General features: G+C 35.3%; 19 protein-coding genes and 2 pseudogenes across 26 annotated transcripts; 13 read left to right on the forward strand and 8 right to left on the reverse strand.

The window, feature by feature from the left end:
* The first annotated feature begins 9,645 nt into the window (after positions 1 to 9,645).
* Positions 9,646 to 14,972, forward strand: LOC125222594 (homeobox-leucine zipper protein ANTHOCYANINLESS 2). Its single transcript, XM_048125298.2, has 9 exons — positions 9,646 to 10,465; positions 10,546 to 10,766; positions 10,890 to 11,007; positions 11,107 to 11,730; positions 11,821 to 11,922; positions 12,015 to 12,227; positions 13,144 to 13,318; positions 13,402 to 13,772; positions 14,238 to 14,972. The coding sequence occupies exons 1-9, from the start codon at positions 10,283 to 10,285 to the stop codon at positions 14,574 to 14,576; spliced, it is 2,346 nt and encodes a 781-aa protein (XP_047981255.1). The 5' UTR covers positions 9,646 to 10,282; the 3' UTR covers positions 14,577 to 14,972.
* A 10,761-nt stretch (positions 14,973 to 25,733) lies between these two features.
* On the forward strand, positions 25,734 to 29,455 carry LOC125222021 (shaggy-related protein kinase epsilon-like). 2 transcript variants are annotated; one of them, XM_048124404.2, is made up of 13 exons: positions 25,734 to 26,138; positions 26,811 to 27,008; positions 27,093 to 27,185; positions 27,274 to 27,333; positions 27,413 to 27,685; positions 27,771 to 27,845; positions 27,982 to 28,038; positions 28,116 to 28,256; positions 28,351 to 28,401; positions 28,492 to 28,587; positions 28,669 to 28,752; positions 28,849 to 28,951; positions 29,039 to 29,455. In XM_048124404.2, the coding sequence occupies exons 1-13, from the start codon at positions 26,079 to 26,081 to the stop codon at positions 29,098 to 29,100; spliced, it is 1,353 nt and encodes a 450-aa protein (XP_047980361.1). In that variant the 5' UTR covers positions 25,734 to 26,078; the 3' UTR covers positions 29,101 to 29,455. The 2 variants fall into 2 exon arrangements, with proteins under 2 accessions (XP_047980361.1, XP_047980362.1); XM_048124405.2 differs by having other exon boundaries at positions 25,736 to 26,138; positions 26,811 to 26,999.
* A 1,519-nt stretch (positions 29,456 to 30,974) lies between these two features.
* On the forward strand, positions 30,975 to 33,959 carry LOC125224313 (E3 ubiquitin-protein ligase At1g12760-like). Its single transcript, XM_048127696.2, has 5 exons — positions 30,975 to 31,621; positions 32,479 to 32,598; positions 32,685 to 32,817; positions 33,125 to 33,289; positions 33,493 to 33,959. Exons 1-5 carry the CDS (start codon positions 31,053 to 31,055, stop codon positions 33,667 to 33,669), a joined length of 1,164 nt encoding a protein of 387 aa, XP_047983653.1. The 5' UTR covers positions 30,975 to 31,052; the 3' UTR covers positions 33,670 to 33,959.
* A 543-nt stretch (positions 33,960 to 34,502) lies between these two features.
* On the reverse strand, positions 34,503 to 35,040 carry LOC125221383 (BON1-associated protein 2-like). Its single transcript, XM_089059340.1, has 2 exons — positions 34,879 to 35,040; positions 34,503 to 34,796 (listed from the first exon to the last, which is right to left on the reverse strand). The coding sequence occupies exons 1-2, from the start codon at positions 35,038 to 35,040 to the stop codon at positions 34,503 to 34,505; spliced, it is 456 nt and encodes a 151-aa protein (XP_088915466.1).
* An 11,515-nt stretch (positions 35,041 to 46,555) lies between these two features.
* LOC125224552 (BON1-associated protein 2-like) lies at positions 46,556 to 47,362 on the reverse strand. Its single transcript, XM_048127971.2, has one exon. The coding sequence runs from the start codon at positions 47,284 to 47,286 to the stop codon at positions 46,786 to 46,788; it is 501 nt and encodes a 166-aa protein (XP_047983928.1). The 5' UTR covers positions 47,287 to 47,362; the 3' UTR covers positions 46,556 to 46,785.
* A 3,757-nt stretch (positions 47,363 to 51,119) lies between these two features.
* MYB3R2 (myb domain protein 3r2) lies at positions 51,120 to 53,845 on the forward strand. Its single transcript, XM_048122225.2, is given in 8 exon segments — positions 51,120 to 51,589; positions 51,780 to 51,843; positions 51,958 to 52,015; positions 52,152 to 52,246; positions 52,348 to 52,451; positions 52,542 to 52,670; positions 52,841 to 53,556; positions 53,559 to 53,845. Coding segments are annotated over 8 exon segments (1,332 nt in total). The 5' UTR covers positions 51,120 to 51,551; the 3' UTR covers positions 53,687 to 53,845.
* A 357-nt stretch (positions 53,846 to 54,202) lies between these two features.
* On the forward strand, positions 54,203 to 55,466 carry LOC125224293 (elicitor-responsive protein 3-like). Its single transcript, XM_048127672.2, has 5 exons — positions 54,203 to 54,374; positions 54,599 to 54,664; positions 54,776 to 54,902; positions 54,992 to 55,106; positions 55,203 to 55,466. The coding sequence occupies exons 1-5, from the start codon at positions 54,308 to 54,310 to the stop codon at positions 55,269 to 55,271; spliced, it is 444 nt and encodes a 147-aa protein (XP_047983629.1). The 5' UTR covers positions 54,203 to 54,307; the 3' UTR covers positions 55,272 to 55,466.
* A 202-nt stretch (positions 55,467 to 55,668) lies between these two features.
* Positions 55,669 to 59,045, reverse strand: DGD2 (digalactosyl diacylglycerol deficient 2). 2 transcript variants are annotated; one of them, XM_048127670.2, is made up of 6 exons: positions 58,855 to 59,045; positions 58,690 to 58,759; positions 58,010 to 58,391; positions 57,523 to 57,789; positions 56,897 to 57,246; positions 55,669 to 56,467 (listed from the first exon to the last, which is right to left on the reverse strand). In XM_048127670.2, the coding sequence occupies exons 3-6, from the start codon at positions 58,289 to 58,291 to the stop codon at positions 55,978 to 55,980; spliced, it is 1,389 nt and encodes a 462-aa protein (XP_047983627.1). In that variant the 5' UTR covers positions 58,292 to 58,391; positions 58,690 to 58,759; positions 58,855 to 59,045; the 3' UTR covers positions 55,669 to 55,977. The 2 variants fall into 2 exon arrangements, with proteins under 2 accessions (XP_047983627.1, XP_047983628.1); XM_048127671.2 differs by lacking the exon at positions 58,690 to 58,759.
* A 3,657-nt stretch (positions 59,046 to 62,702) lies between these two features.
* Positions 62,703 to 68,989, forward strand: LOC125218283 (NAD-dependent malic enzyme 59 kDa isoform, mitochondrial-like). Its single transcript, XM_048119920.2, has 20 exons — positions 62,703 to 62,849; positions 62,986 to 63,207; positions 63,780 to 63,876; positions 64,369 to 64,487; positions 64,570 to 64,737; positions 64,817 to 64,945; positions 65,294 to 65,354; positions 65,593 to 65,696; positions 65,780 to 65,863; positions 65,977 to 66,083; positions 66,200 to 66,293; positions 66,563 to 66,676; positions 66,847 to 66,912; positions 67,447 to 67,519; positions 67,604 to 67,690; positions 67,850 to 67,904; positions 67,989 to 68,060; positions 68,189 to 68,251; positions 68,346 to 68,460; positions 68,659 to 68,989. Exons 2-20 carry the CDS (start codon positions 63,076 to 63,078, stop codon positions 68,743 to 68,745), a joined length of 1,827 nt encoding a protein of 608 aa, XP_047975877.1. The 5' UTR covers positions 62,703 to 62,849; positions 62,986 to 63,075; the 3' UTR covers positions 68,746 to 68,989.
* A 4,316-nt stretch (positions 68,990 to 73,305) lies between these two features.
* Positions 73,306 to 75,264, forward strand: LOC125218284 ((-)-isopiperitenone reductase-like). Its single transcript, XM_048119921.2, has 5 exons — positions 73,306 to 73,453; positions 73,586 to 73,823; positions 73,902 to 74,000; positions 74,288 to 74,470; positions 74,757 to 75,264. Exons 1-5 carry the CDS (start codon positions 73,308 to 73,310, stop codon positions 75,135 to 75,137), a joined length of 1,047 nt encoding a protein of 348 aa, XP_047975878.2. The 5' UTR covers positions 73,306 to 73,307; the 3' UTR covers positions 75,138 to 75,264.
* A 334-nt stretch (positions 75,265 to 75,598) lies between these two features.
* On the forward strand, positions 75,599 to 77,459 carry LOC125224368 ((-)-isopiperitenone reductase-like). The gene is made up of 5 exons (XM_048127761.2): positions 75,599 to 75,743; positions 75,960 to 76,197; positions 76,281 to 76,382; positions 76,639 to 76,818; positions 76,925 to 77,459. The coding sequence occupies exons 1-5, from the start codon at positions 75,709 to 75,711 to the stop codon at positions 77,300 to 77,302; spliced, it is 933 nt and encodes a 310-aa protein (XP_047983718.1). The 5' UTR covers positions 75,599 to 75,708; the 3' UTR covers positions 77,303 to 77,459.
* A 5,020-nt stretch (positions 77,460 to 82,479) lies between these two features.
* Positions 82,480 to 83,833, forward strand: LOC125223518 ((-)-isopiperitenone reductase-like). The gene is made up of 4 exons (XM_048126696.2): positions 82,480 to 82,787; positions 82,850 to 82,951; positions 83,066 to 83,245; positions 83,352 to 83,833. The coding sequence occupies exons 1-4, from the start codon at positions 82,527 to 82,529 to the stop codon at positions 83,727 to 83,729; spliced, it is 921 nt and encodes a 306-aa protein (XP_047982653.1). The 5' UTR covers positions 82,480 to 82,526; the 3' UTR covers positions 83,730 to 83,833.
* Positions 83,834 to 86,271: 2,438 nt separating this feature from the next.
* On the forward strand, positions 86,272 to 88,287 carry LOC125185332 ((-)-isopiperitenone reductase-like; annotated as a pseudogene).
* Positions 88,288 to 88,503: 216 nt separating this feature from the next.
* On the reverse strand, positions 88,504 to 91,217 carry LOC125217908 (bifunctional protein FolD 4, chloroplastic-like). Its single transcript, XM_048119480.2, has 5 exons — positions 90,865 to 91,217; positions 90,060 to 90,385; positions 89,412 to 89,648; positions 89,151 to 89,318; positions 88,504 to 89,065 (listed from the first exon to the last, which is right to left on the reverse strand). The coding sequence occupies exons 1-5, from the start codon at positions 91,055 to 91,057 to the stop codon at positions 88,895 to 88,897; spliced, it is 1,095 nt and encodes a 364-aa protein (XP_047975437.1). The 5' UTR covers positions 91,058 to 91,217; the 3' UTR covers positions 88,504 to 88,894.
* A 1,653-nt stretch (positions 91,218 to 92,870) lies between these two features.
* LOC125224501 (LIM domain-containing protein PLIM2b-like) lies at positions 92,871 to 94,674 on the reverse strand. The gene is made up of 5 exons (XM_048127909.2): positions 94,485 to 94,674; positions 94,269 to 94,368; positions 94,143 to 94,162; positions 93,542 to 93,631; positions 92,871 to 93,455 (listed from the first exon to the last, which is right to left on the reverse strand). Exons 1-5 carry the CDS (start codon positions 94,623 to 94,625, stop codon positions 93,066 to 93,068), a joined length of 741 nt encoding a protein of 246 aa, XP_047983866.1. The 5' UTR covers positions 94,626 to 94,674; the 3' UTR covers positions 92,871 to 93,065.
* A 4,917-nt stretch (positions 94,675 to 99,591) lies between these two features.
* Positions 99,592 to 101,868, reverse strand: LOC125218323 (uncharacterized). Of its 4 annotated transcripts, none has more exons than XM_048119971.2 (5): positions 101,746 to 101,868; positions 100,972 to 101,019; positions 100,754 to 100,860; positions 100,286 to 100,320; positions 99,592 to 99,839 (listed from the first exon to the last, which is right to left on the reverse strand). In XM_048119971.2, exons 2-5 carry the CDS (start codon positions 100,972 to 100,974, stop codon positions 99,772 to 99,774), a joined length of 213 nt encoding a protein of 70 aa, XP_047975928.1. In that variant the 5' UTR covers positions 100,975 to 101,019; positions 101,746 to 101,868; the 3' UTR covers positions 99,592 to 99,771. The 4 variants fall into 4 exon arrangements, with proteins under 4 accessions (XP_047975928.1, XP_047975927.1, XP_047975929.1 ...); XM_048119970.2 differs by having other exon boundaries at positions 100,972 to 101,045; positions 101,746 to 101,812; XM_048119972.2 differs by having other exon boundaries at positions 100,972 to 101,041; positions 101,746 to 101,794.
* A 360-nt stretch (positions 101,869 to 102,228) lies between these two features.
* On the forward strand, positions 102,229 to 106,018 carry LOC125222552 (acetyl-coenzyme A carboxylase carboxyl transferase subunit alpha, chloroplastic-like). 2 transcript variants are annotated; one of them, XM_048125221.2, is made up of 11 exons: positions 102,229 to 102,553; positions 102,802 to 103,164; positions 103,289 to 103,363; positions 103,461 to 103,568; positions 103,655 to 103,815; positions 103,882 to 103,996; positions 104,070 to 104,224; positions 104,372 to 104,423; positions 104,508 to 104,576; positions 104,671 to 104,748; positions 104,822 to 106,018. In XM_048125221.2, the coding sequence occupies exons 2-11, from the start codon at positions 102,817 to 102,819 to the stop codon at positions 105,845 to 105,847; spliced, it is 2,187 nt and encodes a 728-aa protein (XP_047981178.1). In that variant the 5' UTR covers positions 102,229 to 102,553; positions 102,802 to 102,816; the 3' UTR covers positions 105,848 to 106,018. The 2 variants fall into 2 exon arrangements, with proteins under 2 accessions (XP_047981178.1, XP_047981177.1); XM_048125220.2 differs by having other exon boundaries at positions 102,230 to 102,553; positions 102,799 to 103,164.
* A 302-nt stretch (positions 106,019 to 106,320) lies between these two features.
* LOC125222553 (DEAD-box ATP-dependent RNA helicase 6-like) lies at positions 106,321 to 110,895 on the forward strand. The gene is made up of 10 exons (XM_048125222.2): positions 106,321 to 106,875; positions 107,196 to 107,256; positions 107,855 to 108,089; positions 108,566 to 108,804; positions 109,294 to 109,545; positions 109,655 to 109,835; positions 110,064 to 110,152; positions 110,232 to 110,305; positions 110,395 to 110,520; positions 110,637 to 110,895. Exons 1-9 carry the CDS (start codon positions 106,571 to 106,573, stop codon positions 110,471 to 110,473), a joined length of 1,515 nt encoding a protein of 504 aa, XP_047981179.1. The 5' UTR covers positions 106,321 to 106,570; the 3' UTR covers positions 110,474 to 110,520; positions 110,637 to 110,895.
* Positions 110,896 to 111,362: 467 nt separating this feature from the next.
* On the reverse strand, positions 111,363 to 112,689 carry LOC125222554 (Adenine nucleotide alpha hydrolases-like superfamily protein). The gene is made up of 4 exons (XM_048125223.2): positions 112,441 to 112,689; positions 112,246 to 112,355; positions 112,022 to 112,140; positions 111,363 to 111,538 (listed from the first exon to the last, which is right to left on the reverse strand). Exons 1-4 carry the CDS (start codon positions 112,613 to 112,615, stop codon positions 111,448 to 111,450), a joined length of 495 nt encoding a protein of 164 aa, XP_047981180.1. The 5' UTR covers positions 112,616 to 112,689; the 3' UTR covers positions 111,363 to 111,447.
* A 16,894-nt stretch (positions 112,690 to 129,583) lies between these two features.
* On the forward strand, positions 129,584 to 131,497 carry LOC125185115 (uncharacterized). 2 transcript variants are annotated; one of them, XM_048081600.2, is made up of 5 exons: positions 129,584 to 130,023; positions 130,091 to 130,432; positions 130,514 to 130,760; positions 130,850 to 130,969; positions 131,061 to 131,497. In XM_048081600.2, the coding sequence occupies exons 1-5, from the start codon at positions 129,760 to 129,762 to the stop codon at positions 131,171 to 131,173; spliced, it is 1,086 nt and encodes a 361-aa protein (XP_047937557.1). In that variant the 5' UTR covers positions 129,584 to 129,759; the 3' UTR covers positions 131,174 to 131,497. The 2 variants fall into 2 exon arrangements, with proteins under 2 accessions (XP_047937557.1, XP_047937558.1); XM_048081601.2 differs by having other exon boundaries at positions 130,100 to 130,432.
* A 6,064-nt stretch (positions 131,498 to 137,561) lies between these two features.
* LOC125185166 (copper transporter 6 pseudogene) lies at positions 137,562 to 138,140 on the reverse strand (annotated as a pseudogene).
* Positions 138,141 to 139,139: the final 999 nt, after the last annotated feature.

Here is a 139,139-nt window from a genome sequence, read left to right on the forward strand (position 1 = left end):
AATGGGATGTTAATCAAAGCATCAACCGTGCTAACTTTTAAACAATTATTATGTTTTAATTATAAATACGGTGTGGAAATAATGGAATGTCACTTTTTTCAACCACTCTGATCAAAATTAGTGAAATTGTGCCTTTAACAATAAAAGTGCACTTGTTGAAGTTCGTGGTGATAGTAATTATCAATAAATTGGGAAATTTGAAGGCGTATAAAATTGCAATTTCCCCATTTTAATGGCTCTTTAAAGAGTTTCATGAATGGCATTTATTCGAAAAGAGTTATTACATCTGCACATAATAATATAAATAATTCTGAATAATTTATTAAATTTATCAATCCTGATTCAACTAGAATTCTAAGGGGACATACAAATTATATAGCACCTTGATTATGATTAGTACTGTATTAATAACTAATAAATTACAATTAAGTGGCATTTAAATCGTTTTCACCATATCTACCTAAGGCCTCGTGGAGTAATCTAATAGAGTGACATAATCGATTCGAACATATTAATGAGACAATATTTATAATTGAATCACGAATAAGTTCTTGATTAAGTAGAAAAGTTAAATGAAATTTGCATATTAATATTTTTCTAATGAGTTTTTATTTGTGGTAGTAGATTAGAAATTATTATTGCAATTAGTCATCTAATTTACAAATGATTATTAATTCATTTTCTTTGAAAATATTAGAAAATATATAATCATTTGAGTTTTTATATTGGTATATATACTTTTTAAATTTGATGATTCAATAAGTTATGAGGTATCATGACAAACCACCAGACCCATCAAACATCTGAGTTTTAGTAATATTCTCTCTGGTATAATAATTATAAATGAAGTTTGCAAAACTTTGAAGCATGTGGCAGAGTTATACTTATGAAGTAAATTTAATTTGCAATAATCAATGCCAAAAAGATAATAAAACTAGCCTAGTTATATCCATTGATGATCGATGTGTTAATAAAACTTAACCAGTTATTTAATGTTTGACAAGTAAATGAGGGTGTAAATAGAATACATGCTGTTAAATTAACATTTTAAAGTACATTATATTTATGAATTGAAACAACCCCTCTCCTTTTGTATATAATCCAATTGATTAACATGCAAAATCATTATAGTAAAACAAATAGAGCAAAATTGTACATATAAAAAACATGATTAGTAGTAGTAATTTCTTATTAGCACTTACAGTGAAAAGATCTTAATATATGTATAAGAATTCGGTTCAAAGAACTTAATACATATTGAGAAAATTACTTTCAGTCCTTTGGTGAGCTATGGTTAATGCATCTTCTTAATTATCGGATTAAGACACCACCAAGTAGTTAATTTTATATGTTTAGTAGATATGTGAAAGCATTCATTAGTAGCATTTTATTTTTAATATGGCGACATGCAATAGCTTGGTTTTGGTTAGTATTTTATTTTTTAATATGTGTAATTAAGATCAATTATTATAAAACATTCTTTCAAGTATATATTCTTTCGTTAAAGCTTGGGCATAGTGATCAATGGGCCATTTAGCTCAATTAAATAAATACACTACTCCGTTTAGATTTAGGGATTGACATTAATTTTCTTGCTAATTTCACAGTACTAATTGCTTATATATCTATACTAGATAATTATTACTTTGACCAAATTTAAATGTTAGGCCGAGTTTAGATTAATGTGTATAGCAAGAAGCCTACGACTCTTAGGTTGGGTAAGATGCTATGCCTAATAAGATGCTATGCCTAATAAACCTTATGCAGATTTTTGCAAATATACTTACTACAGTTGATTAAATGGAAACTACAAGCAATAAAAGTTGTGATGTAAATTTACTACACTTTTGTTGTACTTGTGCAATAATGTTTATTCCAATTATAAATGAGCTGTCTTATTTAAATGGACGCTAAAAACTAGTAGTATATGGGTAAGAGAACAACTACATATAATTTCCAATAATTTTTATAATTAAATTAGTGTCCTAACATGCACTGTCGCACATTGAAATGCTAATTTATGAACCAACTGTGACTTTGTTTTTGAATACTTTTACTCTATTATTATTTCTAAACATCCAAGGAACAAATGGAGAAAATCATTTGGGGAATTAAGGTGAGTGTACTGTAGCATATATACTAGGAGTATGTATCTATTTAATACATATAATTTTAAATCTTACACATTTACTACATCATTCTATAAGTAGTAGAAAATGTGGATTGCCCTTATTTATCAATTTATAAATCAAACATGGACCTTGTATTGTATTCTACTCCTATTATATAGCGTGATATATTTGACAAATTCAAAACAAGATAAAATTCAAGATTTTAAATTAAACAAGGAGTTTAAAGGCTAAGCCTTTAGTGTCATCTTGATATACTATTTACATGTTTAGTACTTATAACTTCTCTTTCACTATAGGGTATGTTGATTATGTTGGTCTTGTTCAATGTTTTCGCATTTTGCTTAGTGTCATGCGCCCATTGTTATGCTGTGAGTTATTTATTGGTAGAGCCTTTTCATTCGTTCAAGTTTTGTGTTTTGTCGATGATACTTGTTCGTCTTAGAGTCGGTTTGTTTGTTCTTTAGTCACATGTGTTTCTCAATTTTACTGTTATATGCAATTCTAGCATGTCTTGAATAGTGTCTTAATAAGATGCAAAACATATTATCACGTTGAAGAAATGATTTTGTCACCACTAACGAAAATATTGAAAAAAATTTATTCGTGTAACTAGGTCGCGATCACAATCTCAGTACAGTTAATTGCATGCATGTCCCATAATAAAATGAAAAATATTTGTGAATGGCAACTCTGATAAAACAGTTTTTTATAGTAAATTTATTGGGAAAATAAGAAAAATAGAGAGAAAGTGTGATGATAACTGTTATTAGTAAAAAAATGAGATACATCTTATTATAGAGATAAATTAACCATGAATGAACAGAGACTAATTTTAATAAATAAACTAGGATGAATAACTATAGCAATATCGATAAAAGGGTAATACAACTTGGATGATATTTAGTGTTCCATTATTGGTCTCTCATTCATACGATCTCACTTCTAAATTAATTATTTTAATATATTTATTATAATATAATAAATCCTAATTAATACTATATTAATATATTTATTTCAAATTTTTAAGTACGGAGATATATGCTCTACTTTAGAATTATCTCCTTTAATAAAAAATTATTATCTGTAAAAGTAATAATAAATTCTAATAATTATACTATATCCTAATTTAGTGCGATAAACTCTTATAATAAATACAAAAAATCAGCTAAAGCATCCAAACTGAAATTAAAGAAAGATTATATGAAAAAATAAAAGTAGAATATGAAAAAGGATGAAAAAGTGGATCATCGAATCTAACTTGAACACAGTATCATGAGAGCATACCACTAATATCTCTATGTATATAGGAAAATTTATAAAAAAAATTGTCATGCCCCTGTTCTTGTGCTAATTGATAATCTAATTTTTAATCCGTCATATAATCATACGATGAATTTGGTACTTATAAATTGCAACATAAGTTTCATGAACTCGAGAGAAATGGATCAAATAAGATTTGTAAGGGCATCCGCATCGCAGACGCGATGTTGTCTCGGTCTCGTTTCGACGAGACGAGACGAGACATCTCATCGCGCGACGCGTGCCGGCGAGGCCGGCCTCGAGCTGGCGAGACGACGTGCGCGCCCCACGTGGCGCGCGCTGGAGGATGGCATGACGCCCACTCGTCGGCACGCGAGTGGGCGTCGGAATTATGACGTAATAAATTTTATTTTATTTATAAATTCGAATTTAATAAAAAAAATAAAAAAAAAATTAAACGGTCAAATGACCGTTGTATCAAACGGTCGACTTTTTTAAATTTTTTTTTCTTTTATTATTCTATAAATATACTCCATACTCCATTCACCATTTTACACACAAACACTACTCTCATTCCTCTTCCATTCACTACACTCATCTATTTCATTCTCTCAAATTGTTGAAAAAATGTCCGGCGATGGAAACTCCAGCGGCAGCGGCTCTGGCGGCGGCTCCGACAGGCGGCGCTCCGGCGGGTTCGACTTGAACTCGTTCAACGATTGGGCGAGCATGTACAACTTTTTGGGTACTCCCAGTTCGTCGCCGGGCACCCAAGCCTCGACCACTCCGTCGGCGTACCAAACACCACCTTTTGATGTGGATGCATACTATCGTCCCTCCCTCCCAAGAGGTACGGGCAATCGCCTGGATTATCCCAAATTCCGGAGAATTTTTTGGCGCCTGAACGCACTTTGCCCGACTGGCCAATAGGTGGAGGCCCCGGCTCCGGCTCCAGCAGGATCGGCGTCAATGCCGAGGAGGAAGAGGGCGACTACGAGGTTGTGGGGGACGGCAGTCGTCATCCATACAACCAAAAAGAGACGTTTGCTCTGTACGACGCTTGGATCAGCGTCTCGTACGATCCTGTCGTCGGGAATCAACAAACCAACAAGTGTTTTTGGAAAAAAATCACCGAAGTTTACAACGCACGAAGGCCGAAGAACACCTTTGCCCGCAACGTGAAGATGCTCCGCAGTCATTGGAACCGATGCGACAAAGATGTCAAAAAAATTTGCGCGATATTCAGGGCAAAAGAGGCGAATTATCAAAGCGGAGCCAGTGGAGCCGACATTCTGAGAGCGGCGTTGCGGGTCTTCAAAGACGACGTCGGTAAAGATTTCAAGTTTGTCGATGTTTGGTCGCAAGTCCACCACCTTGAAAGGTGGGCTGGCGGTGTCGAGTCGGGCTGAAACGCACGAAGCACACGGTGCGTGGCCACTACTCGTCTAGTGATGGCGGTGAAGGCAACACCTCACGTGAGGGCACGCCAACCGATACGCCAACCGATGATGCAGGAGGGTCTTCTTCCGGTGCACGACGTCGGCCGCTAAGGACCAAGGCGGCGAAGGCGGCGAGAGCGAGGGGGAGAGGGAGGGGGGGGGGGGGGGAGGGGCCGCGGCGAATCAAGCCAGGCGGGCAAGGGCTCGGGCTCCGGCACGGGCTACAACAGCCTAATGTCCATGTACCTGGTCGCCACGATGGTTGACACTTCAAAAATGAATCCTCGCCAATTTGAAGCCCATATAGACGGAATTGAGCATCTAAGAGCTCAACTTGGTATTTGGGATCGATCTAACTTGGGTGCACCGACGACTTCGGGGGATGATTCGCCGGCGGAGTAGTTTTTATAGTTTAATTTAGAGTATTTTAATTATGTATTTTTTTATTTTTTAGGATTTTAAATTATGTATTTTTTATATTTTTTTAGGTTTTTAAATTGTAATTTTTATTTTATTTAATGAAAGTGTGTTTTTATTAAATGAATTTGTTGAAATTAAAAATAAAAAATGAAATTGAATGAATAGTTAAGAGATGGTTAGGAGATGGTTAAGAGATGGAGGGATGCAGATGATGTCTTAGTTAAGAGATGAGCTGAAAAGTACAGTAGGACCATGAATAGTTATGATATGAGACTGTTAAGAGACGGATAAGAGACAGAGAGATGGCCTAAAAGACTTATGCAGATAGATATTAATAAAAGCGAACGTATGACAACATTCACTAAAAACAAACAAAAATTGTATAATTACATATTCGTTCATTGGTTAAACTAGAATGTAATTATTAGAATAATTGTAGAAGACTCAATTAAGAATAAATATGCAACCATTATAACTTATAGTATGTTGTCTTAAGTTCACACTATATTTGTGGTTATACTAATAAATTAAGTTAAAAAGTACAAATGTTTCAACATTCATACTATTTTTAATGATAATTACTAATTGATAAAATATAGTATAATAATGTACAAACTGAAATTTTATGAAATAATCCATTAAATTAGTAAAATTAAGAGGCTATATAATTCATGTATAATTACTTCAATATTTTATGTATAATATGGAATATTTGATTATAATTATTATTCAATAAATTTTGATATTATGTGTTATAATAGTCTGATCTGATTAATGATTAAACTGATTCTTTATGTATCCATAATCGCCGATATGCATATCAATTTGGTTTTAGAACATCGGAGTCCTATTATGCTCACAAGTCTTTATACGAATAACTACTAGTATATTTAATATTTAAAACAAAAAGATAGAACTTAAGTGTTTGTGTGTGTAAATAAATTTTGAATTGGGAACAATCTCCAGGGTTATAGTATTATCTCGGTCCTAAAAATAAATACACTCAGTCACATTTTCTTCTTTTATTTGTCATGTAAAAAAATGTCAAGTTCCATCCATAGAAATAGTAAACCATCATTAATATATTTAACTAGTAATTTTTCTTTCTTCTATACACTCTGTCCAAGGGTGAGTTGCGTTACTTTTTCTTTTTCTTTTTCTTATCATCTACTATAATTATAACCATTTCTTTTTTTTAGCTACAAATAATACATTTAATTCTTCTTACTTTATTTTATCTTATGCTTTATTCTTTTTTATCATACTTTATTCTCTTCATATATCTACTACTAGATTAATAAAAATAAAAGGCTATCCAATTTATGTATATATACTAATTTTAATATTTTATATACTATTTTAATAAAATTAAGAGATCGCCCTAAAAAATACAGTATCTTATTTTCTTTTTCTATTTGTCCCATAAAAAATTGCCTAGTTTCATTTCTAAAAAATGTAAATCACCATTAATATATCTAACTATTATTTTTAATTTTCAATATTCTCTCTATTCAAAGGGAGTCAAATTATTTCCTTTTTAAATAAAAACAATATATTTAATTTATCTTACTTTATTACACATATGTGTTATTCTCTTTTCATTTAACTATTTTATTTTATTTCACTTAATTCATAAACACCATATGCAAAATAAAATGCTCATTTATAGTGTGAAGGAGGAACAATTATACTATACTTTAGTTATTGTTTTCTTTATTAATACATTCATTTAAGTTTTTAATTTCTACTTAACACACAAAATACTTACTCTCATTGCCTCTTATTTAGTGCCCCATTTTTTTTTTGGTAAAGAGCGCCCCACTTTGTTTTAACATGAGTTTTATGAAATATTCTCTTAATTTAAAAAAATAGTCGTCTTTTGCTTCCTTTTTTTATCTGTCTCAAAAAAGTATTCAATTTTTTTTTTTCATATTAATCTTTATAATCAGATGAGACCCCTTTTTCTTAAAGAGTGAATGAAATATAAAGAACTTAAAAAGAAAAAACTTAGTGATATAGTATGAAACATACTTTTATATATTGTTTTAATTTTATAATGAAATATGAGTGACATGTATTACTAAAATGAGATTTATATATTAAAAATACTAAAGAATGAGATTTATATATTAGAAATAGGAAATGAAATATGGATGAAATATATAACATAAGATCTATATTTTTAAAATAGTAAAAGTGAGAATAAAAAAACGAGCCACATACTAATAAAGTACGGAGTGTATTAATCACCAAAAATATCATAAGAGCACTCCCAATGGAGTTCCCTAAAAACTCCCTTATTTCTCCCTAACTCCTGCCACATCAGCGCCACATCAGCACCAAAATTTATCCCCAGTTTTTAGCCAAGTGCTACATTGGTTTCTCCCTTATTTCTCCCTTATTTCTCCCTAACTCAACATTTCATTTTTACATCATTATTTTTTATATTATTTAATTTTCCCTACAAATGTATTTAATAAATAGACTAATAATGAACAATTCATCGTTGTATTAATCATTGGAAAATATAATACAACGAGAAAAAAAAAACTACAAATAAAAAACGCAAATAAACAAAGATTTAAAAAAAAAAAATCTAAGACGGAGGGGCCGGAGGGGCGTCGGGATCGAGCCCCAGCGTACTCTGCAGGTGTTGGATGCATTTCCAGAGGGCCGCCTTTTCTTCAGGGGTCCCGCCGCCGGTGAAGTACAGCGTGTACATCTGGGTCAGATTGGCGACATTGCTCGAATAAGTGGCTTTTTCTAAGTCGATGACGGATTCCGACGCGACTTCCGACGTTGCGCCCTTCCCCTTCCGCCTCCCCTTCGCCTTCTTCACTCCCTCCGGGCGCTCGTGCGGACCATCCCCACTCAAGTCGATGTGGGCCGCGCTCCCCTCGCTCTCCGAAACGCTAAGTCGCGAGCGCACCGATTTCCCGTGCAGCGCGTCGTGCATTCCCGTCCGGAATTTGGGGAGATCCTTCAGCTTATCGTAGATGTTCCAATACTTGAAGCCCTTCGTCGACAAGTACTGGCTACTATACATCCGGATGGCCTCATCTCGGACCATGTGCTCGTTCTGGCCACTCGTCATGTGAGTCATCAAGTTAGAATAAATACCGTTGAAGTGCCCGCAGTCCCTCATGAGGCGCTCCCAATGCCGACGGATCGCCTCGCTGCCATGGTCCTTCATTGAGGCAGTCTTGTGGCTCCTGTACTTCGCGGCAATCCGCTCCCAGAATATGATCTCAGTCTGGTAGTTGCTGCGCTCCGCGTCCTGTGACGTGTCCGCCCAGCAGTCGGCTATCAGCTCGGACTCTTGCAGAGTGTAAGTAGTCCTTACCCGCTTCGGCCTCTCATCGGAACCCGTATCAGTCGCAGCCGACGACGCCGGCGCCTTCCCCCTCCCGCTCCTAGAAGGCGGCTCGGTGGGCGTTTCTTCCACCTCGAAGTCCTCCGCGCTCAGTGTCGCGGCCTGAGATTCTTGGTCGCCTGGGGTTGATCCGGGGGTGTCGAACTGGGGCCGATACACATCGTCGGCTGGAAAGGGCATTCTGCCGGCAGAGTTGAAGTACGGAGAAAGTCTCCGCGCCGGAGGAGTCTGCAAAGGAGACGGACCCCCGTATGGAAGTTGGCCGGGAGGAGAACCCATCGCCAACAACGACTGCATCCACTGCTCGTTTGCTTCATCCGTGTTGGGAATTTGTGAACTCGACTCTTTCCCCTTACCCTTATCCTTACCCGATCGGGAACTTTTCTTCCAAAAGCTCATAATTTTGATGAAAATTGAAGATTGGGAGAAGAGATTGAAAATGGAGAGAATGAAGATTGTGGGTGATGAATGGAGGAAGTGGAGGAAATATTTATAGGGGTGGAATGTAAAATAGCCGTTGGGTTCAAAAAAAAAAAAAAAAAATTTTAATTATCGCCGATTATCGCCGAGCGTCGCCACAGTGGCCGGCGATCGCTCGGCGATAATCCGGCGTTAGAACGCCACTCGGCGAAGCAACGGCAACATTATCGCCGAATTATCGCCGACTTCGCCACAATGGCCGGCGATAATTCGGCGATAACCGGCGATTTATCGCCGAGAATTCGCCACCTCCATTGGGAATGCTCTAAGTGATCTGCAAAGTGAAACAATTCAACTGGACGGTGAATAGAAAATAGTGATTTCTATTTTTACTACTTATCTGTTTCTTTATATAAAAAAGAAGTCAAAATATTCACTGCCGTCACATAAAATGGAAAAGAGAAATGAATCAAGACAAGAGGAAAAAATGAAAAAATAAAGATTAGATGATTATTAGTGTGTGTGAAATGAGAAATAGTCAACCGACCCCTTTTCAGAGCTCTTCCGCTCGTACATATATGTGTGGGCTTCCAAGACTCCACACAGTCACACTATTATTGCATCTTTTATCTCTTCACTCTCTCTCTCTCTTCAATTGTTGTTTTCTTCTCCTTTTCTGAGCCCAAAAATACAAATCCCTTTTCAGCCCTTTTTCTCCCTCTCTATCTCTCTTTTGTTTTCCTGCTTTTGTTGCACATGATAAGTTGCTTTCCTGCAAGTCAAGCATGCAGATATTGAGATAACTGTGAACACCATGAAAAGCCCCTTGTTTTAAAACTAGGTCTTTCTTCCCCAATTTCCTCATCCCATTTGAAAAAGGTTGAATTTTTTTTGGTGGGAGGGTTCTTGATTTAGGGGAGAAGAGAGAGGGATAGAGAAGGAAGAGCTAAGCAGCAAAAAACACAAGGGTTTTTCTTTGCTTGCCTTCTTTCTCTCTCTTTCTCTCACTAAAATCACCACACAGAGAGAGGCAGCAGGAGACATTTGGATTTGGGCCTTGTGTCTCTTCTACCTCTCTTCTTCTTCCTTCTTCTTTCGTTTTGACTTCCTGCAAAAAAAAACACTGTACATTTCATATTGAAACATTTTCATATATTTGTCTCTCTCCATCTCTTTGGCTTCTTTCCTGGTCAGTCCAAACGTTGCGAGGAAAATCTCAAAAGAGGGATTTTTATTTCATGAATTTTGGGGATTTTCTTGATAACAATTCTTGTAGTGGCGGCGGCGCAAGAATTGTTGCGGATATACCTTACAACAGTAACAACAGCATGCCCGCCGGCGCAATCGCTCCGCCTCGCTTCCTCGCGCAGTCTCTCTCTTCCAAGCCCATGTTCAACTCCCCCGGCCTCTCTCTAGCCCTTGTAATAATCTCTCTTAACACTTGTATTTCTCTCTCTATATTTTGTATGTGTGTGTTTAATGTTTGTGTCTGTGGCGGCAGCAAACGGGGATGGAGGGGCAAGGGGAGATGGCGAGGATGGTGGAGAACAATGAGCTGAGCAATGTTGGTGGGAGAAGGAGCAGAGACGAAGAGCACGACAGCAGATCTGGCAGCGGCGACATGGACGGCGCATCCGGCGATGATCAGGACGCTGCCGACAAGCCGCCGAGGAAGAAGAGATACCACCGACACACTCCTCAGCAAATCCAAGAGCTCGAGTCGTACGTCTCTCTCTTCTTATTTCCAAGAAACCCTCTTTTGTTTGATTATGATGCCAAAGATTGCTTTTTTCTTTCTGGGTTTTGTTTTGATTTTGTGTTTGTTGTTTGTGGCGTCTGATTCAGTCTGTTCAAGGAGTGCCCCCACCCTGATGAAAAGCAAAGATTGGAGCTTAGCAAACGCCTTTGTCTCGAAACTAGACAGGTCAAATTCTGGTTCCAAAATCGACGCACTCAGATGAAGGTATTCACTAATCAATTTTTAATTAATCAGTAGTATGTGTTTTTTTAATGGGGGTTGAACTCATAGAATTTGGGGTTTATGATGCTTTGATTGTTGCAGACGCAGCTCGAGCGGCACGAGAACTCGATTCTCCGGCAAGAAAACGACAAGCTCCGGGCGGAGAACATGTCGATAAGGGAGGCGATGCGCAACCCCATCTGCACAAACTGCGGTGGCCCCGCCGTGATCGGCGAGATATCTCTCGAGGAGCAGCACATCCGGATCGAGAACGCCCGCCTCAAGGACGAGCTCGACCGCGTCTGCACCCTCGCGGGGAAGTTCCTCGGCCGCCCCACCCCAAGCTTGGAGCTCGGGGTGGGAGGCAACGGCTTCACCCCCCTAAACACAGTCATCCCCTCCGATTTCGGGGTGGGGATTGCCAGCCCCCTCCCTGTGGCCACGCCCAAGGCCGCGGGGATGAGCGTGAACCCGATGGAGAGGTCGATGTACTTGGAGCTCGCATTGACAGCCATGGATGAGTTGGTGAAGATGGCTCAAAGTGATGAGCCACTTTGGATTAGGGGCTTGGATGGTGGGAGGGAGATGTTGAATCAAGAAGAGTACTTGAGAGGCTCCTCTCCCTGCATCGGGATGAAGCCGAACGGTTTCGTCACCGAGGCTTCTAGGGAGACCGGGATGGTCATCATCAACAGCTTAGCTCTCGTTGAGACATTGATGGACTCTGTGTGTGAAAATAAAAATCCAATCTTTAACTTGAATTTCTTGTTTTTCTTGAATCTTGAACATTTTGATTGATATTGTGTGTTTTGACAGAACAAATGGGCAGAGATGTTTCCTTGTTTAATTGCAAGAACCTCAACTACAGAAGTGATCTCTAGTGGCATGGGAGGAACAAGGAATGGTGCACTTCAACTGGTAATAACAAAACCATTACTTAACAATAGGCCATTGTATATGTTGTGCTAAATTAGAACTATGTTGGTTGATTATCTTGTGTTACAATTTAGATGAATGCTGCAATTCAAGTTCTGTCGCCGTTGGTGCCGGTGAGGGAGGTGAACTTCCTCCGGTTCTGCAAGCAGCACGCCGAGGGCGTGTGGGCCGTCGTGGACGTGTCGGTCGACACCATCCGTGAGGCTCACGTCGGGGCAGCGTTCCCAAGCAGCCGGAGGCTCCCCTCCGGTTGCTTGGTGCAAGATATGCCTAATGGCTATTCCAAGGTAAATAATTTTGCCACTTATTTCAATTTCCATAAAAATTAAATCTTGCACATTTATTGAGTTTCAAGGGTTGGTGCATATGTTTTAAATTGAGTTTGTTGGAGCAACTGCACCACTAAGTTGGTTACATTTAATTGAGGAATGATACCACCTACACACACTCACTCAAGAATGTATCTATCTAAACTTGGTTGTTTTGTTGAAGATTCAAGAAAATCTAATCACTCCACCTAAATTCAACTATTATTATTAAATAATGGTAGACAAGAATAAGATGCTTCTCGTGAGACTAATATGAAAAATTGAGGCAGTCGAGGGGGCTTAAAATAATGAATGGAAGCCTCTATTACTCCTATTTTTGCGCCTTGGGACACATTAATTTTCGTATGATTTTAGTATAATTAAACCTTGGTAGAATAAAACTAAGCATAATTTGATGTTTCTATTCCAATTTCAGATGCTGTCTCGATCCACACTATTTTTTTTTTAATTATTATTAATAGAGACGACTGTATATTACCTGGTTCCAGCCTCATCATGTCTTCATTTTTCTACTCAAAATCAAATGACACTACTATTTAGTCAAATCCCAAGACTGATTTTTTGATTTGTCACGTGACATGCAGCATCTAATCTATTCTAAAACCCCAAATTTTGTCAAAAAAAAATACAGTCTTTGTACGTATCTCCATGTCTCCTTACCTCGACCCACCAAATCTTGCAGAATTTTGTGTTGCCTGTAATTTCGTATGCTATGCTTGTAATTATTTGTCTCTAATTATTGTACTTGCAACCACTATAGCAAAAATAATTTTGTGGGGTTACATTTTTTCTTTTGAATATGGGTCCTCTAACTTTCTTACATTTATCACGAGGGCTATTATTTGAGACTTATATGGCAATGTATCACCCATAGGTTACATGGGTGGAACACATCGAGTACGACGAGAGCGTCGTCCACCAGCTCTACCGACCCCTCGTCAGCTCCGGCATGGGCTTTGGCGCCCAACGCTGGGTGGCCACCCTCCAACGCCAATGCGAGTGCCTCGCCATCCTCATGTCCTCCACCGTCCCCGCCCGGGACCACTCGGGTACGTAGGGCCTCCCTCATTCGCGTCTTTCTGATCGCACGTTTAATTTTATATAAAAATGACCCGATTTCCGTCACGTGCAGCGGCGATCACGGCGGGCGGGAGGCGGAGCATGCTGAAGCTGGCGCAGCGAATGACGAACAACTTCTGCGCGGGTGTGTGCGCGTCGTCGGTGCACAAGTGGAACAAGCTGAGGACCGAGAACGTGGACGAGGACGTGCAGGTGATGACTCGTAAGAGCATAGACGACCCCGGGGAGCCGCCCGGGATCGTGCTGAGCGCCGCCACCTCCGTGTGGCTCCCCGTGTCTCCTCAGAGGCTCTTTGACTTCCTCCGCGACGAGCGCCTGAGGAGCGAGTGGGACATACTCTCCAACGGTGGGCCCATGCAGGAGATGGCCCACATTGCCAAGGGCCAAGACCATGGCAATTGCGTCTCTCTCCTACGCGCTAGTGTAAGTCCCCTCATTCATCTAGTGAAAATTCGGATCATTAAATTATTTATTTATATATTTCCAATTTTAAAGGTGTTTAATTTTACTATCAAATAGTAGTCCAATGTGAAAATAATAGAGACGGAAATAGGTAAAATGACGCATGTGCCCATGAGATCTCAGCGAATCAGAACAGGAAAGGGATATGATTAGCTAGGCCAATTTCGGAAATTGGAATTATGTATAAGGACAAATTTGTCCTATATCTCAGCCTCTACATAATATTTTGTAGATATTATTAAATATTACTAAAAGTCAAAAAGATTTTGACTTTTAATGTCATGACATCCCTCACGACTTTTTCTTTCTTTATTCGAAACGTCAATTTACCGAGTTGACCAAGTTAGCCCTCGTGAGTGAAACTTACACATCACCTTTTTACTATACCATATCTGATCAGGGTCAATTTCGTAATTTTACTCGCAGGCCGTGAACTCGAACCAGAGCAGCATGCTGATACTTCAGGAAACCTGCATCGACTCGGCCGGTTCGCTCGTTGTGTACGCGCCGGTGGACATCCCCGCGATGCACGTGGTGATGAACGGCGGGGATTCGGCCTACGTGGCGCTGCTGCCGTCGGGGTTCGCGATCGTTCCGGATGGGAATGGGTCGGGCGAGGAGGGGTCGCTGCTGACGGTGGCGTTTCAGATTTTGGTGAACAGCCTCCCGACGGCGAAGCTGACGGTGGAGTCGGTAGAGACGGTGAATAACCTAATCTCCTGCACCGTTCAGAAGATCAAAGCCGCACTGCAATGCGAGAGCTGATTTGTTTGTATTTTGGTGAAAATTTTAGTTTTATCTATTTTTTGTGTGAGCCAACATTTTTAACTTTTGCTTTTATGGGTTTTTTTTTTTGTTAAGAAAGAATTCAATTAGGTGGTTTGAAAATGCGAGGGCTTGATGTAATTTGAAAATGGTTTGTTAATTTGTCTAGCTACTCGAAGTGTAATGACTTGAAATTGAGGGGGTGAGTCAAGAACGAACCGCGCTCGAGTGTGGTGGCGGTGTTGGTGGTGGGAGGCGGCAGCCCCACTGCGGTGTGGCGGCGGTATCAGCAAGGGTGGCGGTTCGGGTATTGACTCAGATGTTTTGCCCCTTGACTTGAGTTTGTGTGGAATGGATTTTTTCTATATAGTAAAAACTGGTTTTCATTTATTTTTACCATTGTTGTGTTCAAGGTGAATGTTTCTCTACTACTTGCATTTATTGTTATAAATTCGGATGTTGTAGTTATTGCAGTATACAAATTTTAAGTGAAAAATTGTGAGTAAACATTGTAAAATTTGGTCAATATTTTGCTTGGTATGCAACTTTAAAAATTGTTTGGGAAAGGCATGCAGTTTAATTTATTTGGAGTTATTTTATGAGAAAAATATGCGGGTAATGTGGTGTATACGTCTTTTAAATTAATGATGTGATTGAATAGGTATTAAGACGAATATGTTGAAGATGAAGATTCAGATGAAAATTATAGACATGAATTTTGGTGGTGGTATGTGACACGATTTCATCCAAGAGCTTATGAGACTAATAAGGATATCGTTAGATTTTTATGGTTTTATGCTTGATTTTAAAAGTTGATGGACGCAATAGAATGACTAAATTTTTATGGATTTATGGAAATTTGGCCGAATTTAAATAAAATTGTTACGCACATTTTATCTGTCTTATAAAGAATAAGAAAATAAAAACACAGCCATAAAAGTCTTAACTAAGCTAAGCCGGACCCAAATATGAAAAATATAGATTTAAATTGACTTAATTAGTATAGCATGTAAATCAACAGATTGCATGGTAAAACTTCCCCAATTGATATTAGCACTAAAATACAGAATCAATATAATGTGGTTTCAAGTCATGTTTCATGATTAGTGTGTAACCTTTAAATTGCTGCCCATAATATAATTTGGAAAAATGTACCGTCCAATTATATTATACTCTACTATTTAATAAACAATTAATTATAGCACTAGGACAGGGTTTGGACGGTTTGATTTTTATACCTAATGCTCCATACTTCATCCGTCCCTCGTTATCTCAAATTTCCATTATCGATTATCTTTTATTAATTGTTCTAATCTATTTTCTATTATTTCTTGGTAATAAATCATACTACTCTATTAACTCAATTATTCATATTTTATTATGAAATTAATAAACAGTAGTAAGACTCAAATTTAGTTAATTTTTTATGCGACTTCCTACTCCCTCCGTCCATAAATACAAGACGAGTTTTGATATGACGCGAATTTTATTAAGAAATGTAATAAAAAGTTTGTTGTGGAAGGTAAATCCTACTTTTATGGAGTATATCTTTAGCTTTATAATAAAATGAGAGTGAGATAAAGTTAGTGAAATATGAAACCCATTGCTAAAAATTAAAAAAAAATGAGAAGTTTATTAGTAAAAAGCTAAAATAATAAAATGGGAAGTTTATTACTAGATAGAGGGAGTAATAGTATTTATTAAAAGTCATATAGGGTCAAAGCGAGATAGTAATCAAGGGACTGAAGGCGCTTTTGTTATTACCAATTTATCCTCTCTTCTAATTTATTTGTTCTCCATTCAAATCACAAAGTAAATATGTACTACTCCATATAATCTCTATTGCTGAATTAATAAAAATGTTATACTACTTAAAGTGAGACCGAGAAAATAGTGTATTTTTTTATAATGCATGCATAATGATATTAATTTTAACTTTTACTTTAGTTGTTTATAATTTGTATTCATTTAGTAAAAATCACATGACCCGTACGACACGAATGGTAATACTATTATCATCCATTTTTGCTGCAAAAATGTAAAATTGGGGAGGCATTAAATGAGGAATAGAGGTTGTTGGGTGAGGGGAGGTGAGGGGGCGGCATTTAATGCGTGGCTTCAATTAATGCATACTCTCATTTTTAATGCCTAGCAAGTCTCCCGTGCAAAATCTTATGTTTATACACAACATTTAATTTAATCTTGGTTAAATATTAGATTCTAGCTATATAAAAAATATACAAAAATGTATACTCCTATTCACCGCTTCAATTTAATAACCTTTGTCTTGCTCAACAAATTTCGGATCAAATTGCACTCACTTGTTAACTACTTCATGTCATATTTGGTTTGATAATTTTTTGACGGGATGTGTTTTTTTTTAAATAATGTATGGTTGTGGCAATATTGTTAAATGGCTAAAATGATAGATAATAATAAAAGTAATGACATTTAGCAATTTTTTGGTATACAGCAAGATCTACGTCAGATTTTTTTACTATCACACGTAAAATTCTTGTAGTAGTAGAAAATTATTTCGTGCTCGTTTGGAACTTTTTTAAAAATATGTATTTTGCAGATATCTAGTTTGGGAAAACTCGAATTCCGTATTTGGTACACCATAAAAATGCAGTGATGTGATGCGCCCACATCAATTTGAAATTATGAATATATCAAAAAATATATGTTATCATAACTTTAAAAAAATGACAAATTTATTCATATTTTTGTAATATCAAACGTGAGTATATTTAGTCAAATTTATTTATTTATTTTTATAACAAACGTGAGTATATTTTGGATACCAACGTATCTCCACAACTTAAATGAGCAAGAATATTATAGTCATGTCTAATTTTCAAAGCATACCTTTTCATTGAGTAATAGACGTTTCGGTAACTTCAATATAATTGATCTAAATTTCGTAATTATTTCCTTTGAAAAAGTTTAATCTTAAATGGTTTTTTATGTTCATGAAATAACCTTTTCGATTAGTTGATTATTTCCATTTTCTCAATGTCATTTCATCGATCAAATGGATTGGTATTAGTCTAGTAATCCATATCTTTATACTATATGAGGGACCATTATTCTATAGAGTTTTTCACACACTCAGCATCATCTTCTGCATGTGTGTGAACTATGTGACCTCCCTCTATTACTTCAGACCATCAATCAATCAATCACTTCTTCACAATAATGGAATTGTAGATTTCACATTGTTGACTAGAAAATATGGAATATGTAAATTTTAATTTGAGAAATTATATCATGGAATCTGAAATGATTTGGCATTTGAGTGTCATATAAAAGTAATACTAGCATACAAATTTATATACATGTACGTGACAATTATTGTCCAAACTTTTATATTTACATGTACATGACTATTATTGAGCAAACTCTTATGCTGTTGTGCGACCCACGATATTGTAGATTAAGTTAGGGACTGATTCCGATTCTAGCGCGGAATTGGAATTGGAATTGGAATTGAAATTGGAATCGGCTCATGAAGGATATAGACGGTTCCGGTTTTTGGAATTGAAATCATTAATGTTTCCTATCCAAGTTCCAAACTTCCAATTTAAAATAAGTGGATTTTACCAATTTTTCGATTTATTAAAGATAAAACACTAGGCAAACATATGTATTTTTTTTAGCTTTTATGCCTTTCTATTTGGTTCAAATATAATAAAAAATGATAGTTGTAGTTTCAGAAGATGATTTTTCAGTAAAGTTAGCACCTTGTACAAATTGCATCAGAAGAAATCCAGTTTTTATAATTTTCTCAAATGAAAAAAGACAAGATCGAGATTTTTATTGAGAAAATATCATAAAAACTTCAAACTAGTAAGTTAGATTTTAAAGTTCTAATTCTAAGTCACTTTAATGAATTTTTCCACTCCAAACTGAAAACTTGGTGATCTTTTTTATAAGAAACTACCGATTTATGGAATGCTTTGATCCCGAACAACTTGATTCACAATTCCATTTATTTAAAACTAGTTTGTCTAGCTAGTTTTTGGTTCGGTCTACAGGTCAATATTTATAAGCCGAGTCAATGCTAGGTCCGGCTCCATACCGAACCGCCTATTCGGATTTACTTTGGCATTAAAGCTACAAAATGTATTGTACGTTTGTATCTAAAACAAATACTAGTAATAACGAGTCTCACTTCACGTGGCAACTTTAATATCAACCAAATGGTCTTCATGTTCCCATAGGTGAAAGCTACAGTGCAGGCTTAAATTTGTTGAATTTTCGTTATCAAATTCGCCCAAAAACCATGCTTTCCTATAAATTTCGAAACTTTCAAAAATATTCCAAGTCCAAAGGATAGACTTTCATTTATATGTCTATAATATAAAAGGTCAATTTTGGAGGAGTCATGCAAAATGTGACAGACCGGAATCACATTTGAGTTGAATTTTTGTTTGGTTGATTGATTTATGTATTTTTATTCCTTATCTTCAACTAGCACAATAGCTAAGAAAAGAAGTCCACCATATAAATACAATAATTGTAGTACTACTACTTTTCTTCATTTAAAATTTTTGAATCTACATTCAAAACGTCAGATTCTACGACAAAAATATATGTACGGGTTCTTTCTTAATTCAATATCTTGTAGAAGATGCAATGGTTGTTACATAAAATATTAAGTTTAAAAATAAAAATGGAAATAATATAGTGGCCCGATTAATGGAATGGGTGAAATGGGTAATCTTAGCAAACCCATCACATGGAACCGAGCCCACAGATATCACCAAGTCTATCATGGTCCCACACAACCCATGCAAAAAAACAAAATTGGAAAAATTACAAAATTTCACCCATCATTCACCGACTTAATAATAATATAAATAAATAAATAAAAAGGCCAATTTACTTCTTGAATTATTATGAATTTGCCATGTTATGAGTTCTATATCCTAAGATTGTTAGAGGAGCCAAGATTCGTCAAATGAATAATCACATAAGTAATTGTGAATATAACAAGACATATACTACTACATGAATTGTTTATCTAGTTTGATATTGTATGTATTATGTCCGGATAAAATGTCAAGACAAATATTTTACTATAAAATTTTCATATACAATTGAGAAAATAAATATATATAGACAAAACAATGAACTACTATAATTCTAGTAAAAATATAAATCGAACTTAAATATATATCATACGGAAGCCCAACAGTAAGTCTCTAGTACGAGAATCGTGGACGTACATCCACGTTAGCAATTCTTATTTTATTTTCTCTATTATAACTCACAAGTTATGATTTGAAATTTTTTGCCACAATTTATAAGTTATAAGAGTGAAAAATATTGATGGAGACTACACTTAACAATGCCAATTATATGTCCTCACATACATGAATATACATCTCCCTTGAGTATATACTTAATCTAATTTGAGTGGAGATGTCATTATTAGACATGAAGAGTATTTAGTACTCCAAGATAAAAAGTTGGGGCAGGTGCAAAGTGAAAATTTGTCCCTATTCAAGAAAAAGAAAGATATAAGTATTTAGGAGGAAAAGGGAATGAATATATGATATATATCTTGGAAAGTAGGGGGCACACAATTAAAGAGCAGTCCCAATATGAAATCTAGGTAGCATTTAATTGAATTAATTGAAGTGGACCAATTTAAATGTACCTTTTTTCAACTAGTGTGTGATTTGGAAAATTATATGCTACAAATTGCAGAAGTGGCTGCTATTAAATATTGGAAAAGTCTTGGACATGATTAAGATTTTCAAAAGGGTTTGAAACTTGTTTTGACTTGTATACATATGAACGAATTGCAGAGGTGAAAATGCTATATTTTATTATAGTATATGTTAGAAAATAAATCATTGCAGAGAAAAATTTTATGGTAATTTAATCTATTTTAATTTGGAAGATAAAGTTCTGGTATTTTAATTAGGTCCTGTATTAGTTATCCTTCCTACAATGAGATTAATTTAAAAAAATTAATTAGTAATACACGCATATAATTAAGTTTCTGCAATTCATTGGTTTTAAATTTATTAATAAAGTTTTCAGCTCTATTTCTTAGTATTTTATTTTTTTCCAACCACAAGACCATCGGATCTTGGAAATATGAACCCCTAAAATTTTGGCCACGCCAATCCATAATTTTATTTAAGAATTATCTAAACATCATAGTATAACTTTTGAAGTAATTTATTAAGCTGCAGAATAAATATTATTGTAATAATTCAAATAGATAAGGTGAACAACGTTGTATGCTTAGGTATTGGACGTAACTGGGCCTTACCTTCTGTTAGTTTTATGGGAATTCATTGGGCCTTACCAACTGATTATGTATATTGGTGCTTAGAGTAGAAGTTGGACTCAAATAAAAAAGGTTAATTAATTTGTTTATTTGTCATTAATTTGAATATATTTCGAATGAAAAAAAATTAAATACATGGATTTTACGCCATACTAGTATGAGTAAAAATTTTAGTGGTCAATCCTCACCGAGGTGTCAATACTATTTAGTATGCCCTACTAATAGAGATTTGACAAGTGGAAAATACATACAGTCATGTTTCCAACTAGATATATAAACAATGGAAACATTAAATTATATGGAAAGTTTATTCAGATTTCATGTATAATAAATACACTATATATGAAAGAGATATTCATTATTCTATTTATTTAAATAATCAATTGTTGTTAAGTCATTTTATACGTAAATATACAAAAATGGTAGCTTTATATTAGAACATTATTTGTTTTATTTTATTATAAAACCATGGTGATATTTCATGTATTAACTATTATCAATTAACTTTGATAAGATTAAATTTTTTAATTGGGGATCACTATCACTTTTATTATACTAGTAGTTTTAGTTTTTTATAATTTTAAATTTAAGTGTTATTTATGAAATTTTTGTTTATGGAATTTTTTGATTGCATATTGAAAAGGATAAAATATACTAGTACTAATTTTTAGATCATCTTATTATTATTTAACTATTTTTATAATTTAACATAGCACTCGTATATAATATTCATACAATCAATATGCAATGAAAATATTAAACAAAAACTACATTATATAATTAGTCATATAATTAATTTAATTTATACACTTCATAATTCTTTATATTTTTAATTTAATTTATAAGTATTTAACGCTAATAAACTTGCGGTTGTAATTACATGTTTTATTTATCTGAACTTTTGAATATATAAATAAAGAGAAAAAAAAGTAATCACCTAAAGCTACCATTTTTGTATATTTACGTATAAAATGACTTAACAATAACTGTGATGATGATTAATTATTTAAATAAATAGAATAATGAATATCTCTTTCACATATAGTGTATTTATTTTATATGGAATCTAAAGAAAATTTTCATATAATTTAATGTTTCCCGTTGTTTATATATCTAGTTGGAAGCATAACTATATGTATTTTCCACTTGTCAAATATTTATTAGTATAGTATACCGAATAGGATTGACACCTTTGTGAGGATTGACCACTAAATTCTTACTTATACTAGTATACCACGATAGTTTCTATCAGATAAATAATATGGAGTATCTGAACTTTTAAAAATTAGCCATTTTATCAAAGGCTTAAAATTTTATGTAATGGGTGCACATTAATTTCTACACCTAATTTGTATCATATGTATTTATTTTATATAAGATATTTCAACAAAGTAGCATAATGTATATCACATTAGAACTGCTTTGAAGATGTTAATCTTTGGTGGATAACATATCATATTTATATTGATTCACACATTCTGCAATTATCTGTATAGAAAAAATTATACAATTATTTTTTCACATTCCTAAACTTGAAATTCTTTTAAATTTAAAGCAGCTAGATTTCAATTAATTACTGCCCTCTTTCTCCATTTTCTTTAGAGAAATGAATTTCTGCCATGTTCACACATCTTGACTATATATAGAATTTTTTTAGGGACAAATTGCAAAGGATGTAAATAATGGATCCCAAAGAGTATCATTTCAAAACTGCATTAATTAAAAAATTTATTGATATTTAAAAATTGAAATTTAAAATTTAATTTTATAAAATTAAATCTAATGTTGAAATAAAGAAATAAAGTGAAAAATGACAAAAGGGAAGACGAATGATAATTTTGAAATAATATCAGATTTAGTACGTAACTGAAATAATATCACATTTAGAATGTTAAAAGTGTAAATAAAACCAAATTGATCAAACCCTCCAAAACCCCCAAAAGGGTATTTTCGACTGAAAACAGTGATAAATGACCATTTTCGAGATAAACACTTAGTCCAGGGATGTCTGGCGATATTTTTAAAGTCCAAAGACTATGAGCGAGATAAACCCATAGTCCATGGACCATTTTTATAGTTCACTCTTATATTTAATTTTCCATAAAAAACACAAATTGCATAGATATTTATAAGTTGATATTCATGAAAGGTTTAAAATATGCATTTAACATATGAAATATATCCTTTTTCATAGACAAAATGCATTGGAAACATGAGTGAATTAGACAGCTTTGGAAGAATGGAATAAATAGATACTATATTGAATAGTGGTATTTTTTATAAAGCCTATGCAAAGCTAACATGAATAGGCTGCAACCATATCCTTAAATTCTCAGTCCATACAAACTAATTAGACATAATATCCATATTAACCAGTCCATACAAACTAATCAGACATAAGATCCATATTAACCAAACTGCGTTTTACAATAAGATAATAAAATTTAAGCTAAGATGGTGCCCAAATTTCATAACGTTTTCCGCCCAAATGTGGGCACAGTGGCACTTCTGTAAATTTTCCAAACAAATCTCCCATTATATCAGTATAGAATAGATATAGATTATTACACTGCAGATTAATCTATTAATAAATCCAATAGATAAGGCGAATAAAGTTGGAAGGTTACGTATTGGATCCTAACTGGGCCTTTCGTACTGTTAGTTTTATGGGCATTAATTGGGCCTACCTTCTGCTTTTGTATAAATGGCCTTAAGAGTAGAAGTTGGACTGAAATCAATAAGGTTAGTCATTTGTTTATTTGTCATTAATTTGAAATTTATTTTGAATAAAAAACAAAAAAGAACATGGATTTTGCTCCATATCATTATGTTTTTTTTCTTTCAAATGCACGAATAAATGATAGTATAACGTTTTACTTAAAAGTCTTAAACATTACAATTTACATGACATGCATTGAAAACAGATTTAGTTATTATAAGATATAATAATTATAAATGTAACAAGAGTACGTAGTTATGTACAAAAGTTACAAAACCTATACAAATGGGCTTTACTTAACTCTTTGGATGTGAAGTTGGGCCTGGTGATGTTGAATAATTGGCAAAAAGAAATTTATTGTTTGAATGCATTAATTAAGTTTATCTACATTATATTGATAGATAAGATTGAAATATGGCTGATTACATCAATTTCAGAATTTGTTTTCAACGTTTTAAATATCATTTATTGTTTATTCATTGCCTCACGTATCGTTACGAGTTGTAACTTTTTGTTGTGTGCATTCCTTTAAATACAATAAATTTGAGGTAGAATTAGGACTCGCAGATTAATATATATTTTTCATTTAATGTAAATACGCTTATCGATGGATTAATCAAGAACAATAGTGAATGAGCTACTATGGTCAAACGCTCTAATCCATAACAATTAATTGAACACTTCAAACATCGTGAAAAAGGAAAGTCGATATAATATTTAATTATTTATCGTATAGCTCATATTTTCAGTTTTCACATTTCTTATTATTTACTTCAGAAAGAAATCACACAGTTACTCTCTAGTGTATCAAAGATACATGCACGACTAAAGCATAATCACGGAAAATGGTAAACAACAAAGTGCCAATACGCAAATTGTAAATAAAATCAACAATATAAAAACGAAATTTAGCATGTCAAAGTCGTTATCCAAAATTACTATAGAAGAAAAATATTGAATGGGCATAAGAAGAAGACAAAGCAAAAAAACAACACATATCTCAACGTTATTCGTCAATTCATTCATCATATATAACAGTTATTTCATGATAACTCTAAGTCGATGGATAAAGTTTAAATAAGTCTACAAACAACATAACACCCACGAAACAAGTGAGCTCATGGAAAGAAAATGTTAGTACAAACAAAACAAGCAATATAAATTCATGAAGTATTGGATAATAAAAAAATAAGAAATTTAAAAATCATAAAGATATCATAACAATTAAACAATAAATCCTAGCTGCGCAAGCAATAGTTTTCAAAATTTTAATTATGTGTAATATTACGGCAACCGCCAACCACTAGAAATTTAAAAGCAAATAAGATTTACCCAATTTACAAAAGTATTAAAACTCAACTTCATAGTTAAAACTCTTTTATCTCCAATTAATGAATCTGGTATTCGAATATGGTAGTAATAAATCTCCACATTTATAGTTATCACCATAAAGAAATTAGTGAATTGTCATTCTGTCTAGCAGTAAGTAGTTTTATTTGTCACTTTGATATATCCCTAAATAAAAATTTCATTTCATTTTTATTTTACCGCACATCTGCATTTAATATATAAAAGAAAGATTTTACATTCCATTTACTCTTTGTATTCACATTTCATAATATATAAAAATAAGATTTATAATTAACAAATCATTTCAACATATAGTATTTCTTAAAATACATACTCCATAAAAAATTTTACTACTCATTAACGCAGGGAACATTAGTTATAGGAGTGAATTAAAAAGTCTATTAACTAGCACGCGTTACAGTCGCAAAATTAAAATAGGTTGAAGAATAAAGATTAGAGAGAGAGTTGAGAGGTTCAAAAATTGAAATAGTCGTAAATTAACAGCAAAAAATAATAAAAGTTGAGTCAAAATTTCACACACCAAAAAATAATCTCCCCCGAATATTCCGCTTCTCCCCCACCTAAAAACAAATAATAAAAAAACAAAAATCATAAATTCGTCATATCTGATTGCTTATAGCCGTTGGATCAGCATCATGATAAATGGACGGCCAAGAATCGAAGTCTGACCGCAGGTACGAAAACAAGGAGAAAAGAAAAATGGTGGGTCGGAACGTATAATGATTAGCCTCGCAGCTTTGACTGAAAGCGAAAATTTGGACAAAAATAAAATAGAGACAGAAACAGAGAGGGAGAGAGTTTCTTGTCTGAAAAAGGACTTTTTTTCGATTTCTCCTTTTCTTTTTCGAATTGCCTTTTCTCTCTCTTTATTTCAATCCCCTCTCTCTCTCTCTTCTGTGTTACCATACCCAAACAGGGAAGAGGGAGAGCTAGAATAGATATCCCCAGCTCTACTAATTTCCCCTTTTCCCGTTGTCTGCCCGTTGTTGGGTGAAGGAGTGATCGATAATCTTGTTTGGATTCAAGGCTGAGGAAAGGAGGGAAATAAGAATCCCATTTGGGAGTTTGATTGGTGTTGTTGGGTTGCTTTCAATTCCGCAGAAAAATGAATATGATGCGTCGGATTAAGAGCATTGCTTCGGGCCGCACATCCGTTTCAGATCACGTAATTTTTCGATTTTGTTTCTGTTAATTGTCTTCATTTTTAGTTTTAAATTGCAGAAAATGGGGCGAATTTTATATTTTTGAGCGACTTTTCTAGGAAATGTGAAAATAGATTCTCCTATCTGTTTTCTTAGTAGTATAATCTTATTAGTATGAATACAGAAAATTATGAGATGAGTGAGAGGAAAAAGGGGTCAATTTGATTAGATTTGGGTGACTTTTTTTTTTTCTTCTTCTGGAAATGTGGAAAATATGGTATTAATCTGTTATTGTAATTATAATCCTATTGAATATGTGTGCAGATAAGTTATGGTAATTAGTTAAAGTAGGGATTTTTTTTGGTAGGTTTGTTGATCTTTTTAGCAATATATGTGGTGTTGTTGAATTCTCTTAAGATTTCCTTGGAAACAATCAATGGTTGTTGGTATATCTAGTGTTTCTATGCTTAACATTTCACATTCAAGATTTAATTAAACAAAGACAAAGACAAAGCTGCCTTGATGTATTAATATGACTGCATTTCCTTGTTCTTGGATATTGAATCTTAATTAAATAGATACATTTCATGTAAGTACTTAAAAAATGGTGTGGTGTGAAGAATTGTGCTTCACCTTGCGCAGTTGCCGGTTTGTATTGATGTTGAGGTGCTTGATAAGGTTGTGTTTTATTTCAGGGAGGCGATTCCAGCATGAAAAGGGTGAAGGTGGAACGGGGAATAGATCAGAGTGGCGCCTGTGATGTGAACGGTAGGCTGCCGGCAGAGTCGAACTCTATGAAAGGTGTTGCAGCCGCGTCAGATGTGCATGAGCTACCGAAGGAGATGAATGGAATGAGGATTCGAGGGGATGGAAACGATGACCATGTTAGTAGTGTAATGGTTTTCCTTGCATATAATATATATTTCCTTGTGAAAATCTCGAGTTTGTTGTATTAAACTTGTGAATTCTTTTCCCAGGATATTGAGCCAACTGTCATTAGTGGCAATGGAACTGAACCCGGTCAGATAATTGTGACCTCAATTGGTGGCCGAAATGGACAACCAAAACAGGTTACTGAATTTTGCTGTCTGAATGCTTTGGAACTGATGTTTAAGTAAGGAATGCTCTGTCTAAAAATTTGCCTTCGTATATCCATAGGCGATGTCTTACATGGCAGAGCGCGTGGTGGGAACTGGTTCGTTTGGAGTTGTATACAAGGTACTACCTCGTTGAAAGAGGGATTCTGCAGGCTCTAAACATACAAAGTTTCACTTACATTGTCGTTTTTGTGCTGTAGGCTAAATGCCTTGAGACGGGGGAATCTGTTGCCATAAAGAAGGTTTTACAGGATAGGAGATACAAGAACCGGGAACTGCAGATGATGCGCTTGCTCAACCATCCTAATGTGGTTCAGCTGAAGCATTATTTCTATTCGACTACTGACAAGAACGAGGTTTACCTTAATCTTGTGCTGGAGTTTGTCCCTGAAACTGTTTATCGGGCTACAAGGCAGTATAGCAGAGTCAACCAGTACATGCCCATCTTAAATGTGCAGATGTACATGTATCAGGTACGGTTTGCTCTACCGCGTATGCTTTGACATTTCGGGTCTTGATTTCTTATTGAGACCATATCTGTTTTTTTTTTAACTGCAGATTTGCCGTTCACTAAATTATATGCATAGAATTATCGGAGTTTGTCATCGAGATATCAAGCCTCAAAATCTGCTGGTATGATTGTTTTTACATTATTATTATTATTCCATTTTCCTTGTTGCATGTGATTGCTTCTAAGCTAAAGTCAAGTATCTTTTGCTTAGCTCGATATGTTCTCTCTGAAGTTCGGTACATTTGACTCTTCATACAGGTCAATACTCAAACTCACCAGCTTAAGCTTTGTGATATGGGAAGCGCGAAGATACTGGTATGCCCCTTCCCCTGCTCTCACATAAGATCGAAATCAAGACATTTTTAATCACCGGGGTTTCTGGTTTGCTTTAGGTACCCGGTGAACCAAACATCTCGTATATCTGCTCTCGATATTACAGGGCTCCCGAACTGATATTTGGAGCTTCAGAATACACATCTGCCATTGATATGTGGTCCGTTGGCTGTGTCATGGCTGAGATGCTTTTAGGGCAGGTATGCGCTTATTTGTTGCCCTTGTACATTTTGGTAAATACGATACCTACTGCTTGTACCTCGAGTTCTGATGATTACTCTTAAACACACGCAGCCTATATTTCCCGGTGAAAGCAGCGTTGATCAGCTTGTCGAAATAATTAAGGTGAAGAAAAATGTAGTGTGTTTTTTTTCTTTGCATGTAACATAAAGTGTTTGTACATAACTGATGTGTGTCGAATTGTTTCGACATCAGGTTTTGGGAACTCCAACAAGAGAGGAAATCAAGTGCATGAATCCAAATTATACTGAATTTAAGTTCCCTCAGATTAAAGCCCACCCATGGCACAAGGTTTGTTCAGGAATACTCGATTCTTCTACAATACTTTTACGTTCTCGTGAAAGCGAGATCTAAATGAAGCTATATTTTCAGGTGTTTCACAGGAAAATCCCAGCTGAAGCAGTGGATCTGGTATCAAGGTTACTCCAATACTCACCAACTCTACGATTCACAGCCGTAAGTTTCTATTTTATATTTTGTCGTGTTTTATGAAATTAGTAGGGACGTTGGACTGCCCGATCGCGTTGTTAACTGTACGTTCCAATTTACCAGTTGGAGGCTTGTGCACACCCCTTTTTTGATGACTTGAGAGATCCTAATACACGCTTGCCCAATGGTCAGCCGTTACCTCCTCTCTTCGAATTCACAGCTGAAGGTGAAGACATTATCATTTATTTTCTTCCATTGCTTTGGGACTTGATACTGTTACCTTGTGTTTAAGCCTTTCTTTTTGTGCTCCCAGAACTTACTGGTGTGCCTTCCGAACTGCTCAAACGTCTCATCCCTGACCGCACCAAGAAGTGAAGCCTACGGGTATTTTGAGAGCGAGCTCATGAGTGTATTAACGAGATGAAGTTGCTGTATATGTTGGTGCGAGGTCAAAGACGAAAGGCGAATATAGTTTCAACTGATTCTTGTATATGGATTTGCATACAGTTAGGTATTACTAGATCATATATATTTCCAGTTTGCATTTATCCATATTCCAAATGGAAATCTGCAAACTGCACAAAATTTTAGAAGATTGTTAGGTACACATATTTTTTTTCTCCCCAATGTTTTATTTGCAGTGCAAAAATACATATTTGTAAGCAACACATAAAGCCACAGAATGTTGATGTTCTAATTCAATCAGAGCTGCTAATGCTCTCTCTTGTAAGATCAAGATTTCCATTTTTTGTGCAGGCAGAGAGCAACTTCTTTGTTTCATTGAATCGCTCCCCTGTTCTTCCAAGCATTGGGCCTTAACCCGTGATCCCAAACCATGGATTCGGAGTAGCATTGCCCCCATTCAGCCAGACTGTGAGCAAACATCAGCCCTATGAGAGTGATATAGTCGGGCTCAATGCCAGTAGCCCCCGTTGCATTGTAGAGCTAGAGAGACTTCACCCCTTCGCCCAACGATCAAAATGCAGTCGAAGAAACCACATTTCTCGCTCTGATCGAGCCAACACCTTCTTAGTATCTTCCAAATACATATGAATTGCAAGATTTTGCACAATCTGCATGAGTAAAATCTAGCAAAGCCAACTTAACACAAGAACTCATGACACTGGAAGCAAAGAATGCGATCACAGCTCGTTCCATCTTTCCGCATTCGACAAAGCAACTGAGAGAAACCGTTTCAGTCTTTGAGCACAGCCGGTGATGAGGATAGTCCATGAGATCACACATCCTTCTCCACCAAATCATCAAACGTGTATATCGTCTCCTCTTTCATGCTCTTTGAATGCATCATCCTAGCTCAGGACAACCCCCCATTCGATGATCATGGCATTGCGAGAGATCAAATCATCAGCCTCCATCATCCTCCGGTTTACCACTCACTTGTGCAGCTCTACGCGGCAATATGTCTAGCTAGAGAATTGAACTTTTACTCCTATTCAACCCATAAAACTAAAAATATTGGACAGACTAATCTTAGGAAACGTCGGTACTTTTGTGGGGATACAATGTTTGTAACGTGGCTGTTTCTTGTTTTTGCTATTTATGTCGGCTTCGCTGACAATCACGGCGGTCTTTCTTGAACAACCTACGCGGAGTACTAAATACTACTACTACGAGGAGTACCATTTGATTGAAACATTGATTAAATGCCTTTCACAATTAAATATAGTTATGATATAATAGAATACAAAGAAGGCATACAAATGTTCATAATCAATTTAACAACTAAATTAAAGATACAACAAAACATGATCTAGTACAAGTTTGAGAACAAAGAAATACCACATTTTTAGTAACAAGATATAACTAATAGTAAAGATGTGCAGTGTCTAACTTTAATTACTTTAATACTACAAAATATACATATGAATGAAGATAAATGTACATTAATTATACTATTCCCATCTCATGAAAATAGATCGTATTTTCTTTTTCGTCCATTTTATAAAAGTACTAATTAATATCCATTTATGATAATTTTTTTCTCATCTCTCTTGCTTTGTTATTTACGAATCTCACTATCCACTCTATAATTTCAATTACATTTTCTAATTTATTTGATAATATAGAGACTAATGCTACAAATTTGATATATATAATCGAATAAAGAAGCATATCACAAATTTTCAAAATATTACATGCCTCATCCATCCAATTCAGTGAATCGTTCGTCAAAATTCGACCGTGCGATCAAACACCCAATCAGAAAGAGAGAGAAAGCACAAATTTAAAACATTCAATCATCAGTGACACACCAAAAATAGAGAGAAAAAACCTGAAAGGCTAAATTTTTCGCCCGACCCAAAACGATGTCGTCTAACAGCGACAGCCCGTCGTCTCCCGCGGCCGCCGCAGCTGTCGACTCTACGCCGTTGCTGGGCGACCAGAGCCCCAGCAATCGCTCCTCCGCCTTCATCGGGCGCGCTCCCAGCCTCCGCGGCGCCGCCCGCTTCCTCCGCCGCGCCAGCAGCCGCGGCCGCTCGATGCGCGAGCCCTCCGTCCGCGTCCGCGAAGCTGCGGCCGAGCAAATCGAGGAGCGCCAGAGCGATTGGGCCTACTCCAAGCCGATAGTGATACTCGACCTCGTCTGGAACCTCGCCTTCGTCATCGTCTCGATCTCCGTCCTCATTATGAGCCGCGATGAACGCCCCTCGATGCCGCTGCGTCTCTGGATCGTCGGCTACGCGCTCCAGTGCATTCTTCATATGGTCTGCGTCTGCGCCGAGTACATGAAGAGGTTTTCCCACCGGAATTCGGAGGCTAGTGGGAGAGGGCGGGTTAACTACGCCCGGAATTACTCCAATTCCAGCTCCGGAAGTGATGACGTCGAATCCGGCGGTTATTCTTCAGAGCACCGACAGAGTGATGATGAAACTAGGTAAACTTCAAGTTTTCTGATTTCAATTTTTGGGTTTTTAGGAATTCTTTGGGGGTGATTTTCGATTTACCTTTTTCCCCCATTGTTTTCAATTGCAACACTTTTCGTGATTTTGGAGCTGAATGTTATATTCTGATTGTGGAATCAATGATGCGTTAATGCTTGATTTGGTTGCAGTATTCACTAAAGGGAAACTAATGAATTTGATAGAATCAAGTTAGTTTCTCCTGTCTTTTCAAATGAGGCAAAATAGATAGAATGAAAGGAAGATTATGTTTATAAATTTAGAAGTGATTAGGAACAGAAAACATGTTTATTGCTGTTTCCCCTATTTGAATCTGATGCTCGACCCGATTACAAGTCATAAATGGCTATGGTTCCTGGAAATGGTGATCAGAGACTGAGTTGCAGTTATTGATCGAGTATTGGTTACATGATATTTTTGTCTGGTAGAGCAGTGTTTAGATTTGCTTCACGAAGGTGATAATTGAATTCGGTAATATCATAGTATTTACGTGCTTGTATAGTTCCGAAGGTTGCATACTTTAAGTAGTACTAGGAAACAAATTCTGTTATTTTTTCCAATTCCAAACTTGTTATAAGGTGTTCCCGTGATAATCGTTGCTGATGGACTTATATAACGGACACCACGTAATGTTTACCGTCGTATTATCTTGTTCTGTTTCTTGTGTTTTATCGTGTTTTTATATTAGTTATGTTGTAAAATTTTGGCTTTGTCCTTGCTTTGACTGCTCTGTATATATCTCATATGCATAGAGGAGAAAATGGAATCAATAGGTCGTTTGTAGAGATAAGGAATTGATAATGGTGATTCTATGTTACTTTCTTTCTGGCAGTGTTGCTAAGCATCTGGAGTCTGCAAATACTATGTTCTCGTTCATTTGGTGGATAATTGGGTTCTATTGGGTATCTGTTGGTGGCCCGGATTTGACAGCTGAATCGCCACAGCTTTACTGGTGCGAACAAGTTATTTTTTGTTGATGCTGCTGGGATCACGACACACTTTTTTGTTCTTTTATGTTATCAATGTTGTATTTTGCAGGCTTTCCATTGCATTCTTGGCATTCGATGTGTGCTTCGTTGTGCTTTGTGTTGCCGTGGCGTGTATAATTGGAATTGCTGTTTGCTGCTGTCTACCATGTATCATTGCAATCTTATATGCAGTTGCAGATCAGGTAAATTTTATGTCGAATCTAGGGTTACGCTTTTCTCCCTTGATTGAAAAAATCCATATTACTTGTTCCATTATTAAGTGAAGATGCTGTATGGAGTATGTGTTGTGTAATGATTTAAGTCATGAAAATATTGTACCGAGTTACTGTGTGTATAATACGAATTAGACCACCTGTATCGTAAATATTCTATGACTGTTTGAATATGTACTTCTGCCTCTGCAATAATGAATCACCGTCTTCAAAACCAAAATGAGAGAATATGATACTGGAAGAGGACTTTATTGATTTATTCGACACTATTTTACAGGACGGAGCTACTAAGGAAGACATTGAGAGATTACCAAAATTCAAATTTCGAAAAATTGGTGACTTTGAGAAACAAAATGGTGAAATTCAAGAATCATTCGGAGGAATAATAACTGAATGTGACACTGATTCTCCCACAGAGCATGTTCTACCTCTGGATGATGCTGTATGTCTTACTAGACTCTTAATCATTATTTGTTGGGCTTTACAGATTTTATGCTAGATCTTAAGGGGTGCCTTAGTTTTCGTTAAGCTATCTATCTCCACTTAAGCTAGCGTCTGGTTGGGAAAAACCTTGACCGTGCATAATAAAATTATAACTTCGCCATTTGGTTGCTTGATGACATCTAAATGTACTTCTGATTATAGGAATGTTGTATTTGCCTTTGTGCCTATGATGATGGAGCCGAACTGCGTGAACTCCCATGTCGTCATCATTTTCACTCAGCCTGCATAGACAAGTGGCTGCACTTAAATGCAGTCTGTCCTCTCTGCAAGTTCAATATACTGAAGAATGGCAGTCAAGTCGACAGCGAAGAAGCATAATCGAGAGATCTATAAACGATCAGCCAGGAGAGTCGTTTAACTTTGTGTTGGATGACTATGGCTTTCCTGATGTCAGGTAACACCATGAGAGCTGCTTGTTGTGTGCCTTTGATGCCCTTTTGGTGCTTTCTTAATGCTGATTGTATATGTTTTCTTACAAAGAGTTTTTGTGGAACTTCTTGTTTCATGTAACATTCCAGATATATTTAGAATTAGGCTGTATGTAATACCAGTTTGTGATGTTAAAGAAAACCCATTTGGAGATAAAGCTGAAATCATCTGTGTTCAAATGTGTGTGTATACATTTGTATGACATTAGGTAGGTGGTTGTGAAATACTAGTAATGAACTATTTAGATGTTTTTGGTTGTAGAAACCAAATTCTTTTTTTAACGAATGCACGGAATGTCACGTGCCCATTTTGTAGGCGTTCGATCTTAAAATATATTGGATCATCCACAATTGATACATGAAACTAAATTAATATCTATAGGGGTGTTCGGTTTGCAAGATTGTATCCCGGGATTAAATATGTAGTGTGTTTGGTTCATGAGATTCAATCTCACAACTCAATCCTAGATGGATAATCATAGGATAATTAGTCATAGTTAACCCCTATGACTAAATAATCTCACAACTCAATCCTAGATTATATCTTGGTATTATTTTATCTGGAAAATCGAACACCACCATAGGAAAAAGGAATTCTAGTCACAGTTCCAATAGCAATGACCTTGCCTCTTTGTCACCTATTGTTTGGACTTCGATCGATGCTCCAAATAGCAATCTAAATTGAAAATACTAAATCCGCCACAATCGGTATGTAAAACGAAATTAATATTTATGGGAAATGGGAATACCACGAGCAATGGCCTTGCCATCTATCATTGGAACTCCGGACCAAGGCTCCCCTTGCCCAGGGCTCAAGACTCTGACCGAGAGGTTCACTATCCCATTCTTCCCGCCATTTGCACCCTTCAACCTGTAGCTCAAAAAACTCAAATGATTCATGGGCAGAACCCTGCCCGAGAAGTCAGAGATGATTATGCTGGCTGCCCCGATGAGCCTGATGCCCGAGCACGCCTCCACTATTAGAAAACGAGCATTGGCAGGCAACTCCATCACAAGCTTCTTCTTTGTTTTTCTTTTTCTTTTATGGTTAAATGAACATAAATTTAAAGATCGCGCTCTTCCTATTGGGTAGCTCCACCAGCTTCTCATTCCATGTTGGGTAGCTCCCACCCTCCCTATCTGTGCCCGTTGATCGCGAATTGAATGTGTCAGATCTTACGACGAAAACATCTTTCTTGACAAAGATGTTTATGCCTAACCTCAAAACCTCGGCAGAAATAACGGTGACCTCGATGGCCATTGCATGATTCTACTTGAATGCCAGAAGGAGTGTATGTGTGTGTGCGCATGTATTGCTCGAGGAGAAATCTGGGTCGGTCTTTATGTGTCACGTGCAATATGGGACATATAAAATGATAATCAATTAACGAGTTATATAATTGGTGGACAAAATGATAATCAATTAACGTGTTATATAATTGGTGGGCTACTTCTTCTTTTTTTGAAATCTTATTTGCATTATATATTTCACATTGTCTGAAATTACAATTATATGAACTTCTGATTGTATGATATTTATCTCTTCCTCATAATTTGCGAAATGAATTGCGTATATGAGGAGTGATCAATTGCTAACTCATCATTTAATTGCTAACTACAACTAATTTAAGGCCATAGAATTTTAGAAAACGTGTGGTCTACAATTTGCCACGTGTAATTTTCGTTTTTATTAATTAAATCGAAAAAGATTTAAAAAAACTCCAAATTAGGGTTTTGGATGAAAATGTCAATATAGTGTTTCGAAAATATCAACACAATGCTTTGAGAATGTCAACACAATGCTTTAAGAATGTTAACCCATTGCTTATATTGACATTCTACATATATTATATTGACATATTTTATATAGTATGTTGACACTTCTGCTTGTACGAAAAAATTTAAAAATTTCGAATTTTTTTTTCAAATTTTGACGTCGGAACATATGCATGCATGATATCGTTGGAATCCTTATGAAATTATCTTTAATTTGATATATGTTATATGAATTTAAAGTTTTGGGATTTCTTTTAAATATTAGTTATAACTAAACATGTAGTTAATTGACATTAATACCCCTATTGATATTTTTTGTAATTAATCCTATGGTCTTATTGACGTTTTTCGTTAATTATATTGACATTTAGGGATTAATGATCTAAGCCCTTAATTTGAATATCTAATATCTATTATTTAATTATAATTAGCAATTAAGTTATGAGTTAACAATATAACACTCCCCTTTCATATATATATTACTCCCTCCGTCACATTAGAAATGAACGTTTTCCTTTTTGGGTTGTCTCAATAAAAATGAAACGTTTCCTAAAATGGAAGCAACACTATCTCTGCTTTTTCTTCTCTCTTACTTTACTCTCTCCTCGTTCACTCACAAAACAACACTGCATAAAATCTCGTGCTGGAAAACAAATGTTGCATATTTATTGGGACGGAGGGAGTATTATAATCCAATAGTATATGTCCGTTTACAATAACTGCTGTATATATTGCTGCGTCTTGTGCCTTAATTATTGCGATTTGTGGATAACATTTTGGGCTGCGCTTATGACTTATGAGAATGAGAATATCGAGGGATCCAACGATTTTGACTACATACTATTGTTCTACACTTCTAGCTAGTCTCTCCTATGCAAGTTGATCTTACTTGTCAGTGACTCAGTTGTCACTATCGGACATATTAAATGGTAATCAATTCATGTGTTCTATGGAATAATTGATTGGCTACTTCTACTTCTGTTATTGAAATTTTAATTATTTGCGTCATATATTTCATATTGTCTGAAATTACAACCATCTCAATTTCATGATCAATAAATCTATGCAACCAAATTTTGTAAAACTAAAAATTGATTTATTTGAGAATAAAAGTAATTTATTTATACATTTAATTAAAAAATATAGACATATATATAGTACAGGGAATGTGCATAATATTATGGTAATTGTGTATACTTTTTGAATTTTTTTTAACCATAAAATGTAATTAATACATACTTTAATTAAAATTTGAAAAATAATGAAGAACTAATTCAAATATAAAAATAAAAATGAAAATGAGGCCAAAGACTAATAAAGTGTTTTTAATTTGTTAACTAACTATATTTATTATTTTAATATTTAATTAACACCTAAAAATTACTAATATAATCTTATTTTTGGTTATACAAAATTAGAATTAAATTGAAATTATAATTCTATGTTATTGAATTTGAATTTGAAGGAATTAAGTTACTCAATTCCAAATCCTGTTGTTTGTTAAAAATGATGTACTACTTGATATGAAAATGAATTTGAAGAAACTATATAGTGTATCTATGTTCAAGTGTGTATAGTGTGTGTGCTGTGTAGTGTGTGTACGAAGGTAACTAATTTTATACTCCCTCCATCTGCAAATAGGAGTCCTGTTTTTCCATTTTAGTCCGTCCGCAAATAGGGTCGCGGTTCACTTTTACCATAAATAGTAATAGAGTCTCACTTTCCACTAATTCATTCCACTCACATTTCATTAAAAAATATATGCAAGTGAGACCCCTATTTCATTAACTTTTTTCCACCCACTTTTTTTAACATTTTTTAAAACCCGTGCCGCCAAGAAATGAGATTCCTAATGACGGACGGAAGGAGTAACTATTTGGAATTATAATTATCTACTTTTGATATAGAATTCAAATTGTTGAATTGAAAGGAACTTGGATTGTAATTTAATCCCAAATCTAGATTATTTGTGGTACTAAATAGTAGTATTGATTTGGAATTTAAGGCTCCAATTCTAATTCTAAAGGCCCAATTCCACAAAAGGAATTGCATATTTTAATATAGTACTAGTAATATACTCCTCCTGTCCTAGACTACTCGAGACGCGTCATTTAGGCACAATATTTAGCAGTTGTTATTTAAAAGTTAAGTGAAAAAGAATAAAGTATTACGGATAGTATTGTAATTAAAAACGAGCGAATAAACGAATGAAAAAAACCTAGATATGAGTCGGGTCATGAGTTGTCGACGCCACATGGCGGGTGCAGTGGAGCACTGCGGATGTGATATTTTTTTTAAAAAAAGGAACTGATACAATAACTAAATTGTTTTATTAAAAAAATTATTGACAAATCAAATTAACAATATATTTTAAATAGAATAAAATATATGTAGAAATCATGATGAATTAAGTTTGATATTGATAGGTTATTAGAGACAAACTTAGATAGGCCATGGTTGTCTTGTATTCGTTTGGAGTTGGACTTGGTCAGCTTGAATATGACAAGCATAATGTATATTCTGTTTCTTTATGGATATATATAGTTCCTTTTCGTCTTACAGAAATAGATCAAATTTTTTGTATGTTTTTTATACGTTCCCACTTAATTATCTTTTAATTAGATAATTTCGATCACTTTAACTTTCATATGGAATATATTATAAATAAATATATGAGTATAACCGTTTTTAAAGGATTATGAACTTATGATCACTTGATTTTATTTTCGAACATACATGCATACAACTATCTGTAAGTTTTATGTCTCACATATGTGATATGTGATAGAATCCTAAATAGAATTGGATATTTAATATAATACATTAACTTGGTATACGACACATTTTTCCCTAATTAATTATTGTTATCGGGACGTTTCCTAATCATGTGATTAATTAGTCAATTAATGGTAATTCACAATATGATTCCTATGACTAACAAGGAAATTGAGGTTATATATAATTGTATATGGCCGATTGTTAGTTGACTAATATATAGTCACTGATTTGGGAATAATATATTTCCTATCATATATTAAGGAAAGGAATATATAAGTAAGGAATAATGTTTGTGATTTACGTGAGACTTGAGAATCAAGTTTATGATTATGAATAAATTATTTTGGGCCTCTTTGATGGAAAGGACTTTTAGGGTTTGATAATTAGGGTTTGTCCTCTCTCTGCCTATAAATACAAGTGTGGTGATCCCATCAAATCACACACATCAAGAGAACACATAAACGAGGGAAAGAGAGAGAAACAAATCCTTGGAGTTGGAGTTACGCCACTACGCCAAAGAAAGTCCGGGGAAGTTCGTCTCCTCCTTCCTCAATCGCTTCCGCTATGGATCACCAAGGTATGTTTCGATCCTATTATGTTTATGGTTGTACGTGAAATACATGTTGTTCGAAGATCTTGCTTTATTTATATTCAATTATGTATTCTTGAATATATGATGATAAATAATGTCCAACATGTGGTATCAGAGCATGGTTGAGAACTTATGTATTTTCGTATAATTGAAAACCATAATTTTTGAATTTAATTGTTTGAGAATCATGTCTGTGTATACTTGGTTCTCGTTTTACTTTGTTTTTCGGTAGTGCTCTTTCGTCAAAGAAATTTAATGAATAGTGATTCAATTTTTGTTGATTCAATTCGTTTATTACGTATTCAAATATGATGAATACATATGTCTAATTATACACACTAATCAAATTGAAAATTTATGTATTGATTGGATGGTTTTAATGGAAAGTTGTTTCTGCCCAATATTTAAGCGTGTGTATGTTTTTGTTTAATTATCTCAAATTCTCTGTCATAATTCGAGAGATTGTTATATCTTAGGATTATGTCAAATTTAATGATGCCATAAATTTGAAATATATTAATTCCAAATTGATTTTGTTTATGTATATAAAATTGATTTGGATGTATTAATTGTGTTATATGCACGCTTACCATGTTTGTTGATGAATTATATTTGTAATTTTGTATACATAATTGTGCATGTATTTTTTGAGAATTGCATTTGAATATATGCATCGGTGAATTGAGATTTCAATTAAATTTTTTATGATTATGAATCTACCGAGACGGTGGAATGAATGATTACATAATTCAATTCTCGTTTTAACATGTATTTTGATTATATTATGTTTATTTTGCAATCACCAAAGTGAGGCAAAATAAGGAGAGTCTATAATCAAACTCATATTAAAATTTGTTTAAGCAATTAATCTCTATATGTTCTTGATTATATTATATTTATTTTACAATCACCAAAGTGAGGTAAAATAATAGGAGTTTATAATCAAATTAAGTAAAAACCTGCTTAAGCAATTAATCACTGTACATTCTTGATTATATTATGTTTATTTTGCAATCACCAAAGTGAGGTAAAATAAGATGAGTTTATAATCAAGTTAATATGAAAATCTATTTATGCAATTAATCATCATGCTTGTTGTGGCTATTCATTATCTAAATAGTTTGTTTGTCATAAAAGGTCTAGATTCCCAAAGGAAATAGTCTTTGCGACATAATAAACACTAATGGAGTTAATAATTTAAATTGGTGTCGATTACCCAAAGGTAACGCCAATTTATTATTACTCAATTACTGAACTGAGATATGGATATTAAAAGCATGATTTTTATTATTGTATGAAGACTACCCAAAGGAGTTTTCATAATTGCCTCATGATATGGGTTTTCAAATTAATGTTCGTGTTATTATTCAAAGCTTTTATATGTGAGCATTCATTTCTTAATTGCTCATATAATGTAAAAACATATATTTTTGCTACTAGTATGTTTACCTCAAACATTCCCCAATTTATTGGAACTAACTTCTTTGAATGGAAAAAGAAACTTAAGTTCACTCTTGAAGTAATGGACTTAGACCTAACACTGTTGAATGATAAGCCAATTATTTTATGATCAAAGTAGTTGGCTGATTACCCATAATGCTAGGGAAAATCTAGCAGGACTAAGTTTACAGTTCATTAGAATGTTCGTTGCAGATAAAGTCTCTCGACGACTGACATTGCAAAAGAATGTTTGCAGAATGTTGAGGATCGCTTCACAACTGCATATAAGTCTATTGCAGGAAAACTTATGAAGGATCTCATGAGCATGCAATATAATGGTTCTCGGACTATGTACGAACATGTGATGGACATAAATAACATCTCTTCTAAGCTGAAATTAGGATTATAGGTGGATGAGGATTTTCTTGTCCAATTCACCCTAACTTCCTTACCTCCTCAATATGGACCATTCCAAATTGATTCACTATAAAAGATTAGTGGACTCTTAAAGAATTGGGAAACGTATTGGTCTAGGAGGAGCGTAAGATGAAGAAGTATGGAATGAGTGCATCTCATGCTCACATTGCAACCGAATGAGCATCTAAAAGATAATATTCATTCGAATTTATCATTCTTGTGGCATAAAGGAACTGGATCATATTTCTAGTGAAAGAATTAGAGGCTTATAAAGGATAATATTCATTCGAATTTAGACTTTACAAGCATTACCGTTTGTGTGGATTGTATTAAAGGTAAACAAACCAAACACAATAAGAAAAATGCCACAAGAAGCACTGAGCTCCTTGAAATTATACATACAGATATTTGTGGACCTTTTGATGTCTCGACTTTTGGTGGAGAAAAATATTTTATCACCTTTATTGATTATTTTTTCGCGTTATGAATTTATTTATTGCAAGAAAAATCTCAGGCATAGTTGAACATTTTATGACTGAGGTTGAAAGGCAATTAAATAGAAAGGTGAAAATTATTCGATCTAGAGGTGGTGAATTTTATGGTCGGACCACTAAAATAAGTCAATTACATGGACCTTTTGCCAAATACTTAGAAAAGCATGACATTTATGCTTAATATACTATGCCAAGTACGCCTCAGCAGAATGATGTTGCTAAGAGACGAAACTGAATTCTCATGGAAATGATTAAAAGTATGATAATTCTACCTTACCCATATTGTTGTGTGAATTTATACTCTTAGAACCGTTATTTATGTATTAAACCGGGTTTCTAGTAAGGTTGTACTAAAGACTCTCTTATGAACTTTGGACAGGTAGAAAACCCAGTTTGCAGCACCTTCATATTTAGGGCTATTCAGCAGAAACTAGAATATACTCTTCGCAAGAAAAGAAATTGAATTTTAGATAGTTAGTGGTTACTTTATAGGTTACTAGATAAATTCAAAGGGTAAAGGTTTTATTATCCTAATGATAACATGAGAATTATGGAAACTGGAAATATATGATTCTTTGAGAATGGTGAGATTAGTGGGAGTTTTAACACTCATAATGCGGTCATTAGTAAAATAAGGGTAGATTTTCCTCTTCCCTCATTTCCTTAAGAATTAAGTGTGCCAAATATTGTTGAATAGCCTAACAATATTGAACATTTGAATGACTAATGATGATGCCAAGTTCATTGAACATAGGTGTGGAAGAAGCATCTCTAGAAGTGTCATTAATGTTTTCTTAATGAGAACGAATGTGGTCATTTCTGATGACTATGTGGCATATCTCCAAGAATCTGAATGTGATATATGAATACGTAATGATCCAGTTTCATATTCACTAGCCATTAAGTGTAATAATTCTAATAAATGGATTGATGCATGATGAAAGAGTTAAACTCTATGGATTGTAATAGAGTCTGGGACCTTGTCGAATTACCTGATAGACAAAAGTATATTGGGTGTAAATGGGTCTTCAAGACCAAATTCGACATAAATGGTTTAATCGAACGATTTAAAGCCAGACTTGTTGCCAAAGGTTATACTCATAAAAGATAGCATTGATTATAAAGAGACTTTCTCTCAAGTATCAAAGAAGGACTCACTTAGAATCATTTTGGCACTTGTAGCCCATTTCGACTTGGAACTACATCAAATGGATGTGAAAAACTGTTTTTCTAAATGACGATTTGTAAGAAGAAGTCTACATGAAACAACCTGAAGACTTCATTAAGAAATGGAATGAAAATTTTTAGTCTGCAAACTTAAGACATCAATTTATGGACTGAAACAAGCTTCTCGACAATGGTATTTTAAATTCCATGACACTATTACTGCTTTTGGTTTTAAAGAAAACACTGTTGATCGGTGTATATACCTCAAGGTTAGTGGGAGCAAGTTCATATTTTTGGTTTTGTATGTTGATGATATATTGCTTGCTAATAGTGACATTGGATTACTACATGCACTAAAATTATCTCTCTAAAAATTTCAACATAAAAGATATGTGTGAGACATCCTATGTCATATGATAGAAATATGTTGTGATCAATCACGTGGACTCTTGGATTGTCTCATAAAAGCTACATAGATTGAATCTTTTAGAGAGATATGGCATGAGTGCTTGTTCACCAAGTGTTGTTCAAATTCATAAAGGTGACAAATTCAGTTTGGATCAATGTCCAAAAACTGAATTGGAACGTAAGGATATGGAAAATATTCTTTATGCATCTATTGTGGGAAGTTTGATGTATGCTCAAGTCTGTACTAGACCAGACATCAGCTTTGCAGTTGGAATGCTAGGCCGTTACCAAAGTAACCCTGGTGTTGAACATTGGAGAACTGCAAAGATAATAATGAGATACTTAAAGGGAACAAAAGATTTTATGCTCACATTATGGAAATCTGATCAACTAGAAATTATTGGATTTCCATTAAAGCTAAATTTATGGTTTGCTTTGAAGCATTAATGATTGCAAAATTTTATTTCAGGCCTTGGTATTGTCTCCTCAATATCCAAGCCGTTGAAATTATATTGTGATGATAGTGCAATCGTATCTTTCTATAAGTATGACAAGTATTCAAGGAGCTAAACACATGGAATTAAAGTTTCTTGTCGTGAAAGATGAAGTTTGGGAACAAAGAATATCTATATAATATATAAGCACACAGCTTATGGTTGCTGATCCATTGACTAAGGTGTTACCGCCTAAGACATTTATGGAATAAGTTAACATAATGGGTCTTGGGTTTGGAAACGTCTAATCTTTTTGTTTCTATGTTGGTTCAGACACTTAAGTTATGGATATTTTGAATTCAATAAAGCTGTTTCCACTTTTCCTGTATATAATTATTATTTGATATGCATATATACGTTTTTAGTATTAATGCATGAGGTCTTGAAATAAGACAATTACGGACGCGGTGTCACTTATAGATTATATTAGAGTGGATATTGGTGATGTGGTACATGGAAGGAACTGTATCGATTGAATGATATACGCCAGCCATGACTCGCATTAGTAGTCTCTCTAATATAATACTTATGTTTACCAATGATGAAAGTATTTATAAATTCCAATATTATGCGCGCCTTATGTTTGTTATGTCTATTTTATCGTGGCTCTGTCACGTGTGACAAGTGGGAGAATCGAAAACTTTGTGTCCCACATGTTCGCCAAGTGGGAGAATGTAAGTTTTATGTCTCACATATGTGACATGTGATAGAATCCTAAATAGAATTGGATATTTAATATAATACATTAACTTGGTATACGACACATTTTTTCCTAATTAATTATTGTTATCGGGACGTTTCCTAATCATGTGATTAATTAGTCAATTAATGGTAATTCACAATATGATTCCTATGACTAACAAGGAAATTGAGGTTATATATAATTGTATATGGCCGATTGTTAGTTGACTAATATATAGTCACTGATTTGGGAATAATATATTTCCTATCATATATTAAGGAAAGGAATATATAAGTAAGGAATAATGTTTGTGATTTACGTGAGACTTGAGAATCAAGTTTATGATTATGAATAAATTATTTTGGGCCTCTTTGATGGAAAGGGCTTTTAGGGTTTGATAATTAGGGTTTGTCCTCTCTCTGCCTATAAATACAAGTGTGGTGATCCCATCAAATCACACACATCAAGAGAACACATAAACGAGGGAAAGAGAGAGAAACAAATCCTTGGAGTTGGAGTTACGCCACTACGCCAAAGAAAGTCCGGGGAAGTTCGTCTCCTCCTTCCTCAATCGCTTCCGCTATGGATCGCCAAGGTATGTTTCGATCCTATTATGTTTGTGGTTGTACGTGAAATACATGTTGTTCGAAGATCTTGCTTTATTTATATTCAATTATGTATTCTTGAATATATGATGATAAATAATGTCCAATAGTATCATTATTATGAAAAAATGATGAAAGTAAAAAAATGTAAAATGAGACGGAAAGTAGCTAGTGTAATAGTAGTATAACATTATTTTATTCTACAGATTATATATATATCGTTTAATTTGAAAATGATCTGATATTGTCACACAAGTAAATAATCAAAGTATTGTCCAAGTCATGTTACTTTGAAAATATTAATTGATTGCATAATATGAATAAATTAATCAATGATTCTGTAATTTATAGGAATAAATTCGAATTTGATATAGAAAATCATAAATTTTATGCAATTTATTAATTACAAATTAAACTCCTAAAAAATCGACTAATGACTTGCCATGATTAATAGTGGAAGTGCGGCGGTGAATATTAAATTATTTTAATACTAGAAATCTTTATCTGTCATCGAGCATATACATGTTTTTTTCCATAATACTTGGGACAATCATTTTATAATAAGATAAAATTATGAAAATGACATTCTCTACTATGGACAATTTGACCCTTAAACAACATTGCAAGGAATCTTCCAAATTCCAGATACATCAGCACTCACTGCAGTATCGTCAATGTGGATAATTACTTAGAAACATCCATTCTTTGTTGAAAAAAAAAATGAATTTTGGTAAAATTCTCTTACAATTTAAAAAATTGGCACTAAATATTCTAACTTTTAATATTTGATTTATTTTTTCATGATAAATATTTTGATTTTCTATTTGTAATAAGTTACTGAATTAGCACATGCATGTTTTAAATTAATAAACTATTCTGAATTGGAATTGTACTCAGACATGGTTGAGTTATTTGGTGAGGTAGATAACTTTAAGACAATGAAGTATTCTAATCAAAAATCATATTTTGCCTAATCCCAACTTTCTTATCAAATGGCTATTAAGCTTGTTGGAAAAAATGATAAATTTATGGGCGTAGTTGATGCGACCCAACGTGTAGGACCCATAACAAGGTCCATGGCAAGGCGGCTAAGGGAGGGGCTTTCCACTTTCATTCACAAGATCATGCGGGAGGAGTCCATGAAGGCGGAGAAGCCGGCGATGAGGATCATGTTGAAGAATGAAGGCCGACCGGACAAAGGAACGTCGAGGCAGAAGGAACGCCCGGTCGTGCGTTTTGTCCTCCGGGCGAAGCGACGACGCATTCCAGAAAGAACGCGGGGGCGGGCGTTTCTTACCTTGAAATTGCCCGACTGGGCGAAACAACGGTGCATTCCAGAAAGAACGCCCGGCCGGGCGTTTTGGGGTTACAATTCGCCCGACCGGGCGAATTGCACGGACTTAGATTTTGTGGGCCATTTCATTGAATTTTTGGCCTAGACTATAAATAGCACTTTTTATCATTTTATTCTTTAGATTGTGATTGAATTAAAGTTATCTCCCTAGTGAGTTCCTATTTGAGGATTGTATCCAAATTCCTTCATTAAAGGTTGTTTGTCTCTTTTCTTTGATTGATTCAAGTATAGGTATGCATCAATGGGAGAGTATCCATTGAGTAGTGGAACCAAGGGGTGATTAGAGTTGATAAAAAATGCCTAGAGTTGTTTCTATTATTTTGGTCAAGGTCATATGGTTCTAACTCTAATTCCTCGTCATATACGCAATCTCTCATCTGTTATCTTCCCTGGATCTCGATTTTGGATTTAGTTTTTGGACCTAGATCCACCCTATCTTTGTTATTTTTGTGTTTTGTTATTAGATCTACACTTGATCTAATCAATGAAGATCCTTAGCAGAAGTACATAAAGAACATTTCATATGCTACATTAGATATAATTTCACTTTGATTAGGCTTCTTGGAAAATTGAAAAAATGATTAACATCCATGCTATTTATAAACTACGTTTTAGAGTTACACGCACAAATCAAAATTTAACTAAGTTCCCAACCATATTCTTGATCATCATAATAATCACAATAACAAAAACTAAACAAACGCACCATTGTCCAAGTTATATACTCCACATCATTTCATTCCTAATGAATTAATTATAGATAATCCCAATAACTTTTTTAGGATATATCTATCTTGATTTACACATGATTAATTTTTCCAACCGGAATGCCCGTCACAACCCCGGCCTTCCCATCGGCCGCCACGGGAACCCCGGGCCACGGCTCCGTGGAGCCACTGGGCCCGGGGCGGCGGCTGACCCTAACCGACAAATTGAGTATCCCGTTCTTCCCGCCACGAGCATCCCTGAGCCTATAACTCAAGAAGCTCAAGTGGTTGAGGGGCAGGAAGGCGGCGGCGAAGTCGGAGACGGGTATGTTGGCGGCCCCGACGAGGCTGCTGCCCGAATGCGCCTCGACCGTGAGGAAACGGGCAGTGGCGGGCAGCTCCATCTGCAGCTTCTCGTTCCATGCAGGGTAGCTCCCGCCTTCGCGATCCGTACCCGTTCTCCGGGTGTTGAACGGGTCGGATCTTACGACGACGTACGAGTTCTTTTTCACGGGCTGGTTTCGGCTGAGGCGCAAACCCTCCGCCGAAATGACGGTTACCTCAATCTCGTATGGCGAAGCCTTCTTTGCCATCTTTTTATTTCACACAGTGTGTGTGTATGTGTGTGTGTTTGTGCAAAGTAAAATTGGAGAATGTTTGTTTGTTTGTGGAAGTGAAGTTTATATGCATTTGGAGAGAGGGAGAGAAAGGGAGATGGAGGGAAGGTTGAGAGAAGGGTGGAAGAAAGGGGAAGGGTATTTCGGCGAATTAGACATGGTAACAAATTGTTACCTATTTTTCTAATTTGGCGTGTGCCTTATTTAATATTTGCCCTCCCTCTTTACTTAGATGACCATTCAAATATTTTGAAATTTCTAAATTTGTGTAATTGTCATTTATATATGATTGTAAGGTGCTTACGTTTTTACAAAAGTATATTCTTATTACTTGGACGTAGGAGTGAGAAAAAAAAAACTCAAGAACTAATATTTGATTCGAACGAAATCGAAATTTAAATTAAGTTTGGTTGTTTTTGAAATTCGGTTTGTTCGAGTTAATTATTTTGGCAGATTTTAATTTTTTGATTCGGTTTGTTCGGATGTATGAAAACTGAAAAATCGAATTTATTTTGAATATTATATTATACCTAAAACAAACTCAATTTGTATTGGTTAATATTTGTAAATGTTATAAACTTAGATTTTATGAATATTGTAACCATTTGATTTTGTTAATTGGTCGATACGATATTATTATGATAATTAAAGAAAATTAATTTTATTTTTTGTTTTGTTTTGTTTTGGTATATATTCGTGCAAATTCAGTTTTTTGGGTTCAGATTTTGATTTCTCGGGTTTTTTAGATATATTTGTGTTTGATTTTTTGCTTTATATTGATTTTCAGTAGCTCGGATTTCAATTTTCCAGGTTTGAATTTTCGATATTTCTATTCTATTTGACTTGAATTTTCACAACATTTTGATTTTTTGATATGATTCGGTTTGACAAAAATAAATGAACTGAAAATTGAATACTCACCCATACTTGAGCGATCATGAGACTACAAATAACTAGTACTCCCTCCGTCCCAGAGAAGTTGGCATATTTTGAAAATGACACGGGATTTTAGGAGGTTTTGTTTTGTGTGTTAAATGGAAAGAGAAAATATAATTTTTATATTCATGTGAGAGAGAACTTTTTCCAAAAAGGAAAATGTGACATTTTTTGTGGGACAAACTAAAAAGGAAAGTGTGCCAACTTCTCTGGGACGGAGGGAGTACTTTCTTTGTCCATATAAATAAAATTGTTTTGTCGTTCTCTCTATTTGTAATAGTACTAAGTATTATATACTCCTGTTACTTAATCGGTTAGCTGCAATATATATTTTGAATTATTAATATTCGAATTTATTTTAATAAAACTCCTGTGGCAGCTGATTATACTCGTTTATTTATTTGGACGGAGAGGGAGTAGTATATTGACCTAATTAAGAGAGGTCAACCTTGTAAAAGTCGCTGCACATTAAACGTGAACTTGCGTCGAATACATTATGCAGTTGTTGGTCTAACTATTTATTCAACTTTTCCAACTTTCAAATCACGTTGCCATAGAAACTCTTTCGTGTTTTTCATCATTTATTTATTTAGTCTCAATTTCTTCTTCATTTTACTGTTATCATGCTAATCAGCGTTTTTAATGTGGGCTATAAGAATTTATTTTCTCATAAAAATAAAGAATTATTTTTAGTTTTTCGATCATATAGATTATACTTACTTTTTTTGTCAAACTACAATCCGGTCTCTCCCTATATATTACTACTCCGTATTAATTATTTAGATATTGTATTTGCTATAATTTACATTAATTTTTAATGTATAAAAATATTTATTTTAATCAGAAATATAAAAATATTTATTTTAATCAGAAAAGAGCTAGAAGGTTAATGCTTTTATAAGACATCCTTAGATATTAGCCAGATATGGATATATACATGAGAGATCGGGAGATCGACCGACCTCAATGCCGACGACAAGTGCCGCCAGGAAATACAATTAATCAATTCGTTGATCCTATGACAACTTTGGGACTTGGATCCCCTATTGTGGCAAAATGCACAACAGGGGATGTTGTGCTCATCATCACCCTCCATTTGTTTTTATGAAGTTATATAATTTTCTTTTATTCACAAATCAATGGTGGTGATGTGCACAGTATCCCTTGTTGTGCATTTTGCCACAGCAGGGGATCCAAATCCACAACTTTGAGGTCTCAAAGGGCAAAAATATTCTCCCTCCGTCCATCAATATAAGGGCAAACTTGATCGTACACGGGTTTTAATAAATGTAGTAGAAAATGAGTTGAAAAGGTTGATAAAACGTGAGTTCTACTTTTATATACTTATTAGTTTTATAATGAAATGCAAGTGAGATAAAATTAGTAGAATGTGGGGTCTATTTTCAAAAGTCGTAAAATAGTAAATGAGAAGTTTATTGGTGAACGGACAAAAATAACAGCACGAGAACTTTATTGGTGGATGGAGCCAGAAGGGAGTAATATTTGGAAAAACTTAGGAAAATTTTGAAAATAAATATTTAGTGATTAAATAATGTATTTTATGTATATGTGAAAGTATGCGTAAAAGTTTGAGTGCCCACCTGCCAATAAACTTGGCTCGACCAACCTTTGTCTTTATGTACACAACAATGTTTGATCACCGAATTAATGATGAACAAGAGAGAAATCGGAAATCAAATGAAGTGGTTAAAGCTTAATTTTGAAAGTTTCTTTTTAATAAAGTCTTCATATATATTTATCTAAATTTTGTATAAATTATTATGAAAAAGTCCATATCAATAAGCTGATTCACTTAATATATTTGAAGAGAATATTATGTAATTGTTAGGCTTAGCCATAAGAAATTACATTGCAAATTCAATTTGGCACTCTGTTAATATTAAGTTATTATTAACTAATCTTGGGCGTGTTTCTTATACGGAGCACTTTATAAAAATGATTAATAGTTGAAATTTGACAATTTGTGCCTATAGTGATTATTTGACTCCGCGTTTTGCACGTCAATAATTAATAAATAAATCTATAACAAACAATTAAATGTCAACTATATATACGCCCCGGATGTATAGATTGAATTCGAATATATTTCTAAACTTTTAAAAGCATTATATGATTAAGCTAATAATAAGAACAATTAGAAACACATTAAATAAAAGTTTATTGTGTATAGTAAAATATTACAGTTGCTTCCAAATACTTACTATATCTTGTTTACTAATATGATTTGAGCTAAATTTGCTGGATTTGTATCCGTTATTATAATGAGATTGGAGAAGACAAAATAAGTCAATTTTAAATGATTTAAACTACACCGAATATTAATATTGGTATATATTGGACAAAATCAATAGAATATTTCTATATTTTCCATGGAAGTTGGGTCCCCCATAATAGAAGTGACATTACTTTTAGAGACATTTGCACCTTACAATAAAACGTCAAAGAATTTCAATTAACTCGGCTGTAAATTGATGATCATATATATAATAGAAGTTATCGTTACTTTCGAATTTACTAAATTATCTTCATTTTAATAATATCTTATTATACTTTGTAAATTATTTATTTAATATTATAAAATAGAAAAAAAGATCCGTAGCTCCGAAATTCACTGAGAATCTTGGTATGCCAGTGTTGTAGCTCTACATGATCCATTAACTTTTCTCTCTCTTCAATCTCTCTCGGATTTGGATCCCCTGTTATGGCTGATAGCAAACAAGGATGCTATTCCAGTTAATTATTAAATTATAATATTAACATGTTAAATTTGTTTATTACTCCATAAAACAATTCCTTAAATGTGGGAGCATATTTGGCACAGCCCCTGTGCACAGGGAATCTTGGCCCATCTCTCTCACTCCCGCGAAATTTTCACCGCCTTTTTTATCTCTCTCCTCACCAGTGATAGTCACTCTCTCACTTCCCAGAATATCCGTACTTTCCAATATCCAACAAAATTCTATTGATTTCAAACTCTTAAAGTTGTAATCTTGTGCATATATCCTCTTTCCTTCCATGGACTCTCTCTTCTTCTCGCTCCCTTTTTTCTAGCCGTTGAGCCCTTTCTTTAATTACACAACATGCTGCTAATCTTACCTTAATTATGCTTCATGTTTTTTAACAATCCATTTCAAAATTTGTTCTGCATATTGCATATATATAGCTTCTTGACCGTTGGGCACTAAAAATTTCCAATCTTTTTTATAAAAATTCGATCTTGATCATTGATTAAATCGTGTGTTTTGTTTTTCTGCTAATCAGTTTGATCAACTGTGTGCTTAGAAATGGAAGAAGAAGTGGGTGCCAGAAATGATGATGATAAGTATGTTTCCTTTCATGGGTTTTCTGTTTTTCTTCCTTTTTAATTTTTAATTTTTTTTACAATTTGGAATTCATTTGTTACATTTGCTGATATTGTTGGTGATTTTGCCAGTGATAAACTGCAGCTATATTGTGTCTGTGATTGATTGATTATAAGCCTTTTATGATGTTCATTTTCATGTTTATGATAGTCACTCAAGAAAATTGTCTGGTCCAACAAGGAGATCATCCAAGGCAAACTGGACAGAGGAAGAGGTGATTGATTAGTTTGTTTGATGTGTTCGTACGATGTTCGTTTCTGATCTTCATATTGTACTGGTCTGAAACCTTGTTGATTCACAACTATAATGTCTTGTTTTTGGGAAATAGGATAGCATTTTGCAAGATGCAGTTCAAAAATATGAAGGGAAGTCGTGGAAGAAAATAGGCAAGTTTTGATGGTTTCCATATAAATTGATCTTTGAGTTGAATACAATGATACTATAAATGAAACTGATGCTGCTTCCCTAGTTGAGATTATTGGCTCAATGAGTTTGATTTTATAAAGCGAATTTGTTTTGCAGCTGGATGCCTCCCTGGTCGAACGGATGTGCAGTGCTTGCATCGTTGGCAGAAAGTTATAAATCCCGGCCTGGTTAAAGGGCCATGGAGTAAGGAGGTCATACCATATACCTATATTCTATGCAAAAAAATAATGGAAGGAGTTCTGTCGTTATGTCTTCAAAAGTGTGACATTATCTTGTTGTTTGACTTCTACAGGAAGATGCTATTCTCATTGAGTTGGTTGAGAGGTCCGGTGAGAAGAAATGGTCTGAAATTGCGGAACAGCTTCCAGGCCGGATGGGAAAGCAATGCCGGGAAAGGTTATCTAGTTGCAGCTTTGCACATGCCCTTGATGTGTTAAGATACTCATTTGTTTTATGAGAAATGTAACATTCATGTGATTTATTTAGGTGGTGCAACCATTTGAAGCCGGAGATAATTAAGGCACCGTGGACAGACGAGGAGGAAAGGACTCTGATCAATGCTCATGCTGAATATGGGAACAAATGGTCCATATTAGCCAAGCTTTTACCTGGCAGGTACTTTTTCTTTCAAGAATCTCAAGAATTTAGCTTATGTCCGTTCGATCTTTGGTTATGATGCTTGTGAAATTTTTTTGTAACGCGTTTTGTGGAATGGTTTTGATGAATCTTGGATCCAAACTAGGACTATAAATGTATTTGATTGATTTGTTCTCTGAATCTACTAGGACTGAGAACTCGGTTAAAAACCACTGGAACTGCTCTCTGAAGAAGAGACTCTGTTGCAATCCAGCCTTTAGCTCCGTTGCAAATCATCCTCGATTATATGTACCTCCTCTGCAAGCCAATACTAAACGAGTTGCTCGCGATTCAACAGAAGCAAACCAAACTTCAAGCAGCACTAATTTGGATAGTGGGAGCAACATAGAATTGAGTTCCATGGATTTGTTTCATGTAAACCATAGCAATTTATCATTTGCTTCGGGAAATGCAGTGCCATCAACTTCCAGCAAGACTGTGATCATGGATGACATGTCAAAGGCCTTGAATCATGGTACTAGAAAGACTGAAATACGAGGTTTTACTTCACTATGTGAAGACTATCCGTGTCACATGCCTTCTCTCGTATGTGATAATGGTGATCGAATTGGGCCAAGAGGAGACAGTGATGATAACCCTGCGAGTTCATCGGAGGGGTCATACACGGGCTTATGCTATGAGCCAATTCAGCGGGCGGATTTGGATATCTTCTTGTCGACTGGTAGGTTTCCAAGCACTGAGAGCTACATACGCCAACAGCCAAGACGGGATGAAAAGGAACTGCCAGGTGATGCATACAGCAGAGCTAGGGCCATACTGAGGAGTGCAGCTATGAGCTACCATAATGTGCCGTCTATTATTAGAAAACGCGCTATTCAGATATTGTACGGATGCGTTCCTGCACTGGAGGTAATCAAGTCCCAGAATTAGATGATGACGATGATGTTCATACTTGCACTTTTCTCTCTCAAAGCTTGAGAAGCTTGCAGCCGTTGAATCTGTGGGGATTTGAAACAGAATTTGGCGATGCATGAGATTGAAATGATCTTTTATCAAGAGGGATTGAGAGGGTTTCTGTGATCAGATTTGATGAGAATCCGGCTTTGTGTAGCTCTTGATATTAGCTAATGCTGCAAAACAATGTGATGCTTGCTGCCGCATTATGATTTTTAAGATATAAGTATTTTTCAACATATGATTATGGTGGTTGTGTTTATCAGTTTATGTTTATCAGAAACTTCCAAGTAATGAAGGAGTACCTAACTTACAATAATGTAGGAGATTGACAGCTGAATATTAATGTTTACACCAATAAATTTTGGTGTGTTTAATGAAGATGATTCCTGAAAATGGTGGTTTTTGCATTAACTACTACTAGTTTTCATGTTTTTAGACTTATCACAACCAGCATCTCTCTCTCTCATAGTAGAAGTTATTATGCCAAAAGGAACTTTCATGAGAGTAATTAATAAAAGTATTATTGTTTGGAAATCAAAATTATAAAGTTTCCATTTTTGGTCAGAACAATGTAATTTTAGGATATTCAATAAATATAAAACTGAGAGGGATCCAACAACCTCTCAACCGTATTTTCAAATTCATCTTGCATCTCTCTTTCTCTCCTCTCTCTGTGTATCATATCTGCAGAGTCCAAAATGCCGCAGGGAACGCTTGAAGTTGTTCTTATCGACGCCAGTGGTTTGGAGAAAACAGATTTTTTATGTATGTGAGATCTCTTTGACGTTCATTTGTGATGGTGTTTTGTAAGATTTATTGATCTGATAAAAAAAATATCATTTGGTGATCTATCTATCTTTGATCATCTTTTCTTGTTTTTGCACGGTAATCATGATTTTGATATTACAACAATTTTGACAATAACAACATTGTTCTAACAAAAATATCTCATGCACTAAATTTATTCGTTTGCTTTTGGTGCCTGGCAGCCACCACTGATGCTTATGCCATAATCAAATGCGAAGATCAAGAGAAAACGAGCAAAGTTGCATCAGGTGCATTTTCATTCTCATTCTTGACCTGTGTATACTTATTATTCATTCATGCATTTTTTAAGCTGATGATGAATGAAAACTGTTTGATACACCCAAAATCTTGGCTTGCAGTTGAAGGATCATCCCCCACGTGGAACGAGACCTTCATGTTTTCCATCTCTAGGGATGTTAAGGAACTAAAGATCACGATAATGGATAAAGACACTCTTAGTGCTGATGACATTGTTGGTGAAGTGACGTATGTTTATCGCCTAATTTATCTGCTTCTATATACGTACAAACTCTCGTTCTCCAATGTGGTTTTTCACTCTTTTCTCGGATTCTCAGAATTCCTCTTGGGCCGGTGTTTGAATCGGAAAGAGTGCCATCAACTATGTACAATGTAGTCAAAGATGGGACATTATGTGGCGGGCTAAATGTCAGCCTCAAGTTCAATCAACAGGTTGAATATATAACCATGTAGTCTTAATTGGTTTTTCTTGAAAAGGATATATGATTTTACCATTCTTGTTTGATTTTACCATGTCTGTTGTTGCAGACAACACGGAGCAGGGGATTTTCAAATGAGGATCTGGGAGGGTGGAAGTCATCATCAGCAATGGATTGATTTGTTCAATGATGCGAAGTTTCTGTTTCTACAGCTTGATCAAGATCCTTGTATTGTATTTGAATTTCATTGTAGCAACTGCATTGTTTTAGATTTTTTTTATCAAACCTCAGATTTGAGGAGACCAATGTCATTGCCTCTTAGCTTGTGGCAGATTTAGAGTTTTCAATAAAGTGTTAGAAGTTGTTTGATCAATTTGGTTAATGTTAATAGTTTGACAAATTTTCTTGCATGGTATGGTTTTTAGCTGAGGATTTGCTGTATGATACATATATTTTCATGTTGCTGGGGAAACATAGGTTTATATCGTGGTACATTTCTGAGTTCTGACTGCTTTTTCAGACATCAACCCTGGCCAAACAAATGAAACATATTTCATTACAAGAACACGAGATGATGATTCTGCAGGTCATTATCTGCAAGATGATAATTACAAAAGAAAGAGAGGAGAGATTACAAGTACAGGTCTTTATCTGCATTGACTTGTTATTATAAATAAAATGGAAAACTATCATCCCTTCCAAGGAACATCAACAAAATAAGACATGAAGAGAGAAAGGAAACTTCATACAAGAAATCAGTTTTGTCAACTATCCCTAGATTATGCAATCTTTGTTAACAGTTAAAGCTGAAATCTTGCCAAATCTTAAGTAGAGCAAACTAAGCAGATTGTCAAGGCAGCAAGAACTTCGACATACACGGGCAATCAGAAAGCCCATTTTCTTGAAGGATATGACTTTTCCTTTGAAGGAACTGGCAAGCCAACCTGTTTACTTTGCTCTTCGTCGGGTTCCTTACTCACGAGTGCAGTACCAACATAATGAAGCAATGCAGAAGCATCTTCAAGATTATCCTTCAAACTGAAGGATGTTGACATATAAAGCTTTGAGGGTTTCTTCTCCAATTTTTTTACTGTCTTTTCAAGCTCTGCAGATTCTAGGAACCTTTCTGTAGCTGCATCCCAAGAGAGCTCGTGTTTTTGAGCATCAGTCAGTGGAGCAGGCTGGTCTTGCAATGCTTTGTGTGTTTCCTTCACAAAGCCCTCACTATCATCATACATTCGGCAATTTGGAAATTGCTTGAAAAAATCATTTGAGGGGTGATTTGCGCACACAACTATTTTGCCCATGGCCAATGCTTCAGCTGTTGTTGTGCAGACTACATCCGTTGTGCTAGGATTTAAGAACACCTTGTAGCTGAATATGGGAAAATTTCAGGACATCAGTAGCTAATAGTGTATCCTATTATGGAAGTAGAGACAAAGCTAGTGAACCGGACAACCTACGCATGCAATGGCATTTCACTTAATGGATAAAAATACCATGAAGGATTTAAGACTAAATGGGCTAGCAATATAGACAGAAATAAGGCATCAGAAGCAAGTATGTAAAAGTGCATGGTTTTCTTTGGATACATATACTTAAGCACACTCAAAAGCAATATTCTGGAAAAATTGGAAACAGATAAACATCATCAAATCCCAGATTTAGCAGGCCATAGTCAGTGTACTCCTAGTTCCAGTACTGTATTCTAATTGACCAGTAAGATAGGGACTTTTTTCACTTTTTCAAAAATTAAAAATAAAAAAGTCAGGCAAATTTATATCCAAATAGTTAAATACTTACTCGTGAAACAAGGGATCAGCATGATCACGCCCAGGGTTAACCGTGACTGTTATTTCCAGTTTTTTTGCAGCTTCTTCAACTTGATCAGAGTCCTCCCCGCTGCCGTACAAATCAACTTCAATGTCCGTTAATTCATTCTGGTTATCAGATAGGAGTGTGAGAAGCTCCTTGTAGCCTTTGTGCCAGACCATCTTTCCAATGTAATATGCACCTTTGGTGAAGGGTTGGGTCTCATTCTGTTGTTGCTCTCTCTTTTTCATGCCAATTTCAAGGAACTTTGGATTTACTCCGTGGACATTGCAAATAACAGATCTTGGAAGCTCTTGAGTAGCAGCTGACAGTCGGATCACCTACCATTATGAACCAGACGTGTAATGTAAGCAATTAGCAGTCAGGCTATATTAATTGTCAACAATCAGAATCGTGCCGGATGTTTACTGTCATATACAAACATAGCTTTCATAGCAAAATTATATGATTAGCTAATCGGTATTCAACTGGGTACAAACTTTAAATATCTAAATTGGAAAATTCAAGTATGTATTAGCTGGTAGAAACTACAATAGAAACTATTTCTCCATAAAAGAAAAAAAGGAAAAAAATAAAGCAGTTATGGAGAGGCTTACCCTGTGACAGTATATGTCGACAACCCAATTGTTCATATATTTCAGCAAAAAAGCTTGGAGCTGCCCATTCTTCTCTCTCTTCACATATTCGAGATAATTTGTATGAACAACTCCTACAACCAGTCGAAATTTTATTTTCCATCTCTTCCCATGATGATACCATGTCAGGTGCTCAGGCTCCTCAAGAACTGCAACATCTGCCTCTTCATCAGGAATTACTTCAGTAATGTCTCCTAGAGCGATGATGCTCCTTTTATGTAGGGAAAACTGCAGCATGAGATTAACTTGTGTAAGAATATAAGTTTTCCCGGTGGAATTTGGTGACAGCAGTTAGTTGCAAATCATGCAGTGAAAAAACATGGTGTTGAACTTAAGACTTCTCAATATCTGTGCAGACATCAAAACTATGCAGAATGTGGAACTTTATAATCCACGCTCTTCATGATGAACCAGTACAACCTTATCCACACATTATAGTTTGACTTACTCTTCCTGGGTAAAACCGTATTGAAAAATTTGAGCTGAATCCAGTCCTTTCATCAAGCCACTGGCGCACGTAAGTTTCTTGTTCTGAAGCTGATTCAAATGTGATATTATTGGAATACACGTGCTTTTGGTCCTCCAGTTTCAACCATGGGATAACCAAAGTAACTTTCCACCCACTATCTTTTGAAAGATATGCTGCACGAAACAGAGGGTTGACAGCAGTCCCGGTTAGCCATGGAAGGCTTGCCGTAGTAAATATTGCGATATGTTGCTTCTTATCCATGCATTTATCAGATTTAGCCCCAATAGACTCTTGGAAGATAGGTCACATCCCACAAAAACTGGAAGAGCAAACTTAAATAGGATAAATAGCGACCCCCTATCTGCAATGATATCATAAAACGATATCAATTTTCTAAAGAGTCGATCACCATGTTCTATCTATGACAGCACAAGGGTCCAACAAATTGCCATCAATCAATTTCCATCATACAGCAAGCCGTCACATAATTACAAGACACATTGAAGCCTCATGCAAATCAGAAACTCAACGTGAGATTCCAACAGAGAATATTAAAAATCTAATTTTAAAAAAAAATAAAAATTGGAAGGATAATCATGATCCAACAACAATAAGCAACTATGCTACAATTTTCGTTAACAGCAATACCCAAAACTTACCATATTCCTTCTACGACATCCAAAAAGCGTATAACATAGGCAAAGATATAAAGAAATTTGAGCGTGAAACCTGAACCTCCGGAAAAGGCGAATTAATACCGATTAAAATAGCAATATGAAAAAATTGCTCAACCTCTCTTAAAAGCAAAAATTTCCGTTTCTTACCTCAATAATCGCGTGCCAGGAAACGAGGAACTGTCGATTCCGCTACCTTATGAAATTCCTTGAACAAGGAAACCAGCAATTAGGTTAACAATATAAGGATTAGAGCTGGAAATTAGGGGAAGATTCGAACGATGGAATAGAAATAGAAGAAATTACGGAGGGATGTGATTGGTCAGTTGGTTGGTTAAAGAGGAATATTCCATGGGAGAGGAAACACTTGACGATTAAAATAGCCTTATTTTATGTCCTTGAAAAGGTTATTTTTATTTTTTAACTAAGTTTATGAAACAAAAGAAAATACTACTCCTAGGCAATTATTTTTGTTTTAGGGATCATTTTGTTAATTTCACTTTTTGTTTGTGTTTTTTGCAGTGACGATTTAAATATTAAGATAATAAAATAAAATTGATTTCCATAAATATAATCAAATGGGTACTTATTAAATTAATGCTTCCAGCTTAAATAAATTTCACATCCTTCACCCTTTATAAACAGGCTTGGTCCAAATCATTATGTATTCTACATTGCTAAAATCCTGAGCTAAATGATAGGCTCAATACATTTTGCATTAAATGAGCCCAATCCAAAACTAATCTAATTGACACGTTCTTATGATAACTTATACGTATATTGGTGATATTTGGATGAGGGATAAGGTTTGTAGGTTGTTTCAAACTATTACGGTGGAGAACAATACTAATTCGATTTGGTCGAGTTAAGGGATGTTTATAGAGTGGATTTAGATATAAAAGAATGTATGTATAAACTCGAGTAAGAACTTGATGAACACGTTGAACGTTGGTTCCTCATTTTGGTTACTGCGGTGCTGCTAAAGTGTTTGAGAATTTTGGGTTCTTTGATTGTGGTTCAAAACAATTCGTTAACCTTTAAGGACTTGTTCAATTTCCTTGGTACGAGAAGAGTATAAATAAAACATGGGTTGCAACCTAGTATGAGATCTCTAGCAACTTCGAATTTGTTATACACAAGTGTCAAAGTATGGAAGATATCTTTGTTGTCCGTAAGACTAACTAAGTAGGTTCACGCTAGCTCTTAGACCTAGTTGTTCACGACGAGTTAACTTCCTCTAAGTATAATTCATACTTTGATAACTAGTTCCCTTATGGATTCCTATCAACTAAAACGTGTTAGTTCCTAATACATGGTTAATTATAGAAATTTTGATATCAAAATACTTGAATGATTTCTTGTGATAGTAATTATACTCCTTTTGTCTTACAATAAAATAATTATGTCATAATTATTTTTGAATGTCACAATGTAAATGAATCATTTCCATTTTAGCAATAAAATCAGCTTCTTAATCACTCAGATCCTTTTTATTTATCTCTAATTGTTTTTTCTTCACTGACTATCTATCATCATTGCTAATTCTGATGAAAAAAAAATCTTGTAATGTCACCATAGAATATCTTATAGATATTTCAATCGTTAAGTCGAAGGAGTGTGAGAATTATTTATGTGGCTGAGTGATTATTAATATTTCGATAAAGGTTTGACATTTTATTAAATACTAGTCTACTGTATAGTATTTTAATTTCTAAATTACTTCTATAAAGTATTTTCCATCATAAATATGCATTGCTGAAATAAATTTGAATCGTTCTGATGTGTTCACGTATTCGCTAGGTGAAAAGTCCAACATTTCAATCTCATCAATTTAATTTTGTATGGTAGGCCACCATACATATTATATAATGGATCAAAATAATGGAAATATTAAGTAGTACTTATGATTTTGTTGAATCTTCAACCCTTTTATTCGTATTGAATTTTATTTTATCGGATCACCTTTACGAACAATTGCACACACAATAGAATGTAAAATATGTACAAATTCGAGGGGTCGAATATATTTGAATCCAGAGGTGTAATGTAATGACTCTAAATATTGTACAAACTATAAATTATAATATGAACTGTTAGAAAATATTAATAAATGGTAAAATAACAGCAACTGAAAATGTCAATATAGTGTCAACGGCTGACGCTGTGTTAACATTAAAATTTTGAAATTTTACACTATGTTGACATTGTATTAATAATGTGTTAACACTTTGTTGAAAAGTTTAAAATTTATATAATATATAGAGTTTGCATTTTATCAATATCATTTAAATTTATCTATTAAATAAAAACCCAGCAAGTGAACAAAACATATCTAATTAGTTTTGTGGCTGAAAATGCCCTTTCCACTTAACATGAAAATTTATAGATGACTAGTAAACATTGTAGCTTGCAATAAAATATGTTTTCAATTATTGAAATTGTAATACGATTCGACGTTAAGTAAATTAGATCGCGAGTACACATCCAAGATATTACTCTTTCGATCATTATATACTATGTTAGATACTACTCTTTCAATCTAGTATAAAATAATATCTCATTCTATTATTTTGAAATATTCATAATTTAAAGTCTCAGGTTATTATCTTCGCATTTCTTAAAATTAGACTGAGGATGTCATGATTATTAAAAAAAAAAGGATATAATGTAATTGTAAATATAGATCGATGGGAGGTTATGTTACCTTTGACAATTAACCCTTAGTCATCCTATATAAAAAGAAAATACGCCTATCTAAAATAAAATTGGTGACTAATTATAGCTTGTAGCTTAAATCGCCCAAATTTTATAAAATACTATACATAAAAGCCATAAGTTAGTAAAGATGATTGAAAATTTTGAAGCAAGTTTGTGTGGTTGCTATATATTCCTCGTAAGAGTGTGTTCATTTGGGAACTATTTGCTAATTTTAATTCGATCATATTTAGACAAAGAGGACGGAATACGAACTTATTTTCTATTCACAGACCAATTATATTTGGAAGAGCTCACGATTTTTTAGACTTTTTTTTTTGAACGCTTGTGCCATTTTTACTATTTTAATGAAAATTTAATCTATTTCTTTTATATTTTCATACAAATTGAGCTCATTTACGTTAGAATTTCATGTCATCTTTAATAACTAGTTACAAATTTTGGATCATATACGATATAGTTAATCTTATTTAACTACTATCATGTTCTCCAAAATTAAAAAAAAAAAAATTCCCATTTTCAAGTATGATACTAAGATACTCCCTAGGGATCGCTAAATATGCCGAAATACCGCACTTATCGTACCGAAAAATACCAGAAATGTGGTACGGTATGATACCTTACCGATAAATTTCGGTACGGTAAAGGTATAGATTTTCCTGTACCGCAATATACCACATTTATGATATTTGCCAAAAATTCGATATATATGTTGTATTTAAAATTTATATAAAAAATAGTTAATATGTTAAAATCCCTAACCTTACTTCCATATTTTAGTTCAGCCGCCCCCAACCCCAAAAATACTCACGCAAAGATGCAAATCAAGTCCAATGTATAAATTTGATTGTGGTGTAGTTTTATTTTTGGACATTATTTAAATAGGTGAAATATTATTTTAAATATTTGGCTATAATAGAATTTTTTTGGTATGAAACACATGTATAACGGTATGTATATACCGATATTCTATATGTCATACCTTATTTCGGTATAATGTAAAAGTACGGTATACCGCAATACGATATGGCATACCGCATAGACGGTATGGCAACGGTATGAGAAATAATTATAATGACATTTTCTCATATTGCAATTTGCGGTACGGTATACGGTATGACATTCTCGGTGCGGTACCATACCAGCCCTACTCCCTACTGATCTTACTTCATTTATAGAAGGGTAGTACCGTCATTTAAGAGGATCATTGGCCTAGACGCGGCAGCCCGTATTCAATGAGAGGGCAGCACTTGTAAACTGTACAACTCAGTCTAACTCACTTGGCTTGTCGAGCACAGCACATTCCTTCTCACTCCTGCCCGTTTTCCTCGGGCAGATGCTGAAGTTCGCTTCGCGTCTCATTCTTCACTCTCAACCAACAGAGTTTTCAATTGTCCTTCGCAATCTCCTTTTTCAATCTCCAGCAAAAGGTTCAATTCCAAAATTCTCAAATCTAAATATGCACATGTATTATGCACATTAATATTCTGATACGACTTGACTCAGTCGTTTGAGTGTGTGTTACGTGTGTATATATATAGTATATCTAACTATATATGATTGCAGGGCACACATTGTTGGCAATTTGTGAACGTCTGGAGACTCAGTTCGTTTAGACTTTAGATTTCTGCGATTGTGGATTTCAGGAACGTGAGAATGTGGAGAGTGGCGCGATCTGCTGCGTCGAGCCTCCGCCAGTCGCGGCGACGGATGTCGACAGAGATACCGGGGCCGTGTATTGTGCACAAGCGCGGCGCTGATATTCTACACGATCCTTGGTATAACAAGGTTCGTCTTATCTGTTTCATTTTGTTTTCTAGCTTCATTTTTTCGGTTGCTGACGTCGTTTGATCCTATTGGACGTGGTGGAAATTGGCATGTCTACGCGCTGTTTCAGTCGTTCAAAGAGTGTTTATCGATTTGAGATCTATTTGTTTCGTTTGTTCGTCCTGTGTAATTTTGTGTTCATTGTTTTAGATTATGCTTGAACTTTTCGTGTTGTTGTGAGTCTCTCTGTGGAATATTAGTGAATGCAGTTTTACGTTTTTAATTTATTGTGTTGATTGTATTCTGTTTTAAGAATCAGTTCATCATGGAACATAGTATAAGGTATTGTAAGCTCTAGAGTAGACAAATACAATTGTTTGCTATATATTTGAATTCTGCTGCTATTGGCAGATAAGATGTGGTATTTCCGCAGTGAAATACTAATACCCTATGTAAGTTGATATATCCCTGGTTAAGGAGCATGATCAATCCCATGATGAGGCAAAGAACTAAACATTAAGAAGTCATATATGAATTGAAACCTTTCCCTAGTGATTAATTATATAGTAACTGTTAAAATTTCAAACAATCAGGACACAGGTTTCCCTTTGACGGAAAGAGATAGGCTTGGACTACGTGGTCTACTTCCACCACGAGTGATATCATTTGAGCAACAATATGACCGTTTCAGTAAGTTCTAATTCTGTGCCTCTATTAAATTGGTAGATTTTGACTGCTTGTTCTTCATTTTCATTTTCTGTTGCTGCAGTTGCCTCCACCAATGCTTCTAAATGAAAATTTAACTGATGTAGTTTTTGTTCTTTTATATTAGGACATAGTGTAGTAATGATTCTAATGAATGTTATCTGAACTTTTTTTACTCATAAGTACATTTAATTTTATCATGAATGAAAAGGATTAGAAGTCTTGTGATATTTACATATGCAGTATCCATAGCAACCTTATTGTCTGGGATAAATAATCATATTGGGAAATTTGTGTGGCTGAATTGAATTATGGTTTTCTGGTTTATGAGTTGTTTCTGTATAGGTGTTATTTGTTCAATGTATGCAGTTTGGGGTGATTGATTTTCCATGTAATCTTTGGCTAGTTTTGCTTCGGACTACAGGGGTTTTGACTCTTTAAATTTTTGTTCTCTTCTTTCTTTTCTGGTATTATTAGTGGATTCATATAGATCCCTTGAAAGAAATACCCAAGGTCAACCAGATAATTTTGTTTCCCTTGCAAAATGGAGAATTTTGAACAGGCTTCATGACAGAAATGAAACATTATACTACCGAGTAAGTTTGCGGACCCACAGCTTCTATGGATGATAAAAGTATGGTAAATCATTTCTTGGATGGTCTTCATTCTACCTTGCAGGTACTGATTGACAACATCAAGAACTTTGCTCCGACTATATATACTCCCACAGTAGGATTGGTATGTCAAAACTATTCAGGATTATTTCGGCGTCCACGTGGAATGTATTTCAGTGCCAAAGATAAGGGGGAGATGATGTCAATGATCTATAATTGGCCTGCGCAGCAAGTATCATGTCAAACTTAGATACAATCTTGCTTATGTTATTGTGTAAGTACAGAGTAATCTTAACATGATTTTTATGCAGGTTGATATGATTGTGCTGACAGATGGTAGTCGTATTCTTGGTCTTGGTGATCTTGGAGTTCAGGGAATCGGTATTCCAATTGGGAAACTTGACATGTATGTTGCCGCTGCTGGTATCAACCCTCAAAAGGTATGTCCAACATGCTTTCTGTTTCCATGTGTAAATGGATGACAGAAGACTTAAGTTCACATGCATAGTTGCATACCCAGTGGTTCTGCAAAATTATCATACAGTATTTAGTTATACTATCAAGTAAACTATTATGCAGGATCCTTTTTTATACATATTTTAATTATTAGTGTTTACCTGCATATGTGTTTATCAATTTGTAGGTACTTCTTAGCTATAAATATTTTTTTCATGTTACAGAAGTCAGCATATACTTAAATAAACAATATTAATATCATTAACTGTATGCTTGTTGTATCTTCTGTTATTTGTAATCTTACACTTCTTCTTAATTATATTTGCTTTCAGATATTGCCAGTTATGCTTGATGTGGGCACGAACAATGAGAAGCTACTTGCTGACAGACTCTGTGAGTTTACTTATTTTAAGCTCACTTATATTTCTGTTTTATTTACTTAATTAGTTATATGATTTCCTCTTTTTTTGTTCGGAAGTAATTTTTATCTTCAATGTACTCCATGTCTAAATGTAATTTCCTTACTATGCTTCCAAATGATTATCTCATTTTCAGAAAAGATGCATCAAGACAAGTTAAAGTTTTGTAATATCGAGAGTTTCATTTTAGTTTACCTGAAGATATTTGACAGATTTAGGACTCAGACAACATAGACTGGAAGGAGATGAATATTTGGCGATTGTTGATGAGTTCATGGAAGCTGTTCATGCACGTTGGCCAAAGGCAATTGTGCAGGTATTTGTATTCAAAACATTTGTTTCAAAGATAATCTGGGTCAAATGCACACTTACACTTTATTATTGGAACTTACTTCACAGTTTGAGGATTTTCAAATGAAGTGGGCTTTTGAGACACTAGAACGTTACCGCAAGAGATTTTGCATGTTCAATGATGACGTACAGGTAAACTGCAACCAAATCCACTTTATATAACCACATGAAAATTATATTAAAGAAGATGTTCCCCAAAGAGAAGCTTGAATATATGTTCGTATGCCTGGCTTCAAAAACTACAGGGAACAGCTGGTGTTGCTTTGGCTGGGCTACTTGGTTCAGTTAGGGCACAAGGACGACCTTTGACAGATTTTGCAAACCAAAAAATCATCGTGGTCGGGGCTGGAAGGTAGCTTATGGTATTTGGTTTAATAGATCATCTGCCTGTCTACATACATGTTCCAGAAACTCTATGATTTATTGGCAGGTTTTTCTTTATTTCTTATTCCAAACTCGGAATTGCAGTGCAGGACTTGGTGTTCTTAATATGGCATTACGGGCTGTATCCAGAATGGCTGGACCCGATGCAAATCCTCAATTTTTCCTTCTTGACAAAGATGTATTGACTAAGATCTTTAAGACATGATGAGTTATTGTTATCTCCACTGAAAAAATTATAAGTTTAAATGTTTTGTTGGGGGGGGGGGGGGGTGAAAAATGATAGGGGTATCTATATTGTAAAATTGACTGTTAAAAGTAGCGATTACTGGTTAGGGAAATAGTCAACACAAAGAGGGGGGGGGGGGGGGGTTGAATATCTTTATTATGTGAAGTCTGGCCTAAATATTTTCTTTTTTCTTTCATAATTTTCACTATGTACATTTGAAGGGTCTCATAACAAAAGAAAGAGCATGCATTGACCCTGCAGCTGCCCCATTTGCGAAATCTCAAGGAGAAACTAAGGAGCTTGGACTTTGTGAGGGTTCCAGTCTGCTTGAAGTAGTAAGTCTTCTCTGAAATTTTCAGAAAATTTCTAACCTTTATATCCTCTAGAGAAGATTGATGACTTGTTAAAGCTAGTAGCTAGAATAACTACTCTTTATTCTTTTTATGTTTCACCTGCAAATATTTTTGCATCTATTTATAATTGAAGCATTCTGATGATGGTGCAGATTAGAAAGGTTAAACCACATGTGCTTCTTGGTTTATCTGGAGTTGGTGGTGTCTTCAGTGAAGAGGTTGATTCTCAATTCCTAGAATCGTCTACCTATGTGTTTCATCACCTTGGATTGTTTATGTGCCTAGTGCGTTTCATGCACCTCAGATTGTCTACCTGTCTCTGAAATTTACAACTTCGGTGTTCTCCTCGGGACCACTTAGTCGATCTTTATTTGACAAAATGATCTGAAAAGTGATAATGCATCTGCTGTTTGGTTCCAAAAAAACCTGAAAAATTAGCATTATAAGTCACAAATCCTTCTGTTTCACTCATATACCATTACTTCATGGTATCATTTGGCGGCATATGACCACTCCCCATTCAAAGCCATTTAGCTTTTTTGACATATGCTATAATCCACCTCCCCAATACTGATTCATCTCCCGCTTTAATATTTCTCACTTTATCCGTCCAACTTTGTTTCTGCCTGCCCTTTTGATGTTCCTTGTTCGGAAGGATTGATTCTGTCCTTATTAAAGTTAATTAATCCAGCCATTTATATGTTTCGAAAGTAATTGGATTCTTTTTTTTATTTTGTTGATCTTGTAATCAGATTCTACAGGCAATGAAAAGTTCAGACTCCATTAAACCTGCTATTTTTGCAATGTCTAATCCTACATCAAATGGTTTGGTTTTGCTACTTTAAATCTTTCTTATACTCATAATATGTGCATGAAGAGATAAATAGTAGTATTTGCTTTATGGCACAGCTGAATGCACGGCTGAGGAGGCTTTCAAACATGCTGGCGAAAATATTGTCTTCGCAAGTGGAAGCCCTTTCGATAATGTTGATCTAGGTATTAACTTTTGAAATGTATTTAAATCTTTGAGCTAGTTCCTCAACCCCTATGATAGTTGGTTGCACTAGTTTCTTTCCATTGTCTTTCAGGGCTGGTGTAGTAATAATCACTATTTAGAAGTATTGTGATTAGTGCCAATTTGTTCCGATTTTGCAGGGAATGGGAAGACAGGGCATGTGAACCAAGCAAATAACATGTACCTCTTTCCAGGGTATGATCATGTCAGGAAATATGCCTCATATTTTACTGTTTATGAGTTCTAATTCCTAACTTTGTGGTTCTACTACATATCTAGAATTGGCTTGGGAAGTCTGCTCTGTGGTGCTCGTATAATAACTGACAATATGCTGCAAGCAGCTGCTGAGTGGTAAGCTTAGGGACTTGGATCGTTTTTCATTAATTTGGCCCCCTATTGATTTCATATGCAAAATTCTTAATCAGAACAAATGGGATACTGTCTTCAGCCAAATATCTTAATCGAGGTTGTTCTTGCAGCCTTGCTTCATACATCACAGACGAAGAAATTCAGATGGGCATTCTGTATCCGTCCATTGATAGGTGCGCAAGTGTATCAACTTCATTCTATATGCTATATACCAGGGGGGTGTTTCTTTCCACAACTGTTTCTGAATCTATAGTTTTGTGTGGTCAGTATAAGGGATATCACAGCTGAGGTTGGAGCTGCAGTTGTGAGGGCAGCCGTGGCTGAACATGTCGCAGATGGGCGCGGCATGGTGGGCCCCAAAGATTTGAAATACATGTCAGAGGTGTGTGGGGATGAGCCAAAATTTCAACTTGATAATTTTTCTTGATTCAAATTTCTATTTCCTCAACTCACTTTACTGGAGTAAAACTCATCATCCCTACCCAGATGAGATGTACAAGATTAGATATGATTTACTATGATTCAGTCATAAATCAGTGGTCATAATATCTAACGTCGATATAATTTATGTGGGATGCAGGAACAGATAATCAAGTATGTGAAGGACAACATGTGGTTCCCTGTGTATAGCCCTCTTGTGCACAAAAAGTGTGAGATATATGCATAAGTAGCCCAGCCCAAATGAGAAGTCAGCCCAAGAAGAAGAAAAGAAGAGGCAAATTCAAATCTTATGAACTAGCCGTTGAGAGAGTTGTTGAACAGTTAGCTTGTTTTTCTTTTTCTTGTTTCAGCCGTTCGAGGCAGTTATGAAGGGAGGTGTATAAAGTGTATTTCTTCAGCTTGTTTAGAAGAGAGATCACTCTGTAATTCCAGTTCTTGTTGAATAATAAATCATACACATTTTCCCTCAACTCTTCTCTAAGTTCTTAGCCTAAAGTTCCTATCTCTTCTTCGTATATTCTTACCCAAATTATAACAAAAAGTGATGTGTTCCTTTTTCTTTTAGTTTTTAGATGATTATTTGTGCAGCACTAGTGAGAAAATTGACAGCAAATTAGTAGTAGTATCTTATGCATCCATACCAAAAGCCCACAAAACCGTATATATATATACAGTCCGTATCTTACAATAAACACCAAGAACAATGAGTTTATAAATCATATCATACCTTAAATACTAGTGGTCTCAGAACTTACTTCTTAAATCATCATCTTGTGCGCGTTATGTGTACATGTATGCTTGCTTTAATTAATTTAAAAGTATGATTGTGGTTGTGGATGTCCTAAGCATTTACCAAGTGTTATACTAGTAACTTATAATAACACATACTTAGAGCATCTGCAATGGTGCTTAGGCTAGCAATAGGCCAGCCATTCTCTCCCCTGCCACGTCAGCAACACTAAAAAATCCATTTGCCACATCAGATTTAGGCCAGCCATAGGCCAGCCGCAATAAAAATAATTCAAAATATACTACATTTACGGAATTAAAATTACGATTAAAATACGGAATTAAATTTACGAGACATATACGGGAAAATTCATTAATTTTATTTAAATAAAAAAAAGTACATTAACTAAAAATCATAAAAATAACATAATAAAAAAAAATTCGGACTTCCACACACGAGCCACCTTGAATCTGTTATAGTTTGCCGCTAGCCGAACGGGGGTCTCGCTGTCCATCGCTAGATGTTGGGCTAGTTGTTGTTGTCCATCGCTAGATGTTGCTCTTGTACAGAAATTTAGAGATAGAGAAAATCGTGTTTATATAGTTTTTCAAAAATTAAAAAAAAGAATTTAAAAAAAAAAAAAATTCGGCGTTGGCCGATCGCTGGCCGATCGGGCCGTCACAATGGCGGTCAGCGCATCGGCCAGCCCACGCCGATCGGCTCGCCGATTTTGCGCTGGCCGCCTCCAATGGTTCGGCTAGCCGGTCGCTAGCCGACCATTGGAGATGCTCTTAGCTTTTGTGTATAATTTCATAACAAAATGAATTCCAAAAGCTTACATGTAATGTAAGTAAAACCTTTGACAAGTAAATACTTTATGAGTGCAAGATCAAGAAATCGGCTGAAAAATAGTAAGAAAGGAAAAACAAGACAAGTTACGTTCAAAGAATTTTACAAACTATTACTATCTCCGTCCTCCAAAATTTGCTACACTTTGATCCGACACGTATTTTGAGAAATGTAATAGAAAGTGAGTTGAAAAAGTTGATGGGATGTGAGTCCTACTTTTAAAGCATTAGTTTTATAATAAAATGTGAGTAGCAATGAATTAGTGTGAATATGAGGTCCCCTACCAAAAATAGTAAAAGTGAAGTGTATTAAATTTTTAGGGACGAACCAAAATAGTAAACTGTATTAAATTTTCAGGGACAGAGGTAGTACTAAATTACCATTTGCCAACCACCAAGTTGGAATCTGAACATATTAAGCAAAGACAAGTAATGAGAGTTCCAATTCTCATTCCAATTTGACTGAACGGATAAAATTTGATATTTAAAGTACTACAGTAATATTTATCCTAAAATTTTAATACCAGTTGTCACAAATCTAGTGACTTAAATGTGAGTGTTTGTATAATGGAAGCATGGCAGAGTTTTGGAAAATTGTAGAAGCATGGCAGTGTTTTGGATCTGATAAGCAAAGCATGGCAGAGTTTTGGAAAATTGCGACTTCCTCTTTTTAGGAAGAAAAAAATGAGACTTTTGCAAGCTAAGAATTACTTAGCACAAATTGATTGAACCAATAAAATGATTTGTAATTGAAGTTTTAATAATATCAAAATATATTTAAATTGTTTCCTTGATACTAGTACTCTCTTTGTTCCACCGTAAGAGCACTCCCAATGGAGTTCCCTTATTTCTCCCTTATTTCTCCCTAACTCCTGCCACATCAGCGCCACATCAGCATCACATTTTATCCCCAGTTTTTAGCCAACCCCTACAATGGTTTCTCCCTTATTTCTCCCTTATTTCTCCCTAACTCAACATTTCATTTTTACATCATCACTAATTTAATTGTTTTATTTTTATATATAATAAAGCTAGCTTATTTAATTTATAAAGATAAATCAAATAAATAGTAATAAAGTTCGTTGTATTAAACACGGGTACACATTACAACGAAGAAAATTAAAAAAAAAAAAAGTACACGAATGGAAATAAAAAATCAAAAAAAAAATTCAAAGAAAAAAAAATTCAAGGGCGGTGGGCGCGGTTTCTATTTGCCCACAATTCTTCGATGATATCGTGTTGTAGTGCTTGATGGGCCTCCTTCTGGTGTATGTCCATGAACGCCTGGAACCGTTCATGTTCGTTGTGCGGTACACCCTGGCGGGCGGACTCGGTTGAGACACCGTGACTCGATGATGCAACACTTGGGTCGTTGGTGACGTCGAGGACGCCTTCGTGTTCATCTTCGATGATCATGTTATGCATGATGATGCACGCATACATGATATCGGCAATATCCCCCTGGTAGAAAAAGCGCGTCGGACCCTTTACCAGTGCAAATCGCGATTGGAGGACCCTTTAAAAATCGCCGATTATCGCCGAGCGTCGCCCACAGTGGCCGGCGATCGCTCGGCGATAATCCGGCGATAAATCGCCACTCGGCGAAGCAACGGTAACATTATCGCCGAATTATCGCCGACTTCGCCACAATGGCCGGCGATAATTCGGCGATAATCGGCGATTTATCGCCGAGAATTCGCCACCTCCATTGGGAGTGCTCTAATAAAGGCATTTCATTTTGCGCACTCATTTTGAAAAAATAATTATAAATAATTAAAATGAAGAAAAAGTAAAGTAAGAGAGAGAATATTGTAGATAAGACTCTTCTCTGCATTATCATTTCTCTTACTCTACTATCTCTTCATTTTAACTATTTAATACTCCCCCGTCCCACAAAGATTGTCCCATTTTGACTGGGGACGAGTTTTAAGAAATGTAATGAAAAGTGAGTTGAAAAATTAGTGGAATGTGGATCCTACTTTTATATATTAGTTTTATACTCCCTCCGTCCCGCTTAAGATGACACGTTTTCCTTTTTAGTTTGTCCCCAACCAAGATGACACATTTCCTTATTTGGAAACTTTCTCTCTCCAATTAATACACTCAACCACTTTTTCTCACCCATATTAAAGTATTCACCTTTCTTTCTCTCTCTATTTTAATACTTCCACCCACCTTTTCTCTCTCCAATTAAACACATTAACCAATTACTCCTAAAACCCCGTGTCGGCTAAGGAATGTGTCATCTTAGCCGGGACGGAGGGAGTAATAAAATGTGAGTAGGAATGAGTTAGTGGAATATGAGGTCCATTACCAAAAATGGTAAAAAGTGAAATGAGACAAATTTTGTGGGACGAACGAAAATCGAAAAATGGGACAATCTTTGTGGGACGGAGGGAGTATCATTTTTTCAAAACAAATGCAGAAAATGAAATGCCTTTATTACTGTGGAACGGAGGAGTACTATTTAATTTTACAAATATAGTAATATTTTAAAATTTAAATTACTAAAGTGATCATGTCCCAAACAAACATGACACTAGTTAGACAAAGAATACTGCATATCAGACATTTCATCAACACAAATACACAATAGTAGTATACAGATTTTTACACAATTCACACACCCGCGTATACTCGCAAAAACTATTCAAAATATACAGAAAAATGTAAAGTATATATTTTAAAATTATATTCGATAACAATTAAGACCAATTTTAGTTAATTTTTGACCGACTAAGAGAAATTTAGAATTAAAATGCAATTTTATGTTAAATTTTCTAATTTTATCTAACAAAGTATTAAATTCCATATAATTTCAATTGCATGTACTCCCTCCATCCACAAAAAATAGAGCACATTTAAAAAGAAAGTTTTCAAAAAATTCTCTTTTACTTTTTTTCCCCTTCTCTCTTACTAATAATACAATCTCACATTTTTCACTAATAACACTATTTTTCTCTTTTTTTTTCCTTGTCTGCAACTTTATTAATTCCATATTAAAACGTGGGTCATTCACAACGCGTTCTACTCCATTTTTTATGCACTGAGGGAGTAGTGATCCGCTCCGACCAATTACTAGTATCACTTTTTCGCATTTTTTTCGGTCACCATAAACTTGTTCCTTTTTTCTCTCTTTTTTTATTGGGACCATGCATACATTATACATAGCATAGGCTGTACAACTTATAATTAGAAACAGCTATGCATATGTCCCGATCACCCCCCAGGCCCCCCTTCCTTGGTCTCATCTATAAAACAAAACCACATATTCTTTCTTGTATCCATAAACAGTATTCCACTTGTAAAAAATTCGAAACAATGGCAGATGCAGTTGACCACCTCGCACCACGACGGTAATAGTAAAATGTTTATGTTGGATTTAAATTAATTAACTAGTAGTAGTAGGAGGAGTATTTAATTTTATTGTTGATGATTGATGAAGTACTACCAATTTTTCCTTTTACAATATTTGACTACTATTTCAGATATGCTTTGGTTAGTGGCGCCAACAGAGGAATTGGATTGGAAATATGCAGGCAGTTAGCATCGAAAGGAATAGTGGTGATATTAGCAGCAAGAGATGAAAAGAGAGGCATTGAAGCAAGAGAAAGTCTCAAGGAATTTGGTAATGTGTTTTTTCATCAACTAGATGTTGCCGATGCTGATAGTGTTGCTGCTGTTGCTGATTTCGTAAGGAATCAATTCGGAAGGCTTGATATTCTGGTATATATGGAATTCGGAAATCCATCATAAATATTCAGATATCGATTTATTGAGACGATCGATTTCGTGTTGATACAGGTGAATAATGCTGCAAGTTTAGGACTAAAGATTGATGGAGATGTGTTGGTTCTTCATGAGCAAATAGAAGCAGATGTTGCTACAGTTTCATCTGGACAGGTTATATTACACTTTATATAGATGTACTCAATTGTAGGAGTGAAAAATTCTCTTGTTTACCATGAATCCATATTTAATTATATTATTTTATTGGGATTTGTCGGAATCTTAAATATATAAAATATAAAATTTAGTGTATTCATTTGTTCATGTCCGAGTAAAAATGAATGAACAAATAATACTAGTACTCCATTAGTATGTTACTGCTTCAAATATTCTTCTAGTACACTATTAAATGTCACATTGTAATTTTGTGTTTACCGTTAAATATCTTATTTGAGTTGCAGCTACAAGAATTGGTGCATCCGAAAGCAAAGGGAACACTTATCGAGACATTCGAGTCGGCACAAGAATGCATCAACACAAACTACTATGGTTTAAAAAGAGTAACCCAAGCCCTCATTCCTCTCTTACAGCTATCTGAATCACCAACAATTGTCAATGTCTCCTCCACATTAGGGAGCTTAGTGGTACACTTTCAAACTCCATTTTTGGTCTAATTCATCATATATATTTGATTTCTGTTGAGTATGAAGCATGAAAATATAATCAGTCCATTATTTTCTAGTATGTAGTAGTAGTATATATTTTAGATTCAATGTTTCCTGGTATAACTATAATTTGTTTAATTATGGTATATTTCCTTATATGGATATAGTATATTTCCTAGTTTGAAGAGCTGATGTAGATGTACATTATATCGAACTGTTCCGTCTCTTTTATATTCGTGATCATTTGTGTTTTATTTCACAACAGCTTCAGCCCAATGAATGGGTAAAAGGGGTTTTGAGCAGTGAAGATGGGCTGAAGGAAGAGAGAATAGATGAAGTTGTGCAAGAATATCTCAAAAACTTCAAGGAGGGTACATTGAGAGACAACAAGTGGCCTCTTCACATTTCAGCCTACAAAGTGTCCAAGGCAGCTGTGAATGCCTACACTCGGCTTATGGCCAAAAAACACGACACTTTCTACATCAATTCCGTGTGCCCTGGTTACACGAGAACGGAACTCACCCACAATCTTGGTGTACTTACTGATGCCGAAGGTGCAGAGGCTCCGGTGAAGCTGGCCCTAGCGCCAGAAGGAGGCCCCTCCGGCTCCATCTTCTTCCGGGCGGAAGTCTTGTCATTGTTCTAGACGTACTAGTCTCTTATTGTTATTGTTATTGTTATTGTTATTGTTATTGTTATTATACTTTGAGTATGTGTGTATGAAAATAAAAGGAGTAACACTTTGAGTGTTATGTTATTATACTCTGAAATAACTACGATGAAGAGCGACTTAATTAGTATAATAGGAGTAACACTTTGATTGCTATGTTATTGTTATTACGGTATTATTTTTTCAAGAATTTGCTTAAATTATTAGAATTTGACTAAAAATTGTAACTATCATATATTTTTTTTTATATTATTGCCACATATCTAGTTAATTAAAAACAATTGTTGTGTATAGGACTGTAGGTAGTGGGCGTGTATCCCTCTATCACATAACACAAGTTGGACCAAATAGTCATAGCAGAGCTATGAAAAATTGTGACTTTGTTTTTTCTCTAGGATATAAATTGCTACTAAAGATCGAAGACTTTTTCATCTCTGGTGGCGTGTTGTAATCTATTAATATCATCACAATATAAAGATAGCACATCTTGTTTGAACTATCACAATTGCATACTCTCATTTCATACACAAAACAAAAAGGAAAAACAATGGCAGATGCAGTTGTCCAACCTGCAAAGCAAAGGTAATTAAGATTTTATTCAATGAAAATTATAAATTATGAGTAAAGTCTGTCTTTTTTGGCCTGTCCATATAGTGCCAAAATTACATTAGAGATCTTATCATCTCACTTGTATCACGTGACTAATTTAATCCTAGAAAAACCTTATAGTATGATTTATCACATATTACATCTTACTATTATCTTATCTATCGAACTGAACGTTACCATAATATACAGGTATGCATTGATCACAGGAGCAAACAAAGGAATTGGGTTCGAAATATGCAGGAAGTTAGCTTCGCAAGGGATGGTGGTGATTTTAGCAGCAAGAGATGAAAGGAGAGGCATTGAAGCAAGAGAAAGGCTTAAAGAATTCGATAATGTGGTCCTTCATCAGCTCGATGTTGCTGATCCTGCTAGCGTTGCTGCTGTTTTCAAGTTCATCAAATCAAAATTCGGAAGGCTCGATATTTTGGTACCCACAACGGTCCAATCAATATGATCATTGCTAATGTCGTTGATTTTTTTTAAGTATGATAATAGATTAATGATGTGCAGGTGAATAATGCAGGAAATCGTGGGGTAGATGTTGATGGTGATGTATCACTTCTTGAAGAGTATATTGCGGCTGACTGCGCCTTTCTCGTTGCTGGTGGACAGGTTAGTAGTTGTCGGAAAAGTAAGGATAATAGACGTTTAAATCACGAATTCTGACCGCATCAATAAGATTTGAAAACAGAATATAAATAAATCACAAATTAAAGTTCATTTAGTCTATATACTTCATATCAATTGTTCTCACAACCGATATGGGAATTGAGTCCGTAGCAATTTGTTACTCCTTGTTAGTGATGTTGAAACTACGTGATTTAATATTATGAAGGTTATGATTTAAATGTGTATTATTGATGTGCAGGCGGAGCCGTTTCATCCCAAAGCAGAGGGAAAGATTGTGGAGACATTAAAGGGAGCGGAAGAATGTATTGAGACAAACTACTATGGTGCAAAAAGAGTGATAAAAGCACTGATTCCACTTCTGCAACTCTCTGATTCACCAAGAATCGTTAATGTCTCCTCCACTTTAGGTTGCATAGTGGTAATCTTCTTCACACTTGATAATAACTGTTTCTTATTGATGATATATTGCTCGTATATTCATAATAGTACATTTTACTATGTACTTATATGTGTATGTAATTCAGCTTCAGCCGAATGAATGGGCAAAAGGGGTGTTGAGCAGCAAAGAGGGGTTAAGTGAAGAGAGAGTAGACGAAGTTGTGCAAGAATTCCTCAACGATTTGAAAGAGAATAAAGTAAAAGAGAAGCAGTGGCCTCCTCACCTTGCAGCCTACAAAGTGTCGAAAGCAGCTCTCAACGCTTATACTTGGGTTGCAGCTCAACGACACCCGCGCTTCCTCATCAATGCTGTGTGTCCTGGTTTTGCTAGGACGGATATTACATACAATCATGGCCCGCTGAGTGAAGCCGAAGCCGCTGAGGCTCCGGTGAAGATGGCGTTGCTGCCCGATGGAGGGCCGTCGGGCAGCTTCTTCCATCGATCGGAGGCCTTGTCTTTGTGATCTCTATCTTGTGTTGATTTAATATACTATACTTGTATCACTTAGAACTTATTACACTATTTTCTTTCTACAGTAAAATTATTATCATACATGTTACATGAAATAACGTAACAATTGATATGGGTTTTTGTACATTGTCAATAGTGTTATTAGTACATCCGCTTACACGTGTTCCCTTTTTCTATTTCGATCTATCTAGTTACAGAGAGCATATTCAAATAACCTTTTACTATATATATTTAGTTAGTTAATATAGTACTATCTCATAGTTTACTAATTTATTTGATTTATATTATTATTATTATAAATTGATATAAAGCTGAATTCGCATTCAACTAATTTTTTACATGGTTCATCGAATAACTTGGAATTTCTCATTAATTGATAAAATGACGGAAGCTGAATAGGGGTGAGCATTCGGATTTCGGTTCGGTTTTGTTATTCTCATAGTTAATTCATTAACTAGGTAGTAATTAATTATAATATTTTTTTTTATTTTTTCACACTAAATTTTTTGTTTATTTTTTCATTATATGTGTAAATATTATTAGTATAAGAATCCTTAATTTAAAAATTGTATTCTTTAAGTATTTCAACATCGACATTGTCATTATATATGTCTCTCGCAACTGCATAATGTGTCGGGTTGTTTTTGAGGTCGTCGACACTAAATATATGCAATAATCGCTAATAATAATTTGGAATTTTGGACCCCCCAATATAAAAATTCTGTGTCCGCCACTGTCTTCATTGATATAGAAATTCACGGAGATTAAAAAAAGTTGTGTTAGGTGAGTTAATAAATAAAGAATAAAGTAGGAAATGAAAAAGGTAGAGAGATGTAGAGAGATCAAAGTAAGAGAGAATAAAGTAAGAGAGAGTAAAGTAGGTGGGAACAAATGTGTTGACTTTTACTAAAAAAGGAAATGACTCTATGTTAGGATCCTAAATTCCTAACGAACTGATTAAACGGAAAATAACAAGATAAGAAAATCCGGCGCCCGTGAGGGTCGGCGGGGATAAGGATCTGGGCGGCTGTGCGTGGGTTCCAACCCGTCGGGCAACGACTACATATCAGATATACGTTTCTGGCTGTGCGCGGAGAGATTCCGTCGGGCAGCCGGTGGCGTATGGAATTTAGGATTCAACTTATCACACATGGAACTTGACCAAAATAATATATTCATTGAATGATTAAAATGATAATAACATCTCCTATTTATAATACTCTAATACTACTACCCTAACTTATTGAGCAAGAAATAAAATATATGGAAGATACTATGAATCAAAGATAACTAACTAAAAGATATGGAAGATATGGTGAATCAAAATATACTAATTAATTGGGGAAACCTAAGATATGGAGATCGTAACAACTCCCCCACGGTTGAAATCCACCTTGAGGACAAGGTGGGAACCACGAAGCAACGAAGAGAGTTGAAATCAGAAGCTTTGGCGAGACGTCTCCTCCGGGATCAAACGCAAAAGATAGTTGTTTTGTACCCCAATAACCAACTATCATATGCTCAATGTAAACATATCTGAGATCGAACGTCCTCTTCATTACATCAGTAAATGACATGTCTGACAAACCATTAACCATTTTTCTCCGAGCATCCTGGAGCTCAACAATATACAAATTCTGGAGTTTCTCTGTTTTCATTGAAGGATACATGAGGAAAAAATGCATCTGCTCCAGTGGCGGATCTAGGATTAAAAAATGGTGGGGGCGGAATAAAATAATAAAATAGTAAAATATTAAATATAATACTTCAATATGTTTTTTTAGCAAGATGAAAGTCTATTACAATTCAAGTAACTCTAGCATCTGTTAACCGAGACAACTGATTTCTACGGGTATCCATATCTTGAAAACGTTTCAAGATTCCTTCATTAGAAACACTAGCAAAAATGGATCTTTCATTGTATACTACCAAACTGTCATTCAACCACTCATCTCCCATCCTATTCCGCAAGTCAGCCTTGACAAATTTCATTGCTGAAAATACTCTTTCAACAGATGCAGTCACTACGGGTAAAATCAATACCAACTCAATCAGACGATAACCAACAAAAAAACTTTATCTTTCTTGGTTCAACAATCTTTTGAGATAGGGTACCCAAATCTTCAATACCATTCAATCGTGCATCTCTTCTCACAACATCAACAAAAGTTTCAAGTTGTTTAAACAATTGAGTATGTTCAATCGATGTGAAGTCCTTTGGGTAAAGAGTAGCAAGATGAACAAGCTTATTAACATTAAAAGCAGCGAAATCATTTTTTGGATCGAGGCATGCCATACAACTTAGCAAGTCTGTGGATGCGGATGCCTCAGAGAAACGATTTTCCATCTCTTGTGCAAGTAAGTCGATGACCTAATTGACACAAGAAAGATTAAATACCAAGATGATTCTAATTTAGTAAATGAATAAGGCGATAATGGTTATTTTTTTCGGTCAACAGGCCGACGTCGGAGGCAACGGTGGGGGCGGATGTGGAAAATATACATCCGGGATAAGAGAAAATTAGTCGCATGGTGGGAGCGACCGCCCCCACCTGCCCCCACCTGGATCCGCCACTGATCTGCTCCTACTCTCTTCCCATATGTCATTGCAAGACCTCCATCAAACTCAAAGGTTGCAATTGTACTTGAATCAAGAAGACCACCAACCTTATTAATTTTATTTAACTCTGTAGCACTTACTTCTTCATCTACCAATTTCTTCTCGATGAGCAGCAAGTCAACTTAATTTAACACTTCAGAATCACCTTCAACTCCCAAGTATTTCTCTTCACAAGAAACAAGCTTCGTAGCCGAGTGGAAGCTCGGTCGATGCAGGCAGGAAGGTGGGCGTTGGAGCAGGGGCTGCTGCACAGTAGTGGGGAATTTGAGGCAGGCCTCAGCTTGACGGAGGTGAGTCGTAGCATGGCAGCAGGATGGTGATCGATGTTGATCCACGTGTAGCGGTGGGGGCGGTGCAGCAGCAGGGGCGGGTGGCGCTGCTGCGCGGCGGTGACTTGGTTGTGGTTGTTGGTCGAGCAGGTGCTGCAGCGGTGGCTTCTGGTCGAGCACGAGTTGCGGTTGTGATGGTGTATAGCTGTGGTTCGAGATGGTGGTAAGCGGATGGTTAGGCGTGGCTGAATCAGCAGGAGGAAAGCCTCAGGGCCAGAAAGAGGAGCGCGTCGTGTGTTCTGACGCGTAGGTATCTGATGTTCCACACGGTGGCGGACCGTACAGATCAGATATACGTTTCTGGCTGTGTGCGGAGAGATTCCGTCGGGCAGCCGGTGGCGTATGGAATTTAGGATTCAACTTATCACACGTGGAACTTGGCCAAAATAATGTATTCATTGAATGATTAAAATGATAATAACATCTCCTATTTATAATACTCTAATACTACTACCTTAACTTATTGGGCAAGAAATAAAATATATGGAAGATACTATGAATCAAAGATAACTAACTAAAAGATATGGAAGATATGGTGAATCAAAATATACTAATTAATTGGGGAAACTTAAGATATGAAGATCGTAACACTCTACTACTATGGAACAGAGGGAGTACTAGTACTCGTGTTCACTTTGCTTTATACTCCGTTCATCCTAAAAAAAATATGCACTTTGAGATCGATACGAGTTTTAATATAAAATTGATAAAGTAAGAAAGATAGAAAGAAAAGGTAATTAAAGTGGAGAATGAGTTTTACCTTATTAGAGAGAGAAAAGTTTTTTATAACTAGAAAGTGCATATTCTTATAAATAAATAAAAAAAAGGTGTATATTCGAACGAAGAGAGTATGGGTTTATTTAAAATGAGGCCCGGTAAGAATTGAGCCATACTGGCCCATGTTTTGAGAATTTGAAAATTTATGTCCATTTAAACAAAAACTACTTTTTCCATGTTCTTGGGACAACTTTCCATGTTCGATGCAGCTTTCAGTATTACCCATTTCAAAAGATTTCAAATTTGCTCATTTCAGCATCCAACAGTACGGGCCGACTACCACTTGTAGGGCCTGCTATATTTGAAACTACGTACACCCACTTGTAGCTAGAAATAGGCCCAATTCTGACTACGTATGTGGCAGCTATTAATTTTTCATTTTGGTTTGTTGGACTTACTATCAACTTTACAATTTGGATTCTGATCGATTTCTTTCTTGTTTTTTTGATAAAAAGTAGTAACACAACTCTTGCCTTATTTACTCTCTTTCTTTTTATTATTATCTCTTTATTACTTTTTTATTTCTTACGATTTTTATATCTCACTTTTTTTCTCTTATATACTCCCTCCGTCCACGATTAAGAGTCTCATTTCTAAATGGCGCGGGTTTTAAAAAATGTTAAGAAAAATGGGTGAAAGAAAGTTAGTGGAATAGGAGTCTCACTTGTATATATTAGTTTTAAATGATATGTGAGTGGAATGAATTAGTGAAATGTGTGGTCTCTTTACCATTTATGGTAATTATGAACCGGAACTCTTATTCGTGGACGGACCAAAATGGAAAAACGGGACTCTTATTCGTGGACGGAGGGAGTACTTTATTTTCTCTACTTAACTTAGTAAATAGTACTCCATACGTCCGCAGATAGTTGTGTCGTTTCTTTTTTGCACTCGTTTCAAAAAAATATAACAATAAATAGTTAGTGTGGAGAGAGAGTAAAGTAAGAAAGAATAATATGGATAAGAGTCTTACGTATAGTATTATATTATCTCTATTATATTACTTTCTCTCCACTTTAACATTAAGTACTATCATTTTTTTAAATGAGTGCGTAAAAGAAATGATGCAATTATCTTTGGGAAAAATAAAAGATTATCATTTTTCTAAATCTCTGCCCAAAAGAAACTCTTTATTTATAATGGGAAGGAAGGAGTAGTATATAATTCAATATCGATAGTTCGAAATAATTTGATAGGAGTATTTAAAGTACATTATCCTCAAATTTAAAAACAAGTGGGAATGGGCGATGCATATGGAAACGTTTTGGAAATTGTGAATTTTCATTCTATTAGGAAGAAAAATCAAACTTTTCTAGTTAGGTTGCGTGTAGCGAAAAATCATACACTAATATTTGTATTTTCTCCGTATTTTCCAAAAATACGACACGAAAAAAATCAATATATAAGGCAGCAGCGCTAGAATAAATTTGAAACAACAAACTGGCAATTACAAAGTCTGATTTGAGAGAGAAAACCAAAGGGAAAACACAATGGCAGATACCGCAAAAGAAAGGTATGCATTGATCACAGGAGCTAACAAAGGGATTGGATTGGAAATATGCAGGCAGTTAGCTTCGAAAGGAATAGTGGTGATTTTAGCATCAAGAGATGAAAAGAGAGGCATTGAAGCAAGACAAAAGCTTAAAGAATTTGATAATGTGGTTTTCCAGCAGCTGGATGTTGCTAATCCTGCTAGCGTTGCTGCTGTTTTTGAGTTCATCAAATCAAGATTTGGAAGGCTCGACATTTTGGTATTCAATTATTGTCATTATTCTTGATTTAATTAAACTAGTACTAATTGATTGGTGTGCAGGTGAATAATGCAGGAAATCGTGGTTTGGATGTGGATGGTGATGCTTCGCTTCTTGCAGAGTATATTTTGGCTGACTGCACCTTTTTCGAGGCCGGTGGACAGGTTAGTTATTGTTGGAATCATAGGGATAATAGACGTTTAAATCACGAATAATATTGACTTTAATAAGATTTGAAATTTGACTAAACTTTGTGATTTAAATTATTCTATGTACAGACGGAGCCATTTCACCCGAAAGCAGAGGGAAAGCTTGTGGTGACATTGAAGGGCGCGGAAGAATGCATGGAAACAAACTACTACGGTGCAAAAAGAGTAACAGAAGCCCTCATTCCTCTTCTACAACTCTCTGATTCGCCAAGAATTGTTAATGTCTCCTCCACTTTAGGGTGTTTAGTGGTAATCTTCTTCACACTTGATAATAACTGTTTCTTATTGATGATGTATTGCTCGTATATTCATAATAGTACATTTTACTATATACTTATATGTGTATGTAATTCAGCTTCAGCCGAATGAATGGGCAAAAGGGGTGTTGAGCAGCAAAGAGGGGTTAAGTGAAGAGAGAGTAGACGAAGTTGTGCAAGAATTCCTCAACGATTTGAAAGAGAATAAAGTAAAAGAGAAGCAGTGGCCTCCTCACCTTGCAGCCTACAAAGTGTCGAAAGCAGCTCTCAACGCTTATACTTGGGTTGCAGCTCAACGACACCCACGCTTCCTCATCAATGCTGTGTGTCCTGGTTTTGCTAGGACGGATATTACATACAATCATGGCCCGCTGAGTGAAGCCGAAGCTGCTGAAGCTCCAGTGAAGATGGCGTTGCTGCCCGATGGAGGACCGTCGGGCAGCTTCTTCCATCGATCTGAGGCCTTGTCTTTGTGATTTCTTTCTTTTGTTGATTTCATAAAGTATTACCAAACTACAATCTTTCTGTTCTAGACATGAATATTTGGGTTTTGAATTGATATTTACTACTCCTTCCGTGATGCAGAGCATACAAACTCAAAATAAAATTAATACTCAATATGTCTTTTTAGTCTAACAATAAGGTCTTTATATAAGCAAAAGCAAATCTAAACTTATGGAAAAATAAAATTAAAAAGAAATAACTAAAATGAAATAAATAAAAAAGGAAACACTAATTTGGTAGAAGGATAAACAATTACAGGAATATTTTTCTACAAGACTTGTATTTTAGAACTGCATCACAAATATATTCTACTCTCCACGAAGGGGGCGGATATACTATTTTCAGCTCAATTCAATGAAATATTTAGACTCTCCGAATGGCCAGGACCGAGCCGTCCCCTAGATCCGCCAGTGCTTTGATCTGCCATGAAGCGCAAGCGCGCTTGTGGGGCGGCCGCTTGAAATTCTAATAAAATTTTACTATATATCCTCTAAACTAAATTAGTGCTTTAATATATTTTCATATTTCAATAATTTTAATATATTTTTTCTCAAAACTAATTTAATGCTTCAATATATTATTTATATTCCAACAAACTTTAATACATTTTCTCCAAATTAAATTAGTGTATCAATATATATTCCATATTTTAATAAATTTTAATATATTTCCTCCAAATTAATTTAGTGCTCTATTATAGTGTTTAGTAGTACTACTTAGTAGAGGGATAGAGAGACCATTAGTTGTAGAATGAAAAAAATATTTAATTTTTTCTTATCAAATACCACGACACATATTGACTCGACTTATTTTAACACAATTGATACCCGCAAGTGTACGGGGCTAGTGTAGCAATTAGCAAGTAAGAGTATCGTATCCCACAGAGACTAATTTGTATCAACTTAACTACCACGAACAAATGTTGACTACTATCTAGAGAATCGAGAAAGGTTTGGTTTTGTTCTAACACTACGAAAAACATATAATGAACAAATAAATAAATAAAAGCAAGTAAACACAGAGTGAAAAGATATATGGAGAAAATTGTAGAATTCAAGGATCCGATGCACAATTCCAAGCTCTTATCCAATCAAATTGCCTTACCTTTTGGTGTCTCTAGAGTTACTAAGTCGACCGCAATTATAGATTAAACCCCCTCCCGATGTGAGAAACCTGCAGATTAGGTGTTAGGATTGAAGTCTCATTCTAATCCTAAAACCCCTAACTCCCAAAAGTTCGATTAGGTCAAAGACCTCACTCAAAACCTCAACTCTCCCAAGTTTTATCATAAGGTGTGAATTATTCTTATTTCCAGATTAATTATTTCATCTCCCGATTTATCTAATTAATCCTACACAATAAAGTGGTGATCAAGCAATTGAAAGGAATAAACCCAAGAATAATCAAATAACTACAAGAGCAAGGTAAGAACGAAATTAATTGGATAAAAACTATGAAATTAGTGCATCTTCACCAAGAATTCTCCAAGTAATGTTTAGCTACTCATGTTCTTCACAAAAACCATGTTTGAAACAAAAGATTCTATGAAATACATGGAGAAAAGATTAAGATACTCGTGTGAGAATGAATATATGGAATGACAACTTCAATCTTCCGATTGGAAGTCTTCAATCTTCAATTCTCTCTCTCCAAGTGTTCTTGGGGGTGTGTGTGAGTGTTGGAGGCGGTAAGTGTTGAATGATATGAACCCTAGGCGTTTTCCCTTTAATCTCCCATCAAAAATCGCGTTTTTGGCAAGAGAATACGCCAAAATAGCGTACCCGGCCGGGTGGAATTATAAAGAGCAAAATTCACCCGCCGGGTGGTCATTTTCGACCACTTTCTGACCCTTTTCGCGCAGAATCGGTGTACCCGGCCGGGTGAAAGTTTCTGGACAGCGCAGTGTTCTTGTAACGGCCATAACTTCTTCTACCGAACTCCGATTGAGGTGTGCGAGATACCCACACGAAGCTCTTTCGAAGATAAAGAGATTGATATGCATTAGGGGCTGATTGGACTTCAAAATCTCCAGTAAATATTGTCTCAAACCAAGGCTGCTGCACATCCACATATTTTGTGTCTTTTCTACACATTCTTAACAAAATGGTTAACATACCAACATAATAGAGAAGTAGATATAAACATGTCCAATAATAGACAAAATATGACCAAATTCACACATAACCACACTCTAAAACCATGTAAAATCCAAGTATGTCACATATATTTATAATATACTACTCCTAAAAAGATATCCTAACTAAAATAAATCAAATCAAATCAAACTAAATCAAATTAAATAAAAATGAGAGAAAAGTATGGGGACTAAAATAATTTTGTCTACGAAAAAAAAAATACTCTTATGGTGTGGTGTTGCGATCTAAACTTCTGACTTTGTGTATTTCTAAAGGATGGAGAATAAGACATGCCATGTAGTGGCGTATTGCACTCTACTATAAAGGTCTTGCTCTTGCAAAGTCTCATTTCAAACAGAAAAACAAAAGGGAAAAAAGAATGGCAGATGCAGCAAAACAAAGGTATGCATTGATCACAGGAGCAAACAAAGGAATAATGTGGTTTTTCATCAGCTCGATGTTGCTGATCCTGCTAGCGTTGCTGCTGTTTTCGAGTTCATCAAATCAAGATTCGGAAGGCTCGACATTTTGGTACCAAATAATATTATGATCATTTTTAATATTCTTGATCTAATTATATTGGTGATGTGCAGGTGAATAATGCAGGAGTTCTTGGGGTGGATGTTGTTGGTGATGTTTCAGTTCTTGAAGAATATGTTGAGGCTGACATCTCCTTTTTCTTTGCTGGTGGGAAGGTTAGTTATACTTACAAAAAGAATGTCTTTGTGGTGGTGTTATTTTAGTAAAACTTGCATGGTGATTTACTATTTCATTTCAATATGCAGGCGGAGGAGCCGTTCCATCCGAAAGCAGAGGGAAAGCTTGTGGAGACATTGAAGGGAGCAGAAGAATGCATTGCCACAAACTAATATGGTGCAAAGAGAGTGACAAAAGCCTTCATTCCTCTTCTGCAACTCTCTAATTCACCAAGAATTGTTAATGTCTCCTCCACTTTAGGGTGTTCAATGGTAATATTCTTCTCATGACTTCGTAAGTAGTAACTGTTTCTGACTGATGACAACATTATATGTATATTAGTATATGGATAGAGTGAGTGTTCTAATCCAGATATATGACTTATCATTACTCATATAAGATTGAATATTCCGTACACACAGTTTTTCCTGATTGCATATGAAACAATGATATTGTATTAGTATTACATAATTGACATGATACGATCAATGAAGCCGTGCGTCAAGGATTTCAACTACAGCTGGATTCAACCAGAAACCGTCCTATCGAGATGATATCCGAAAGCTATAAAACTACTACCATCGTCTTCGTCTTGGAAACAGCTTCGCGAGGGTATCTTGCACATCTCAATCGGAGTCCGAATGAGAGAGTTATGACGGTTTTACAGAAGTCGCGCAGAACTGGCGAGGGAGTCCAGAGAGAACACCCGGGCGGGTGTTTTGCACCCTGCAATTCACCCGAGACTTAGTTTTTGAGGGCATTTTTCCACATTTTGGACCCTTAGTATAAATACTTTTTGGTGTCATTTTTCATTCAAGATAAGATTGTGATGAAGTTATCTCCCTAGTGAGTTTTTCCTCTTTGAGGAATATATCCAATTCCTTCCTTGAAGGTTGTTTGTCTCAATTTCATAGATTGATTCAAGTAGAGGTATGCATCAGTGGGGTGTATCCATTGAGTAGTGAAGCCAAGGGGTGATAGAGCTATTGAAAGTTGCCTAGGGTTGTTTCCATTCTTTTGGTCAAGGTCCTATGGTCATAACTCTTTTATCTCATCATTATACACATGCTTTCCATTCCTAATCTTCCATCAATTCTTGTTTAGATTCAATTTTTGTTGGTTGGATCTTTTATTATCTTTTGTTTTGTGTTGGGAAATTGAAAATAGCATCACAAAAATAGCTTAGGTCAGACATCAAAGGGTAAATTCTTGGGTGATGGATCATAAAATATATGGATCCTTATCATGACACGATGATATTCATCTGCTTCAGTATCAGCCGAACGAATGGGCAAAAGGGGTGTTGAGCAACAAAGAGGAATTGAGTGAAGAGAGAGTAGAGGAAGTTGTGCAAGAATTCATCAACGATTTGAAAGAGAATAAAGTAGAAGAGAAGCAATGGCCTCCTCACCTTGCAGCCTACAAAGTGTCGAAAGCAGCTCTCAATGCTTATACTTGGCTTGCAGCTCAACAGCAGCCAGGGTTCCTCATCAATTCTGTGTGTCCCGGTTTCGCTAGGACGGATATTACATTCAATCGCGGCCCACTGAGTGAAGTCGAAGCTGCTGAAGCTCCGGTGAAGATGGCGTTGCTGCCCGATGGAGGGCCGTCAGGAAGCTTCTTCCATCGATGGGAAGCATTGTCTTTGTGATTTATTTCATATAATTGCTAAACGCTTATTTTACACTATTTATTCCTTCTATGGGAAGCTACATGAATAAATGGATTTGAGTTGATATTTCCATCTGAAGTATAGGAGAGGTTTCCAATTTATTGTGTTATGCTATTCGATGATATAGATGTTCCGACAATCATTGTAAACAAAAAAAAGTTTTACCCCTTTCGTCCCGGATTAAGAAAAGATGTTTAGTTAGTTAAATTGGATGAAAATAAAGTACTACAAGAGAGAAGAGACTTAATTTTTCCCCCATAAAAAAGGAAATGAGTCGATTAATATGGGACGTTTTGTAAAGGAAGATGAATCAATCTGTATGTAATTTGGTAAAACTGTTATAATCATACACAATGGAGGCGATCTGAGTCTTCATGTCAGCACGGGCTTTTCACGTGTCATCGGAAGGCGCTTGTCAGGCAGCCACTTTGCTTCTGCAGAGATCTGATTCAGTAGCCTATAATCTTCACTTGCCTTTCCAAATTCAGTTCGAAGAAATGCGATAATTTGGAACACGGAAAACGCATTACTACTAAATAAGCAGCATTACATCTTTCAATTTAAGAGGAAATACTAAAGCGAGGTAAAGTTCAACCCAAAATTTTGCTCCTTATTCTCCATAGCTGAGACAATGTCATTCCAAATTGTAAGCTCGCTTAGCTGCAGAAAGAGTGTTGGAGAGAAGCATTGCTATGGTCATAGGCCCAACTCCCCCAGGAACCGGAGTGATGGCTGAAGCAATCTTGCTAGCCTCCTCATAACATACGTCTCCAACGAGCCGATATCCACGACTGCAGCTCGTGTCCTGTTGTGCAAAAAAACATGAATTTAGAACGCTAGGAAAAACTAGGTGGCAACGAGGAAAGGGATTCCATGAAATGAAGGCAAACCTCGACTGGATTGATTCCAACATCGATGACAACAGCACCAGGCTTGATCCAGCTACCTCTGACCATGTTTGGCTGTCCCACCGCAGTGATTACAATGTCTGCTTCTCTAGTGATAGCCTCAGGATTCTTTGTTCTTGAGTGGACAACTGTAACAGTGGCATCTTCTCTCTGCAGAGCAAGAAAACATTAGAGTGAAGTCAAGTTTCATCGATTTGGTGGTAAGGTAGTTTTTTTCAGGTTCTGAGTAGAGTATCATGTTACTTGCAAGAGAAGAGCAGCTGGCATTCCAACAATATTACTCCTGCCTATTACAACGGCCCTCTTTCCCTTGATTGGAACACCATATCTATGCAACAACTCTATGCATCCTTTGGGCGTACACGGAACAAATAGTGGTTCTCTATCTCTCATAGCCAGGCGGCCAATATTCAGTGGGCTAAATCCATCAACATCTTTCTCAATGCAGACAGCATTCAAGATATTTTGCTCATTCATATGCTGGCAGAAGACACAAGAGATCATTAGTATAGTGATATTTCATAATCAGGAGGCAATAATGAAGAAAATTTATAAACTCTTCTACATATAGAGCAATCGGAGGAAATGGTTGCTGAGGTTATACTTCATTCACTCATACGAAAGGGGTGTCAAATAAGCTTACTGAATTGCACGTGCCATCAGGAACATCACTAAACATCACTAATTCATCTGAGCCAAATCCACTAGAAGAATTCAATGAGTACTTAGTTGCTATTATACCAATCATATATTCTCTAACTCGGTTGTTTATTATCCAATAGACACACACATGAACCCTCTATGACTCTATGTAAGCAATTTGCATATTTAATGAGGCAAATCAGAGTACAATTCCACAGTAAACATAATTATTCAAATTTGGAGGCTTACGGAAGGTAGAGGCAACTGAACAAGGATACCATTAACTGCGGGATCATCATTGAAGGCTGAGATATGCTCAAGGACTTCTTGTTCTGAGCAATCTTCAGCTAAGTGTACTTCGTATGACTTGATCCCAACTGCTTCACACGCTTTTTTCTTGTTCCGTACATAAGTTGCAGAATCCTTCCTCTCTCCAACAAGAATAACAGCCAGTCCAGGAACAACACCGCTAGATTCCTTCATTTTTGATATTTCAGCAGCTATTTCCTCTCTGATCTCTTTCGCAGTGGCTTTTCCATCAATAACCTTAGCAGATGCCTCAGTGACCAATGCAGCTGTATACCATCCAATGTGAAATAAGAATGCATTCAAAAAAACAACTACTACAGTTACAAGAAGAAACGCAATGCAGTGAATACTCCCCAATTGACAACTTCATATGCCATCTCCCCAATTGAGGTTCTGAAACACAAATAAGCTATGGCTTTACCATCAAGTCTCCAAGAAGAAATTAAGCTATCAACTTTGTTTTATTTACCAGCACCCCTCTCCCCAATTGACAACTTCATATGCCAAAAAATGCTCCCCCAACGAAACCAGAAAATTCAGTGCCGAGAGTTTTTCATAAGGAATATTCGATAAATGATCATAAATCGGTCACACGATCACTTCTGAACACAACACAACACACATGCATAAAGCTCATCCATATGCAAACTCCAATCCAGGCGCAGATGTAATTGAGCACAACCAATTCAAAAACTAACCAATACGCAAAAATTGAGCAAATATGAGCAGAAAAGCATGCGCTCACCATTTACAACGGACGAATTGCTGCAGGAGGCGTAAGTTTTGATAGCTCTACTCGTTCTAAGGAAGGCCGGAGAACTCTGCGAGGCGCGCACCTGGACAGTGGTCGTAACGAAAACTCGGCGTGAGCAGCCATCTGAGGCGGCGGCGGATCCGAACATAGTGGCGGTGGAGGAGGTGGCGGCGGCGGATGCCATCTTGAGACGGAGGAATTGGAGCCGGAATCTCAGCCCTATGCTTGCTCTCCTGCTTTTGCTTTGATTTATGAATGAATGAATGTGTGAATTAGGGTTTAGAAGTGATTTAACCGGGAAATTGCAAGAGTAGGGTACTCTGTCTCTGAGGTTCCTTTGACAGAGGTCAAGAAAGAAGATTTTGAAGAAAACGGCGCCGTTTCATGTCTTTAATTCGTAGCACCAAATTTTAATCTTGGGAGTAATAGATGTGTTCAAGAAATAAAATTACTATACTATACTAGGATTACCCGAATAGCCCTCTAAAATTTATGGGTTAGGACTGTAATTTTGTAATCCGAATACAAAACGTATTCGGAAATGGGTTACCCCGAATGGATTGGCGGGTTAAACAGGTTGTCCGAACGGGTTGCAACTTTTAGTTAAAAAATTTTAAGTTTTAGGGGTTTTCTTTTATATTTTTTAATTTCATGTAGCACGATGATTACTCTTCTTAAATCTTCATTCTACAATTTTTCACTCGATCTCACACTATCAATTTTCAAGTTCCACCTCGATTCTTTGTTCCATCGTCATCTGCCACTGCCAAAATCGATTAAGACAAAATTAAGAACTAACCCTTTAAAATCTTAATATATTTATCATTTTATATGATTCTAAAACTAAGAATAAAAAAATATCTAAAACTTAAAATTATTTTATAGATGAAATTTTTGATACTAGAGATTATTTCCAAAAGTTATTAGGCCCGATTAGCCCGGTGGATTAGCCCAAAACCCGGCGAGGTAGTGTTAGGGCTGAAAATTTATGACCCAAAAAATGCATAACCGAATAGCGCGCATCCAAATAGTCCGGCAACTCAAGTGAGTTGGCCCGTTAGCCCAATTGACATCTCTAATTACTAGTAGTAGTCTAGTGTACTATGATAGATAGATTGCAAAGAACTTCAAAAACCTTATTTGAAAATATTATTCCCTCTGTCCTATTCAAGATATTCATCTTTCTTTTTAGTTTATCTCATTCAAAATGTCTATTTTCTATATTTGTAAATAAATTTCTCTCTCTTCTCTCCTCATTAAAATATTCAACTATCTTTTTCTCTCTATTTACTCCGCCTAACAATTACTCCTAAAATCTCTTGTCGCTCAAGAATTGGACATCTTGAGTGGGACGGATGGAGTATTTCCTTCATCCATAAAAATAGTCTCATTTATGGATGACACGGATTTTAATGATAAATTGGTAAAGTAAAAAAGATGAGGAGAAAAGATAGGTAGAGAAGATATAAACTTTTCATTTTCATAAATGAGTTTTTTTATTGCACAATCCAAAATGATAAAATGAGACTATTTTTTATAGACGGATGGAGTAGTCATGTATAGTTTACTAAACAAAATGCACGACTCAACTTAATATATTTGACACAATATTATAGCTTTGAGATGAAATGGTAAATAGCAATGTTTACACTTTAATTATAATACATACGTGAACTACTTATGTTTTTGTCTCTCCCTCATATTTCAACTAGTAGTTCTTGATTCAAATTAATCGAGTGTATAACACAATATTATTACTACTCTCGCTAAATTATTAACGTATAATGTGTACATATCGATATTCCTCGTAATCGTAGTGAATAATGGAGTAATACAAACTACAAGCTCATTGGACCCTAATCAATTAACAAAAAAAAAGATACCACTAGTATTATTTTAAAATGAAAACTGAGTTTCTTGTTGTATGGGGGATACTGGATACATATATTTTACCACTCACTAAATTATAAAAATAAATAAAAATACAGTGATACATATATAGAATTGAATTTGCGTTATGAATAAGACATACACAATTACATTCCTGGAAAATCCCCCACACAAAGTGAGTGTAATTAATTCGAATTACAACAAATCAAACAACATAACTTGAAAACCTAAACCAAAAAATCTTAGGTGTATAGTTAATTAATTAACCAACCAAAAAAAGAGAGAAGAGCATATCTCTATAACTAGTCTTCCGCCTTCTCCTCCTCAGCCTTCTCCTCCTCAGCCTTCTCCTCAGCCTTCTCCTCAGCCTCAGCCTCGGCCTCGGCCTCATCTGGATCCGCCTTTGCCTCCCCTCCATCCTCCTCCTCACCCCCTTCCTCCGCCGCTGCCGCGTCAGCAGCTGCAGCGGCGGCCGCAGCTGCTGCGCGGTGCTCTTCGTCGTTCTCGGCGGAGCTCTTCCTGCCAGCCTCGATCACGTGCTGGTAGTTTCCCTTCTCCATGAAGAGCTGGTGGAAGTGGTGCTTGCAGTAGAGGATCCCGTCGAGAGCCGCGTAGGACGAGTGCGTCAGCGCGCACCCGCCGTGCGCGCACTTGAAGCACGATTTGTGGAACGACTCTCCCTCCAGCGATATCTGCATTTCCATGAAACAAAACAAAAAAAATTAGGGTTTCCAAAGAGGGGAAATTAAATAAGCCCTACAAATGGAATTAAGATCACCTTCTCGAGTGGATACACAGTTTTGCTGCATGCAGGGCATTTATCTTGGGTCCCACAGAACATACTAGACATTTTGCTTGGTGCCCTTGTCTGCATATTGTCACATATAATTCATGACATCCTTATTCATGATTTTCGATTTGGGGTTAGCATCAAATATTACTATAGCGACTCTAAGTATAAATTTGAGTGAAAATGAATTGAAATGGTAAAAAATAGACTCCTATTGCATGATAGAATGGTAGTTCATGATTATAACATTATATATGGATAAAAGTATATGGGTTGCGTTACTTTGCTAACTAATTTACAGTAATAAGTTACTAATAGTATCTTTCAATTCTGTGAATTAAAATTATCAGCAAAAGACATAATTATATTAATACAACATATAATTTAAATATCAACACAAAGACATAAGCTTATCAACACAAGTAGATTAATAAATTTATGTCTTTCAGTTGATATTTTTAACATACAAGATTGATATTAGTTAATACTTATTACTCTAACTTAGTTAGTATTTGATCACACACCTAATATTTGATAAATATATAATCAGAACATGGAATAACAAAATCAAACATTTTGAGGTACTTACCAGGTCCTTCTCATGTTTTCCTGTTTCACATTCATTACAACAGACAGAAAGGGGAAAATTATCAATAAAAAGGGATATAATCCATAGACAATCCAATATCTATATATATAGAAACTGAATTATCACCTGGTTGAAAATTCTTGCTAAAATTTCCAGACTCCTTAAAAAGCTGTTCAAAATGGGTCTTGCAGTAGAGAACTCCATCCATGGAAGAGTAGTTGCTCATCTACCATCAAAAATTCAAAATTATGATTAACTATTTGTGTAAATATATTAACAAAAATAATCACAACATATGCACATTGAATAAACCCATAATCCTTTTTTTCTCTAATTAATTACCACAAGAGTGCCTTTGCAATGGCTGCATTTGAAGCATGATTTGTGATAAGTTTGTCCATCAGCAGACAACAAATCCACAAAATAAACAGTCTTGTCGCAAGCACTGCATTTGTCCTGAGTTCCTGTGAATGATGATGCCATTCTCTCTCTTTCTCTATCTTCTTCTAAGCCTTGATCAAATTATCGAATCGCAATATTTCTCACTTTTTAATTTCATGCTGTGAAATGGAAAAGATTTCATCCTATTATTGAACTGACACGTGATTGGATATCCAGTCTTTTGAATTCAATGGAGGATTATGATACAAAATAAATTGATGGATAATCCGACCAAATTGGAGGGAAAATAGGGTTAATGTTTTTTTACTTTGTGTCCATAATTAGATAGTTAGTACGCAGTATATATGAATTGAGGGCCACAGTTTTTGGGAGGTAAGTATATTCATTTTTTCCATTTTTTTTGTATTTCATGGTAGTTGTGGTAGTTACAAACTTACATATAGAGTACGCGACTTAACGTAATTTTCCATTTTTCCTCCTATTTTTTATGCAATAAACTCTTAATAATTCTTTGAAAAAAATGGGCTAGGAAATTATTTGTTTCACTGAATTAGATCTCTACATACATGTCTCATTAAAAAAAATTATTTCATGACTTCAATTCCACAGAATTAAACTTGCTAGATTAGTTATAATATAGCTCCAAGATAAATAGTGGAGGTGATATAAAATAAAAATATTGTTACTATAAAACGCCTGCATTCAACGTATAAAAAAATGCATTCTTATTTAAAATCAAATGCATTGGAAAAATGAATTTTCCGTTTAGATTTGAATTTGGGTTTATACTCAGTGGCGAAGCTAGGATTTTCGCATTAGGGGGCCCAAATTATTGTTAACGTTTGTGGTTATTTTTGGTGTCGTCATTGTTAGAATTATCTCGAACAAAAGAAAGATGGATAATAAGGGAAAAATATTGAAGTATAATACTATTATTTTGCTTAAAATTTCTAATTAATTTTCATCATAGATTAAACCAATGTAAATGATAAACAAATAAATAAAAATATAGAATAGATCTTTAAATTGAGTTTACTACAGTAATATACATATATTTACATTTACAAATCTAAAGAATTAATTTTTATTATTGTATAACAAAGATAGTTACTCTGTATTTTTAAATTATACTGGTACTATGTATTACTTAAAGTATGAAACAAAGACAACAATAAATATAAAATGGAACTTAAAAAAAGGAAGCATCCACACGATGGGAGTCGAAACCCTGGGCTAGATTTGAGAAGACAAAACTTGAGACCATCTAAGCTATTGACATAAATAGTTTAAATGTATGTATAATGAATAATACTAAACGGAAAAATTCATGGGAGGACCATGGGCCCCCCTGGCCCATATGTGGCTTCGCTACTGCATGATGTAGAACCAATTTGATTGCTATGTAGTTTTTTGGCGATTGTACGGTTTTTTCAACACATTACTATCGCAATTCTTGGATTATGATATCATTGCTGACCGATTCAATAAGTACTAGCCTTATATAAAACGTACTACTACTCTCTATTTAGGTAAATATTGATCTACATTATTCTTGTATATTGCAAATATAGCTAATATATTGGATGTGTATGTGCAGGCGACGATCTTATCAAGTAGTTATATCACTAAATGCATGATGTAGAATCAATTTGATTGCTAGTTTTTTTTGCTATAGTGCATTCTTTTCAAATCAATTCTATCGTGAATTCTTGGATTATGATATCATTGGTGATAGATTTAAGAAGTACTAGCCTTATATAAAACGTACTGTTTTATGTAAATTTTGATTATCTGTATTATACTTATGTAGTTGCATATATAGCTAATATATCGGATATGTATGTGCAATCGGCGATCTCATCAAGTAGTTATATCAATATATGATAGTACTTATATAGTATTGCATATATAGCTAATATATCAGATGTATATGTGCAGTCGGCAATCTTATTAAGTAGTTGTATCACACTACATGGTATTTTGCCGATTGTGATTTTTTTTTTCAAAACATTACTATCTCAATATCAAACTATCCAAAACATGATGCTTCTTCTCTTGTTTTTGCTTCTCCTAATAATTATCATCTTCTACTTCCAAGCACAAATATATAGCTAATACATATGATGTGTATGTGCAGTCGGCAATCTTATCAAGCAGTTGTATCACTATACGCATACTTAATGATTAAGGGAGACAAGAATAGTAAAAGAAGCGTAATCATTTCTTAAGGTTGTTTTATCAAGCGGTATTTAATTTATTGATATTCATATTATAAATTTAATTGAAAAGTTACAATAGTAAGTTTCTTTTCTTGTGTGCCTTAATTGCGAGAGATATGACTGTACTCATCAAATAAATTTTTCATGAATCGATTATTGAACAAAGTTTTTAATCACTCATATATATATACACGGAAAGAAACGAGGATGTGCCAGTTATGAAGTGGAATTGTGGAAATACATGACACTCACTGAATAACAACCAACAAACTGACGCATGTAGTTTAACTAATGTAATTATATCAATGGAGTACAAAATTGTTATCGTTTTGTAATTAGGATTACAATTGCCATTACGAGGCCTGTAAAATTATAAACCCTATTTACCTCGATGATCGCAAAATGTATTCTTCTAATCATTATTTCGTTGGTCAATATCATAAAGCATGCAGTCATTCAAAGATATAAAGCAATCACATATTTATACTAGTGCTTGTTGAAAGTTACTCAGAAATCAATAAAGTAAAGGAGGTACTTATCTATGTGTTCTTTATTACGGAATAAAATATGATTATAAATTATAGTACTAATATATTTGAGAGAATCACTAATGATAGTTTTACATTTTTGTATTTCCAGATAATCCTGCACCATACATCTCAAAAGTACTTTCAAGAATCGAGCTTTCCTCATAAATATGATTCTTACCTCATAACATAATTCGAGAGTAGTAACTTAGTTGATAAAGATGAATCAACACCTTTTTTTATTTCATGCGTATTCAACAGTTGTCATTCAAACCGAAATTTTTTGAGTCATTCAAATATGATAGTACCAAATCCCCCAAACACCTTGTAAGGGGCAGCCAAAGTTGCAAGTTATGGTGTATCTAGAATTTTCAGTTTGTTGGTGTGACATAACAACTTAGTAAATAAGACATTTCTCCTCCAATAAATATGAGGTTCGAATCATCATGAAATTAAGTAGATAGAAAACAAATAATCAATCAACATCGTTTCTTTCCTTTTCACACTATCTTGATTAATGTCTCACTATATTTTCTTTTCAAATATTCATATATTGAGTTTAACTTGCGTAGCAAAACAAAAGTCAAAAACTCAAATAACAAAATAAAAAAATTTAATTAAATGGACCGACTATGCAAAAAAATTGACTTTTAATTAGTTTTCGGAATACATAATTAGATAACTTGCTGCAATAATAAATACTTAATAATACTAAAAAAATGAGGATGCAATTGTACTCTCTAATTGTTCCCAATCACTACTTGCGACCGCGAGTGGCAAACATAAAAGAAAAAACAAGAAAAAAAAAACATATAGGTTTAATTCTTTAAATACCTCAGATAAGACAACAAAACACCATTAAAGAAAAAGGAAAATGGAAAAGGAGGTATATCCATGAAAGTAATAGAAAATACCTTTAAGTAAACAAGATCAGTAAATTGGACAGACCCCAAGATTCCAAAATAGCACAATCATGGCACTTAGTAACAAAAATGAAACAAATTAAAATATAGTATTACCTAGGAAGTCCAGCAGCATAAAATGCACCATCTTTGCTTGTCATGCGCTGCGACAAAGCAATTATTGCTAAAGTATTCACCCCTCAAATCGATTCTGCTGCGCATAAAAGAAACGACAATCGCACTATAATAAACAAAACTACATAGTTTAACACAATTAGAAACTCAAAAGGGATTGTTAATTTAGTATTTTGTGTAATCTTTTGTCCCTGTCCCCAGAAGAAATGCAGCGCACACACACACACATTGCACCAAAACACCTATAAAAGAGAGTGTCCTGAGTAGGTAAAAACAGATATCAAAGGCATGGAGGGAGATGGGCTGAGAGCAAAAAGTTTCAGGGACGAAGACTACAACACAAGAAGGGTGTTCCTGAGGAGTTATCCGCTTCACTGGGGCACGGAATCTGAGGCTGAACAAAGCGTTGAAGCAGCAGCAACTAAGCGCAGCAAAGAAGAACCTGCAAAAGTCACAAAAAGAGTAAACGGGGAAAAACCAATTAAGAAGATAGTCCTTGCAGTGGTCCGATGGGGAGAACAGAGGATTCTAGTATTCCGAAGGTTCAAGCATAAGATCACTATTTATGTTGTTAACTGTGTGCCTGTCAATTCAAAGTACCTGCTGTACTGATATCAGTTAAATGAATCAATTGCTGAAATAGCTGATGTTTTTACATATGATCTTGAGCCTTGTGTACTTGCATATATAGAGTGCTAATCTTTATACAACATGTCCAAATATATCAACTTGCAAGGAATCATCCCTTGTCTAGAGCTCATTCTATAAGAAAAAAACAAGCACTTCTAAACCCGAAGTTGTAAGTATCATTGTCTGTATTCTCATCACACAGGGAACTATAATAATTGATGGACTGTGCACTTACTCAAATGAGAATCAGCCAACCTTATGAATTAGAGGAGGATGACAATCAGGTCTATGCCCAACAAATCAACTTAGGCAAAAATATAAAAACAACAAGCCCATGTAGTTATATAAAGTTTCAATCGTTAACCATTGTAAGAATGATTTTAAAGGAGCTGGATGGCGAGGATGGGAAGGAATGGAACTCTCAATTACTATTCATACTGTAAAGATGGTTAAATGAACTTCCAATTTCCTCTGCAAACCAAGGTATAGGCTAACCACAGGCAATTAACACCATGATGTTCCCACAAAACATCGCGCATCATGCTGGCTGATATTTTTTTAAGTACCCAATAAACTCAAATTACACACAAAAAAAGAAGAAGCATCTACTCTTAGAAAAGTACAGTTTTGGAAGAAACACCAGAAAAAAGTACTATGCTACATCTTCCATTCAATTATCATACAAATAGTATCGTAATCCAACTCAAAGTAGTAGAAAATACACCATCCAGAACCAAAAATTCCAAGGCGAATCTCATACCATTCAGCTACATGATAGAATCAGTAATAATGTTTAACATACAGTGATGTCTGTTTAGAAGAAAATTATTGAAACTCCCATTGCGAAGCTCCCCACGGCTACCCAAGGACTGAGTCTCTCACCTGTAAATAGGATCAATTATCGCTTGTTCAGAGCCCGAGTACATTTGAGCCTTTGACATGCATAAAATCTCAAGTTATGAACCATAGTTATTAACCTAATAATAGACCAGGTAGTGGAATTCTTAGTTCAGCAGAGTATAACTTTCACCGGTAATAATTAAAAAACAGAATATGATTTTTAGAATCGATCTATTACTCCTATTATATTAGTTTCACACTAGATATACCCTCAAAAAGACATTACATCCCTCAGAAACCAATATCCTCAAATGATCCAAGGTCTTGGGTTCATAAGAAAGCAAATGCTGGGCTTTTGTGTTTAAAACTTGTAGTGGCATTATCAACTTTATAAAAATTTCAGTCCGAGTGATTTTCCACAACACGCTTTTCTGAATAAACGAGTCCTACAACTCAATCAGCATTGGAAATTATTTATTAGAGGATACCTATTCTAGCAGCTTTCCAGAAAACGCCTCGAAACCTGCCATAACAACAAAAAATCAGAATGGAAGCAGCATCATGTTTTCAGAGACATGACATATAACCAGCCCAGATAGCCAATTAAAAAGTATGATGGCATAAAGGTCCAAAAGATGGTGGACCGGATTTAAAACAATACAATCACAATTTTCTCACTTGCCATTTGATTGTACAGATAACAAGCATTTATCTGGAGTCTAGACTAGATCACCAAAGTCAAAATAACTTTTGCACAGAGAGCAGTCAAATAGCAACAATAAAATCAAAATTTCAAGTTTCTAAACCCTGCTGCAGCAATTGGCCTAACATTACATGTGACAAGTTACTATTGTGTGAAGGTGGATAAATAAATAAGAGCAGCTAACTGGACCAAGTCCAACGGAAACCGCTGACCATTTTATTTGAAACTAGCAGTGAACGTGAAAAAAACTTACCCAGTTCTCTGTTCAAGAAGTGCAGGAAACTGCATCTTCACATATGTGCAGGCACAGATGCCTAACAATACTACTGTCAGGAATGAATGGAAATTGAAGAGAGCCGACTGAAAATTCATTAAGCATAACATCAGAACCCAATATTTATGTAGCTATGAGAATGCAAACAAAGAGTGGTACACAAATATCATATCGTCTTCCAGAAATAAGAAACTCACCATGTTTGTACTATCCTTGCTCAGTTATTTCTCTGCCACCCCGTATATCTAAGGAAGGATGTATAAGACACTCACAGACATAAAGAAATTTCAAAAGGCACACATCAATAGCTAAATAAGAACAAATATGAATATGATATACTATAATTTAGATTTCTAATTCTTAAAGAATCACTAAACAAGTCTGCATATCTCAAACGTTTCATCTGTTGAAAATAAGCATCAATTCGAAATTAAAAATTGGATGTCATTGAAATCATAAATGCGTCCCTTAATTTGTACATGTACATATATATGGAAATCATAAACTATAACGCAACGCTTGCTGATACAAGAAACAATGTGATTGAACACTGACATATATCATGGCAAGATGAGTAAACAGAATAAGAACATTCCAATAAGCGCACCATATAAAGTAAAATCTCAGCAAATGTGGATAATATATATAGATCACACGGCACAACTGCTAAACAGGGAAAGAGATACGCAATCAAATTCTAATAAATAAACCACTAATACAATTGATCAGCACTAGATGCACTTTACCACCAAGGATTTTATTCAAATTTATTAGAGCGCAGGCCGAAAATCTCACATCTTCAAATCAAATATTAACAGAAGGCGAAAAGATCTTAAAGCTATTTGGGGGGAGGGGGGAGAAGAATACCAAATTCTAAACTTTATGAATAGTTAAATTAGATAAAAGTTCGTAACAATATTCAGATTGAAATCACTCCAATTCTCCAAATTCGAACTGAAGCTTCCACTTACCACGAAAATCTGACGCTTGCTCCCGAGCTAAGCACCGGAGACGGGTTTTCTGTATTGTGTGTGTGTGAGTGAGAGAGAGAGAGAGAGACGAGAGACGAGAGGGTGTAGTATAGTACGTCATCTAGCGAATTAGGTCTTGCCACGTCAACGGAGAGTAATTTTTATTCTGATTGGAGGCGCAGAAGATTATAAACTCGCCAGCCCAAAAGGTGGCCCAAATATCCCATTTCGGGCCCTTGGTGGAAATCCCGGCTGTTTCTCTCGATTTGGGCCCTAGCTCAAGCATTTCCCAGAAAACAATAAATGAATAGAAAAGAAGAATAATTACGTGGACCAATCAACGTGAAGAAGTCGTGATTGGCCGGTAGTTTGTGGTTTATCCATACCATTTCCATTTCCATATTGATCACATGACAAATTTTGGATTTAATCGTAGATTGATAACAGTATTTCAGTACGACTTTTCAATAATTAGTGGGAGAAATTCTATAATTTGATATAATAAGCATTGGTTTTGCTTAATTATTCAGACGAATAATGTAGAAAGGCCTCAAAAAGCAGAACTTTATCCAAAGGGAAAAAAAAAGGAATTTAATTACTGCAATCATATTATTTTTTGTTTTTTTGCAGTTTAAAATATAAAAATATCAGAATCGGTTACTGGGCTCTCAAACTACCCTGTCTCTGCTCTGTTCTTCTCTGTTGTTCTATGTTCTTATTTGTTCCTGCGAAATAGGAAATAAAAAGTTACTGAAATTATTACTGACTACTGTAGATAAATTTTGCATTTCTTTGGTGCACTCATCTGGTAAGTTTCAGCTCATGTTCTGTTCATGATTTTATTTGCTTATTGCAGCATAATTTCTTAGATAGATTTCGAAGTTTAATTTTGCCTTGCTTCGTTTGCCCCCATTTGCAAACTCTGATTTTTTTCACCTGATTATATCTATTGTTGAGTTCTTTCAGCGGCAATTGTGTTGAGTTTCTTGAGTTCTAAATCACCTACTATTAGAGAAGCTGAAATTTCCTCATTTTCCCCTAAATTATACTCAGCAGATGTGAACATTTAACATGGCTACGCTATCTCTAATATCTGGCAACTGTGGGAGGGGAAGGGGAGATGGCAATGGCTTGATTTGGCATTTCTCGAATAAGTTTTTGGCTGGTGATGTTCATGGAAGGCTGAGACTGCGGAATTTCGAAGCTCCGAGGTTAGGATATCATGGGAGGAATTTTCGAGTGGTGGCTGGTGTTAGGAAGGGGAAGAAGCACGACTATCCGTGGCCGGATAACATTGATCCGAATAGCAACGCGCCGCTCACATATCTCTCCCACTTCAAGCCTTTGGAGGAGAAGCCTAAACCTGTCACTCTTGCCTTTGAGAAGCCATTGATAGATTTGGAGCAGAAGATCATTGAGGTTGTTGTTGTTGCATTCTTGTAGTGACTCTATAGCTAGAATTCTGGTTTTAGTCCTATGTTTTTAAGGTTGGTTTTGGGAGTGATGATGATAGTGATTATTTTGTTTCTTGATTTGTATGTAGGTTCAAAGAATGGCTAGTGATACTGGATTAGACTTCACTGACCAAATCAAAGCTTTGGAAATGAAGTATGAACAGGCAGGTTTTGAATGTGAACTGACTGATTTGGATTCTGTGTTTTAGTTTCTGGACTCTGGACTCAATTGATGTTGTGTTTTCTGCCCTTTTTTTGCAGGCTTTGAAGGATTTATACACACATTTGACTCCGATCCAGCGCCTGAGCATTGCTCGACACCCCAACAGGCCCACCGTGCTTGATCACATCTTGAACATCACAGAGAAGGTGCATTTCTAGATCATTAATTTCCTTGCATTGAAAGTGTGCTGATGTAAAAAATGGAGACTTAACTGGATATGTTGTTGAAAAAGTGGGTGGAGCTCCATGGGGATCGCGCAGGTTATGATGATCCAGCCATTGTGGCCGGTATAGGGAGCATAGAGGGCCGGAGCTACATGTTCATCGGGCACCAGAAGGGACGGAACACCAAGGAGAACATCATGCGCAACTTTGCCATGCCAACCCCCCATGGGTGAGTTCAGATACCACCTTGTTTCTCCTTAAAACTCGGCTACTTACACACCACACAACAATGCAGTTATAGGAAGGCTTTGAGAATGATGAGATATGCTGATCATCACGGATTTCCCATTATCACATTTGTTGACACCCCGGGGGCCTTTGCTGATCTGAAATCTGAGGAGCTAGGACAGGTCTTTGACGTGTATTCATGTATTTATCTGAATGCGTTTTCTGCTAGCGATACTGATTAGATTCTTGGTGCAGGGTGAAGCAATAGCCTACAATTTGAGGACAATGTTTGGCCTTAAAGTTCCAATCATCACAGTAGTGACCGGTGAGGGTGGCTCAGGTGGCGCCCTTGCAATCGCGTGTGCCAACAAGTTGTTGATGCTTGAAAACTCAGCATTCTATGTTGCAAGGTCATAATCATGAATTCTGTTGCACTAATTTCTGCTACTTTCTATTAGATTAATAATTGTGACCTAATTGTGACCTTTGCTACTCATAAGTGTCATCTTCTCTCGCTCTAAACCGTCCTCTCATTCTCGTTCTCTCCCATCTGCCAGTCCGGAAGCTTGTGCAGCTATATTATGGAAGTCATCCAAGGCAGCTCCTAAGGTATATGTTGATGTAAATGACTAAATATCTATCTTGGGCTAAACTTTTTCACAATTATTATCTGAGTAAAATAAAATTAATTAGGCAGCTGAGAAGCTGAGGATTACTGCTCAAGAACATTATAAGCTCAAGATAGCAGATGCAATCATTCCGGTAAGCAACATAGTTCCTATTGCATACTCTCCGGAAAAAAAAAATAATAAGAGAAGATAGAAAAGTGACTAAAATTAAGCAACCAAAATTTCAGGAACCTCTAGGTGGTGCACATGCTGATCCTTTGTGGTCATCTCTGAGGATCAAAGATGCCATTCTCCAGGAAATGGAGGTACCAAAAATAAACCTTTGTATTTTGGCAGTTTAACTGCTCCAAACGCCTTTCTTGAGCTCGTTGGATGCAGGAGCTGACAAAGATGACGACAGAGGAGCTGCTTGAGCACCGGAGGCTCAAGTTCCGGGTCATTGGAGCAGGAGGGTTCAAGGAAGACCCTGATCTGGAGCCTGAGAGGAAGCGAAATATGAAGGTATCTGAGGTGGGTGCACCGAGGTTCAAAGACATAGAATCCGAGATTGATGATCTCAAGAATACCATACTCGAGGCAAAGGGGCCGTCTGATCCAATCACGGTTCAGAAGCTGGAGAAGCTCGAAGAAGATCTTGACAATGAGATGACAAAGGCATTCATCTCAATGGGGTTGGCTGATAAAATTGAGTCCCTCAACTTGGAGTTAGCTAGGTCTCCGAATCCTGATAAGGCCCTGAATGAAGATTTGAAGGAGAGGGCAGATGAGATAGTGCAGGAGATCAAGAGGAATCTGGCGCGCCCTGGCGCATATCTTGTCCTAAAGGGGAAGCTCCAAACACTCGAAATCGCTAACAAGCTCCTTGAGGCGAAAGCAAGCAGTGAGAAATTGAAGATTGAGCTTAACCAGAAGCTTTCACCAGAGATCAAGCAAAAATTTGAGGCTTTGAAGAAGGCTAGGGAGAATCTAGCACGCGGTGATGCATTGGACGAGGATCTTGCATCAGAGGTTGAGGAGGCGAAGGAAGAGCTTGAGGAGGTTCTGAGATCGGCCAAGTTGGAGGTTGTTGGAACGACGAAAAGGGAGGCCTTGAATCCACTTCATGAAGTGAGAGAGGAGATGGCAAGGCTCGACAGAGAGATAAAGGAGGAAATCAAGAATGTGATTGATAAAAAGGGGCTTGGTTTGAAGATTGATGAGCTGAGAGAAGAAGCTGTGAAGGATCCTAATTCGGAGAAAGTGAAGAAGATGGAAGCAGAGATAAGGGAAGAGATTGCAGCTGCACTTGTTGGAAGCCCTCTTAGGGAGAGGCTTGAGAGTTTGAGGAGGTTGCAAGGAGAGTCACCCGACACGGGCGCCGTGCAGGAGCACGTTGCCCACAACAATGGGACTGCTTGGGTCTAGTTGATGGAGTGAACGATCTTAGTTATGAATACGTGCATTGTTGTTGTTGTTGTGTGTGATTCGGGGATGTTGCCGTTTCTTGGAAATTTTGTATCAGCATGAGTATTTATGTTTTACTAAAAAGTTACTCCATATTATGAGAAATTAATTAAACTCGAATGTTTAAAGTTCCTCAGCCTTTTTATTTAAAATGATAATAGAATGCATATTTGTGCCTTTTTGATACATGTTAATCCAATATTCCAATCAATTAAATTTTATTCAAATTTGATTACACTTAATGATAAATAGATTGAATCATTTTGAAAAAGAAAAACACTTTTTGATGCTTTATGTTTTCATATTTAAACTTAAAATACCTAAAAAGCTTAATTTATAAAGTGTAGGGCATCGTGTTTAATAATCTCAAAGTGTAGACCCATTTCAGCAAATAAAAAAATATCTATCTCGCCCTAGAGTGGTCACATCTGTGTAGACTTCGCATTACTCTCTTTCAACGCTCGTTTTCTAAGCCCTAGCTTCAAAAATCTCAAGATTAATTCCTCAATTTAACCTGCAATTTACATTTTGGTAGTTTTTAGAACCTTTTGTAACGTAGATCGTTCTGTAGGTTGAGCTTCTGTACAAATTTCTTAGCAATTCGTAGATTTGTACGTAAATTTTGCCGATTTATTTTGTCGTGTGGTTAAATTTCTATCCATTAGCTACAACTAGGTCCGTGCGATGAGTTCACGAGCGAGGTACCCGCCGCCGGGTATGGGAGGAGGCAGAGGAGGCTCCGGCGGAGGTGGAATGAACCAGTACGGTGGAGGTGGGAGTGGGATGAACCAGTACGGCGGTGCAAACCCTAATTTTCAACCTAGATTTTACAATCAACAGTATGTGCAGAGGAGTCAAACGCAGAACTTTCAGAATAATCAATCGATGCAAAACCCTCAGCCGCAGCAATGGCTGCGAAGGACGCCGCCAGCGGACTCCTCCGCTGATGAGGTTGAGAAGACTGTACAGACAGAAGCTATTGATTCGAGGTCAAAATAAAATTTCGTATTAGTTTCGCTTGAGATTTTGAATGATAATCAGCTGATACTAAACATATGCCAGTGTAGAGGATTGTTGTTAATGATGTGTAGGAAATTAGGCATTGTTAATTCAAGGTAGTATTTTAACTAAGAATAATCTCGGAAGATCGACTTGCTAGAGATGCTCATATGATCCGTAGCGTGTGTTTGGTCTCATATCTTTTTTTGCTCGGGTCATTTACTTGGTTTTTCCCACATTTCTATATGTTGGTATTCTTCTAATGCATAGTTTTATTTAAGTTGCATTACTGGCTTTTTTTCTGAATCAGTTCGCAAGATTGGAAAGAACGATTGAAATTACCCCCACCAGACACCCGATATAGGACTGAGGTAAGGTTTCTGGAATTGCATTGTATGGTTAATGTATTGTTGGAATTGGTAATGTTTCTTCCGCATGAGGCTCTCACAGAGCAAGACTCATGTGTGCGTGCTTACTCCCATTTTACAATAGGTTTATTTATAAAGTTGGTTGTTTTCTACTGGGACTTTTATGATGTCACAGCTGATTCAATCCTGTCGAGTAATAACACTATGCAGGTTGGCTTAGACTAAGACTAGTTATGGGCTCGATCATGACATGATTATAAACCTATAACACTACCTTAATGATTTCCTCACTCTTTTACACAATTTACCTGGTGTTGCCATCTTTTCAAATTATATAGCTTGTCTGTTTGGAGATATCACTTGCTGCCACTTCTATCCTGGCTGAGTGTAATTTAAAAATAGAAGTATGTTGGCTGGACAGAAAAACTTGTACTGTATATCTTTAACTGAACAAGTTTGAGATGAATGTTGTTGTTTAGTTTTAGGTTCTAGGTGATGGCTTATATGCAATTATGCATATATTTTGCCATTTATTTCAGCATTTTGGTACTGTAGTGCTGCATAACTAGTACCCTTATTGCTTTTTTTTTTTGTCTTTCAGGATGTTACAGCTACCAAAGGAAATGAATTTGAGGACTACTTTTTGAAGCGTGAGCTACTAATGGGAATATATGAGAAGGGTTTTGAAAGACCATCTCCTGTCCAAGAGGAGAGTATCCCTATTGCTCTCACGGGAAGTGATATATTGGCCAGGGCCAAAAATGGAACTGGGAAAACGGCTGCCTTTTGCATTCCTGCTTTGGAGAAAATTGATCAAGATAAGAACTGTATTCAAGGTTTGACTCGCACTGTTTGGTTTCCTGCAAATGTATATGGCCTTGTCTCTATGACCACAAGTATTTAACTTTGTGCTTTCTAACTGAGCACAAGAGAAATGTGGTGTATGGATTTATAATTTGTATTTTCCTGTAATGTATAAGTTGTTGCAAATGAAATGTTAAGATGCATGAAGATGGATAGTGAATATGTGCAATTTCTTTTTAAGTCTTTGACTCTTTGTTAATACTGGATGTGTCATTCATGGAATCATTGGCTACACTAGATCCCTATTTTAGCAGCTAATTCTTGCATAAGACCATTTTGACATTTCAATTTTCCTTTATTAATGCATATACTATCTTCCAATATATATACTATGTCGTGCCAATTTCCATACGCATAATCAATCTTCAGTAAGCTTTAGTTATATTTTCTCAATATTTGGTTTTAAGCTGTTTTTTACTCTGTTCTTGTTTGTTGTTCTTGTTTGCAGCTGTTATTCTTGTCCCAACCAGAGAATTGGCTCTTCAAACGTCACAAGTATGTAAAGAACTTGGGAAGCACTTACAAATTGAAGTCATGGCTACTACCGGTGGAACTAGCCTAAAGGATGACATAATGCGGCTGTATCAGCCAGTTCATTTACTTGTTGGGACTCCTGGAAGAATTCTTGATCTTTCTAGAAAGGGGGTTTGCCACTTGGATGAGTGCAATATGCTTATAATGGATGAGGTGAGTATTCTAGGAATATTTTTTAACTGTTATTTGCTCATGCATTTTGAATTGGAATACTATTTATTATCCTCTTGGTTTTGGGTTTTGTTGCTACATTTTCACTGCTAAGAGCATCTCCATCCATTTATATCAAACTCAAACCCATTTCAGCGTAAACGTCACATCAAATAGTATTTTACTCCAACCATTTATACACCAAAACTCAAACTTAAAAAGAATATTCTCTATCCACTCACTTTTTAGATTCACAAAATCTCATAAGTGATTTGGGTATGTTATAGTGTAAACCCAAAAATAGGTATACTTATTTGTCAAAAACCCAAAATGAGATGGGTTTTGAGGCACCATTGGAGCTATTTTCTTACTATATTTTGGGTTTAGGAGTATCATTGGAGGTATTATGATCTGTCATTGTAACATTTCAAGCATTTGATTATCAGCATGTATAAAGTGGGTCACTCTTACCCTTGTGCTAATATCTTTCAGGCAGATAAGCTTTTGTCTCCGGAGTTTCAGCCTTCTATCGAGGAGTTAATTAGCTTCTTGCCTACAAATCGTCAGATCCTTATGTTCTCCGCCACATTCCCTGTCACTGTAAAAAACTTCAAAGATCGATACCTACGTAGGCCCTATATCATCAACCTCATGGACGAGCTAACCCTGAAGGGTATAACCCAATTTTATGCGTTTGTGGAAGAAAGGCAGAAAGTTCACTGCCTCAACACACTCTTTTCTAAGGTTCTAATCTCATTTATGTATGCACATATACATATATTACATAGTTATAAAGACATGTTTATAATTACATGTTTCTTGAACTTGACTAGTTTATCATTTTTGCAAACAGCTTCAAATTAACCAGTCAATCATTTTCTGCAATTCCGTGAATAGAGTTGAGCTTCTTGCCAAGAAAATCACTGAACTTGGGTATTCATGTTTCTATATTCATGCTAAAATGCTCCAAGATCATCGCAACAGGGTATTCCATGACTTCCGTAATGGTGCCTGCAGAAATCTAGTTTGCACTGGTTTGTTTTTTAGACCTCAGTTTTCTGAATTCTTCTTAGTCAGTTTTGTTTTGCCTGAAATCATGTTTACCTTTATCTATTCCACTGATGATCATGTCAAAGTACTATTTTTGCTCTCTAACTTTTTTTCATCTTGTAATTTAACCTTATTACTGATTCAATATTTTTTTTATGGAATAACATATTGCGAATGTGCTTAGAATATTAATACTTTTTCTCTTTGTGTAGATTTATTTACAAGAGGTATAGATATTCAAGCAGTTAATGTTGTCATCAATTTTGACTTCCCTAAGAATTCTGAAACGTATTTACACAGGGTATGTTGATTCTTTTAGTTTATCCTCACAAATATGTTTCTGTATTGATTATCTTATTGCTATTATTGCTATATGCCAGGTTGGTCGATCTGGAAGGTTCGGGCACCTTGGTTTAGCTGTGAATCTGATCACATACGAGGATCGATTCAACCTGTATGATTCATTTTTCAGTTCCCTTGAACTAGTTTACCAGGTCATGTTTTTGGAGAGGGCTTTCTCTTAATTATTCCATCACTTTTCAGGTATAGAATTGAGCAAGAACTAGGGACTGAGATAAAGCAGATACCTCCACATATAGATCAAGCTATATACTGTATGTGAGATGTGGTTGTGTCATCGGCTATCATGGTTGGAATGGGGTAAAGCTGGTGAGTTTTCAATCAAACCCATGTCATAGTTTTCTACTTGAGATTATCTGCAAATGTCTGTACTTACGCAAACTTATCTGTCCTATTTATTGATTGCCGTCGTCTTTGTGTGGCAGCGACATTTGTCGTCTTTCTATAGCAGCGACGTTTGTCCCACTATGGAACTTGCGCGTTCAATCAATTGCCCATCGGAGATTTATCCTAAATCGTATCTTATTATTTGTCACAGAAGACTTGCTTAAAAGTTTGAGCTCTATGTCAGGACCTGCTTTTCTGTATGTTCAATCCCTAATAAAAATATTTACTTCGTCTCTGTTAACAACGTTACTGGTTATTTTTCTTAATCAGCAGTATCTCTTTTCTTGTTTTTCCATATTTTTTGTGAGTTCAGATTATCTTTTCCATATTATCAGTTTTTGTTTGATTTTTTGTACTATGGTTATCTGCCAACAAAAATACTACGTTGTCTCGGTGCATCCGTGCATATTTATATCCACTTTATTCAGAGTTGAGTGTTGTTAGATTTAAGGGATGGGAGATGCAAAGAAGAAGAAGAATTGAACATGAATTAGAATGGAAAAAAAGTGCTGTAGTTTAGATTTGATGTTTAGATAGAAATATTTATTTAAATACTATTACATTACTTTTTTTATTTTAAGATATACTGATTTAAGTTAAATTAAAAGGAAAAAATGGTAATGAGGCGTAGGACCACAAATTAAGCAGAGTGCTTTAATAACTAATCAAATTATATAATGGTGCAAAAGGAATAAGAGTGAACAATTAAAATCGAACATGAATGAGACTTAGATTTTGATGATGACAAAGAGATATACCCCATATAAAGTCATAAGCCACATCTTATTAGCAAAAGCGAAAGAGGATGATGAGTTGTTGAATTATTACAATCACAAATATCTCAAAAAATCACTTCTTGTGGAAGTCGGAGTCCTTTACTATAGTGACTGGGCAGGTTGCAGTTGAAATCACGTAGTTCGTCACGCTTCCAAGAATTATCCTATCCATCCACAATTAAACAATAAATCCAACGATAAAGAAATCTATTCCATTCAATCCTTCAAGAATACTATGAGAATAATGTTAGCTTAGGTTAGGTGTATTACAAACATTCCCTCCTTTATTATGGTGGAGTATAGTATTATTATTAAATGCGTGCATTCATTTATTTTATTTGAAAAGAAAATTGTTTGCAATTTGGTAACGATTGGAGTGACGGTGACCTAACAATTTGAAAATCATACAAAGTTACAAACTAGAAAAATCGTGTAATTCCACTTTGTTTCGGCCTAATTTTGTAATTATCTGCCTAAAATATCCAAATTTTGACTTCTACCTACTAAAGAGATACGTAAAGTAATAACCACCGATGCAAGTTCATCAATAGATTAATTTTAATTGAGCTAAAATGTGATAAATCAGAATAATTTTATGAAAATTTCCAAAGCTAAAACATAGGAGTAGTAAATAAAAAGAAAAATACCTCTTGATGGTGCTGAGGCCCCTGCTGCCCATAACCAATGAATCGAGCTTCATATCTTCAGCAGCTTCGCAGATCTTCTCTCTCGCGTCTCCCCAAAACAACTTCGTCACCACAGTTATCTAATCAATTCATCAAACACATTTCATTATCAAAAATCAAGTATTGAAAACTTCAAAACAAAAAAAAATCTCTAAATAGAGAGAGATAAGAGAGAGAGTGATAACCTCTTTTTGCCTAGTAGCAGTGTCCAGCATATCGAGAAGTTCGATATCAGTAGGCACATCGTACTTCTTCATCACCTCAGGCACACGAAACTCCGACAACGGAATCAGAGCTACAATTTCACCGAATTAATGAGGAAAAGAGTCGAAATCGAAGCATATATACGATCTAAGATCGGAGAATGGAAGGAAGCTTACGAGAACCGGATTCCGCCCAGAGCTTGTTGCGCGATTCATCGGAGGAGTGAGATTTGATGTGGATGATGTAGAATGTGTCGCCTTTGTCGGCGAGATTGTCGATCGACCACTGCAGCGCCGCCTTGCTGCTCTTGGAGAAATCCATCGCCACTCCGATTTTCCTGTCTTTCACCATTTTTCTCTCTCTAGATTTGGATTTTGGATGGAATGAAATGAGGGAGGGAAGAGCACAACAATTGCGTGAGCAAACAAAAAAGCTAAATAAACAGATTTATAAGTGTGGACTCGACTTTTCAGTAGGGAATACCGTGTGCTAAGCTCATTGTAATTACTCTCTAATAAATGTCATTATCATTAATATTAAATGCAGATAAGGAGGCATCTATCTAAATGGAGACCGTGTGGGGCCAGTTTTAAGAATTCTTGAAGGATATTTTAATAATTGTATAACATAATTGTATACAGTAGTATTTTTAAATATGATTATTTGATTAGCGAAATTTGATAAATTGGAATTTGTCTCATGGTGAATAACTGATAATCTCACAATTAATTCATTTGTGTTTATAAAATATAATAAATATAATAACATAAGTAAATATTGTTACAATTTTTTATTTTCAAATGAAACTTCCATAAGAAAATTGTGGTTATAAGCCAATACAAATACGTTGAAAAATACACCTTCCATTAAATACTCCTTCCATCCCAGTATTGTTCTGGCTCGAATCCGTTTGATCTCAGTATTGCTTATGGGTCGGATCATGTAATATTTTATTTTGTTGCACTTTCGGTCAAAAAATTTCATGTGACAATGTATTTCAGTTAATCTTCAAGTGCTAAAATTTGGATTCTTAAATTTTGAAATCTATTTTTTCTTATTTTACTTTAACGATGTGAATAAAATTTGGAGGTCAGAAGTCAGAAGTGGGAGAAACCTTTCTAACATAATGAACAGAACTAAGCAAATTGGTTGACACATATTCGAAGATAAAGTAAACGAAGCTTCCTTGCTTCTTCCTTTGTCCATTCCAATTTCTAACTTAATAAACACAATTACACATGCCAAAGAATTTGATCAAGTTTTAGATATTTTATTGTAATGAATAATTAACAATATTATCAACAGATTTAGCTTGATCATGATTACAATATTTAACTATAATTTCATATTATATTCCTATTCGATAAGAATAGGTCTATCCGTCTATAGGATTGGTGAACTAAGAAATTGTTCCTAATAATTTCGCAAGAACGTACGGATAATTGATTGATTTATATTTTTTTTTATGTTGAGATTATATGATTGAAATTAAATGCAAGACCTTACTCGAAATTAATTTGTAGACTCAAGTGAAGAATGTTGTGGGCCGAATAAATTTTTATATAAATGAATGGGCCTTTTGAATTGAACTGGATGCTGTGAAGATTGTGAAGGCTAGCCTTGAATCGATCCAACTACTAGCCCAATACGTAATTAGAGTAATATTTATATTCTATATGTCCCTATCCAATTAATGACAAACATACTAGATAGTAACAAAGGTTAGTGACTATATAATTTGTCAAAGATAATCAATATTTTTAACTATATAGAATAGAGGCAACATCTTTTTTTTTAATAAATTTTGTCAAAGGATCATTTTAGGTCCATGAACTTTGAAAATATCATTTGAGGTCCATTATTTATGGATTAATATCATTTGAAGTACCTTTTTACTATTTTCAAGTTTTTTTTGGATGAAAATACCCTCAATACCTTAAATGGTACTCCTTCCGTCCCACTTAAAATGCAACATTTGAAAATCGGCACGGGATTTTATGTAGTGTTGTTTTGTGAGTTAATGAAGAGAGAGTAAAGTAAGAGAGATGAAAAAGTAGAGATAGAGTTGTTTCCATTTAAGGAAACGTTTCATTTTTAATGGGACAACCAAAAAAGGAAAACTTTGCATTTTTAATGGGACAGAGGGAGTATATATTCTTAGAGCATCCACATCCGTGCTCTTAGCTAAGAGCACGGAAGTGGGCCCGGACCCACTTTTAATCCTTGTCCTTAGCTAAGAGCACAACACCCACATCCGTGCTCTTAGCTAAGGACAAGCTCAAGCCCACCGTTCTATTATTCAATTTAAATAAAAACATTTTCACAATATTAAATTACATTAAAAATTTAAAATTACATAATTAAAATCCTAAAATATAAAAATTACATAATTAAAATCTTAAAAAATAAAAATACATAATTAAAATCCTAGAAAATAAGAAAATACATAATTAAAATCCTACAAATAAAAAATTACACACGTGGAAACTAGTCTTCAAACCCCTATTGCATCTTGAGACCCCGGATCATTTGCTCATGTGTTGCAAGTTAATCCGGAGTCATCTTAGACGTATCGTTCAAATAGAGTTGACCCAAGAGGGTCCACAACTTGTTGCTCGGGGGTGGAGGAGGTACAAAGGGAGAAGGGGCGGGGGCGGATGGAGTCGAGGCGCGGCGGCGGGTGGTTGTCGCCTTCTTCTTTCCCTACGGCCGGCGGGAACTGCTCGGGCCAGCGTCGGGGCTACCCAAGTTAGCTCCGGCAAGCTGGGTAGCCACATCATCGAAGGCGCCGTCGGATTGGGCTACCGACCTTGACCGTTTGCTGGAGGAGCTAGAGGAGAATGATACTACGCCGCCCCTATACTTCGGATGTTGGCGCCCCTCCTGCCAACAATCGAGGTACTTGAACTCCATGCGTTGGTAGGTCGCCAAGGCGGCAGTGAAGATGTCGAGATGGGTGATCGCCGAAGCCGGACATTGTGTAGTGTGGTGGGAATTTAGATAAGAGAATATGAGAAAAAAGTTGAGAGAATGTAAATGATAGAATAGATGAGAATGTGATTTTTTTGTGTTGAAGTGGGGGTATTTATAGATGAAAATGTGAATTTTGGGGAAAAAAATTGAAAAATAAATTAAAAGTGGGTAGAAAACGGATATAATTTTTTGGGAAGTGGGAAAATATATATTTTTATTTAAAAACATTTTTTAAAATAAATTTCGAATTTTTTTAAAAAAAATTAAAAAATTGAATATGCCAACGGCTATGCCGTTGACCAATTAGAAGACGCCACGTAGGGCTACTCAGCGGCACGGACGTGCTATTAGCTAAGGGCAGCGTCGTGCCGCTGGCACGGACGGACAGCTCGCAGCGGTGGACGAGGTCGTCCTTGGCGCTGGCACGGACGGACGACGTTTTGAGCACCGCTGCAGATGCTCTTAATAAACTTATCATATACTCATATTTTTTTTAAATATCTTTACAATATATTTTTGACGAATTTTCTAAATGTGATTTGATCTTCAATATTATCACTTAATTTTGTGACATGCAAGTAAAATTGCTTCTTCAATTTTTTATATTAAAGAATTTTAAAATTGAATAAAGAACTTTTTTTAATAATAAAAAATTAAATAAGGATATTTTCTTGCATGTCACAAAATTAAGTGATAATATTAAAGGTTGAATAAAGAACTTTTTTTTAATAATAAAAAATTGAATTAAGATATTTTCTTGCATGTCACAAAATTAAGTAATAATATTGAAGGTCAAATTACATTTAGAAATTCATCAAAAATATATAGTAAAGATATTTATAAAAAATATGAGTATATGATAAGTTTATTAAAAATATATACCCTTAAAGATATTGAGGGTATTTTCGTCCAGAAAAACTTAGAAATAGTAAAAAAATACTTCAAATGATATTAACTCATAGTTGATGGACCTCAAATGATATTTTCAAAGTTCACGGACCTAAAATGATACTTTGACAAAGTTCGTGGAACAAAAAAAATGTTCCCTCTATAGAATAATAGTAATTATTTTAATAATATATACAGAGTATATCTATATACTTCTTCCGTCCCAAAAAAATATGAACATTTGGGATGACATGAAAATTAAAGCATAATTTGTAAAGTAAAAGAGACGAGAAGAAGGGTAATTAAAATAATGTTAGTGGATAGTGAGATCCACGTTATTATTACTGGTTAATGATGGAGTCTAGTAGTATAAGTTGTAAATAAATTGATGTACATGAGTAATGAGTTTGAGAGAACATTCCATAAATGAAAATGAAATATTTCACTTTTATCATAATGGGTAAGTTGACCCCACATTCCATCAATTTATTTCATTCACATTATTATTAGTTTATTACTATAAAACTAATAGCGGGACTCATATTCCACTTAACTTATTCAAGTCATTTTTCTTCGGTATTTCTTAAAATCAGTACCATTTAACTAAATAAAAATCCTATTGGAGGACGGATGGTGTACTACTTAGTCGTTCGTCCACAAAAAGGAGTTATATTATAGATTTGATTTCATTATTCAGATACTCTTGTACTGATAATATTTCCACTCTTTTTTATCTATCATTTTCATAGTCTGGTTACACATACATGTAATGTAACCACGCTCCCACACTCCCACTTCTCTTTGTTAGCAGAAATATTTTGTTGGTTCAGATCTAACAGAATGGATGGAATTCCATGTGCAATTTCCCATTTAAACCAACAAATGTTTGGCACTTTTTGTAGATTTGTTTGACAAGAATTCATTCCTTCATTCATATAGTATAAGCATACAACGTGGGATGGAGTAAACATTCATAAAACCAACGTGGCAGGTGCAACCACTTCCATTTTCACTATCCAAGAAGATGATGCATGAATTAATGTTTCCATTTATGAAACATTAGTGCTTTGGCAATTCCAATTCCAACTATTGTGCCTCCGAATCCCATCTCCATATATATCATACTTGTATATATAATATGTATATGTATCCTTCCACAATCAATGGTATATTCATGAGTGAGTGTGTATGATATTTCGATCAATTTGAGTTTACATTCTATAAAAAATTATAATTTGGAATCCACTTGGATTGGACAAGAATACGGTCCGATGTATAAATACTATAATCAATTAATCAGTGAAATGGTCTAATTACCTTTCAATTATAAAAATTAAATGCTTTAAAAGTAATTACTCAGTAGCATCTTTTATATTCCAATTGAAGTTTTGCCAGAAAAAAGTTTTATTACTCTCATACCAGCACATCTTTATCGGTGCAAGAAATTATTGTCTCAAAACATCATCGTCAGTTACACACTTAGACTAACATATAGGCAATTATTATTCACATCTTAAAAACCAATAATCAAGGACAATTTAATTATAACTAAGACTATAGTAAACGACATAAATATGAAAAAATATGTAGTTTAGTATTTCCATCACATAAAAATAATAATGGCTCGCTTCAAAAGTTTGTAGATGCCATAAGAAAACGGGATGGGGGCTTTTTTAAAAATCAATTTTACAAATTAATTAATATTATTTGAGCATTGAAGGTCACTTCTAATTTTGAGCACAACAATGAGAACTATACAAAATCCAAATTATAATTTTGCGGCAAAATTCGTTTTGACGAATAAATTAGTGGCACTAATCTTGCAGCCATGCATGTGATTAATGGTCCCTGCAAAATGATAATTAAGGGTGACAAGAGTAATTACATCATGGACAGAATAGAACATTTCGAATCATAACATATGTATTATTGTTTATTACAAATCTAAAAATAGTGTAGCATGGCATAATTAGTGCTTCAAATCATTACAGGGATTAATTTTGTGGGACAACTTAGCTAGCTCTTGACATGGCATAAATATCATTGGAACCCCCACTATACAACATAAGATATGACTCATCAAATATCTTTATCCATTTCAAGTTAATATCTGTCACGTCATGACTAGTTCACATGAAAAATTAGTACTACCAAATTATGGGTTGTCTGGTGCTAAATGGAGTTTATTATATAAGCAAATTAGAGTTACTAATTGGTTGTCTGGTGCTAAATATTACTCCCCAACCATATAAACAAAGCTAGTAGACTAAAAATATAGATACAATCTACACTACTAAACATGTTTGCTTCCCGTGGATAGGTTCTTATTTATAAGGTTATATATTTATAAAAAAATGTAAATTCTAATTAAATTCTAGTCGATAGTAAAAATTAAAATACCATTATTTTTACCATTCTAAAAAAATATTAAAACGCATAAAAATGACATGAATTTTAATGTGCAGTTAATAAGTCAAAGATATAGAAGAAAAAGTGAATGCAAATTATTAGTGAAGATTGAGACACGCATCTTTAAAAAGAAAAGTATTTTCTATAATATAAATTGTTATTTTTATTGGACATCCTAAAATGATAAAAGTGGTCTATTTTTATCAGGATTGAGTATCATTTTTATCAATTTTACTAGATAAAATATTTTAATCTTATATTTGTTATTGTTAATTTGGTGTGTTTGTGTCAAACTAATGACATAATTGAGTTATTTGCTAAATATGTTTGACAAAAATGATAAAATTTGCTAACAATAGTTTCAATGTCACATTAGATGCAACTTCATCCAAAGTAGACCACGCTAGAAAAATGAAAAAATGATTAAATTTTACTCATTTTACGATTAATTTTTAAAATTGAACAATGATAAACTAGAAATTATATTTTTCTGATAATTTACCGGTATTATTTCCAAACCCAGTGTAAACAATTAATATATTATATTATATAATAAAAAAAAATGCCAACCTAGTTTTTTATCAATTGAAATGGATTAGCATTTACAAAGTAAAAGGTGTGCGAAATGATGCAACGGCGGATAATCATAATTCTATTGAATTGGTTGGGAAAAAAATTGTGTTTGCATTATTTCAAATTTTGAAATCATATTGAATCCACGAAGATTATTCAATTCTTGAAATCATAGTGAATCTATGAAGATAGAAATATGGAATCAAATCAAAAATAGTGACCTAACAACCAATATTATTAGGTATTAGTATTACCCTTATCTTGATTTTATTCTACCTTTGCTTTCCTTGATAAGTGCAATTTGCACTTATCCTCTCAGTATAATAATATTTTAAACAAAAATGGACCCGCTTTTTATTAATTAAATCCATAATGTCGTGCAATTTGTCAAGAGAAAAGAAAAAGAAAAACGACATACCAAACTAAGATTAATAAGGAATGTCTCCAATTTGGTCAAAAGTTTAGCATTCATTTTATCACTGAAGATTAGCATAGATTTATGTGAATCTTTTAATCATTGCGAAATATTTTTGTCGTCCACGCTCAAGAAACTCAATTTATTTGCTTATTAATTACTCCATTATAATATTATCCCTTGATAGAGAATCAACATTCACTGCTTGGTGCGTATTTCTTAATCTTAATAAATAGTACAAGTAATAAAATAAAGATTACTGCTGACTTGATTTAATACACAAATATGAGAAAATCTGATTTGCAGGATTACATTTAGTATACATATTAGTGGTATTTTACATAATGACTACATGCACTATAATATTTTATTGATAATGGTTGACCATTTTGATTTAGGATAACTATGATCGATGATTTTCGCTGGGTTAAGATATAAGTAGGAGATTTATAATTAATAATCATCATAGTCGGAAATCGAATCAAAGCTATATAGTTAAGTTATAAGCAATAAAATTATATTTTGCCTCCAACTTATCAAAATTAGAGTTTTTGGATGTGAGGGTGGAGTGTGTAAAATGTAAATTATGACACAAAAAATATAAATATAGAAATTTTTAAAAATGGCTCAATATCACTATTCTCCCATATTGATTGGTAGTGTAAACTTTTATTGGTTCTATATATCACTCCATGATTAACTGCGAATTATATTCGAAGCCAAACTGCTGAAAACTCATATCCTAATTGTATGTGCGATTATTTAGTGTTTAAATATTTAAGAATCAAACAATTCACAAATAACTCAACACATTATATGTTGTAATAATAGTTCACATAAATAATCCTCAGACATCAAGTACTCCTAGTTCCCAATTATATTCTTTTCATAAGTACGTTTTTTATATTCGAAATTTCTGGAAAAGTAAATTGTTGATTGATAGTAATTGTTTTTTTTTCTTTTTAATGATTAATTAGTATTCCAAAGTCAACTGCTGGTGGGTCCCACACTTTGGATGTGGTAGTTTTGTGGCGGTCCATTCTTAACCAAAATTGTGTAGTAAGTTTTCAGTCCGACTTCAATAAAAATCTTATTTTGAAATTTCTAGCCTTAACAATTAAGCAAAAGGGATTTTGGGAATTTGTTGTGGTGAAATTTATAGCCTTAGAAGAAATTTCCAAGAAATAAGACTTAATCGGTGAATGGATAATTTATTTCCAAGCAAAAGTAATCGATATAATTTAACATCGAAATTAACCATGCACGTGAGTTTGTTGTGTCTGCAGAGATCAATACACGAACAACAATTAATAATTTTCATGTAATATATGACCTCATTTTACCTCAAAATACACATAAATCAAATAGTTTTCTATACGATGTACCGCTAGTCCATCTTTACGAATAATACAAAATAATATTTAGAGTTGTCAAAATCATCGAGTTGGTAAGATATTTTTGCCTAATTCAAACACTTATCATCGAGTTGTGTATACTTTCTATTCTCTAACACAAAAGTAGTGAAGGTTAGGTTATTATATGATTTTAAGTGAATACTAGTACTACTACTATATCGTGAGTGGACTCAGAGATGATAGTTATGTATAACTAAGATGTAAATAAGTGGATAACGTATGAATAAATAATACTCCCTTCATTTTTGATTAATTGTCACTCTTTTTTATTTCGATCCGTCCCTTAATAATTGTCATATTTCATTTTTACTATAAATGGTAAGTAGGTCTCACATTCCACTAACTCATTTCACTCACATTTTATTATAAAACCAATATAAAATAGTGGATCTCACATTTCATTAATTTTTTCAACCAGCTTTTTTTTATATTTCTTAAAACTCGTGTTCGATTAAAGGTTAACAATTAATTGGGGAATGAGGGAGTATAAATCATTTGTGAAAAAACAAATAAGTAGAGTATTAATTTATTTGTTAGTAGTTGATTCAAAATGGAAAAGTGTGTACTGTATTCGAAACGTAAGATATTAGTATTATACTACTCCCTATTTTATTGAGTTTAGGCCAACTGAGCCGCACAAGCACATAAATCACAAAGGACCTAAACTGGGTCATGCTGTATGAATACAAAAAAATGATATTTTTTCCTAAACAATTGAAGTTTCGTTAATTTTACATAATTTACATTTTATGTTAAATGACTTTCCAATTTTGAATCATAATACAGTTTCATAAATACTTAAACACCGTTAACTACTCTCTTCGTTCCATAGTAATAGAGTCATTTTGCCATTTTGGTACGTTCTATAATAATAGAGTCATTTCTCTTTTTAGTAAAAGTCAACACATTTTTTCACACATACTTTAGTCTCTCTTATTTTTTTCTCTCTTCACCTCTCTACTTTTTCTATTTTCACTTTATTTTCCCTTTTACTTAACTCATCTAAAATAATTTTTCTTAATCTCCGTGTCGAAAAGAAACGCCTCTATTACTATAGAACGGAGGGAGTATTGAAGTTTGAAAATTCACTTATTTTCGTGTCAATCAATTGGGCTCTCGGGCTATTTTCGGGTTGACCATGTCGGGAATTTTGTTTCTAATCATTTGAGTGTGATTTAATTTTTAAGTTATGAATATTCCACTTTAGTGCATTAGATTGTTACTAATTTATTTAAGATCTACTCCTATAAATGTTGAATAAAATTGACATCTTATCTTAATTATGTAGAGAGGAGGTGGAAAGTTTCTCACAACTTTTTTATTTCAATTTCGTTGCCTTTTTATTTTCCATTTCCATACTGAAATATTATCCCTTCCCCACAACTTTAATATTGTCACGCGGTGTAGCCTATGGCGTGTTTTGTTTTGCCATACTTTGATTAAGCACAAATAAATTAGTAAAATTAATTGTTGTTATATACCCGACAGCATTAAATAAAAAGGCAGAATTAAATTCATTTAATATGGGGTGTTGGCGTCCGCGATGAAAAAGGCGGGAAATCTGGCGCCGACTGACGACGGCAATAAACGACGAGCCGTAAACCATCAAAGGGCGATTGAAAACGACGGGCCGTTAAAACAGACGGAAAAGCAGATTCGCCAGATATAGGTAAGACAGTTGAGCTGCCAGATCCACTGTTGCCGCGTCATCACTTAATTAGAGACAAATTCACTTTTTAGTTGCTGCACTTATTTATAATTTTGATTTTCACATACATTTATTACTAGCAGTATGGACTATGGAGTGTACCATACTAGGTTTTTCTTTTGAACATGAATATGTAGGAGTACAAAATGGATATTACTACCTCCTCTCATTATAGAAGTCAAGTTCAATGTAGACACGAGTTTTAAGAAATCGAAAAAAAAAGTTAATTTTATAATAACATGTGAGTGGAATAAGTCAAAAAAGTTAGTTTTATAATAACATGTGAGTGGAATAAGTCGGTGGAATGTGACATCTACTTACCATTTATGGTACTTCCTCCGTCCGCCATTAGTAATCTCATTTATGACTACACGTGTTTTAAGAAATGTTAAGAAAAGTGAGTGGAAAAAAGTTACTGGAATAGAGGGTCTCACTTGTTTATATTAGTTTTAAATGAAATGTGACTGGAATGAGTTAGTGGAAGGTGGAATCCTATTACCATTTATGGTAAAAGTGAACCAGGACTCCTATTCGCGAACAGACTAAAATGAAAAAACGGAACTCCTATTCGCGGACAAAGGGAGTAAAAGTGAAATGTGACTATTATTGGGGATGGACCGAAATAACAAATTGTAACTCTTATTGTAAAAACGGAAAGTAGAGTAAAAAAAATATACTCCCTCCGTCCCGGCTAAGGTGACACATTACTTAGCCGGCACGGGATTTTAGGAGTTATTGGTTAAAGTGTTTAATTGGAGAGAGAAAAGGTGGGTGTAAGTATTAAAGTAGAGAGATAAAGAAAGATGAATACTTTAATAGTAGTGAAAAAAAGTGGTTGAGTGTATTAATTGGAGAGAGAAAGTTTTCAAAAAATGAAATGTGTCATCTTAATTGGGACAAACTAAAAATAAAAACGTGTCATCTTACACGGGATGGAGGGAATAGCAAGAACTTCTTAATTGAAGAAAATAAAATAAAATAATGAAAAACTAATTGTGTACATTTATAACGAAACAAGTCTCTCTTATGATGTAATGATGTAATTTTTTATGAATTTTTTTTTCAAAATACATCAAACTTCCAAAAAATATTGGCTATGTGAATTTTTATTGACTTGTATTCTATTTTGGATCTTCTAATAAATTGAGTCATTTTTGTTTGATGCATTTTTAATTGCATTTTCTTTTACTATCTATTAGTAGTATATCATTTTTTCATTTTATTCTCCTTTTTATTCATTAGAGCATCCATAATGGATGCCCTAGTGAAAGTCCTAGTAGTTGCCACGTCAGCATGCTCTATCTTTCTGCAATGGTGGAGTCCTAGTGCATGCCCTATCTATTATCCATTTCTCATTTCAATTTTATTTTCATTTTTTTATGTTTACCAATTATAAATAGCAAAATTACACTACAAATTAAAGAACTAGCAAAAAACATACTTTACTTAATTTTTTTTAAAAAAATTACAACGAAAGAGGTACAATTTCAACGACCACTACGTGTCCAAACTTCTTCAATCATGTCATTCATGAGTTGTAGATGAGCTTGCAATCTCTCGCTGACTCCATAGGGTAAACCTCGAATGACCGGCGGGGTTGCATGTCTGCCGTAGTGTCGTACGCCAACTGACAAAGCGCAACCGTGCACTTCGTCAGCGGGGATAGACCCTTTCTGTGTTCCGCATCTTCCCGCTGCTGGAAGTACTCGTCGCGCGCCTCCATCCCGTGAACAATCTGGAGGGTCGCGCGCCTCCATCGCCGCATCCTAAACCGTCGGTGAAAAACCGCCGGTCCCCACCGGGGCTCATCGGCGAAGTAGTCCTCGAACGGACGTTGATGAGCTAGGCCATGCTCTCGACGGATGGGCCTCGGGACCTGCTCTTGGGCCTGCTGTTCGACTTGCTCTTGCTCTTGTATGGCACAAATGCCTACGAGAATTTGGTTCCCGAAAGCAAACATTGCGCATTACATAGACCGACGCATATATTCTCCGAGAAACATTTTGGAAAAGTGAGTGAAAGAGAGATATTGCAATGGAGAGAGATTTGAGAGAGATGTGTGAGAGTTGTGTGAAAAATTTAAGGTATATTTATAGATTTGAAAAAAAAAATAATAATAAAAAAAATGCGTCATCGGGCGCGACGCTGCAATGGGCGCCCGATCTCACGCCCGATGGATCGGGCGAGAGATCGGTCGCAACCAACAGTTGCAATGGATGCCCAACGACGCCCGAGCCTAATCTCGGACAATCGGGCGTGAGATCGGACATCTATTGTGGAAGCTCTTATCTCAATACTTATCTATTTTATTCTCATCCTTATTTTATTCTTATTTTATTTAACAACACCTATCTAAGGTTTCTCCAACATTTTTTTCCCTAATGTTTTTGTTAACCAACTAAGGATGAGGTTTTATTCCTACCAAAAATTTAATAACATAGCAATTAAACAAATTACTAAAAACTAATGTGATAAGAGCATCCAATATAGGGGAGCCACGGTCGGGCCACGCCAGAGCCGCGGCTCCCTATAGTGACAAGGATGGGCGGCCGTGGCGGGGGGAGAGGGGGATGCCCATGGGAGCGCCACGCTTGTGGCCGGGCCGCGGCTCAGCTGCTGCTCCCCTTTTTCGATTTTTTTTATATTAATTCTATAAATATACCCATTTTTTCCCAATTTTTTACACCATTCCAATCTCCACTCTTTTCATTTTATCACCAATTCTACTTTTGAAAAATGAGTTCCGACGATGAGTTCCAACAATTGGTGGATAGGGAGTTCTATAAACTCGTTCAAGAGGTACAACGGGAAGTAGAAGAGGAGGCGGCGGCGGCGGCGTTCGTTCGCCCGTTCTATCATCGGCGGACCATCTGCCGTGACCATGTCGGGGCAGACCAACGGTTGATGGAAGACTACTTTGGTGATAACCCCTTGTTATCCAGCAGAGATTTTCCGTCGCCGCTTTAGAATGTCACAACGGTTATTCATCCGTATAGCGACTACATTGGCGCAGCGGTACATGTGCTTCACATTGCGCAGTGATGCTAGCGGCCGACCCGGGTTGTCAACATATCTGAAGTGTACCGCTGCAATTAGGCAGCTTGCCTATGCCGGACCCGCTGATATGTTCGACGAATACCTACAGTTGGGTGAAACAACTGCCCTAACGACGCCGAGGCAGTTTTGTAATTGTATCCAGGCCATCTTCGGTCCGGAGTATCTACGGAAGCCAAATGCCGATGAGTGCCAGAGGTTGATAGATATGCACGGGAGAGTGCATAATTTTTCGGGGATGTTGGGCAGCATCGATTGCATGCACTGGGAGTGGAGGAACTGCCCGGTTGCTTGGAAGGGGCAGTTCACATCTGGATTCAAAGGGAGACACCCAACAATGATACTGGAAGCTGTTGCTGACTACCGATTGCGAATCTGGCATGCATATTTTGGTGTCGCAAGATCAAACAACGACATCAACGTACTGGATTCGTCTCATCTCTTCAATGATGAGTGTCAGGGTGAGGGAGACACCCAACAAGGCATACTACTTAGCCGATGGGATATACCCTCGTTGGCCCATGTTTGTCAAGACGATCCGGCAGCCGGTTGGGCCGAAACAATCCTATTTCGCGGCCAAACAAAAGAGTGCTAGGAAGGATGTTGAGCGTGCTTCTGGTGTCCTCCAAGCGTGATGGGTCATTCTACGGTGCCCCTCAACAATGGCACGAAAATGATGTCGCCTCCATCATGTATGCATGTATCATATTGCACAATATGATAATAGAGGAGGGTGCAAGTACGAGTCACGGTATTGCAACCGCCCCACTGCAGATGGGTGTACCGCGTAGTAATGCATACTTGATCCAACGGTTCGCCAATATGCGGAGGGAAACATCACATACGACATTGCAGGCTGATATGGTCGAAGAGGTTTGGAATAAGGGGAGGAGGGCGTAGAGCGTGATATGCGTTGGGAATGTAGTTTATGAGAAGTCGAAAATTTTCGTTGTATAATTTTACCCCTTTGTATAATACAACGAAGATTTTGTTTTAATTTTAGTTCTTATGCATTTTTTCAATTATTATAGTCCAATAACCTTTATTTTAGTAGAATTAAAATATAAACAAAATAAAAAAGTTTAAACTTTTTGGTGGCTTGGCCATGTCCACTATAGTGGAAAACATAGGCATTGGTGGACCGGCCACGATTTTATAGCCTGACCACACTTTATGGCTTGGCCCGGCCAACTATAGTGGACACCCTAAACATTCTTAATAAATTTGGCGTAATGGTGGACGTGGGGACGAACCCAAGTTTTCTTCATATTTAAGATAAATACATGCACCGACTTAAAGTGAGAACTTTAGACGTGTGTTTGACAGAAATAGAAATTGAACTTTCGGCCATAGGGACAAGATTAATCCAAACTCGGTAAATATAATTATTCTATTACTGCAATATTTTTTTAAAAATGTATCTATTTATCACGAAATGAATGTAATTAATTAGAATGAGATGCATCACCATACAATTACTCATTGTTTTTATGAAGAAAATAAATTACAGTAATTCAAAATATATTGTGTGGTCGGATGTGGTTGCACTACACTCTTTAATTGACGGAAACAACACCATTCACGACCTAACTATAAAAGGTAAAAAAGATATACTACCAACGGTCCACCCACTGCCCCAGTATGTTGGAGTCCTTAGCCTTTCCTCAAAATAAATGAATTATACTCCTATTTTAAAAATTTTAAAACATATAATAGCTTATTATTTCAGTTTATATCAATGCAAAATATTATTAGAACGCAAAATTATTTAAAAATTTTAGAAACTCATTGTCTAATATCCAATGTATATACAATATTTAGCTTGCATTGTACTTTCAATTGCAAAGTGATGGAATCAACCAAGTTCATATAGGAGTACAATAAATAGCGAATGTTCGACAATATATAATCATATACTATATGAGCCGAAAGGTGATATCATAAGTTCCAAAAGCACTACAAAAATTATCCATCCTATGATGAGTAGGAGTAAGATTATAACTTATAAGTAAAGAAACTTATTTTAATGAATCAAACTGATAAAAATAAAATATGAAAAATTACAAATTAAGATGGCTTACTTAACAATAACTATATTGGAATATCACATAGAATATGAATCAATTACAGTGGAACGAATGAAATACTTATGTTTGATTTAGGTTCAATTTTATTATTCCATTTTGTGTAGTGAACTCGGTCAACTATATCGTATACTAATATCTAATTAAAAATGAATTACCCAATTAATTCAATTTAGGGCTTGTGAGTTTACTTTCATTTTATGGTACCCCTCTTATTCAGTCCAACAACTAAATTTACCCTACTTATCCGATGACGTGACGATACCCACTAACTTCACCTCTCTTTTAGCCGCGATGATACTCATTGATTCCAGTTCTCCTTTCGTCTCGTCCAACGACCACCACAAGAGATATCGGGTCTAGTGCGGATATCCACGAATCCATTTCGATGAATCTCATAATTAAGTTACAATTTTACAGCCTCTTCACAACTCACACAATCCACAAAAAGTCCACTAATCTCTATCAAAAACTTAATTAATTAATACGTCGACTTTAGAAAACTCAAAACATATAATGTTTTAAAAATAGTATACCCAACTTATAGTAAATACGTCGACTAGTTTTGTTCCAGCACTACATCACTTCGCCAACAAAAAGGCGCACGTCGTCGCCAGCTCTGCAGAAAACATTTCCCTTAATCTCTATCAAAAACTGAATTAATTAATAATTAACCCCCAATTATAGTCATTAGGCAGGCCCACAACTGGTTCACATGCAAACCGCGTGAGGTGGTGTCAGACCTGACCCCACCACGCCCCTCTTCTTTTCCACTCATTTCCATCAAATTTTCCATCCCAAAATTCCATCCAAATAATTCCATTCTTCATAAACTTCTATAAATAAAAATCGCCAAATATTTACTGTACTTCATTTATATCATGATAGTTACAGTTTTTTTTTATTTTTATTTTTTAGATACGAGATTTAATGAATTGATGTGATAAAAATTAAAATAGGGAAAATAAAATTAAAAATAATAAAATAAAAAAGACAAAGAGACCGTAAATATTACTTATTATAAAAAAAATATATTTTTTGAAAATAATTAAACTACAACTCAAATGAAATATGGCTAAACTACTTTGGGACATAAAGAATATTAGATTAATGAACTGGGAGTATAAGGAAGTACTGCTAAGTATTACTCCCTCCGTTTCACTATAGTTCAGGCAGAATTTTTGGGTTCGGAATCTAAGAAAGAGATGTTGAATATGTTAAATAAATAGATAAAAAAGTAAGAGAGAGAAAAAGATAGAGAGAATAAAGTATATAGTGAATAAAGTAGAGAGAATAAAATAAGAGAGAGTGAAGTAAGAAAGAAAAAAAAGTTACTATATAATGAAATGACTCAACTATGAAGAAACTTTTCGAAATAAAAAAATGACTCAAATATAATAAAACAGAGGGAGTAATACAATTTGAGCCATCCCTCCATTCGTTAAAAATAGATTAAATTTGGCATTTTGGAATGCCCTTTAAAAATAGACAAATTTTATTTAAGTACTTCCTCCGCCTCACATAATTTTACATACTTTGACTTGACACAAATTTTAAGAAAATAGAAAGTGACTTAAAATAGTATTTAATCAAGATGTTAATTTATTCCACGATTTTATGAAAAAAAAAAAAACTTAGAAACCAATTTATTATTCCACCCGCTTCCAACTTCCCAGCAATCTGAAAATTCTCTCTCCTTAAACGACCATCCATCACTCTCTCTCTTGTGTGCTGGGCCCACAGGGCTATTTCCCACCATTTTAGTGGTCGCTATAATTAAACCTTCATGAGGCAGCAATGCAATTCATAATAATCCCCTGTATCTCTCCCTCTCTCTCTCTTCCGTAATCCCCGCCTTTGATATTTTCCACCCTTCCATAATCGATATATATACACACACACTCACACGCGAAGCCACAGAGAGAAAGAGACAGGATAGTTTGCTTCTTTCTTTTCTCTCTTTTTTGTGAAAAAAAATGGCGCGAGAATTGGACGAATTGGGATTCTGGCTTCCGTCGGAGATTCTCACCGACGACGACCTTCTCACCGACTTCAAACCCGACCGCCTCAAAACCGCGAGGCTCGACGATTTCCCCTACGGATTTGGCGGTTTCAACTCGGATCTGAGTTCACCCGCCGAGTTGGTCACGGAGACAGAGAGCGAGGACGACGACTTACTCCTCTCCCACTTGACTCGGAAGCTTTCTCAGTCTTCGCTACTCACCGACTATGCTTCAAAGGTATGCTTTAATTTAACTCTTTTACTTGCTTTGATTTTTTTTTGATTTTGAATCGTGAAATTTTTAGGGGTGGAAGGTGTGTGGTTCGCCGCAATCGACTCTGTGCGGGTGCAAGCCCAGCCCGGCTGTCAGCCCGAACTCGGTGCACGGCTTCTGCTCGCCTCCGGAAGCGGAGGACTACATGCGCCAGGATTTCCTCCACGCGGCTGCGGAGGAGGTGGCGAGGATGCGGATGGTTGAGGAAACGGCGGCGTTTTACTCGTCCAAGCACTTCCCTGCGCAGGTCAAACCCCGCACCGCCGCCACCCCTGCCCCTCAGATTTTCCCCAATTCCGCCTCTGGTTTCTTCTACCCGAATAAAGCTGGATCCCAACCTTATCTCTCCTCTCAGCTACTCCAAGCACCCAAGGTCTGCGCGGCAACTTTTAAGCCTCTGTTTATTTCCAGAGATTCATTTTTTTTTGGTTTCTGATTTTAATGTTTTAAGCAGATGAAGAAGAGTGAAGAATACATGAGCGGAATTGGCGAGTTTCAGCTTCGGAACGGAAGGGGAAATGTCGGAGATGGAAGGACTCAAGTTACGCCCATGGCGACTTGGCCGGGTTTGCAGCAAACCGGTTCTGGTATGCGGCCGGCTTACCGCGCCGAACCCGGTCTAAAGAAGGAACGGACGGGAACCGGCGTTTTCCTGCCTCAGAGATTCGGTTCACTCCCTGCTGAAAATCGCAAGAAATCAGGTAATTTGGGGATTTTGGAATTTTCACCTCCCGATTTTTTTTCCTGTTTGAACATTTTCTGATTCTTCGGCTGTATTTTTGGATTGCAGTTCCTACAAATGTTTTGGTGCCAGAAAAAGTGTTCCACGCGTTGAACATCAACGTGGACGCCATTGATGCCCAGCTCCACCGCAACGCAAGTGATTACGGATCTTCGAATTTCGATCTCGGTAATTTTTTCGTTTCCTTTTATGTATCACAATCTCTCCAGAGCTCAGTTTACGCAAGATCTAATTTCTTCATTTGATTCGATTTTGACAGACGCCGCATTGAAGCACAGGAAAAATCTGATGATGGCTCAACAGAGAAGAATTCTCGCGGCGCAGCCTGCCATGAATCAACAACTTAGGCTGCCTCGAGATTGGACTTACTGAATCTTCAATTATCGCGGCGGAATTTGGGGGTTAGGGTTAGCAGCAGTAGTAGGTGAAATTCAGCAGTGAAGTAGATGATGATGATGAAAGGGAAATAAAGTGGTTGAAATAAAATTTAAAAATCTGAATTAATAGGTGATATTTTGTAGGTTTATTTTGTGGTGGTTGCTTGCCGCCGGCGAGATTGGCGGTGGAGTATGACCGGTGAGCTGGAGTCTGGTTTTGGTTGTTACTCCACTCTCTAGCTGTGTTTTTCTGTTACTAATTGAAAACTTCAAATATGAATGATAATTATGATATCAAAGATTATTATTATTGAGTTTACACTATTTTTTTCTCTTCCTAAACAAGAAATAATATAGTAATATTAATAAAAGTTTGATTCTTTTGGTAAATTTTTTTAATTATTTTTCTTATTGAAGGTATTGGTAAAATTGACTCTTTTGTGGCTATCTCTATTTCCAAAAGAGAAAAGGTCATAATATTATCTTTGTTTTTATCCTTTCAAAGAGATAAAGTTTGATTCAGTTTTTGCTTAGATAACTATATTAATATTAATAAGTTTAACAGGTACTCCGATTTTGACAAGAATTAAAAATCGGCTTTCGAGGTCAAGTTCAAATTAGGTATGTAATGAAGTACAAAAGGAACAAACTAAGGTTAAAAATATAATTTTATTTACATTGCAAACAAAAATTGAATAATTTTTAAAGCATGTTGCATAACTTACAATTTAACTCGGGAAGCCTAATCTTCGACGTTTTTAAGGGTCAATAGTATTTCCAAAATATATGAAAGCAACATGAAGACTTTGGTTATACATCCAAATGTTGGAAATTCCATGATTTTTTAATATTGGAATTGAATTGTTCTATATCTTCCATTAAATTACTTCTAGCCGTCTAGGTCTTTGGATTTCGATTGTTATAATCGTTGTCCACAAATAAAAACCGTCGTTTCAGAAAGGAAATTAAGAAATACCACTGCTATTATTTAGTTATGATTATTATAAACCTATACAAAAATGGATTGAAGTAAAAACGTAAATATAAAGAGAAACAATAGATATGATAAATTAAATTTTGTTAGAGTTAAGTTCATACTTTAGGAAGTATAATTGAACAAGTTTATATGCATTTATGCAAAAATAAAAATTCTACCATAATATTCATTCCACGACATGACAATTACACCTATCTAGTGTTGGAACAAATCATTCTTTAAATGCATATAACAATGGGTAAAATAATAGTAGTATAATTTTTGCGAAATAAGAAAAGGAAAATAAGGTTTATAAGTTTATTAACGTCGGCAAAAAGAGAAATACTCTAATATGATTCATAATCTAAGTGGATAAATCTACTTGTATGCCTTAAACTAATCATATTTGAAATACTTTTTGACATGTTGGGCTCAATCTCAAACATGGGTCAATTTTATTTTAATTGGGCTGAAAATATTTTTGTTTGTTTGTAGGCCTAATTTATCACCATAAGATTGTGAATGAGAATGTTATCCACATTCTCCATCTTTATTACTAAATAAAGTACTTTATTTAAATAAGAGTGAACTACGTAGATATACATTATATTGCAGTTTCACACATAAATGATACATGATCTTTATTTTATATCGTTTTTAGTACTCAGTGATAAAAATAATCCTAGGTACCAAATATGTGATTTTTTTTTCATGGAGGATATTTTTGAAAATTTCAATTAAATAGTACCAAATATGTGATTATTTTTTCTTCCTTTCTTATTTCTCTTTTTCTTATTTAGTTTCTCTTTTTAGTATTTTATCTTCCTTTCTTTTTTCTTTTTTCTCCTTAGTTTATGTTTCTCCTTCCTTCTTTTTTCTTCTTTTCTTCTTTCTTTTTAGTGTTTCGTACATACATCTAATTGCATTCATAATATAAATAAAAAATTAAATATTTAATTAAATTAATTATTTAAAGTAATTAAATTAATTGAATATTTTTTATGAAATTATTTTATACTCATTTTAAGGTTGAAACACCTAACTAAAAATATTCAATTTTTTATATCATTACAATTTACAATGTTAAGTTTTTATTAAAGCTATATTGATTAGTTACTAATTTAAGGTTAAATTTTTTATTAAAGCTATACTGATATATATATATATATATTATTACTATTTGATTCATAATTTATATAATTATATTATAATTATTTATTAATTACTATCAGTTTTTAGTAACATAATAATAATATTATTATAATAATTAAATATAATTATAACTATAAGTATATTTAAGTATATTTGAATGATATTAAAAATAAAATAATTATTAGTTTATAACATCAAAATAATATTATTAATATTGATTAATAATAATATCATAGAGAATGAGGAGAATGAAAGAAGATATTATAATATCACTTTTGATACTAATTTTATGTATGCCCAAAATACCCTCTATGACATAAATGGGAAAATATATTTGTTTAAATGACATTTTGGGAAGAAAATTGCATCAGGTACCAAAAATGTGATTTATAGGTACCAAAAACGATATAAAATAAAGATCAAGTACCATTCACGTGCGAAAGTGAAAGATCAAATACCATTTATGTAGTTCACTCTTTAAATAAAAGCAGCATGAAACTATTTTCTTGCACCTTTAGTTCACCCCCACTCAATGCCTAGCAAAAATATGGAGTAGATAATTTAATTGAACTTATAGAAAATGACAAAAAAACCGCAGAGTACAAAAGCAAATGCATTAAAGAGAGGGAGAGGCTTTTAAGCCCATATATGTATTCTTTTCTATTTTTGAAATTATTGGTAATTATCAGAATATGTCTTTAGCCCTTATCAAGATAATCAATCGAAGACTAAAATGTTTGAAGTTGGATAATAGATTAGTGAGTAAAGGAAAAAGACTATACCAAAAAAGATGAATGAAGAAAAAGTTTAGGAAGAAGAAGAGAGATTTTGAATAAGAAGACTGCAAATTTGATAGTACATCGTTCAATACATATTTTGCATGTAAGAAAAATACTCCATGAGTTAGAGCATCTCCAGTGCACGGATGTTCCATTCGAACATCCACTAGGACTTTCCAAAAACACCTCCTGCCACGTCACTAGGACTTCTCATTCCACTGTCACGTCACTAGGACTTCCCCTGCACAATCCGCCCTTCCCATGCGGACTTCCCGCAATAAAAAAAATTCACAAATTCACAAATAAAGCAATTAACGTTTACGGAAATAAAATTTCGACACGAATACGAACGGAAAAAATTAACAACTTCATTAAAAAAAAACATACATGATTAAAAAAAAAATTAACCACATCAACGTCCACCCCTTCGCGTCCAAACCTCTTCGATGATATCGTGCTGAAGTCGAACATGGGCATCTGTTTGCCGCATGTCGGTAAATGCGCGCATCCGCTCGACCTCTCCATGAGGTACCCCCATATTTACATTCGCGGTGGCCACGTCGTGGCTTGGACCGGCACCCGTATCATTTTTATTGGTCCACTGAGTCAGTTCCGCAGCTTCCTTTTCTACAATCATGTTGTGCATTATGATACATGCGCACATGACATCTCGAATGTTGGGAATATACCACTGCCGTGAAGACCCTTCACTACCGCCCATCGACTATGGAGCACACCAAATGCCTGCTCCACATCCTTGCGCTGCCTCCTGACGGCTCGCAAAGTATGTCTTCTTTTGTCCGAGCGGATGCTTGATCGTCTTCACAAAGACGGGCCAGTTTGGGTATCTCCCATCCGCCAAATAATATCCCATATTGTGCTGGTTGCCGTTGGCGACGAAACTGATGGCGGGACCAACGCCATTGCACTGATCGTTGAACAGGGGCGACGACTGGAGAACGTTGATATCGTTGTTCGACCCGGTGACTCCAAAATAAGCATGCCATATCCACAGCCGGTAGTCAGCTACAACTTCAAGGATCATCGTGGGATGCTTGGCTTTGAAGCCGATAGTGTGCATCCCCTTCAAGGCGGTGAGACAGTTCTTCCACTCCTAATGCATACATTCTATGCTGCCCAACATCCCAGGGAACCCGTGCACATACCCATGCATATCTATCAGCCTCTGGCAGTCTTCGGGGCTCGGACTCCAAAGATAAACCTCCCCGAATATCGCTCTAACGCCCGCGCAAAAATTCTGCAGGCACTCGACGGCTGTCGACTCGCCAATGTGAAGGTACTCGTCGAACATGTCGGCCGCGCCTCCGTACGCCAGTTGCCTGATTGCAACAGTGCACTTCTGTAAGGGCGTGAGACCGGGTTTGCCAACCGCATCCTCCCTAATACTGAAATACATGTATCTTCTCTCTAAAGCACCCACAATATGCATAAACAGCGGACGATGCATCCTAAAACGCCGCCGGAATAAGGTATCCCCAAAACACGGCTACGGAGCGAAGTAGTCCTGATACAATCGAATATGTGCAGCAATGTGGTCATGGGGTATTGTAGTTCGACGACGGATCGGCCGAGGTACCGCCGCTGGGCCCTCTACTGTAGCAGTCGATCTATCTCCCCTTCCACAGTGACCTCCAATTCATCCTCGCTATCACTGTCACTAGCGCCCCCACCACTACCACCCGCACGACTACTAGCCATTTTAGATATAATTGAAAATAGAGATTTAGAGAGAGAATCTTGTTAGCACAAGTGATGCGAATGAAATGAAATTTAAGGAGTCGTATATGTAGAGTTTTTTTTTAAAAAAAATAAAAAATAAAATAAAATTAAACTCGGATGTCCTCGGCGGACGTCCGCCCGCCCGTCGCCAGGATATCCGAGGACGTCCGATGTCCTCACGGGACGTCCGTGTCCGACTTATTTTGTTCCAATGGCGGACGTCCCGGTCACCCGTCGCGGATGTCCAACCGGACGTCCGCCGTTGGAGATGCTCTTAGCAGAATCTCTATTAATATAGTATTCCTTCCTCCGTTCCTTGTTAGTTGAGTTGTTTTTCTGTTTGGAATGTTATAATATAATTCAATCATATTTATTTTTGAGAAAAAGTAACTTTATCTTACTTTATTCTTTTTACATTTATCTTAATTTATTCACTATCCACACATTATTTCTTAATTTTTATGTAAAAAAAGTGTCTCAATTAACTAGGAACAAAAAGAGTATTAATATTTTTTTCTATATCGGCCACTGTTCAAGCCACACACACAATGCATGTGACTATGTGAGTGTGGCGTATGTGAGTCGTAACTCAAAAAACAAAACAAAAAAAGTGATAATTTATCAAATGCACAAATATTCCTCATAGTTTAAATAAATTAAAACTATGTTAAGATGTAGAGATGAAAACGAAATGGCATAATAAAAACACTGGCAAATAGCATCACTAGAAAATCCAACTTTCAATCGCCACTCCCAATCTCATCAGATAAATTTTATTCTAACAAGATAAAAATGATTTCTTCATGAAAACGACACAAATATTCTCCACAAAATATTCTAGGCTAAACTCCCCAATATATTACGATCTTCAATAATCTATCATGAAATGATATTTCTATTTCATTATTCGCACTATATTCATACATAGGTAGATCAAACATGAAGTAATTAGTTAGGGTAGTGATAAAATGCAAACTCATAAAATTTCAACACAGAGTCAATACAACTTCAACACAATGTCAATACAGTGTAAAATTTCAAGATTTTGATGTTAACACAATATCCACACAATGTCAACACGGTGTCAACCGTTGACACTGTGTTGATATTTTCTGTTGCTAAAATTTTATAATTTGTTGACAATTTTTAACGGTACAGATCATAGTTTGGAGTTTGTACAACATTTAAAATTTGCATATGATTACATTCCTAATTAATAAATACTATCCCCTCTCATGAAAAATAGTACGCACTATGTTCCGTAATAATTGTCTATTTTGATTCCGACAGACGTCTAACAAATATAATGAAAAGTGGGTTAGAAAAGTTAGTGGAATATGACTATATGAGTTTTACTTTTAAATAATTAGTTTTATAATAAAATGTGAGTGAAATGAATTAGTGGAATGTGATACTTACATATCATTTTTATTGTAAAGAGTAAAAGTGGACAATTAACGAGGAGACAGAGGAAGTATAATCTATACAATTTTTAATAGAAAATTCTCAAAATAAAAGAAAGACACAGATAAAAAAAATGATTGAAGACTAATTGTATTGAACAGACAAAAATTTACGATCGAGAAATCTTGATTAATCGTCAATCAATATTTATATAACGAGGTTGATATTTAGATAACTATCATTTATCATAAAAATTTATTTGATCCTTTCACGTAGATAGTCACATTAAATACATTTAAATTTAAATTGTGACCAAAACAATAAATTAAAAATTGACACGAGAATGAGAATTATTCTTAAAATAAATTAAAAGATAATACAAACCGAAGCCGGCCATTTTCCACAAATAAATCAGGGGCCGTCCACCGCACGCGCCACCGCTGCTAGCGCTCTGTATTTAACGGCGAAACTGCCGGCGACGTGGCCGGCCACCGCCACCACTAAAACTCCGACGTTGAATGACATGACGGCGAGCATAACAAAGTAAGCTAGAGTCATCCGAACGCCGTACACGGCCGCGAGTACGGCCGCTGCGGCGGCCGGGCGGACGCCCCGTGGCTTGAAATTCGGAGGCACGGAGAAAACCTCGGCGGCGACCGCCAACAGGAACACCACGGCCAGGGCTAGAATGTACATTCCGAGGCGGCCGGAGCCCGGCCAGCCGGAGAAAAGGACCTCCACGTCTTTGCCCCAGAAGAAGCTCATCTGCATCATGGGCATGTACATGATGCTTTGGTTGTTGTACGGTGACGGCATCGGCATCGGCATCGACATGTTTCCACTGTCATTTGCCATTTCTTTTTTGATACTTGGGAAAATATGTGCGTTTAGAATAATAGTATATGTAGGAAAATGAAGATGATAGTAATAATATTTTGGAATTTTTAAAGATTCTATTTAAAAAGATTTTTTTGAGGAGTTAAAATCAAGGACCCTTCGGATTGGCCTAGGCCAGTTAGCCAGTGTGCGTATTCTTTCTTCCTTTTCTTTTAATTGTAAGAATTGTTTTCTTTGTCAAATGCACTTTGGTTATGTCGCAATGGAAACGTAGTCACGGGGTGAGATAAAGAGTAGTACTATAAAAATTAAAAATTGACGAGCTGGAAATGTCGTATCACCTAGATTTTTCACTTCAGTGTTAATAAGAGAAAATCGATTTTGTGGGTAAGAGCGAATAATCCTTCGTTGGCATAATCTATTGACAAAATTATTTAGCGACAACTTAATTACCAACGTCTGTAATCTGTTGGTAACACTGTTTACCCACAAATTTTTTATAATTCGTGATGGATTTGTCCATCGTAAACAGCAACTCTTTTGTAGTGTATAATGTCAAAGTTCAAGCTTTTATAAAAGATGTTTTTAAGTTTGTCGGAGATAACCGACTATCATTAGTGATTTAAGGTCGGGGTGATAACTCATCTAGTGATAGAATTTTATGAACAAAAATGTTTGTGCTCATACATAATAAAGTATAAGGGTACAATATTTTTGTAATTGCAAAGTTGAAATATGTATAATACATGATCAAAATTCAAATCTTTTGCAAATGACGTTCATAATAAATTAAGGGTTTCCAAATCAATCAAACATACAAATTAATGAGCTTTATTTTGATGATGATCTCACATTGATGCAAAAATATTAGAACTCTTGATTTGCAAAGTTTGGATTGGCAATTTAATCGCCATGCATGTGTAAAGGGAGGCAAGCAATTAAATCTTTTTAATTCTAATTAACAAAAATTAATCCACGAAACACTAATCGACGCACTACTACGAACTAATCAAGAAAATTAAACTTAAAAAAGAAATATTTCAAATGAAAGTACATCCAAATCTAGTAGTCAT

Source organism: Salvia hispanica, chromosome 1 (assembly GCF_029641045.1).
Source record: "Salvia hispanica isolate PSC_SH4W2 chromosome 1, Shi_PSC_v1, whole genome shotgun sequence".
Classification (NCBI taxonomy): Eukaryota; Viridiplantae; Streptophyta; class Magnoliopsida; order Lamiales; family Lamiaceae; genus Salvia; species Salvia hispanica.

Coding starts and splice junctions, on each gene's coding strand:
- LOC125218283 (XM_048119920.2), top strand. CDS start 63,076: ATGTGGAGAGTGGCGCGATCTGCTGCGTCGAGCCTCCGCCAGTCGCGG. Junction 66,294..66,562: donor TTTTCCTTCTTGACAAAGAT/GTATTGACTAAG, acceptor GTACATTTGAAG/GGTCTCATAACAAAAGAAAG. Junction 67,691..67,849: donor TTTCGATAATGTTGATCTAG/GTATTAACTTTT, acceptor CCGATTTTGCAG/GGAATGGGAAGACAGGGCAT.
- LOC125222554 (XM_048125223.2), bottom strand. CDS start 112,615: ATGGTGAAAGACAGGAAAATCGGAGTGGCGATGGATTTCTCCAAGAGC. Junction 112,356..112,440: donor CTGGGCGGAATCCGGTTCTC/GTAAGCTTCCTT, acceptor GTGAAATTGTAG/CTCTGATTCCGTTGTCGGAG. Junction 111,539..112,021: donor GGCCTCAGCACCATCAAGAG/GTATTTTTCTTT, acceptor GTGGATGGATAG/GATAATTCTTGGAAGCGTGA.
- LOC125221383 (XM_089059340.1), bottom strand. CDS start 35,040: ATGGCCATCGAGGTCACCGTTATTTCTGCCGAGGTTTTGAGGTTAGGC. Junction 34,797..34,878: donor CAACATGGAATGAGAAGCTG/GTGGAGCTACCC, acceptor ACAAAGAAGAAG/CTTGTGATGGAGTTGCCTGC.
- LOC125218284 (XM_048119921.2), top strand. CDS start 73,308: ATGTCCCGATCACCCCCCAGGCCCCCCTTCCTTGGTCTCATCTATAAA. Junction 73,454..73,585: donor GACCACCTCGCACCACGACG/GTAATAGTAAAA, acceptor CTACTATTTCAG/ATATGCTTTGGTTAGTGGCG. Junction 73,824..73,901: donor TCGGAAGGCTTGATATTCTG/GTATATATGGAA, acceptor GTGTTGATACAG/GTGAATAATGCTGCAAGTTT.
- LOC125224552 (XM_048127971.2), bottom strand. CDS start 47,286: ATGGCAAAGAAGGCTTCGCCATACGAGATTGAGGTAACCGTCATTTCG.
- LOC125222594 (XM_048125298.2), top strand. CDS start 10,283: ATGAATTTTGGGGATTTTCTTGATAACAATTCTTGTAGTGGCGGCGGC. Junction 12,228..13,143: donor TGCCTAATGGCTATTCCAAG/GTAAATAATTTT, acceptor TATCACCCATAG/GTTACATGGGTGGAACACAT. Junction 13,773..14,237: donor TCTCTCTCCTACGCGCTAGT/GTAAGTCCCCTC, acceptor TTTTACTCGCAG/GCCGTGAACTCGAACCAGAG.
- LOC125185115 (XM_048081600.2), top strand. CDS start 129,760: ATGGCGCGAGAATTGGACGAATTGGGATTCTGGCTTCCGTCGGAGATT. Junction 130,433..130,513: donor AGCTACTCCAAGCACCCAAG/GTCTGCGCGGCA, acceptor TGTTTTAAGCAG/ATGAAGAAGAGTGAAGAATA. Junction 130,761..130,849: donor TGAAAATCGCAAGAAATCAG/GTAATTTGGGGA, acceptor TTTGGATTGCAG/TTCCTACAAATGTTTTGGTG.
- LOC125224293 (XM_048127672.2), top strand. CDS start 54,308: ATGCCGCAGGGAACGCTTGAAGTTGTTCTTATCGACGCCAGTGGTTTG. Junction 54,375..54,598: donor GGAGAAAACAGATTTTTTAT/GTATGTGAGATC, acceptor GGTGCCTGGCAG/CCACCACTGATGCTTATGCC. Junction 54,903..54,991: donor GACATTGTTGGTGAAGTGAC/GTATGTTTATCG, acceptor TCGGATTCTCAG/AATTCCTCTTGGGCCGGTGT.
- DGD2 (XM_048127671.2), bottom strand. CDS start 58,291: ATGGATAAGAAGCAACATATCGCAATATTTACTACGGCAAGCCTTCCA. Junction 57,247..57,522: donor TCGACATATACTGTCACAGG/GTAAGCCTCTCC, acceptor TCATAATGGTAG/GTGATCCGACTGTCAGCTGC. Junction 56,468..56,896: donor GCTGATCCCTTGTTTCACGA/GTAAGTATTTAA, acceptor TCCCATATTCAG/CTACAAGGTGTTCTTAAATC.
- LOC125224368 (XM_048127761.2), top strand. CDS start 75,709: ATGGCAGATGCAGTTGTCCAACCTGCAAAGCAAAG. Junction 75,744..75,959: donor GTCCAACCTGCAAAGCAAAG/GTAATTAAGATT, acceptor CATAATATACAG/GTATGCATTGATCACAGGAG. Junction 76,383..76,638: donor TTCTCGTTGCTGGTGGACAG/GTTAGTAGTTGT, acceptor ATTGATGTGCAG/GCGGAGCCGTTTCATCCCAA.
- LOC125222552 (XM_048125221.2), top strand. CDS start 102,817: ATGGCTACGCTATCTCTAATATCTGGCAACTGTGGGAGGGGAAGGGGA. Junction 103,816..103,881: donor GCCATGCCAACCCCCCATGG/GTGAGTTCAGAT, acceptor ACAACAATGCAG/TTATAGGAAGGCTTTGAGAA. Junction 104,225..104,371: donor TCAGCATTCTATGTTGCAAG/GTCATAATCATG, acceptor CCCATCTGCCAG/TCCGGAAGCTTGTGCAGCTA.
- LOC125222021 (XM_048124404.2), top strand. CDS start 26,079: ATGAATATGATGCGTCGGATTAAGAGCATTGCTTCGGGCCGCACATCC. Junction 28,257..28,350: donor CTGAGATGCTTTTAGGGCAG/GTATGCGCTTAT, acceptor AAACACACGCAG/CCTATATTTCCCGGTGAAAG. Junction 28,753..28,848: donor CAACTCTACGATTCACAGCC/GTAAGTTTCTAT, acceptor CCAATTTACCAG/TTGGAGGCTTGTGCACACCC.
- LOC125224501 (XM_048127909.2), bottom strand. CDS start 94,625: ATGGCATCATCATTCACAGGAACTCAGGACAAATGCAGTGCTTGCGAC. Junction 94,369..94,484: donor ATTGCAAAGGCACTCTTGTG/GTAATTAATTAG, acceptor TTTTGATGGTAG/ATGAGCAACTACTCTTCCAT. Junction 93,456..93,541: donor CTGTGTATCCACTCGAGAAG/GTGATCTTAATT, acceptor ATGGAAATGCAG/ATATCGCTGGAGGGAGAGTC.
- LOC125224313 (XM_048127696.2), top strand. CDS start 31,053: ATGTCGTCTAACAGCGACAGCCCGTCGTCTCCCGCGGCCGCCGCAGCT. Junction 32,818..33,124: donor TATATGCAGTTGCAGATCAG/GTAAATTTTATG, acceptor ACTATTTTACAG/GACGGAGCTACTAAGGAAGA. Junction 33,290..33,492: donor TTCTACCTCTGGATGATGCT/GTATGTCTTACT, acceptor TTCTGATTATAG/GAATGTTGTATTTGCCTTTG.
- LOC125217908 (XM_048119480.2), bottom strand. CDS start 91,057: ATGGCATCCGCCGCCGCCACCTCCTCCACCGCCACTATGTTCGGATCC. Junction 90,386..90,864: donor CAATTCGTCCGTTGTAAATG/GTGAGCGCATGC, acceptor GATGGTATACAG/CTGCATTGGTCACTGAGGCA. Junction 89,066..89,150: donor TTGGAATCAATCCAGTCGAG/GTTTGCCTTCAT, acceptor TTTGCACAACAG/GACACGAGCTGCAGTCGTGG.
- LOC125218323 (XM_089062443.1), bottom strand. CDS start 100,884: ATGTTATGCTTAATGAATTTTCAGTCGGCTCTCTTCAATTTCCATTCA. Junction 100,321..100,753: donor CTTCTTGAACAGAGAACTGG/GTAAGTTTTTTT, acceptor TTGTTATGGCAG/GTTTCGAGGCGTTTTCTGGA. Junction 99,840..100,285: donor CTGGAAAGCTGCTAGAATAG/GTATCCTCTAAT, acceptor TCCTATTTACAG/GTGAGAGACTCAGTCCTTGG.
- LOC125222553 (XM_048125222.2), top strand. CDS start 106,571: ATGAGTTCACGAGCGAGGTACCCGCCGCCGGGTATGGGAGGAGGCAGA. Junction 108,805..109,293: donor ATATGCTTATAATGGATGAG/GTGAGTATTCTA, acceptor AATATCTTTCAG/GCAGATAAGCTTTTGTCTCC. Junction 110,153..110,231: donor CTGAAACGTATTTACACAGG/GTATGTTGATTC, acceptor GCTATATGCCAG/GTTGGTCGATCTGGAAGGTT.
- LOC125223518 (XM_048126696.2), top strand. CDS start 82,527: ATGGCAGATACCGCAAAAGAAAGGTATGCATTGATCACAGGAGCTAAC. Junction 82,952..83,065: donor TTTTCGAGGCCGGTGGACAG/GTTAGTTATTGT, acceptor TTCTATGTACAG/ACGGAGCCATTTCACCCGAA. Junction 83,246..83,351: donor CCACTTTAGGGTGTTTAGTG/GTAATCTTCTTC, acceptor TATGTAATTCAG/CTTCAGCCGAATGAATGGGC.